The sequence below is a fragment of the Cucumis sativus genome, chromosome 6 (assembly GCF_000004075.3).
Source record: "Cucumis sativus cultivar 9930 chromosome 6, Cucumber_9930_V3, whole genome shotgun sequence".
Taxonomy (NCBI): Eukaryota; Viridiplantae; Streptophyta; class Magnoliopsida; order Cucurbitales; family Cucurbitaceae; genus Cucumis; species Cucumis sativus.
In genome coordinates, this window is record NC_026660.2 from 12,159,878 (window position 1) to 12,276,611 (window position 116,734).

The following is a 116,734-nucleotide window of genomic DNA, read 5'->3' on the forward strand; positions in this document are numbered from 1 at the left end:
ACCTAAAACTCAAATACACTGTAATTAAATAACACATCGTTATTGAAATTGTGCATGTTTAGGTATTCAAAACCGAAAAGAATCAAACTTCACTACCTTCCACTCTAGTAGATTCCACCAAATCTTCAAAGTCTTTGATCATTTGCAGAAAATATTGGAGCTTCAAGCTTCGTCCTTCTCGAAATTTTCAAAGTCTTCATACATCTAGTGCAAATCAAAAAAATTTCTTCTTGCCAACCATCTTCTACATCAAACTGATTATAGATTCTTTTTCGTTTCGCGTAAAGGTGCTTTTTCAACTAATTTTCTATATCTTTGGTCTCTTTCAAAAGATCTAAAAATCAATATTATTTTAACTTCAAGGGGTAATTAAGAAAAAGTACAACAAAACCCCAACAACAACAAAGTCACTAAAATCCGGCGACTGATGGTGGCTAGAAGTTTTGGCATAATCGGTGAATGAATGCAGATGAAGGAGACTGGTGCTGCTAGGCGTGCAACGCCCGAAGGAACAAGCGGCGCAAAGGCGCTCGACTTCGAATGAAGTAAACATGCGACTAGTGGCGTGCAACGGAGGAGATGTTTCCTTGCGGCTTAGTTCTCGATCAACAGAATGGAGGGGATGGCAACAAAAGTAGAGATCTCGACTGGACGAAGAACACTCGAACGGAGATGGATGTGTCAGCGGCAGCTAGGGTTTGGTGAGAGTGAAGAAGAAGATGATGAATAGTAATAATAATAATAATATTATATTATTGTTTTCCCTTGAATATCTTCGTTTTCCTTTTTCTTTTACAATTTAAATAAAACAATTTTTTTCTTCTCAATTAATTCCTTTAAAAAATAAAATATTCATTTTTTATAAATATTTTGGAATATAAATAATTCAAAAATGTTAAATTTATGTTTGGTATTATTTGGGAGATATAAAGATAATTTTGGCACGATTTTAGGGATAATAAAATTTTAAATTCAAATTATTATTAACAATAACTATTTTTATAAATTTTTAAATCAATTTTAATATTTTGACGGTTTCAAATCAAAATTTAAAATATATTTTTAGATAACAATTATGGAAAATAGATAAAAGGATATTAACAAGATAGTTCTAAAATTTTAAAATTATGTTTGACATCATTTTAGAAAATCAACTGGGGAATATCAAAATTTTCTTAGAATAATCATATATACATGTTTTAATTTTAACAACCACAACTAAATAAATTGTTAATTAAATCTAGGGAATGTTGATTCAATCAAATTTATTTCGAAAATAAATATTTATTTAATATTTTTACACAACTAATGATGTGCAAATACACTGTATTCGTGATTTTGGGTTTTAAAAAATTATACAAGAATTAATATGTCATTTGACAAGAAACACGAGGGAGAGACCTTCAATTATACCTTAATATACTGAGAAACATGATTAAGGAACAGATTTGGGTTTTATCACTTCGAAATTGTTTAGAGTATAGTGATAGATTTACTTGCCGTCTTGAGTTGTTATTTTAAAAACATTTAAATATGTGAAAAAGTTGTTAATTGAGGGATAATATCAGCTACTGTTATTGACACTTTAATTGTTTTGCAAGACAAATAAGAACATGTTCAAATCTTGGAGTGTTAATACGATGGTCATAAACATCAATTTTAAAAATATTTTATGATTTATTACCATTATCGACCATTTACTAAAGTATTGATCAAAATTAGTCGACAAAACTAAAAGTCAAGAATTCGTAATTTTTTCCTCCAATATGAATTCATTTTTCTTAAACAAAATCTTAAATTTCTAATCAAATTCTTAAATAAATAAGAAAAAAAAAACCTCCAAAACTATACTTTGATAGGTATGAATAATTTCCGGACAAAATTCTTTATCAATCTCATGAAACATAAAATATACAAATTTCTCTATTTCTCTATATAGAGACTTTGACATGTGTGTGTCCACACAGACTAAAATTTATCGATTCTCCAAGGGACCTATATTACCAAAAATGGATATTATATATATATATATATGCTATTATATTATGTATAGCGAAATCTTAAACTAAATAACACATAACGATGTACTTGTTTTCTATCTTCTCTGAAAGTTGATGAGCTTGACGGAGACTGCAAAAACAGTAAAGAAAAGGAGGATGAAGGCGACGAGAACGACAACTGAGACTCCGATCATATCGTTACCACCATAACCTAAGCTTACTTCCAAATATTGTTTCACACTGCCCTTAAAACCTGGTCCAACGATTATGGTTTCTACATCACCAAGCTGTGATGTTATAATTCCCCTCAATGTCCATGAAATTGGGCAGATGTAGTAAAACCAAATCCACCATCCAGGAATGCTCTGATAAGAGATTTGAAATATATATATATATGGAATTTATTAATAGAGCATGCAACACTTAAACGGATTAGAAAGTGAATCCAAACGTGTCTTTTAAACTTACTGGTTTTGGAACGAGAAAGCCGGAGAGGAGATTCCATAACGAGTAGAAAGCAGAAGAAACAACGGCTGCCATATGTTGTGAAGGAGTGAGGCCAACCGTCATCATACCATAAAATGTAAAATAGGTGAAGGTGAGGAACATGAAGAGGATATAAAGAAAGAATTTGCCTGCAACATTTCCAAAAACACAAAGTTATTTCTCAGCAAACAAATGTAGAATAGAACAACTCATAGGAAAAGCATTAGGGATGTTCAAAAAATCTGATGACCTAAAAGTGAATTAAACCCAATTCGATAACATTAATTATCATAATACAAATTAACTGTGTTACTAATCTTAATTTTAGTAATTGAAAATAATAAACAAAGTTTGTTACACATTAATTAACACTGTACTTTTTAAAAATAACAAAAAATTTAAATAGATGATATCTAAGTAACCTAAATGTTCAGAAGTGCTCCACTCAATCCACGAGCAAACATTGAATCTAATGAACTTACCAACATTTCTTTCGAAGTTAACCATTAAATATGTGATAACACCAAATATGATGGTCTGTGCAGCAATGTATGGAACCTCCACTAAACCCTGTTGGGAATAAACAACAAATTAAAAGTTTGATTAGTATTTAACAGTTAATTTGCAAATACAACAAAGAAAAAACCATTATTATCCGTAGATTAGTTCATGTCAAAGTACAATTAATTAAAATTAAGTACCTGGGCAAATGCATAAGCAATTGGAGAATACATTCCTGCTGCTTTCTCTCGATAAAATACTGTTCTCTCAATCGAAACAATTGGTTGTACAGAAGAAGCATTATTTACTCCAAGGAATAAGCATGCAGAGTATAGAGCTCCCATAACAACCATAAGTTCTTGAGTTGAATTCCTTTCAAACATTCATAACATTAATTTAGCAAAATGCTAAAAATAATAAGCAATACCAAATTTGAGTACAGTTCAGTTCTATTAGGAAATATTTTCCATACACGATTTATATATATTTTTTCATTTATTTATTTGTTATCTATTTTGTCATGCATTTCGGTCCAACCAAAGAAGAAATTGGGGTCCGATCAAGAATGATGAACTCAAAAGAGACATTATTTTGATAAGGTATGTTGGAGATTACACACTGTAATTAACAATCATAACGCTCTTGATCATAAAATAAAATTCATTTCTACTTGCCTCCATCTTTCCCTTTGGTAAGTTCATTCCATCCTTAAGTTTCAAAACACTTTATTTTTATCCTTAAGTTTTGAGTTCCGTTTCAGATTATAAAATTTATCATTTTATCCTTGATTAACTAGATTCAAGAGTAAAAACATGTAGAATCTTCAAGTCCTACGAAACCAAACTAAAAAAATTGAAAGGCAAAAATGTAACATTTTTTAAACCTAGAGGGGAATTAGAAATCAAACTCCAGGTGAAAACTTAGAAACAAAATTCAAGCACAATATAAAAGGCTAAAGCTTAAAACTATGATATGAGTAAAAGATATGTTTACCTTCTCATACCAACATCCCAAAAGACGGAACCAAATATGAGTGCACTTATGAAGGTGAAACATAATCTCATGACATTGTATTGTGGACTCCTCCAATAAACAAGCCTTTGCTTCCAAAGACAAATTATAAATTGGGATAATGTGCCTTGCGAGTATGTGGAATCAAATTTTAATGCTTCTCCACCACTTGGTGGAACACTATATTGCTTGATGGATTCTTCAACATCCCTACACAACAAAAAAAATTCAAAAACATGATCATAATATTTTAAAACTTATAACCAAAATATATGTGTATATATTGGTTTAGTCTCAAAAACTTTTATTTTGAGATCCCTAAAACAAAAGTTCAAATTGTAATTATTTCTTTTCTTTTTCTTTTTTAGTTTTTGAAAATTATACATGATTCCTTTCATTCTCTTACCATGGTTTGTATCAATTTTGAGTAAAAGAGTATATTCTTAGCCAAATTCCAAAAAGAAAAAAAAGTTTTTTAAAAACTACCTTTTTTAGCTTGTAAAAACAAATATGGGTAAAAGATAGATACCAAAACAAGAGATTTAAGGATAGAAAGAGTAGGCTTAGTTTTCAAAACCAGAAAACAAACCAGTTACCAAGATTAGTTGAGAGAGCAAGTGACTATCAAAATTGAGGAACTAAATCTCAGCAAAATATAAAAAGAAATGTGTAGACTACATATATAGCAGCACCTGAATTGACCAGAGTTTCTATAGATGTCAGCAAAATCTCTTCCAATTCTCTGTTCAGCAGCAGGCGTTGTAACCTCAAGCATCCAAGTAGCTGGATTGTAAGCATCTGGTATTGGAGATACTCCATTAATTCCCTATAAGATAATGAAAATTAATCATTATAAATTGCTGTATATTTATCGTACTCTGATTTATTATAGTCTTACTTCAAAATAGTCTATCATTATCTGTGAATGTACTCCTAGCTTGCCTCCATATATAACGCGTCCCCCTCGTTTCATAAGAAGTAACTGCACAAAAAGGTTACATATAAATTCGATTATTATGAGATAGGAGCTACATTATGACTCAGAATAAGGTTTAATTTAATGACGTGAAACCTCATCGAATGCTTCAAATATGTCGATGCTGGGTTGATGAATGGTACAAACAACAGTTCTTCCTGTATCAACTGTATTACGAACGGTTCGCATTACAATGGCGGCGGCTCGAGCATCAAGTCCAGATGTAGGTTCATCCATGAAAATGATAGAAGGATTTGCAACAAGCTCCACTGCAATTGTTAACCGCTTCCTCTGTTCTGTTGATAAACCAGTACTACCTGGCATACCAACCAATGCATGTCTAAGAGTATCAAGTTCCACTAAAGTCATTACTTCTTCAACAAATTCCTGAAAAACATGCATTAAATATGATAGAGTTATTATAGTGTAGTTCGGGGTTTACCTCAGTACATTTTTTATGGATGAAGGTCAAAATAATTACCCGTCGTTTCTCTTCGCTGATTTCTTTTGGAAGACGTAAAGAGGACGAAAATTGAAGACTTTCCTCAACAGTGACTTGAGGGGAATGAATATCATTTTGCTCTACATAGCCAGAAATTCTAGCAAAAGTACGTTGTTCTTTCGGAAAACCTGATATTTTAATTTCACCTTCAATGTATCCGCCTGTTTTTCTTCCAGCAAGAACATCCATTAATGTGGTTTTTCCAGCTCCACTTGAACCAACTAATGCTGTAAGAACCCCCGGTGAAAATACGCCGCTCACGTTTGATAATAATTGTAATCTATTTTCTGGTATTCCTTGCTGCTTCATTTCCTATGAATAAAGTTGATAAAATATGAATAATATAAGTTCATTTATACCCCTTTAACTTTTATGGTTTTATTGAAAACATTCTAAGATTCTAGCAGGTTTGTATCAACGAAAATCTCAAACTAATAAGTAAATCAGTTTAAACAAGCTATTATAATTTTGTTTTAAAATTGTTAAAGTTGAACTTGCGACTTCATCAAATTTGAGCCGTTTTTCTATTGGTTCTGCTACTCTGGGGACTTTTTGAAGAAAAGTAATTTTATTTAGATAATTTTGAGTTGAGTTTAAATGGGATCTAGTAAAAATAGATATAAATCATTTGATGAATGGTTTAAATTGACTAGTTAAGAAATCTACGTAGGGATGTAAATTCATATATATTTGACAAAAAATTTAAATTTGTAGCTAACCTTGGGGGTATCAACAAAATAATTGACATTGTGAAAAGTCATTGTTAATGGTTGGAATGGAAGAATCATTCCCTTTCCCACTCTTCCGTTTGAATTTGGAACTTGTTCTGCAGTGTAATAAATATGAGCAATGTCAAGGTCGTTTTTTTCTACTGTTTACGCGTTTATAAGTATAGAATAACATAAACACTTAAATGGAAAATCCAAACAGACTATAATAGATGAGGCCAACATAAATGGGAAGACAAAATTTGACTGACCTTGATTGTTTGTAGTAGAATCAGTTCCATTGGCATCAGTTGGGATTACAGTTTGAGCTTTTCTTAGAGCTGTTGGGAATGAAAAGACAGAGAATATTATCATTTGATAATATACATAAATGTGTGTGTATTCATCATATCAACGCTCGTTCGTAATTTTCCTTTGAAATTACAATTTGTTATTTACTTACGATGGAGTTTAGATAAAGCCAAAGTCACCAAACTATTGAAAAGAATTGCATAAATCAAGATCACACCAACACCCAACCAGTACCATTTATCACTACTAGGCATGTTATGTGAATGGAGAACATTGTATCCAATAGTTCCATTTCCAATACTAGATTTCTGCAATATCAAAAACCGATTATTATAAATAAAGTTTAACAATTATATGCATAAAAAGGGTTAATATAGTACACATTTTAAGACTAATAATTAAGTGTGTAGCAACATTGTTAAGTGAAGACTCTATCGCTAATTGACTACTCCTATTACATAGTCTATCATTAATAGGGTTCAAAAGTTCGATATCTAAATTTTGTCTTTTCTAAATATATCTCTACTAATACTTTGGATCTGAAAAACAGATTTATATGTGTGCCTGTTAAGTATATTCTTAAACCAGCGCTTAGATAAAGGTTTGATTTAAAACAATTTAATGCCTAAGATGTAACACGTTTATTGTTCTAATAAATGGGAGAATGTCCAAGTCTCAACTAACATGCTAGCCAAACTAAACAGTCCATGCATTTACAAATAAATGATTTAGTTCTCCATGTCACAGAATTTATGAAGTACCAAAGAAAATAGTTGTATTGTACCGTACCTCCATCCACCTAGTGGCAGTGAACTCGTTGACAGAAATAGCACGTTGGCCATAAGATAGTGGGGACACCCAAAAAGCCCATGACCACCATGGCTTAATCATTTCTACAAAATATATATGATATGTAACCAAATTAGGGTTAATTCTATAATTTATTTATGACCTTAATCTAAAAGGCAATATTAAAAATTAAATTAAAATTAAAAAAACAAATGCAAATCCTACCTTTTGGTATGATAAATCCACCCAATAAAAATATAATTAATAAGGCCGCTGAACCAAAAGTATTGGCAATTACCATATCTCTGGCTATGGCTGCCATCAAACGAAAAAGACCAATAGCCATTTGATGAACTGAAAACAGCAGAAACATGAAGCGAAAAAACCTGAAAATCATTTTAAAAGTAGGCTAGTGATCAGTAATAGAAAAATGAAAACGTAGTACCTACTACAGTAATTTTGACACATCGTCAAATTATTTTTTGAATCCCACGTAATGAAATTTTTTTCACACTAATATACAGGGGTGTGCAGTGGTGGGTGCAAATTAGTTTTCGACCAAACTACCACTAAAACTACCACTAAACCGACTATGATCGGTAAATGTTGAAAAATTGAGAAGTACAAAACGACCGTTGGATGGTTTTGGTCAGGTTGGATTCTCTCCAAACCAACACCTACGGATCCCCTCCTCTTCTCCTTAGTTTTGATTAGTAGGCTAAGTTTTTAGTCTATTCTCTCTCCCAGTAATATATTACTAGCTCTCGAAAATAGTTACATCTCAAAACAATGGAGAAAAAGGCAGATAAATATAAGGTACCTTCCAGCACTAGGAGCAAAGCCAACAGTATAATACACAACACAAGACCACACGACGGCTTCGAGTACAGAATAAGGCACACGCAAAATCCAGCTACTAATGGACCAAGACCAAGAAGGATGAAACAAATTATCTCTTTGCTTGTAAAAAACGGGTAATCGAGATATCATAAGAGGTAATTCTGAAAATCCATTAAACATCATATGGATTAATCCAAAAAATAGGCAAGATAGATAGAGATTGCCATTGATTTCGTCTGTGGGATGTATTCTTGTTCGTAAGAACATTGTGCAGGTAACAAATCCGACAAATGCAACCTACATAAGTTATCAATGGAAATAATAAGTTAGAAAGAAAAAAAGGAAGGAATACTATTTTTGGTCGTCACAAATTTATTATCTTAGTTTCAAAATATTACAATTTTACTCTTAGTTTTGATTCAACTTCATCCTTAAATTTCAATATTTACACTTTAAATCTAGATTTTTATTTAATACTTGGTTAATATCTATTAATAAGATGAAAAAATGAATATTTAGTAGAAAATCGAGATCAAAGATAATGTTATTAAAACTTAACTTATGTACTAAATTGAAACAAAACTGGTTAAGGACTAAATTTGTATATCTATTTTAAAATTTAGAGACCAAATTAAACTATAATCCAAACTAAGATTGACTTCCCTAACTAATAATAATTTCAAAATGAAAGGGTCAAGAAACATCTTATTATATTACCTGGCATGTCCTGAAAATATAAAGAAAACTGTGGCGCTTTATGAGTAGTAGTTCTCGGAAAAAGCAAGCTTTAAAGAGTTCATTCTTTGAAGCAGCAAATTTGGTTTTAGCCAAAGCTGAAGGATGACTTGATGATTTATCATATGGGGGATTAAGATCAGACTCCAAAGACCTCCCAACTTGGGACTGTTTAAATGCTTCAGCAATTTCAGGAACAGAAATATATTTATACGCCCGAGTAGAATCAGCCCAATACTGTTCTTGATCCTTTTTAGAGGTGACCTGATTCACAATATATAACAAGTTAAGTTAGTTAGCCAAATTAACTATTAAAGAAAGGAACTGTAAAATTTAATAATTTAAATACATGTATCATGTATACCTCTTGTAGAAAATCAGCAACTCCCTTACGAGGTGGTAATTTAAAACCCAATGACTCAAAGAAGGCTAGAACCTCTGATCGAGGTCCTTGATACACAAGATAACCATCTGATAATAACACGAGATCATCAAATAGTTCAAATGTTTCAGGAGCAGGTTGTAAAAGAGCCATCAACACTGTAGCTTCCATTTGATGAACAAAATTTCTTAAGCATTTCACTATTTGAAATGTTGTTGAGCTATCGAGTCCGGTAGATATCTCATCCATGAAAAGGGTTTTTCTTGGCCCAACAATCATTTCCCCTGTGTCAAAATTTAAAAGAAAAAAAACGTTTGGTTTAGTTACTCAATGAATTAGTAATTGTCTAATGGTGGAAATTCAATGGTATATTTATAAGGGGCCCGTTTGAGAGTGAATTTGGAATTGTGAAGAAATGAAAATCACTTTGAAATTCAGCCTCATCATCGAGTCTACAATCCAAACGCTAATCCAAGTCCAGGTCATTTTGGACTATCAAATAGTCCATGAATTGGGCTATATGGATCTCCATGTTTAAAGAGATTGTGTTGATCCAGGTCGAGCCCACCAAGCTATGCTCAAGGGTCGTAGGGCTTTGGCATGGACTAATCTTGACCATTTTTATATACTTTCGTAGACGTAACATTAAACTTTTCACAAATTTTACTATATTTATAAATTTTAAATCTAATAATTATATTTGTATCTGTCTAAGTACTTTGAAATGTGTCTTTAATTGTTCAAAATTAATTCTATAATTTTAATATCGACGAAATTAGTTTAGAAATAATCGAAAACATATCTTATAATGATTGACGGAAGTGATTCTAAGAATTTAAGAATCATTTTCAAAACATGTGATACCTGAAGTAACTCTTTTTCTTTGGCCACCAGAGACACCTCTAACCATGTCACTCCCAACTAATGTCTCTGAGCATACATCAAGACCAAGCACTTTCAAAATATAGTCAGTTAAAACACTATGCTTTTTACCACCAACAGATGATGCCTGAAAAATGAAAAGGGTGAGTGTAAATCAATAGTGATTGACATACCATTTTTTTCGTTGAGATCATTTGAGACTTAAATCTCAATAATTACTACTACATAAAATTAAATAACAACCTTCATAAATGCATCAATATCTGGACTAGGGCGTATCCTCTTTTCTTTCTCCACATGTGTCAACTCTTTTATATATTCTACAACAAGAGAGAGGAGGGGAAAAATCAAGCCTAGGCATGTAGTTTACCTTATTTGGTTGTACGTGTGAATGTGAGTGAAAATATCAGTCTTATTATATTATATTTATATGTGTGATATTTAATCGTTTGTTTTTTAATTGTTTTTTTAATTTTTCTATGATATAATATAAATATTGATTAATCCCTCGTGTTTAGGTTGAATCTATAGAAAAATATCAACGAGTACATGAAAATTTCATATGAAAGAACTAAACTGTGTAGACAAACCTGAAAAGGCTTCACTTGCACCTTGACATCTAGCAGCAAAGTCCAAAGTTTCACGTACAGTTAATTCTGCTAAATGATTATCTGATTGACTAATGTATGCAGAGGTCCTTTGAACACAAAACTCTTTCAGATGATGTCCATTATAAGTAATGTTGCCAGTTTTCTATAAGAAACAAGTACAAATCAATTGCATTAAGTTAATTATATATATATATATAATAATAGAAAAATTAAGGCAATTGGAAACTAAATTCAATATTTTCTAAATTAAGGCAATTAAATTTAGTTGTTAAAAGTTAATTTCTATTAAAATTTATTAAATAATAATAATATTTTATACATGAATATAGGAGAGCAAAAATGTTATAAATAACAAAAAGAAAAAGAAAAGAGTTTTTTAAAAATTGAACAAAAAAAAAAAGGAAAAGAAAATAATAAGAATAACAAGAATAATGATCATATAACGCCCAACCACAAAAAGGTTTAACCTCGTGAACGATAAATGCAAAGTACTTTATTTACCTTTAAGTTTCTATCAAGTTTGCCAGCAAGAGCTTGAAGCAAGGTGGATCTTCCAGAACCTGGAGGCCCCAACAGCAATGTCATCCTGAAAATCTCACATTAACCTTTTAAATCATCAATTAATAAATTACAGGATTGGGTATGTAAAGTTTGAGATTTAGATGCCCTATTTGTTTTTTTTTATCTAGTAATGAATTGTTTTATTATATATAAAAATATGTCAGCTTCTACTAAATGCCCTATAAATTAAGTTGAAAATTCCATTAAATATTAAATTAAAATTTTCAAAATTTATTAGAAACTTTACAAAATTTAGACACAAATTCAAACTAGAGAAAAGAAAAAAGAAATACAAAATCTTAAGATACATAACGTGATTTTGCCTTTTGACATTACTTTTTCTTGTAAAAATAATGGGTGAATAACAAAGTTCAATTTAAAATCAAATTCCTTACCGTTTCTACGGAAATGTTTTGAATTTAAAATGCAAAATGCAAAATCTATATTCAATAAAGATAAAAAAGACATTTTAAAATACTAATATCGTTTTCTAAATAAACATAATATGTATTAAATAGTTTATTATGTAAAAAGTAATATCTCTTTACTAAATGAAAATAATAGGAAGTAATCAATGCCACAGTTTTTCAAACGTGAAATTAAACTATTATCTTACCTTCCAGGTTTGACGATGCCACTGGTATCGTTCAAAATTGTTAAGGGATATCTTTTGCCTTTCATAATTTTCAAACTCGTAAGTATACTCTGCATTAACATTAAATTTGAGAAAGTATCATTAAAGAAAATTGGTTCAATGTATAAAAGAATCTTGTTAAAAAAAATTAATTCATCCATTTTGAACATCACTCATCTTTGTGCGTTGTTATTTTGTCGTGTAACTTCTTTTTTTTCTTTTTAGAATATTTTAATACTTTTTATGTGAATAGAGAGAAGAGATGCACAAAGATGGGTGATACCCGAAATGTGGTCTAACTATTACAAAAAAGTAAAAAAAATTACCTCAACTATGTCTTGTGAATAGTTTATTAAAGTAGGCAAAGTTCTAGAACCGACTTGAACATTTGCTGAGACAGTCAAATTCTGAAATCTAACTTCAATCTTTGGAATCACCACTTCCGCCCTATGATGGAAAGTGAAAACATGAACAAAATGAAATTACACAGCGAATAACAAAACAAGATATAATGCTAACAGTATGACGTTTTTCTTTTCTTTTTATTGAATGTTTAAATTTTATATCTCATAAAGCAGAAAAAGATATAATATCAATTGAAGAACGTTTGGTCCCCAACTTAATTCCGCCAACTTGAATAGTGTTCAAGTTTTTCCCTCTTGTTTGCAAATTTACTGGAAACTTCTAATTTTACCACTATACTTAGAGTTTAATACAGAAAATATATTTCAACCCTATATCTACTAAGCACTCCATGATGATTTCAAAATAGTAATTGAGTGCTTTAAAATGCAACTTTGTAACGCATTGGTATTAAGAAATATTTTCTGTACATGACTTAATTTAACCAAAAAACAAGATAGACAAATGCATATTCATCTTTATCTAAATAAAATCTTAAGAAGATAACGTTTCTAATATGATTATTATTTAATAATTAATATTGATTTAACATTTCTAATATGATTATTATTTAATAATTAATATTGATTCTTCCAGTTTACACTAAAAGAGAATGGTAAATAATTTAATGTTAAATTTACCATCAACTGGTTCTAGAAACAGAAATCATAAGCAGTATGAATAGAAAATGAACAATTCATCTCCGATTTAAGTAAGGCTGTAAAAACCTACCAAAAAAATGTGTGAATCATGTTCATCAATTTTTTAATTATCATCTGTCCCTAACTTTCGATTACCAAGAATTCAAGAGTATTTTCCTAATCTAAACAAATTACCTAAATGAAATTACTCGTGGGATTGAGATACAAAATAAAATAACGAAAAGATTATAATAAGAAAGAACATACAGTTTGAATAATCGCAATTAACCGATTAACCTTACCTATCGAGACGCTCTTTAATTCCAGAAAGCAACTTGAAATTATCTTGATCATCGGTGGCCAATGCCTTCTTAACGACGAGTTCTCGTTCATTCTTATCGAGCTTCCGAACGTCGATGGTTTCGGTGGTATTGGCTCCATGGTTGTCGGAGGAGGAAGTGATCTCGGAGGGAGAACGCGTCAACAATGCGAAGTTAGACTGTTTTTGAGACGGTAATCTCTCGATCGCGGCCCATAAAAGCTCTCGCTCATCCCTGGCTACTAATTCGGCATTGGAGGGACGAGAAAAGGAGGAATCGATAGTATTAATGTCCAATTCGAAATACTCGCTTCCATTGGAAGCCGCCATTGGTGAAACGAAAGGGGGGAAGTGTGAAAGTGTAAGCGTTATTTATTAAAAATGTTGGTGGCAGAGATGAATTTGCGGAGGACGAAGAGTTCGTTGCAAATGCCGCGAATTAAGAAGCTCGTTTAAATTACTTAATTGGCCCTCCTTGCGTTCTTATCCTTCCATCTCTTGACACGTGTTAAATCCAGCAAATTTCTCCTGTTCCCTATTACCATTTTCAAGATGTTTAGGAATATTTTCGGGAAATAACCAAAAAATATCATAATTTACATTATTTAACAATGTTTCTAAAACTTTATCTATCTTTCCTATTTCAATATTTTATTGTAACACAATCAATTCTAATATTTAGTGTACTTAATAAATGTCATATAGCATTACTTTAATTAATTTTTATTTTATTTTGTTTAGATAGACGTTGATTTTATTGTTTTTCCACATTAATTAGGTTTTAATATTTTTCAAACATAATTATACATGATAAAACATATATATTATATGAACTTCTTAGATGTGTATGTGTATATTTTTATTATTTCCCAAATTGGAGTGTGTTTTACTATTTTTCCATCTTCTCATCCAAAATGCATTTTTTTATTTATTATTTGGGTTTGGATTCCATCTGCCTCACATTTTCTCCTTTAATATTAATTATCAAAACATTTGAGCCTATCTGTTTAAAGTATAATACTCATCAATGTAATGGTGTGTTTTCTTATAATAATATAATATACATTATCAACATTAATTGACTAATAAAGGTTGATGGACATTGATATCATCTGCACTTATATATTCTTTTATGAAATATGAGATTTTATCATATCTGTATATTTTCAGTAAATTTATAATAATTTTCTTTTTATTTATTTATAAAATGTGTAATAATTTTGATAAGCAAAAAAGTATATAAAAACAAAAAAAACAGGGGCAAAATCTTGGTCTATCACTTCAATCATAATTTTCATTTCACTCACAAGCTTCTACCCAACTCTTAATAATAATTAATTTGTGATGCCGTTAAAATGATATTTATGTTATTCTTTTGTTTAACCGCTTCAAATATTTACAAATTATAACAAAATTTTATATCTTATTAATGATTATCATTTCATAAATATTAATAGACTTTTATAAGTATCTTTCAGCATATTGAACAACATTTTTAGAAAATTATTATTGTCTATATTTTTTTAATAATCTAATATTTTGTTATATTTTGTAAATATTTTGATTTTATTAGGCTATATAGTTGAAAATGTTCATATGATATATATAAAAGTTATCTTTCAAATGTTACAAAAAAAAAAACTATTTCTTAGATATCTTTCCTATGCATAAAATTGATGATGTGCATGCTACAACAAGTTGCAATATGAAGTAGTTGTCAACAGTGTTAGATCACACTTGCTTTCTTAAGCCAATTTGGTAAGAGTTGTGTGTTTGTATAACACAAGGATGACACCATTTATCACATTAAGAAAAACAGTCCAATACGAAATTGATCCATATCAAAATAGTACAAAAGTATGAAATAAAAAAAAAAAAAGTGTTATAGATAGAAAAAAAAAAACCATTTAAAAAATATAGAAAAAAAGCTTAAATGCTATATATGGTAAATAGTTTTAATATATTTTTTATTTTTGAAAATAATCCAATAAAACTCCATGATTGGTGGTATATATATGTATATATATATTTCCAAAACCATTATTGGAATGAAAGGTAAAGGTAAAGGTAGCATAGCGAAAAGGGTAAGTTTAAGTGCGTCATAATAGGGTTTTGGGAAGAAAGTAGAGATGTTAGTAACCTTCATTTTAATGTCGTGAGTTTGTAAAACGTATTATGCACGTGCATGCATGCACAGGCAGATGTGCATGCATAACAGACGCATAACAAATTGCCTACACGTTGTTGCCTCCCCCAACTTTTCTATTTCCCAACTAAACTTCTTTTATCTCTCCCATTTCAAATACGTTCTCAACATGGAGCTTTTCTTTATTCATTTTGTGCTTAAATTAACAAAAGAAATTCTCTTTTTCTATATACATATCATCTAAACTATACTTTCGCTTCTTTCTTATATTAATAAGTATCAAATTGTTCCAAGTTTTTTTTTTCTTTTTTTTGTTAATTGTGTTTTTAATATGTTAGTTACCTGAGAATCTCAATAATCTATACACACAAATTTTCTGTCGAAAAAATAAGTTTTAAAACAAAGCTGCCATATTTTTTAAGTATCTTCTAAAATTGAAATGTAATTGGTTCTTTTTCTTGTAACTTCACGTAAGCCATGTAATCAAAACGTGAACAAATTGTGCACCATAATTTGCATACAACGTGTATGTGTACTGTATATTCATAGATGTTTTAAAAACATAAAAGTTTAATTTAATTATACGGTTGTATTCAATTCTCCAAAATAATAATAATTGTATCGATTTAAACTCTATAAACATATCAATTTAAATTTATATCAATTCAATTTAAGTTTATATCAATTTAAATTGTAATCGGATAATCGTAAAAGATTAAAACAAAGATAGAGAAGGTGGGAAGGAAGTGTCAAGGGAGAAGGGAGAAGAGTGAGAAAGTTTTTCTTTATTCTTTCAACATCTCACTAAATTTTATTTCAATTAGACAAACTGTTGTGAAACTAATCCGATCAAACACCCAACTAAAATGAAGTAAAAGTAAAATTCAAGTTATGTAATGATAGAAACAAGTACTGGTCCATAAGCAATGTGTACAATTCACCTTTTCCTTTTCTAGTCCCCCAACGAACTACAAGAAAGAATATATATATATATATGACGCATAAGAAAGCCGTCGGAATAAGAATAGTGGGCAATTAGGGCTTCTGTGGATGTGTTATATGACACCGTCCGGAGATATATTGTTGAAACTCTCGTAGGCACATACTTCCAATGAAACAAAAAACCATGGAAAGAAGTCTGAATTGGCAAGTGAACTTGAAGTGAGGGTCGGCAGTTCCTCTGTTTAAGAAAACCCTAGCATTCTTTACAGCAGCCGCAGGCGAAGAAAAAAAGGAAAACGAAGAGGGTGGAGTTTTGAAACGAAATTCGCTGTTGCAGGAATTGTTGGTCGTCCCACCACCGTCCGTTAGAATGATTGTTGCGGCTTCAAGTAGAATGGTTATTATTATTATTGTTGTTGTTATCTTGTTTTTTATAATCTATGGGTTTATTTAGAATGATAAATGGAAATGGGGAAATTGGCTTAATTATCTTGGTGGCTTCAAGTAGAATCATTGTGTTACTTAGAATGATAATTTGTTTCTTTATTTCGTTTTTTATCATAATATTCTTTAGTTTTACATTATACTTTTTTAGGGTGGGAAAGAAAGAGAAAAAATGGAGCTATTTGAAGTTGGAGTTGAGCTGCTATGATGAAGGTGTTAAAAGAAAGATTCAAGAAATATATTAGGGAATTTTTTAAAGTTAGTAATGGAAATGGAAAAGGTAGATTTTATAAGAGAAAAAAAAGGAAAGAATCACATGAAAGTAAATGTCAAATTCATGAACTCTCTTATCAAATCTATTAAAGGGATCTTTTGTGCATCTAAATAAATAAAAAAAGTGAAATCTGTCCATAATGACAAAATTTTTATTCATTTCACCTGAATAGTTGCACCATTTTTTTCAATTTTTTTTAAAACTACCATTTTTCCAATTCACCCTTAAAATTGGATCTTCAAGTTTAGCTATCGATGTCTGATTGTGATGTAATTTAAAGTTGGGATTAGTTTTTCTAATGAATTCTTTGCCTGTAATGACTAAGAGAAGGGGGATTTATTATTAAGAATGTATAAGTAGTTACAAGTAGTTAATATAACTGTTTTTATGAAACAGTTTTAACAGTTAACAGTTTAATTGTTTAAACTGTTTTACTAACTATTCTATATTACATCACATTGGTTTTTGTTCTTCTTTTGCTGATGTTCGACATGAGTTAAGGATATTGATTGATTTTGTTAACTGTAATGTTATTTGAACTTATGTTGGAGTTGTAGAGGAACATTTGAAGTTTAGAATTAACCGGAGAAATTTGGTATCACAAGCAAGTGACTCAAGCGGACCCTATAAGCGAAACTATATGGTGAAACTAATTTTATACTTTTTAGGAGTGAGTTTTGAATGTTATGTTTTTTTTTTTCTTTTGAAGAGTGCGACTTGGGATGACATTATGAAATAAATTGCTATATATTATGAAATTTCTTTATATACATAGGAAGTGCTTTTTTTAAGTGTCAATAGTTATGATTCCATTGTTATGTACTATAATTACTATGGAATGACAAGCACGAAATGAATCATTCAAGAAAGGTTTACAAATATTAATTGTTTTCTAGGTTTTTGCTTGATAAATATATTAGATACTAAAAAAACCAAAAAAATTAATAAACTCAAAAACATCTTGCACTCCAAAACCGTCACCATATATGTTATATCTATTAATTATATAGGTTTTCAACTAGATGAGTAAAAGACGGCAGTTGGTAGATAGAAGCTTTGTCGATGCCTATTTGACGATGATGACAAATATGAACTGCCGATGACGTATTACCGTCATCACTAAGCATCGGTAGAGAGGTTTATACATCGACATTGTGTATTATGCGTCACCATATTTTCTTCCAACACCTATCTCTCGACAACACTGTCATCACCCAAGCGTTAGCATAAATGTTTGTTCTTGTTGGCATGTTCATTGTTACATATTAAAAAACATTCGGAGCAAAGACTTATAATAATTATTTTTGCTATAATAACTCACTTGCTACAGTATTTACTATTTTACATTTATTATTTTTTATTCTTGATTATAGTGTTTACCATTTACTTCTCAAATTAATATAATTTACACCTCAAACATATACCATTATAACTCAAACTAAGGTTATCTATATAGTTTACACCTCAAACATATACCATTATAACTCAAACTAAGGTTATCTATGCTTCAAACACAAACTATTGTAAACAATCTACGATAACGTTGGATTATAATAACTCACACATTACATCAAACGGTCTTAAAGTGTTGTATTACAAATAAGATGGAAAAAATAAATCTAAACCTTATATGTGTGTGCAGACATATGTATACATATATATAACATGAAAAGTATACACACATACAAAGTTTAGTATTATTTTAGCAATGCCAAGAAGGAGGAGTTAAAGATCCATACAAATGTAAGAGTGCATGTAACAACCTGCAATATGCAGCCAAAAAGTGAGTACATCAGAGAGTTCATTTCCAACAATATACATGATACAACATCTAAAAATTAAAAGAACAAAAAAAACCCACTACGTCTCATAAGGATCTTTCACTAGTGGAGGGTGTTGGTTAATTTTGGGTTAATCATACACAGGGCTATGGAGATTCGAGCTAAACCTAATATATTCTATGAACTAGGTGAATAGGGTTGTAGAGCACAAAATGGAGAGGGAGTTTTGGTTAAATTAACGTTTCATTTTTTGAGAAGTTTTCCTTATTTCAGTTATAGGCTTCCTTGACTTCAAGTTTTTGCCTTTTGCGGTTGGGGTAGGCTTATCCACGTCCGAATCATCCTCACTTTCATCATTTTTCGACTTGTGCTTCCGTTTCTTCTCTGTTCCGGTACAAATAACAATTTTTCTTTCGTCCTTCTGCTCTACAAGTTCGTGGTCATCCTTTGGCCGCCAAATGAACAGCGACCTGGACAAGCAAGCAGAACAAAAATGCGGATAAAGCATCAATAGATAAAATGGTAGAGGCAGAGCAATCTCTCCATAAGTGAAAATTGAATGGTATTAGAAGATTTCTTAGAGAATGTCCTCAATCTATTAAATTGGATGAGTTCCAAAACCAATTATCATGATACCATATTATGAAAAGAACAAATCAAAATGCATTTGTGTCGAACCTTGAACTCCCAGACGCCAAAACATCATCTCGTGGATGCAGCTTGTTCACTGGACTAATTGTGGTTATGTTAGGATCCATTACCTCAGCAACTAATTGCCCTGAGCTGACGTCGATAAAATCGATAGGGTGTAAGGCAATTCCATTATAGTTTTCACTTATGTAACGACCGACAACTGCAAGGGATTCAGATGGGTCCTGCATTGCATATCAAATTGGAATTTCGTAAGGGACAACAACAAAGAAGGATAGCAGAGGAAGAGACAAATATAAACATAAGAATAAATTGCTGCAAGATTATATCACCTTTGGATCCCATTCTGCTCGAAAAGGAGTCAAATGTCGATTAAAATCATGACTGTGCACAATTTCTCGACTTGGTGAATCCAAGTTGCCAAATATAGAATCCCATACACGAATGCGGTTATCCTGAGAAGTCGTAAGAATTTTGCAACCAGATATGGGAGAAAAATAAGCAGAATTTACGACACGTCTGTGTGCGAGATCATACAAGGAAGATCCAACTACTAATCGGCGAATGTCCCATATTCGAGCCTGATATCCATAAGCTTTTTGTGGTTAGGACATCGAAGAGTAAAATGTAAGAAAACAATGGAAATCTTTGATCCTAATTGGTTAATAAAACAAATGTAATGTTCAAATAAGAAAAAGGGGAAAAAATCGATGTATGCCCCAAAATTTCATTTCCACAAGTTAATTCAAACAATTCATTAGTGAGTTAGAACTATGTTAACTTGATTTCATTTAAAATTAAATCAACTCAACTATATGAAAATTTCATTCTATCAAAATCCTAACAAGGTAGCAAAATAATTATCATGTAATTCCTCCTAAATAAGCTAGAAAAGAAATACAAGTGGACAAGAAGAGAAAACCGCTCAAATTAAGAAAAAGCATCTACTATCCATTTGATTTCAGCATTTCCCACTAATACATCTCACTCTTTATACCTGAAGAAGTTCTATACATTAGGCCTTAAGGTATAAATTGCTGGACATCAGATATTGTGTATCATTTATGTCATAAAGAAAACCAATCCATAACACATGCGCAAATACAGAGGGAACAAAAAAAAGTTTGAAAAATGTACATATTATCGATCAAAGTATCTTACAAAATGATCATTTCCGCAACTCAAGAGCAGATCAGGTTGAAGAGGATTGCAGTGCAGTCCAACAACTTTGCTACCCTTCTTATGGATCAAAACAGCCTGCCCAGATCTATTATTGGACCTTGTATCCACCCTAAAGAGCATCATGAGGTAACATTAAACCAAGTGATCGTCTCCTAAGACTCTCATTGAGCTTACAGGCAATTACGTTTCAGAAAAGGAAAATAAGAAAGAAGCACCTTCGATCATTCAAACATTAGAAGAAAAGAAACTACTTACAAATATAGGAAACCAAAATTATCAGCAACAAACACAGTGTGCTTCTCTGGGTTGATATCCATACCATATAGCATCCTCCAACTATTAGGGCCCTATAGAAGACAACACTCAAGTTACGGCTACTATACCATGATTATCACCCACCCCTGCCTTCTTATTCTATATTGTATTCCTAGCCCTGGAGTTCATATAGAAGTTCGGGATTCTAAACGATGTATGGTCAAACTTGGGCGAGTGCATTTAAAATGAGGAGGAAAAGACTGCACTGCTTGTTTTCAGTTAATTCAATCCAATATTTTTCCTAAAAAGACAATTTGGGAGAATTACTAAAGGAACTGTGGTGAGAGAAAACAAAGATGAATTCAGTGCTTTTAATTGGCGATTCATTGCTAATTCCTTTTGTAATTACTAATTACCCCCCATCAAACCACATAATTATTTCTAAATTGTAGTAGTTTTTGTGAGTTTCAGTGGATAGAATTTGTACTTAGTAAACTCTTTCACGAAGTCCTTTCTGAAGAGAGGGGAAAAGATTCCCACATGCTCTGGATGACATGCAATTAAATTTATCCTTCTTTTGGATTAACGGTTGTAGCTTGAACATAAAAAAAATTGGATATACTAAATGCCAAAACTTGTATATATAAAAAACAGAGTTATGAATACCTGCCAACCATCAGGGTTGAGATTCATTAATGGAGAAGAAAATCCAGTCTCCATATCAGTGCAACTAATGGTTCCATCAGAAGATGCAGCATATATCATACCATCATTTGTAGGACTGAATCTGAAATAATTTGGATTTCATGTTTCCATAAAAAAATAAGTGTGGTTTACAAGATACAACTCAACTATGTTAAAGCAGTTATCATGAAGCATGAAAAAGAGATAAAAATCAGAAACTACGTGAGAAGATTATTACCTCATGTTATTAACTATACAAGAGTGTATATTTCCATAGACTACCTTCTCGTGCACTTTATCATAATCCCAAACTCCAACTTGTCCTTTCTGAGGTAAGCAAGAAAAAAGTGATCTTTTGCACTTTAACGAAGTCCAAAAGGCTAACAAATCAACGGAAACTGGGATATTCAGTAAACCAATGTAGCAATCAAATTCACCTTATCTCCAGATAAAAGAAGCCGGTTGTTTGTAGGATGGAACTCAAGGCATGTTACACGCCTACTATGGTACCTTATAACTGCACAGTTCACTTGATCTGGGATCACATATGCTGGTTTGATCTACAGGACACCATAAACTTGTCAAGGTGACAGACAAATTAACCCATGATTTTGGAATACAGCTGTATGACAACTAGTACAAACATAGCATTCAGAAGAAAAGTAACAAAAAGATTTCATGCACAAGCACACCTGTTCATATAAAGAGGACTGGTTTTTTTTTTTTAAACCTAATATTTTCAAGTTTCAAGTCTTCATGCTAACAAAAAGCTGGCACTTTCACTGAACGACTAGTTGGCCTTACAATATTTGGACAACCACCTAAGAAATTTAAAGGTTAAGGTACCAATGTTTGAACTTAAAATCCATGATCTTTGAAGTAAATCCAAGGGTAGAACTTGCACCATTGACCATCGGAGCAACTCTTATAATAAATATCTAAAGGAGATAGATTTCCTAGTAGCACCTTGCACCCTAACTAATGAATAATGTACAAGCAAAACACAGAAAGATGACAACCATGTAATCCTAATCCTAACCTGCAGCTTCACAAATAAAATCAAGCAGAAGCTATTATGTGACTTCCGGTACAAAATTATTGGATCAAAAAATTGAAAGAAGTTTCCGCCTTTAATCATCTGTGGACGTCCCTAAAAGAAAACGACCAGAGTTTCTGTGGCTAATGAGTAAAAAGAGGACGTCATAGTATTTGTATCTTCCACAGGGAGCTTTTTACACAAATTTTTTTTGCCACATCACTGTTCCATTACCATTACTACCAAACCAAAAGGAAAAAATTCTTTGGCATTCCATCCAAGTGCTACAAGTAATTGATACATTGTTCCTTACAAATATATCGTAGCCAAAGATTACTAGCATATAAAAGGGAAGTTATTGAAAATGATAAAACTGATGAAAATATTTACAAAATATAGCAAAAAATCAAGAAATTGGCGCTCGAAAATGTATATTTACAGAATACTGCTGAAAATCAAGAAATTATTACCATGAATAAAAATAAATAAATAAATAGTGCATAAAAGCAGAAAATGGACTTACAGGAGGAATATGTGGCTTAAACTGGCGCTCAAAAACGTATAAAAGTGCATTGCGAGTATTCTTATGGGATGCCGGAATAACACCAAACTCAGTTGCCACCCGATGCGGGCATGTCATTGTTGTATGTCCTTCAATTGGTTGATAAACCATGGGTAACGGAAGACCCCAAGTCAGCATATTTAAATAAAGAAGACATAAAAGCATGAGAAAATGTAAATGACCGTACAACTTCATGTTAAATGCACAACAGATGCAGAGCAAAGAAGGAAGGAGTGAGTAATAGTTCCCATTTGATAACCATTTCGTTTCTTATTATGGTTCTTAAAAAATCAACTCATAAAATTTACTTGCTCGAATTGATACTTTTGTTTTCTTTTCTACTTTTGAGTATTGTTTTTAAATTTAAGCCAAATTTCTTTTTATCATTATTTTTAAAATAGTGCTTAAAGTCTTGTTTTGGTTTTAATATTTGGCAAAAAATTCATTAGTATATTTAGAAAACATAAGAACGTGAGCAAGAAATGATAGAAAACAAGCACATTTTTCAGGGACTCAGTGTTGTTCCTAACTTTTCACTCTCGATTTTCCATACACAGAGTTTGAATGTAAAATTTTGCTCCTCAAAAACAATTCTAATCCCGACCTTGCCCCTCACAATTTTGGCAGCTAAAACAAACTTGATGTTGAAACGAAACGACTTGGAGAAATCAAAAGAAGTACTGGTAGTTCACTTCAAATGTATCATTGACAAATCCAGTCTACTAAAACATTGCTTGCTCCAAAATCATCTCAGAACTACCAATCCAAGGAGGCAGAGTAATATAAGAAACTAAACAAACAAACAAAAAAATCAGAAAGTTTAGCACTCACCAGGCATCTTGCATAGAAAACATGGTTTCATAGGGCAATCAATGTACGTAGCTCCTTTAAATCCCGCTTCATGACCAGTCCTTTTACAAACCTAAAAAAATCAACCATAAAATTGAACAATAATCAAATAAAAAGAACCGCCAATAACAAGAATTACCAAAACCTTAACCAGTCATTAACAAAAACGAAGAAAACCCTCGAATCGAAAACTTACTTTGCACACTTTCTTAAGGCTGAGAGTAATGGGTGCTTTTCCCTTCTTGCTGGACTCCTCTTCGATCCTTTGGCCTTCATTTTCGAAGCTTTTACCATTCTCGTCTTCATCTTCGTCGTCAAGAGGCTCTTCGTCGTCCTCTTCCTCTTCCTCTTCCGACGAACTGTGCTCGGAGTCGGTGTCCTTCTCAACGATCACTCGGGGAAATGAGAGACTTCTGGTGGTCGGAGGCATGTTCAGGGTATTCGAAAATGAGCTTTTTCTGGTGGTTGAGGGTGTAACGCCAATAAGTTGTTCAACGGTGGCGGGAGACTACGTGGTGCTCTACCGGCCGCTTGGTCTCCCCGTTCGTGAATGAAAAGACGACGTCGTTTGTGGTTGGTAATATTTTACACATTCCCATAAACTATGATGTTATATTGATAAAGATAATTTTATGACTTACCATCCCTTTTCGGTAAGGTTAAAAGTTGATTTGAGTCAGAAAATAATTATTACTCCGCACAAAAGTTATTATAGATATAATAATAAAACAAAATTCATCGTTTTAGTTGTAATAGAAAGAATTGACTTACATTTCTAATTGTTATCCATCATCAAATTTGATAACACTAAATTTAATTACGATTTGATAAACATTGTCAAATTTGTTTTCCATTTGGTCAGAGTCGGGTTGAGTTGGTGCAAAAAGTACATCTTTAACATCGTTAAACAAGAACATTCCATCTCTTATGTGTTTGTGACAATTTTTTAATATTAATTATATCATGATTAAACAATTAATAATCTTAAATTTATATTTAAAAACATTTTTCATCGTTAAAGTGTTTTTCACCTTGACGATTTTAAAATCGTTATTGAAATGAACGTCAAGAAAGTCAAAATTCATTACAGTTAATAAATATCAAGAATAATAAACATTGTCATTTTATAGACGTCAAATATACAAATATTCATTACATGTAAAAACTGTCAAGTATGTTGATGTTAGTGACATTTAAAAAAACGTTAATAAGGTATTTGTTTATGACATCTTAAAAACGTCAAGCATGTTTTAGATTTTTTTTAATTTGTAATTCAGTTATATTTTTATACATGTATTGCCTATGTAATCCTTGTAGCATGATCCATCAATCTTATCAATCGTATACATATGCATAAGAACAATTCTAGAAGTTTAACATGTATTAACATTTCACCATTTATACATAAACATTATGAAAACCTTACATATTTGTTCAACATTATTGTTACATACAAAACATTTACTTCTATCAACCCCAACCTGAAATTACAAAGTCAATTCAACTATACTATTCAAAAAATCACAATCCTCCAATTTTAGTTCAAGAACTTAATTAAAGAAGCTTGAAATTCAATGACTTTGGATGAACTTGACTTCAAAAACAAACTTGGATTCCATAACCTAAACAAAAATACAATAATTTCAAGTTAAAATGAGTTCACATAACAACATTTTATCAAATAATTGCATTCCTTATGGTACTCCAGAATTAAAAAAACTAAAAAATCTAATAGTTCTAACAAGGAAAAAACAAGGAAAATGTTAAAAACTAATTTTGGTGTTTATTTGAAAAAATGAGGTGTCTTTTAAAAAATATTGATAAAAAAAGTGGGATTCTTCCTCAAACTCGATATGATTGGATGCACTTAAGGTTGCAAGATTTTAAGTCAGTAAGTGATTATAATTTCGTATTATTTAAAATTTGTTCAAAATTATTATTATCTGGAGAAAAAATTACTAATGACGATATGTTAGGAAAAAGTAATTATACTTTTCGTGGTAATAATCATTCAGCTTTTAAGAAAACCACAAATGATGATCATAGAGGAAAAACTCCACAAAATAAGAAATTAAAAGTGGTCAAAATCAATGCTTTTGTTGTGGTATGAATGGTCATTGGACTTGTACTTGTCGTACATCCAAGCACTTAGTTGACCTCTATCAAGCCTCATTGAAGGAAAAATGGTCATGTGGAAGTAAACTTTGTCTATCAAGATGATGTGTATGACCCTTCTAATATGGCACATTAGGATGTTGTTGACTTCTTTGAGTCTCCTAAAGAGAAAACTAATGTTAACAAAGGAGTAGCAAATACTTTTTTTTAATTATGATAATGTCTAAAATTGATTTTTACATTATGTTTTGGTGTCTTCTCTATTCAACATTTTTCAATTTATTTAAATTATTTATATTTCAACGTTAGTTTTGTTTTTTTCCGTGAGACTTATTATAATTTTTTTTAACGAAGAGTTATGGGCATTTCTCATATTTTGGCTGATTCAAATATGAATAATGAAGACTTATGTTTGGCAGAATTATGCACATGATACTTAAAAGTAAAAAGTATATTATACATTGACAATGCTTGAAGCAAATGTCAATACAATGTCAGGTTCTATAAGCTTGATTGAAGATTTTGGTAAAGCAAATCTTATTTTGCCTAAAGGAATAAAATTCACAATTAATAATGTTTTGTTCTCAAGTAATTTAAAAAGAATCTTATTGAACTTCAAAGGTATACGTCAACATGGTTATCATGTTGAAACTAACAATAAAAATAATATAGGATATTTTTATATTACATTTATTATTTCACATGAAAGGCTTATATTGGAAACACGACCTCCTTTTTTTTGTGGATTATATTATATTCATATACGAGTAATTGAAACATATGCAACCATGAACTTGAAGTTCATAAATTTAAATATGTTTAATGTTTGACATGATCGATTGAGTCATCCGGGGTCAATAATGATGAGAAGAATTATTGAAAATTCTCATGGGCATCCACTAAAGAACTAGAAGATTCTTCAATCCAATGAATTATCATGTGTTGCTTGCTCTCAAGAAAAATTGATTATTAAGCCATCACCAGCCAAAGTGGAAGTTGAGTCACCTACATTTTAAAAACGAATCCATGGTGACATATGTGGACCCATTAATCCACCAAGTGGACCATTTAGATACTTCATGGTTTTAATTGACGCATCAAGTAGATGGTCACATGTTTGTTTATTATCAAGTCGAAACCTTGCATTTGCAAGATTACTTGCTCAAATAATCAAATTAAGAGAACATATTCCTGACTATGCAATAAAAAACATTGGACTTGATAATTCTGGTGAGTTTACATCCCAAACATTTAATAATTATTGTATGTCAATTGGGATAAATATTGAACATCCTACAGCTCATATCCATACACAAAATGGTTTGACATAATCATTTATCAAGAGTTTACAATTGATTGTCAGACCATTACTTATGAGAGCAAAACTTCCATTATATGTATGAGGTCATGTTATTCTGCATGCAACATCACTTATACTCATAAGACCGACATCTTATCATAAGCACTCTTCGGTACAATTAGCTTATGACCAGGAGGCAAACATTTCTCATTTGTGAATTTTTGGTTGTGCAATATATTTCCAATTTTTCCACCACAACGTACTAAAATGAGACTTCAAAGAAGATTAGGAATATATGTTGGATTTGAATCCTCATCAATTATTAGATATCTTGAACCCTTGACGAGTGATGTATTTACTGCACAATTTGCTGATTGTCATTTTAATGAGACAAATTTTCCAACATTAGGGGGAGGAATTAAGAAGTTGGAAAATGAAATTCTCTGGAATGTATCGCTGTTGTCTCATTTAGATCCTCGTACAAAGTAATGTGAACTAGAAGTTCAAGATGATTCATTTACAAAGTGTAGCAAACCAAATGCCAGATGCATTTACAGATACTAAAAAAGTGATCAAGTCATATATGAATTAAACTCACTTTCGAAACGTGAAGTTTTTGGATATGTAGTTCATACACCTAAAGATGTAAAACCTGTGGGATTTAAATGGATATTTGTGCGTAAAAGAAATGAAAATAATGAGGCCACTAGATATAAAACACGACTTGTTGCAAAGGATTTTCTCAAAGATCGGGCATTGATTATGAAGAAACATATTCTCATATAGTGGATGCTATTGCATTACGATATTTAATTAGTCTGACTGTATATGAAAAGTTTGATGTGCATCTTATGGATGTAGTTACAACATATTTGTATAGATCTTTGAAAAATAAAATTTATATGAAAATCCCCGAATGATTTAAGATACCTGAATCATATAATTCAACATCTAGAGAATTATATTCAATCAAATTACAAAGATCATTATATGAATTGAAACAATTAGAACGGATGTGGTACAATCGCTTAAGAAGGTTATCAAAATAATTCAATTTGTCCATGTGTTATTATTAAGAAATTACAATCAGAATTTGCTATTATAGCTGTATATGTTGATGATTTAAATATAATTGAAACTCCTGAAACTTTTTAAAGTCAATAGAATATCTAAAAAGGAATTTGAGATGAAAAATCTTGGCAAAACAAAATTTTGTCTTGGCTTGCAAATCGAGCATTTAGTTGATGAAACTTTTATTCATCAATCGACATATACAGAAAAGATTTTTTAAAGATTCTACATGGACAAAGCAAACCCATTGAACATTCCAATGGTAGTTCGATCATTAGATGTGAAAAATGATATCTTTCGACCTCGAGAAGATAATGAAGAATTACTTGGTCATGAAGTACAATACCTTAGTGCAATAGGTGCTCTAATGTATCTTTCTAATAACACAGGTCATATATAGCATTTTCAGTAAATTTATTGGTAAGATATAGTTCTTCTCCAACAAAAAGACATTGGAATGAAGTTAAGTAGGCACTTCGTTATCTTCGAGGGATGATTGATATGCGTTTGTTTTATTCAAACAAATCAAACTTTGATTTAGTTGGTTATGCAGATGCTGAATATTACAAAGCAAGAGATCTCAAACAGGTCATTTGTTTACATGTGGAGGAACTGCTATATCTTGGTGATCGGTAAAGCAAACCATTACAGCCACTTCATAGAGATCGGTAAACAGGTTATCTGTTTTTGTGCACTTGATTTAATGTTAAAAAAGAAAGAAAAAACTACTGTACAAATGAGAAAAAATACTTTACTTTTGAAAATATATTAGGTGTACGTTACAAGTAAAAAAAAAAAATTTATACAAAATCAACAAAAGAAAATCAATACATTTTTTTTTTTTGTGAACGGTCGGATTACGGTACAACCTAACTAAAAAAATAAATTTGAATACAATTTTTTGTTACTGAAGTTTTATGGTACGAACAATTTACACAAATATAAAAAATATTATCACATATTTCATTTTGTATCGGGTTTGTGAAAAAAAAACAATAATTTCATTTCTAGAAAATAAAATTGTGTATCTTTTCTCATATTGGGGTTAACGTGCAAATAGAAAAAAAATTACATAAATGAAAAAAATACAATTTTTTTCATAATCCTTCCCCAAGTAATTCTTCTCCCAAACAAATATTATAATAATCTCCCATAATCCTTTCACTTAATCATTCCTCCAATCAAAGGGTTATAAATAATATTTCATATTCCTTTCACTTAATCATTTCCCCAAACAGAAATTATAATAATCATTTTCTCTTATTCATTTTTTCCCTTATTCCTTTCCTTCCTCCAAACGGTCCCTTGGAGTTCAAATCGTTCCGACTATTAGTTTAGTATTTAAATGATAAATCAACTCTCAATAGTGTTTTTAATATTATTTTCTTTGATATAAAATTGATTATCTTTACTTTGACATTTATTAAAAATTTTGCATTTGCAGATACGTTTCCATTAATGTATAGTGTCCACATGTACAATGTTGTCTCTAATGCACCAAAAAAGAAAAGTTGTGTTATAGACTGTTTAATTTTGTCCTCCAATGGCGCTTTCTCCGTTTCAGCCAATTTGCGAAGAGAGTTTCTCCGTAGCTTCTGGAATATGAATGAGCTTTTGTAATTTTCTCTTACCATCGCTATCTATCATATCACCTTCTTCTTCTTCATCTCTTCACTTCCAATATCTTTTTTATTCTTTTCTATTTTTGTGTTTAAAAATTCTTTTATTTTTGCTTTATTGGTACATATACCCTTGTAACTTTTTATTACTTATTTAATTCAAACCAAATGGTCGTTTTAGATTTAAAACGTCTTCGGGACGAATAAGACTCCTTTTAATTTAGAAATGCACTTGATACAAGAGAACTCGTATAAACTCACATATCACATCATAAATGTATAATTTTAATTTATTGGTGTTGATCTTTTACCTTGTCTTTAAATTCCTTCCTTCGAACTAAGATGTTACTCTAATAGGTTTACTCTCCATCCAAATCTTAAACCCTAAACCTCAATCAATGGCACAACTATGTTATTTAATTTAGTTATACTAATTGATAAGTCTAATACAAAGTTCTTAGCTAACTCGACAATGGTATGTATGACATATTTGTTCACCTAACACCAAAATTAAAAGTATATAAATAAAAATAATTGTCTCAGTGTGTTTTAAATTGATGTATAACTTCGTTTGAACTCAAAACTCAAAATCGATTCGCATTTAGAAAGAAATTTTTTCTTTCGTACAAAATTCCTTTTGTGAAATTAATGCCATCGAGATTTGTAATATACGAATTACAAATTAATCTTCTTTAATAACAATTTAGTTTTTATTATTGATTTGAATTTCATTTTTTATTTTTCAAACAAATAGTTAAAATTATAGCCAAAATTCAAACTTAATAAAAGAAAAATAAAATCAGATCCAATTATTAAATTATCCAAATAATCTCCAACCACACCAAAGAAAAACTGATGGAGAGTTTGAATAAAAATATATGCTAGAAAAATTAGGGTGGTTGTTGTTAGAAGCAACAAATATTGTGAAAGAGACACATCAATCAATTATGTATTGATTTACAACTTAGAATAAGAGAGGTTTTAATTAAACATGTGGAAAATTAAAATATTTATTATACAAACCCTAAATTCAAATGCCTAATTTTAAGATTAAACTGATATTTAATTTTTTGTAGGTAAAGTTTGGTGTTTAGGGTGAGTTAACTATGTGATGAAGTGATTATATACGATTACGCAATAGTCGTTTGTCAATCAGGTTAAAAGATTCAATTAAAAGGAATAGTTGAATTAATTCAATTCAATACACAATAATTTGCTTAACAATTTTTTATTTAAAAAAACATACAACTTGAACAAAGTCTTTACCAACATTGTTTCGCATGGTTAGATAATGGAGTCGAAAGGCAAAGCTTCGAACCACAAATTTTGACATTATGTGACAGAATTATCGTACAAATAAACAAGTAGGTAGGAAAACGCCTTTCTTGAAACTCATCTTATAACATGATCTAACATTTCTACTTATATATATTTCATGAACTAAAACTATTTTTACCAATCCAAGGACTTGTGTTAGCAAAACTCAACTTCTTTCCATGCTTAATCTATATATCGACATAAACAAAGATAATTCTTCATGTAAAAGCCTTATTGGATAGAAATTGAATTTTTGTCTACACGTGATACGTCGATAAATAGTGTTTGTTTTAGTTTTGTCCATAACACAAAACATTACCTCGAGAGCTATATAACCGGCTTACCCTCCTTAGACGAAGGATGATTGATCTAACCTTGGACAAAAATGTCATGCAATTATTGAAATTATTACCTATGGTTTGAGTTCAAAAACCAGTAGGCTAGCTAGGGCTTATCATAGAATAATAATAGAGATCGAGAAAATCATGGTTTTATAACTTTTCGCATTGAGTGCACGACTCTCCAATGATATCAATCAAAATTGACAAAAATACTAAAACCCAACCCATTATTATTAATATCTGCATCATCATATAGTGTAATAATCTTGAGCACATGTGTCGAAAGCAGCACCAACCATGAAAGTCATGGAAAATTAAAACGAAACAGTTGATAATTTTGAAAATTAAAACAAAACAAAACAAAAAAAAAGTTTACGATCAAAATTTAAAGAGGGAATTGAAAATGACAAATGTGGTTATTATAATCAAATCGATTGACACTCTAGAGAAGATAAGAACCAGAACCCTCCCAACTCAGTTATATCCAAACAAACCAAATATTACCAATAAAAAAAAATTAAAATAAAAAAAATTTAGACTGCAAAATTATAATTGCACCAAAAAGTTTTGTATTCCTTTCTTTTTTTAGAGAAAAATATTGTAAGTATTTATTTGATTTATTGAATTCCATATTTATGTTTATTGAATTCAAAATAAAATAATATATATAAATTGATTTACGTATAAGTTTAGAGTTTTAGAGTTCAAAACTTTTAAATATTTGTTTATATAGTTTATGTCTATTTAGTACCTTGTGCATATAACTTCAAACATAACTTTTTATTTAAAATTACAAATCATTAACTTTATTTTATGGTTTTTTAAATCATGAAAACTAGACACTAAATTGAAAGTTGTTTTAATAAAAAGAAACAAAAATCTAACATTTTATCTATTTCTAAGTTAAATAAAAAATAGACACAAGCTTAAATTAAACCAAAATATTAAATTTGTAATTTAAATAGGAGAGATATAGAATAGTTTTTAATTTTGAAATGTATGCATGCTTGTGTTCCTTTGAGTTAGAAAGTATTTGTATAGTTTTTTTTTAAGAAAAAAGATTAATACAAAAATCATATGTTTTTTAAAGAAAAAAAAAACTAAAGTATATTATTATTAAACTATATATAGATATCTACACATATATTATGAAAGACCTTCATTAAGATGCAATAAGTATAAGTAACTAAAAACGAAAAATTAAGTATAGTTTATAATTTTTTGAAATTTGGAAAACTGCCAAATATAGTTTAAGGATATTGTAAAAAACAAATTTCTAAAAATTATTTCTAAATCATCGGTCCTTACTTAAGTGTTCTTCTCACTTATGGATTCAATATATATAAATCTCTGTCTGTCTTAAATCATAAAGATAATTTTAATATTATATAACTTGAAATAAGAGTCAAATAAAATTTCAAATTATATGTTTTTTAAATTTAGTCGTAAAAAAAAGCATATATCATTGAGTTTTTTTTTTTTTTTTCCCCTTATTTGGCTAATGAATCAGTGTTCTCTATTAGTTGCGGATTCGATGAAGCAACAGTGTTCAATAGTCTGGAGAATAAATAAAGAAATGAAATGAAAAAAAATCAGTGTCAAATTGGAAAAATCCTAACGAAACGACGCCATAATTTCCACTTGTGGTGTCGTTTTAATTGTCTTTATCCAGAGACTTACCTATTTTAAGGCGCTTACAATGGATTCGAAATTGCAAGCTTTTTTTTCTTTTTTTCACCTTTTCAAATCTTTTGTTTTTCTTTTACAATAAATTGGGTAGAAAGAAAAGAAAATTTTGAAATTCAGAATTCCTCTTCTAATTGGGGATAATGTTTTCCTTACAATTCCCAATTCCCATCGACAACCTTCCAATCACTCCACCGCCTAAATTCCTTCTAAGTGGTTGCGCACTTCCAAAGCCCTATGAATTCAAAAGGCGCCGTTTGGGGAACCTCCGTGTAAGGGCGGCGGACGTTGCGGCTCCTGCGGCGGAGGAAGCGGCGTTGCCAGGTGGGCTTCAGAAGGAGTTCCTGCCGAGACACGTGGCGGTGATTATGGACGGAAATGTGCGGTGGGCACGGGCGATGAATATGGCGGACTCGAAAGGGCACGACGCCGGGGTACGGTCGTTGAGGGAAATGGTCGACCTTTGTTTGGAATGGGATATTCCAGTACTCTCTGTTTTTGCCTTCTCTTATGATAATTGGCTTCGCTCTAAGGTCACTTCTCTCTCCCTTTTACTCTCTTTTATATTTTCTTCAAACTATTCAATTACATATTTAATCCAACTATATATATCTATATCTATCTAAACATATTATAATATTTTTGTTTTAAATACTTTTTAGAAGTTCTGTATTTAAATCTTCAATTTTTTATTTTTCATTTCGGTTCTTTAATCTATAAGTTTGTTTAGAGTATGGATGATAAAGTCCTTTTATGATATGGAAACATAATAATTCAATCTTTTTAAAGAAAAATTAAGATTATTTAGTCACATATAAGAAAACGAGATGTCCAAAGCTACTATTGAGTATTTTTATTTTTTAAAAATTAAATAAATACAAATTGAAAGTTTTAATAATTATGGTTTGTCTAGTATTAATTAATTTTCTACCCACTTGTTTTTATTATTATTTAGTATAGAATTATTTTCCAATTATATTATATGGGTGAATTTGGTGATGAGGAATTATTATATTGTTTTTTGGGGAGCAGCGTGAGGTCGAGTTTTTGATGTTTTTATTCGAAAGAGTTTTGAAATCCGAGATGGAGAAATCTTCCAGGTAAATTCTACTCCCCATCTTCTTTACTCAATCAACTCTTTATCCTAATTTCTTTTTATAATAAACCCTAATTAATTTATAATAATGATAAACACGAGGAAACTATTTACGCAATATAATAAACTTTAGTTTCACTTTTTTTTTTATCTATAACAAATTTTCGTAAAAATATGAATATAAAAACCAATATTCAACCTTGTATTGTTTTTTACCTCAGAAACATTAAAAATATTATCATTTTTTAAATTTCTACTCTAAAATTTTTTGTAGAAAACCAACCTAAAAGTTGATACATTCTCGGATATTTAAAAGATAAATATGTGTTATGCAATAATTGAGCGGAACTAAAAAGAAAAAGAAAAGTAGGAAAAGTTTATGAATGTTAATGGGATGATTTGCTTTTTAGTTAATTATGTAAGGAAAACCATTGTTTTTAAAATTAATATAAAATCTCATAAACAATTTCAATAATTTAATAGCAACTTTGTAAACAATATATTATTAATGAAAATCTTATCAACTTACTAAATTGAATTAAAGGACACAGTTACAGCAACTGAAATACAATCGATTAACAAAAAAATCATGAGATTTACAATTGATTATCAATAAGATCTAATATTGTGATTTGGTAGATGTAAATTGTAACCTAATTAATTTGACGAAAAATCTCATTTCAACATTTGAACAGGAAGGGAATTAGACTATCAGTAATTGGGGATTTATCACTTCTTCCAAAATCCCTACAAAACCTAATAAACGAAGCAGTGGAAAGAACAAAATCCAACACAAAGCTTCAACTAATAGTAGCGGCCAGCTACAGTGGAAGATACGACGTCGTTCAAGCCTGCAGAAACCTAGCTCGGAAAGTCAAAAACGACGAGATTCAAGTGGAAGACATTAACGACGATCTCATTGAACAAGAACTCGAAACCAAATGTACGCACATTCCTCACCCCGATCTCTTAATCAGAACCAGTGGCGAGCTCCGAATCAGCAATTTCTTGCTCTGGCAATCCGCTTATACCGAATTCTTCTTCTCCGAAACGCTGTGGCCTGATTTTCGGAAGGACGATTTTGTTGAAGCTTTGCTTTCTTATCAGACCAGGCAGCGGCGCTACGGCGGAAGGCAATCTTGACAACAATTCATTAATTAAAAATAAAAACCCAAATAATAATTAAAGAAAAAAAAAAGAAAAAAAGGTTATACGATACGATTAGTAGAAAAATAATAATGTTAACAACACATAGGAGATGAAATTAGGGTGAAAAGGTATTGGGGAAGGGGAAGGATGAGGGATGTAACTTCGAAATGGTATGTATATAACATATGAATACCAAATTTGGTGCCATTTGGTTAATTTTTGCAATTTCAGTTATGTTTTTTTGTATGGTTTCTAATCTTACTTATGTGTTCAAATTTGGGTATTAATTACTTTTATAAAAATGGAAGATTCTTCTTTGAAACTTTTATGAAAATGGGAAGTGATAAATATCAATTTATGCATATCAATTTATGGTTTGAGCTTAGATTCTTGAAAGAAATACTAACTAAAAACCTAAGATTATTGGTTTTTATATAATTAGAAGTTTTATAGGGAGGTTTGTTCAAACAAAACTAGAAGATTGAAAATTAATATACAATTTAAATTGATACAACTTATAAAGATGAGAGAATATTAAATAAATAAAAACAATGAAAATAATAGCATTTAATAATAACAGTAATACTATACCTATTAATCCATTTTTTATGCATATTATTAATAAAAGAGAAAAATAATGTTGATGATACCATATGTTAGAAACTAAAACTAAACATCTAAAGGAATTGTGAAAAGAAATTGTGTTTTAAGTAACTTTATCAATATTAATCCATTTTAGTTCATTCATATAATAACAATTAAAAATTATTCTGATAGACGAAAGGTTATAGGTTTATTTTGTCCCTTCAAATGAATGAATTTAAATTTTTATGTTACCAACAAAATTAATTATAATCTTGACAAATAAATCCTAAAGAATGTTTGAAAAGCTAAAATCTAATGAAGAATACAGAAAATCCTAAATCATAGGAGTGTCTGTAAACGCACGTAAACAAACATGAACAAAAATAAAATAGCAAAGCATGAAAACAGTGGAAGAGAAAGAGCTTTTGTATTATAAATCGAGTTGAAACGCTCAATCCAAACATTTGTTTTCATCTCGTTACAACTCACCAAACACCTCAAATGAAATATGAATATATACCTGGAAGGAATAAATATTTCCATATATAAACAGGAATTCATATCAAAGTTTCTTTAAGAGGTACATGGCAAAGTACTTGTCTAACAATAGTTCTACGCTGACCGTGTTACATACAGATAGCAGTTTCAATATTTATACAATATATATATATATATCCATCCCTATTCTTGTATTTACAACTTCATAGGCAAATCAAATCAGATCGTTTCGACAAACGGACCGGAGTCCACTGCTGTGGTTCGACTGGTTAGAGACGGCCTCATGGTGACAATGGCAGACTCATTAGCTCCTGCCATGAGAGCAACTCTTCCAGCTTCAAGAAATCTTTTCACTGCATCTTCTGCATACTTATTGGCTTCACCAACAGTCATATATTTCCCAATGTTTGGGTAAGAATTCAACACATGATCACCATTGAGCTGCGATGCAAGTTGGATCAATTCGACTTGGAACTCTGAGAGCTTTGCGTGTTCTTTCGGTCCCCATGGTCGCAGCGGTGCCGTTACCTTTGGAAGAGTTTCTGGCGTAAAGATTTAAGATAAATTGTCAGAGAGCCACTTGCAGCAGATGCATGCATCGAGTTGAGTTGTTAGAGAATCCCGATACTTAAAATATCCATTTTGTAACTATCTAATTTTTAAACCTATAAACATATTTTCAACCTCTAAATTTCTAAATTTCTAAATTTAATGCCTTGGTATCTCTACTTCTTAAAAGCCAAACCAAGTTTTGAAAACAAGTAATTCTTAAAAATTTGTTTATGTATTTTAAATTTGATCAAGAATTCAACTCTTTTACTTAAAAATGATGAAAACTATGAGAAGAAAATGAGAGGATATAAACTTTAACTTTTTTTAGGAAAAAAAAAAACAGTAATTAAATGGTCGTCAAATATTGGAAGATGAAAGTTAAAAGAAACACAGTTACTCAAGTAATTTGATTTCCTCGAACTCTTGCCTCCCTCCATTATGGTTTTATCTTCAGCTCTCTCTAGTTGTAATAAACTCTGTACTAACAAGCTTCTTTGACTAATTTTATTACCATGTCCTTAAACCCATAATAATATTTGTAGCCATACGTGAGCATTCATGGGAAACCATTGAAGATATTAATATAAGTCTCGATCAAGATTGATAAGTACCTGGACAATCATCCCGAGGATGGTCGCGTAGCTTCAAATAATGGTCAAAAGTACCAGCCCATGCATCCCGCTTTGTTAGGAAGTTAGATTTTAGGTTGAAAAGCTTTTTCACAGTGGCAGGAACGGAGGAATGTTCAAATTGTGAAGTAGAAGTTGGTCCAACAGGCTCATGAATCACTGCACCAAACAATAGAATTATTAATCAACAAAACTGGCAGGGCATCAAACTACTCGGATTACGAATTTTTCCTGCCATGGATGTAACCAAACCAACTACTCGAAACCGACTAAAGAAGAAAACCAACCAGCTCAAACAACCAACTGAATCCACTTTGAGGAGTTTAAGTGAGAAGTTAAGAACTTTCGTCTTCTACATTACAGCTATGGTTTGATGATCCTCTCAAAACAAAGTTAAGCAGACAATTCAATATGAGTAGTTACTTACTTCTCACTTAATTCCTCAATGCTGTACTTTCCGAGTTAAAGGTTACCAATTTTGTGCTTCCCGAATTTCAGTTAGTCGGTTATCACGCTTTTAGACGACCAACTAACTATTGGTTTGGTCGGTAACCTTTGTTAACTGTGGCTACCTTATCCTTCAAACCCAAACCCAACAACTCGGTTTCATCACATTTTTATAAGTGCTACCCAAATCAACACAGTCCTAATCCAGAAGCTCTGGGAAATATCTTATGTAGAAAAACAATAAATTAAAAATACACACACACATGAGTTCCTTTATTCACTTGGATTTGGCTACATCATAGTAAATAAGTGGCCTTCAACTAATAGCCGGTTTGGAATGACTTCCTAAATGTTTATAACTATAAAGGTGAATCTACAATAACTGTACATAACATAAGTTAATGTTACTGAACTAACAAATCTACAATAATTTCGTTCAAAGTTGAATAAAATGCACTCCACAGGAATAGTTCTAGAAAAGATTTTAGATCCCCAACCAATCTTCTACGTTCGTGTAGAAGTGAATATAATTAATTTCCAAAAATAAAAAAAGAAGAAACGAATTTATTATGAATGCAAATTAAGATGGGAACAGATATGCGAGACCTAAAAAGACAAGACTTGAAATGTCATCACCACATGAATTTCATTTTTAAAGTCATCACCACATAGTCTATAATGAAATTTTACATTCAGGTTAAAATTGAAATGTTTGTGGTAATTTTACAATTTTTTTATAAAGGAAATGAAGGGGAAAAGCACATGGATGTTAAAATATTAACAAACAAGCTAAAAACAAAAACAACAGTAATGGAAATTGAAATCAAACTGAAAAGGGGGGGAAGATGCGGCGACAAATATGGCTGAAGATATATCAACGGTGTTCTAACCAATACTTTGAAGCAGTAATCAACTTTCCAGATTCAAAGACACAAAACACAAATTCTCACCTGTTCCTTTCTCGACCCACGGCGACACCAGAATCGTCGGAACTCGAACGCCCAGCCGGTCGAACCGGAAGTAGTAAGGATCCGGTCCAATGATTCCGTCCGGATTAGGTACGCCGGTAACCGGCGTCGGAACATGATCGTAAAACCCGCCGTGCTCGTCGTAAGTAATCAGCAGCGCCATTTCCTTCCATTGAGGACTTGCTCTAAGAATTTCATAAACTTCCTTCACAAATTTCTGGCCACGAGCCACGTCGTGCGACGGATGATCGTCGTTGGCCGGATAAAGATCAACGTCGAAGTAACGCTGTTCAATAACAGCGTAATTTGGGAGCCTTCCAAGCTTAGCGTGCAATTTGAATTTCAAAGCATAAGAGTGAAATTTAACTATATGCTTCAGCTTCCTCAGGCTTTTGAAAAATAGGGTTGCGGGGATATTTTGGTAATAAATCCCAAAAGTGAGGCCGTTTTCATCCAATGAGTCAAAAATTGTTTTCTGAGGGAAGCCATGGATGAGATCCTTCCTTACATTGCTCATGGCGCCGTGAGAGGTTGCGGAGTGGACGTAGAACCGATTCGGCTGAGTCGACGCCGGAACTGACGCGAACCACCGGTCGAAGACCGCAAACTGGTTCGCTAACTCTGTGTAAACCGGAACTCGTTCCGGCTTGAACCCACTCATTACAGTTTTCGGCATGTCGATTTCGTCCATTGCCGCCGCCTGCTGTGCAAATCCGTTCATCGGAGCCGGATTCACCGAACTGTCGTTTGATCCGAAAATTTGCTCTCTGATCGCTTGAAAAGAATGGCCGGGATCGGAATCTATGAAGATAGCATCGTTAGAGACGAAAACCTCTTCAGAGTTGGGATCAGAAACCGAAACCCGGTTCGATTCTTTACCGGTCAATCCGTCGATTTCAGGTCGAACGGATTTCAGCCAGCCTAAGACATGGTCAAAGGAGCGATTTTCCATGACCAAAACCACCACACTCTTGATAGGTCCTTGGATTTCATGTCGCCTCTTCTTGAAATCGAACTCGAAAGCATGGGACGAAAATAAGAGATATATTAGAAAAAAGGAGGTCAAAACCGCTTCACGGAGCACCATCTCCGACGGCAAGAATCGACAACCGCCAACGGCGGCGGAGATAATGATCGCCGACTTTGAAGATTGAGAGTCAAAGAAGATGATAAAACTCAGACGACAGAGGAGAAAGAGAAAACGAATAAATACCCAACGGGTTTTTCAAGAAAGTAAAGTAAAGTACCAAAAAATTGATATTTTTTTTATAAAAAAATTATTAATACTAATATACGAAATTAGAGAAATAAATAAGTGTGTTTGCAAATATTAATTACTATCTTCTAAATATCATTTGTTTGAACACTCAAATCTAATAGTAAAAAATAAGTTAATCTAAACATTCACAAATATAAATAAGGATATGAAAAGCATAAATTCAGGAAGAAACGTCTTGAAATGGAAGAGTTGTTAAGAAGGTTAAGATGGGTTTAGGGTGATACTAAGTAGTCAAAGGCGAGCCAATCAGGTAAGGCTGTTTCCAAAATACATCACCATATTCGTCCAAGTGTCATCCATCGCTTTTTAAAAGTTTTTTATTTTTCATTTACTTCAAAATATGTCAGTGGATGGTTAGAATTAATTTTGATATTTAGGAAGGGGGTGTTGAGTTTTTTTTCCTTTTTTTTTTTTTTTTCTTTCTGAATGTTAACAAAATCATTTTTCTCATATTTAAAATATTTCTAAAATATATTTTTAATGATTCAAAATTAATTTAGTATTTAATTTTACCATTTTAGATTAAGTTCATATTATCAAAGATTGATTTTAAGTTGTTAAAAACATATTTTATTTAAGACTCTAGTTACTTTGTCACCGTTTTTATTGAATATCTCAAAAATTTATATCTTAATTTTTTTGGTTTTGAGTATAGAATTTTTTTTTATATTTACAAATATGAGAGAATCAAACTTATACTTAAAATTTTAAATTTAGAAGTCAAAAATTGAATTAACTTCACTTAATTTGTAACCTAATTTACATTTAATGTGTAATTTTAGGGTAGTTGTAACTTTGGAGCAACTAAAAAGAAAGTGATGAGGTTGAGACACTGCATTAAATGAAAGATAGACATCTTATACATGTGGTAGTGTTGTTTAAATTTCATACAACCATTTGGCCCGATGTTATGGTTGAAAGCTGAAAAAGATAAGCTACGAATCCATCCCTTAGATTACATATTATTTTGACTTTTAAGTCCTAAATATGTTCTTTTAACCACCCTAGATTAAGTTATAACCTTTTTGTTCTTTACAAGTTCATGTTTCTATTTACCACAAAACCAATTCAGGATGGTTTTGATCAATTGAATCGAGTTTCTATCTGGTTTCAACATTTCAAATTCCCATACCCTCATGCTAACTCAAAAAATTCACCCGTCGAGCAGGGACGAAAGTCGGCCTTAGTGATCTGACGATGCCGAGTGGAAGGGCCGTCGCTCAACGGATAAAAGTTACTCTAGGGATAACATGCTGATCTTCTATTCACTAATTTTAAGAAACTGAGAGCAATCCGTATAATAAAAATCTTAATATATATAACTCAATCTTACTATATATAACTCAAGAGAGCTAGACAACTATAATTGGACTTATGATGTAAAAAACAGTTCAAATACCATTTTGACAGTCACAATGAATCTATATTGTTTGTCAAACTAAATTTAATTCAACCATACACTTTGCACCAAAAGATCAAACGGATGGATTTTATCGATTTGATTTTTACAAACGTCAAATTCTTAGTTTCAAATGTTTAGTAAGTAATACAAAAGGAAAAAAGATGAAATAATTACCATACATTGTTTCTTTTCTTTTCTTTTACATTTTTTTGTTTTCTCAAGTTGGGTGCAAATCAATTCAAACGTGAAGTACTAAAATCAGCAGCATCAAGAGAACAGCAACCAAATGAAATTAGTGGAAAGGGTTTAAAGCAATATAAATGAAAAGGGAAAACGTAGATAAGAAGTAAGATGAAAATGTACCCATGATGAAGGGTAAAAGGATATATGATGAGAGAGTTATCACGTCAAGTTTCTATCAGAAAAGATGAAGGGTCATCTTGAGCTTGTTTTGTTTCCACTTTGGAAGCTTGTAAAATGTTGTTTTTTCCATCCCAAATTTCTCTTCAAACTCTTCTATGCTTAAATATGCCTGAAGAATCAATCAGATAAGAGTCCAGATTCTAAATTAAATGTGGTAAATTAAACTTAAGACAACGAATGAAAAAGAGAGATTCAGCAAGAAAATGAAGCAACACTTTGTAATTTTCCCTGCTTCACATATGTATGTCAATAGCGAGATTGCTCAAAGGTTTGTTATATCATTGGATGTGGTAGTTGTTTTCTCGTCTCTTAACTAACACTGATGTTCCAAAAAAATAATAATAATAAAATACTGTGTCATCAGCATTTATAAATAGTAGATGTGAATTTTGGTGTTGTAGTTGGAAGGAGTGAGGGAAAAACCCTTGAAATTTGGTGTCAACGGCTATAGATAGTAGATATGAAAGAGAAAGGACCAAAGAAATGTTCTTGGTTAAATTAAAAATTAGTCCCTGAATTTGAGATTTGTGTGTAATTGGTATCTTAGCTTTCAAAGGAGTCTCATTGGCCTATGAACTTCCAATTGTATCAAAAAGAATTAGTTACCTCTCGTTTGGTCACATCTATGCCTCCAATTGGATCTTTAGATACCACGGTCAGACGTTCATATGGGTATATTGGTAGATTTTCAGCAGCCACATCTTCATTATTCAGTAAGATATCACTACTTTGACTAGAAATAGGTGAATGTGATAATGATGTTGTAGTCGGGGAACCTGCAGGTGCATGGAAAAGCAGGTCAGCTAATGAAAATACCTGTAGATATAAGAAAGACTGACAAAAAGTTGAGTGTTGAGAACTCATTTTTCTGTTTCAAGTTCACAAAACATCATTTTCTAAACACCAGAATAAGTACAATCCAATTATGATTAAAGGGTCTACTACAGTGACGTTTAACCATCGTAGCTTTTAATAGCTTATTCATTCTCTTAATTTGATTGAGATTTTAAAGTGTAGAGCCTACTTTAAGTTATGCTTCAATCAAACATTTCCACGATTTGAAATGCATTAGGGAGAAAAACAAGAAAGCTGTTTCTTTTTTGTTAAGATTGGACAAAATTTTCTCCCTTACCAGCATTTTGAGAAGATGTCAAATCGAGCTTTCTAACAGCTTGCGTTGGAGTGGAAAAAATATCTCTGTTTGGAGACTTTAAATGTGGCCCCGAGCCTGGGAATGCAGGAGATAGATTTCTTTCGTGCTGAAAGGGACTTAATGAGGTGCGTCTTGATCCATCTGGAGTAGTTTCCCTTGAGAGTGCTTTCCATGATTTTCTTACAGGTGACTGGATGATTTTTAAACAAAAGAATGAAATGTATGAACATTGTTCTACGATCAAATTTCAATAGATAGTCACAACCTCTTCTTTTTTGTATAAAAACAATAAACAGCCAGAGGTTCTAATGTATTAATTTGAAGCTATTAGAATGACACTTGCATAAAAGGATGAGCAAGCTCATTCGTAGAAGCCACTTACATCGAGATTATGTACTTTTCCTTTCAAAACAGCGAGCTTTCTCTCAAACGAATTACCATGCATCTGCAAGTGCAAACAAATGATCAAATTTTAAATGATAGTTCACGGTGATGCCACAGTAATATATGACAGTGCAATCACTTATTTGTGGCTTATGTTGCTTCAAAGTATTGGCAAGTAGCATGTAAAAATTCAAATGAAAAAGATATTTCGAACATGATTTTACTAATGAAAAAGTGGGACTGGTATGACTTTCATGTCTAACAGATGCATATTTTCTTGGTTTTTAATTAGTAAGAGAGAATTCTTACATTTGCTTTTGAGAAATCCCACTCAAAAAACTGGGTGAAAAGTGGTGGCTCGTGACCTTCAGTGACAACATATATGGGAGTCTCAAGAGAAATTCCTTCGCCCAAAACATCTTTCTCTAAGAATTTCTGCCAGCAGCAATACCTTTCTTGTAAGAACTCGACAGTGGGTTTTGTAACAATAAAAATAGAGGAGTAATACTTGGGTGGGTGCACTCAATATAAATTTCCAAAATGAAAACATAATAAATAAACATGATCATATGTTGAATATATAGGTAATACACCATTATTTGATATGTCCATCCAGGGTTTCACATAGCCGTGAGCCCAAAAAAACTGAGATTTACAGTCATGATACCTCGATTTATGATATTTTGAATATTTTTACGAAAAAGAAAAGTGGTTTGATCTGGTATTTACATGCAGGTGCTTATAGGTGATGATCATTTAGTTGGTTAAGTATCAAAATAACTTGTTAAAAATTTACGCCTCTAAATCAAAAAACATTGGTGTTTCAGGAAAATATGTATTTACATGGGCAAGATCGAGTGCTTGTTCCTTCCCCCCAACATTGGCATGGCATCCCAGCCAAACATAAATCTCATTGTGGCAATTAAGAACCAAAACATCTTCAGTAGTTAGATCATCTTGGGTAAAATTGTAAATCTCCTTCACCTGAGGATAAGCCAAGAGCAACACAAACGTTTTATTGCAAATAATCCAGAAACGCTGTGCTTTAAAATGCATAAAGCACCAAGAGAATATTAGTGAGACGTAGCATTTAATATAAAATCACATTTATCAGCCAAGGCCTCAAAACCAAATTTCAGACACCAAAGCAGACTTCTACAAGGATAGAGAAGATATACATCAAAGAAGACTTTTACAATTGGACTTCGGCATGTCAAACACCAAAACAGCATCAATGGCATGCATTTCTAGAACATCGAGAGGACTATACCTTGAAATCACCTGAAAGGAAGATTTGCACCAAAATACCAAACAAGCACAACCCACCATTAGACATTTTTCAGTACTAATTTGGATTTCAACAATAATCAACCAAACTGTGCATTTCCCCTCAAAAATAGATTAGAAGATTAAGCATTGCTAATACCTTCGCTGATATTCAAGACAAATAAATGTGGATCTTCAATGGGCCCTTTGGCCTCCTTTCCCTTTTGATACTCTGACTTTCCATCAAGTACTTCCCAGAATAAATCAGGCTCACTCCCTTCCCTGATTGATACAGGTTGCCATGTTGGCTGCAAATGATATCAAACAATTAATTCATTGGAGAGTTGCATCAATTTCTAGTCAGTAAAGAGTTGCCGATCATATTACCTACATGATCAGGAAATAATTCACTTACATTTATCATTTCCACCATCCTGTCTAGAATTTCATGGTCTCTGGTTGAAGAGAGACTGCCAATCCAAGTGAAAATGCATGTTCCAGTTTGAAGAATATAACAGTAGGATGAATTTAGGGAACCTGACACCTGCAATACTTTCTTGTCAAAATTCATCGATACAGCACAATATTTATTTTTTCAGTAAATGAAAGTTACAAATAAGTTTCCATTTACAGCATTCTCTCCATGGACATCATATAAGAAAACCGATAGACATTAGTATGCATATTCTTGAAGGCTTAAAAAATTTGGGTGGGGGTTAAGAAACGAAACCTAAGTCTAGTCCAAGATTATACAATATTAGAAATAGAATCTTGTGTTCAAGCAAAGCTCATGAAACATTTACCGAGCTACAATTATGGCAATGTTATATACATTTTTAAGCAACGACCTCCTCTTTTAGATTTGGAAATTTTAGACTTTATGAATATTAGCTTGTATTACCATTTAGCAAGCATACAGAAACCTTACATCAATTAGAACCTATATAACGCTTGGCTGCCTCAGAAAAGTCCTTCACCATCCACTAAAAAATATTGGGGTAGAAAGAAAGAGTGACGCTGAGGAGCTATAAATAAAGGCTACAGAAGATCAGTTCTAAACTCACTAGATCAACTTGGATTGCCTGCATATTATCCAGCCCCGTCCCTTGAATTCTGAAAAGTGCATTCTTGCTTTCATCATACGTATCATCATTACTATTTTCATCTTCTAGATGCTTTTTGTATTGTGTACTCTTGCCTCCCTAAAGAAAAATGCAGGGTTAGCACACACAAGAAAGGCATAGGGGAAAAAGAAAATCATGTTGACACACCTTAAAAATAATTAATATCTGGAAAATATAGAAAAATAGATCTGGCTCCTTATTCTGAATTACTTGAGCCTGTGATTAAGAAAGATTACAAGTCAAGAAATTATTTTTGAGTTCATAAAAAGTAAAATTAATAGACTAAACAGGTAATAAATACGCAAGAAATAGTATGAATGAGCTCATAAATGGATATAGGATTTTTTCTTAAGGAAAAACGGATATACTTATTGGTGGCAGGTCTTTGGCAGCCTTAATTTAACTTCTTTCCATCGACAACCCGACAAAAAGTAGTCAAACTGATTTAAATAGGACTCCATGAGCTTGAACATATAAATAAAAACTTACCACAACTGAGTCCCCTTTGGTCAAATTTACAATGGTGTTCAAATGGGATATGGCTTCTCTTCTGTCCTCCTAGATATCCTTGAAGTGTAACAGCATTTAGTATTTATTGAAAAGATTAAACAAAAACAGAAATGTGAAAATGTTAGTAAAAAATAGTGAAAGTTGAGGGAGGCCAAATTGAGCATAGCTTATAGTGCTTAAACTATCAATCTCAAAGTCAAAGATTGTATATCCCACCCCACACATCGAGAAAAAAAAAGTCTGTTGTGGAGGAAAAAATCAATGCCCAGTACCAATTGATTTTAAGTATCAGAGCTCATAATGATTAAGAAAACGCAACTCCAGACAAGTCTATTCATTCTTAAGGAGAATTAAAAACTTAGTTTTTGTTAAACCTCTTGCCCTCACTTTTAAATGGGCGCAGTACGCAACAAGTCTTTTCTTTCGGAACTCAAGTAATAATCTGGCGATGCAAGTATCCAAGTCAGAACATGCATAGAAAAGATGATCCATGGGTATCTTGGTTGAATCTTAGCTAATGTGTTGAAGCCAATGGTCTAGATAAAAACCTTGATCTTTTATGATATTTGGTCTTCCATAAAAACAATTCACAAAATCTTCCGTATAACTTCACAAGAAGCTTTAAGATCAATGAAGGACTTACAAGAGAACGTTCCACTGCCTTCTAACACCCAACTCCAATGGCTAGAAATCTTCCACTTAAAACCATCAATTTTGCCCCCCCCCCCCCATCGTTCATATTTCTTCTGTGTTTAAATTCCAAGATCTAGGATTTGGAATCCAAGCACTATTGTTGATGCTTGCCTTCTTTCTATCAATAAGATTACATAGTATTATCTTTCATTTATTCTCAATGAAAGCTGGTTGTCGTACAAAAAAAAAAGGTTAGAGTATTAAACAACTCTAATGGGATCCTTGTACCACACATTCCCCCAAAACAACTCTAGTGCATATGCGTCAGCACTTAGTTGCAGTTACAGGACCAACGCTTTTGATAACAATGTACCCGTAAAGCTCTTTGTTCTCTTGGAAAACTTCACTATTTATGAAGGGGAAATCCATATTTATGTAAGACTCCCAATAATTTAGAACTATGAGAGACGGGGCAAAAGGACTTTGGAGATGCAGCAAAACTGTTAGGGAATTAGAGGTCTGAGCTCTGACACTACCAGTTTGGGGACCATGTTGTGTAGGAGGATCATGCTGCTGGAGGGGTTTAAGTAGGGTAATGGGTGTGGAGAATTTGAAGCTTGTTAGGAGAGCGAGTTGCTCTCAAATCATCCCTAATTGTTTCTTTTGTATTGGTTTGTTCTTTGTTTTATCTTGACTCTTAAGTAAACTAAGAACATTGGGATATCATATTAGTATTTGCATATATATAGTAAACCTGAGAGCATCTTCCTTCGTTTTTCTCTTGTTGGGTACATTTTCTGTTTGCAGATTACTGGGTACCTAACAACTTACCCTTAACATTGCCAATGGCCAATTAATTTAACCACACCAAACGAAGATTTTAATCATCTTTTCAATACCATGACATATTTCAGGAGAATTTGAAGAAATGAATGCTTATGTGCACACTGGACAGAGTTTTGATAAGCACTAATTGACCACCTTTGAGTATGGAGAATGGACTCAATTCCATTTCTGTACTTTCAGATTCAGTTTACTGAAGAAAGATTCCCAAAAACTAAGAAGTATATGATTGCTGCTTTAATGGGAGAAGAAAGATGTTCCAAATACCGAGATTCAATATCACCACAATTGAAAGTACTAAACATAGTTCTGCCTGTCTTGACTTAGGAATGGGGATAACACCTTCCACCTTTAGAATGAAAGGTCATGTCAATTACCATCAAAGCTAAACTCACTTTGTCTGTTTCCTTGACTTAACCCAAGATATATGTATAACCCAGAAGAAACACCTTATTTGAATCAAGCTATTTGAAGAAAGTGCAGTGTCATCAACAAATTTAAGAAGAGACATGGGAGACACTAACTTGATCTCATTCAGATTTAGAACCTTCAGTAAACTCTGAATTGACCCCCTTTGGAGCAATCAACTCAAGATACCGGCCACCTAAATAAAAAGGAAAGGAGAGATTGGGTCACGCTGAAACAGACCTCTCGAATTACTAAATGTCCTTTTTGGCTTAGCATTGAAAACAGCTTAATAAGAAAATTGGAGATTCACCCCCTGAATTTATCTCCTTCATCTGCAATAGAAACCCTTTTTATCCAAAATCATAACAATAAAACAGACCAATAAGCCATTTATTGGCTTTCTCAACATCCAGTCTGATGGTATTCGTGGCAATTTACTTCATATTGCTATTGCTTACTCTGGATCAATAAACAACCGGTTAGGATTCATAATTGAGTCAAGAGTCTCTGTCATGAATGAGCCAATTGATGTTCCTTATTAATTTTTCTAATTATAAAATGGACTTGGTTTCAACTTAATCAAGTGAATGTGCATGATAACAGTATAAGTCTTTAAAAATTATGCGGGTATTATGTGGTATGACAATTTTAACTAGATGTGACATCCAAAGTAAACCACAATTTTCTCTCTTTAATAAATGTATGAAATTTCAAAGAAACAAAGTAAGGTGAAGTCCTTACCATGACACTCATGCGACCAAGCCAGGAATAAATTATATTCTCATCCCTGCCACTTCCAGGATATGTATATTGCACAATATAGCAATCCCCAGTGAAGAGTTTTTTCTGTTCTGCCTCTGTAAGAGGGGTGATACTATCACCATCTACCCGCCAAACCTGAATGTCAACATTGCCCCAACATGAAATTGTCACACTGCAAGCAGCCACAAGTCATACAAATCTAAATTTGTTTACACTGAGAACCTACTTTAATCCTGCCTTGCAAGTTTATGCATGGCTTGAAGTCTTGTTCAGGAAGCTCCTTCACATCATAGCCATGTTGCTTGAAAATTGCTGAAATAATTAAAGAAAATTAAACACGGAAGTGTTGCTTGCTAGGTTATTTCCCCATTATGGTGCAATACAAACTAAACCTGCTACTTTTCCTCGGCCTTCCTCGTATAGTTTTGGTTCCACGATGTTGGGCCAATCATCAAAATAGACCTTAAATGCAGCAGTTTCTAAGCCTTCAGTTAGGAAAGTTAAGTGGGTCCCAGTTGACCTGTCCTGCTTTCTAACAAAATCCTGTGAAAGAGTACAAGATGGGAAGAAGTATAAGATATTTCCAGACAGAAAAGACGATGGATGAAAGTTCAAATTGTTACCAAAGGCACAGGCAATGCTCAAGCTATTCCTCCAACACAAGTACAAGAACTAAAAAGAGGACAGGAAATTGCTAGAGTAGGTGCTAGATATATTCCTCTTTAGGGCCCTAATAGAAATTTTCCTCTCAGACATTTTCTATATTTTCTGCATATATTCAACGTCTGCATTGGAGATTGGGAAATAGAAGCATCATAAGTGAAAAAAGTAAAAGAAACCCTCACTTCTACAGCTGATATTGAAGTCTTCCGTTCTGTAACTGAGGTATGTTTCCCCATCCAAACAAATAACTGTGAATCACAATCTAGCATATAGCATTTGTCTGTCTCAAGCATCTCTTTGTTCAAAGCATCATATCCTTTTGGATACAATTTCCCTTGGGTGTTTATCCTGCGTACAAGAATATTCTAAACATTAGGTACAATTAAAAACTATAAACTAAAAAAAAGTGAAGAGGAAAGATGCTTTTTCTTTTCATGTTGAAATGCTAATTGACAGCAACGGCTGATTGAGTTGAATTTAGTAGAATTCACCTTTGTTAAATATCATAGGAGTATGCTTTCAGAGACCAATTGGTTCTATAATTATAATTGTTTCTCTTTTGTAAAAAAAATCTTCACCCCATTTTTCCTTTTTTTTTGTTTTTAGCAAGTAAAATCGAGAATCAACACTGTTGAGATAAATAAATGAAAACTAATCAGAATCATTTAACTTAGAAGGATAAGATTGTTAAAGGGAAGCTAACCAAAATAATTTAATTGAAGAATCAGATGGTGTCTGATCTGAGGGCACATCACGAGGAATGGGAGCATAACCACCAAAAAAGCTCCAGAACTCACCAACATCAGAATCACCCACAAATTTTCCATCATCTACAAAACAGATGAGAAATTGCTGGTTGTTATAGGAAAAATAAAGAGGAAAGAGAATTACACCGACCTATAGGTAATAAGTCACAGCTTTCATATAGGAACGAGAAGAAGAAAGAAAGAAATGTACCAACCTATAGTTACTAAGTCGCAGCTTCCACTATGATTATTCTCTTTAATGTACTGAGCAACATCCAACGCTTTAGCCCTTTCTTGTATGCTAGAGTAGCATCCACTAAAGAGAAAGACTTTTGATGCAGTGTCAAGGATGAATACATCATTGTGGTTTAATGATGATCGAGAAAATGGAACCTAAGGAAAATACATACAGATTAGTCCTATCTCACCAGACCAAATAAGATTTAGTGAAGACAAAAAACATCCTCATAAATCATCATCGATGACAGAAACAAAGACTTCTTTACGACTATATAAATGAATCCAAGAAAACTCAACAGGGTAGATTCCTGTAACAGGTAATGCAAAGGTTATACTTACACAAGATAACAGCATTGTTAAAATAACTAAATGAACTAAAAATAAATATATAAATATATATAGCCCCTTTTTGCTGCTTACTTCCTTAACATGAACCGCACGGTCGCCCTTGCAGGTCAGAAGTCTGATTTGGTATGTTTTATCTTTGGGGTGCTGAAGCTGTGAGCAGTATACACCTTCTAAAGGTATAATACATGGTTTAAAGTATGATAAAAATTTCTCCGTTTCTTGCCCTCCGACTTCCCTGTATTGTACAGTACAAGAACCTAGAGCTGCGTCTAGTTCCAGTGCTTTGTCTGATGCCAAAGCTGAATCAACCTATTAATGCAGAACACCCACGCATCACCATGTAATCCTAAAATTGCAATAAATTTTACATAAAAAAGGCAATCCATATATATAAATTTTAAGCACCAAAACTGATTTACAGCACTATATGGTAAAGAAGAAGCGTTGACTTTCAGATTGACCTTTAGACAGATTGAATATCCATGATTCGAGCATCAATTCATAGGCGCTTATAAGATACCGAATGTATATATCATGTGTATTGATTCTGAGACTAGCCAGGTGAGTACATTTGCCTACTCTCTTCATAAAACTAGTAATTTGGTAGATACCATTTGTACAAATGTTTCCTTCGATAACCAAAAAAAGGGAAGAAAAACAAATAGTTGAGCAGTGAACACCTTGTTTGCATTTTCTCCCACCCAGTAATGCACGTCATGCTGGGGAATTCCACATTTCGGCACAGTTGTCTGCTCAAGCAAAACACACATCACAATCAAATTCCACAAAAAAAAAAAAAAAAAAAAAAAAAAAAAAAAAAAAAAGCTAAGATGGGCAGTAATCTATTCAAAAACCCACACACGATTACAAGATTCTAGAATCCACAGATTAAATCAAAAACTTTAAAGTTGGTATTATGAGTGCGACAACTTTTCAAACGCTCTGAATGAATTAAATAAATAGTGTAAAGCTTGAAAAACTTACATTCAAAACTATATAAGCACTTCCAGAGTAAAACTTTCCATGTGAAGCTTTTGGAACAGAGACTACTTGAAGATTCTCAATACACCAGATTTCCAGCCCACTTATAAAGAAAAAAAGGTTAAGAATAACAAACTATACTTCACAAACGAACACAACACACCATGCTTACATTCAAGAAGAAAAACGAGCAAACACACAGTAGTAATCGAGTTTCTTTCACATAATCAGATCGAATCCATGAAAACCTTCAAAAATTGAAGAGTAAAGAGAAATGTTGAAAACCAAAAAGCGAAAAACAGAAAAAGAAGAAGAAAAAAAATGTCAATGATTAGGATACGGTTTGGTCCCCGCGCCAAGAAACACTGGATCGGCGTCTTTAAAGAAAAGCGACATTATCGATCATAGCTCTGAACGAGCTTATGGGGGGAGGTTTGGAGTGTGAAGAACTGTTCAATGGAAATGATAACAAAGCAAAAAAAAAAGGAAAGAACTGACAAAAGCTCAGAGCAGAGAGAAGAGAGAAGAAGGAAATGGAAATGGAAGAGGAAGATGAATGTTTAAGTCTGTGGATTGAGGTAACAAAAGGAGCCCACAATCCACCATGCGAGAGAGAGTAAGCTTTTTTTCTTTTTTTTTAACTTTTAAGAGAAAGAAGAAGTGGGGAAGGCTTGACCCCGCGCTTTTTATGAGCTGTGTCTTTAAAAATAAAGAAAGAAAAACTAATAGACTTTCTCTACCGCTTTTGTTGGTACCTCCCAGTTTTGACAAATAAAAAAGAAAAAATTTGTTCCTAATTCATTTTCCTTTATATGCTTTTTAAAACAACAAAATAATTAAGACGTAATTTGTTGACCTAATTTTTTTAAAAAAAATATCTCATCTGAAAAACAATAAAATTCTGATTTATTTTGTTTTCATAATTTTATGAACCTAAAATACATTATCGCATCTCCAAATTCATTACTAAATTTCAATTTTTAGAATTGGAATTAAACCTAATTTTAAATACAACGAAAAAACAGTTTTTGTTTTCTACTGAATTTTTCTTGTGTTATAAAACAATTTTGGTAATTGTATTAGAAATCAATTTAGAAAAAAATGTAACTATTTTCATTTTTGAGCTCAATTTTAGTATATCTACTTTTAATAGACATTAAATTTAATATTTTGATGTTACTTTTTATTGAAATTCATTCATTTAATAAATTAAATAATTTTCTTTTAAAAATGGTTCGACGATGATAATAATTTTCATTTATAATAAAAATTTGTGATAATATGTTTTATAAATAAAATGATGAGATAATTTTAATAAAATAACTATGGAGATAATTTCGAGTACAATCAAAAGTTTATGTAGTAAATTAGACATTTAAAATATGGTTTTTGTACTATACATTTTCTATTTTCTATTGAAAAAATTGTAAGTGTGAACAAAATTAATAAATCTCCACGAACAAAAGATCATCTTATGTCCAATTTTATCAACTCCGCTAATAAAAGTAAATATGATTTGTATTTATTACCTCCAAGGATGAATCAATATGTTTCATTATTACATTATATATAATTAAATTTAGATTTAGTAAATGGACAATTTTCAGTAATTGATACAAATAATTTATTATAATGCATAATTTAGATTGGTCCCATTCATTAATTGAAAGCTGAAATTTGATTGAGTAATGTTTACTCACCAACGACTTCTCGGCTATTTATGCTAAGTGCCATTTCACCTTAGATTTGCCTACATCATGAAGCAAATAGTGAAAAACGGTAATATAGGTACGATTTGATCGCTAGTAGACTAAGCTAACTCAGGTTGGATTTTCAATTTAGCGATTAGAAGTACATAGTTCGTCATTCATTTTGTTATGTTTTGTCTTTAATGAGTTGTTTCTCTCTTTTTTGTTGTACTAAAAACGATTTAAGTCAAGACCGTTTAGTAGATACAACATTTGTTATTCTATCACAAGCATTTAAAATTATTCTTTTCTAAATTAAAATACACGTTTTAGTATCTTAGGATTCAAACATATTTATTTATTACGAGCAGTTTATACATATTTCAAATTTCAATTGGCACGAAAGTTTAATACTTGTTGATGGGAGAATTAACCCCCAACAAATCAATTAATAATTTTCAACAATGTTTCAAACTTAGAATGTATCAAAACTTATTAAACCCAAAATAAATAATTTGTATGTAGACTTTCTTTAAAAATCTGCACGATATTAAGAACAAAATTAAACGATAAAATAATTTGTGAAAAACAATAATTTAAATGTAATACTACTAGCGGTGAAAAAACAATGAAACTTGATGGATCATTATTTTTTCAAACATATTTAACACAAACAAAAACTAATAGATGTTAAAAAAAATATTGAAATTGGTCATCATATTCGAGAAAATTTCAAACTTAAAGAACAAAATCGTAAAAGTTATAAATGCTCGAAACTAATTTGAAATTATAGGTGGTGTTTATCTTACCAACTTAGACCCAAAAAATAATACACAATAAACTAACGTTTAAAATTGATTCATGAGTATTTAAGTATATATAGAGATATATATGAATAAATGTTCGAGATACAATTTAAATAGTCAATAACATAAAGATAAAGTTGGGTACATTATCATAGTAACACTATGCATACTACTCTGCACTAGCGTATTTAGTATAAACAAAGGAGTTCGAGCATGCACAATTTTATCGTCTTTATATACTATATATAAATAAATTATTCAATTCTTAATATATATGGAAAAAATTATTTATTTTTTAATATTTGTAATTAGCGTGGTGGTTATACTTTCTCACCTAAATTAAAGTTATTTAATTTATTATATTTTTTATTTTTATAAAACTTAAACATTTGTTTTTGCTTCTTCTTCTACATCTTCTGAGCTGATGAGTAAGTTTTTATTTTTTTATTTATTTGTGTTTTTTTTTGTAAGTTTGTTATTTTATTTATATGTCTTCCATTCAATATTTAAAATTATTCTTATTTTTAATTTTAGTTTTTAAAATTTATTCTCTTCTTCTCAATTTATCTCCTAATTTATGAGGTAAGGTTTGTAATTTATTTTCTTCTATGATCAGGATTGTGGTTTTTTTTGTTTGTTATGCATTTGGTTTTCATATTTCAAACATTTCTCTTTTTTTTTTTTTTGTATTAGTTCACTTATTTTTGTTATACGTCAATAACTTATTGATTTATTGTTTAATTTGAAATCTAAATTAAGAAATATTTTAAAAAAGATTGGTGGGGTCATCATCTCATTTGAAGAAAAGTAATAATAGTTATAAGATGTATTGTATATATTTTCTTTACTAAACTATAAAGCCCCCTATCAATACATTTTATGGATCTGTCACTGCTATCATATTTTGTAGTTGATACAAACATAACAATCCAACGCATTCATGTAAGTGACATGCAAGCAAAGATTTCTTATACAATGAGTTTGCATAAGACTGAATTGTGACATAGTAACTGCTAGATGTAACTTTATTGAATATTTAGTTTTCCATTTTATTAGAACGATCTAGGTGACTTAATCTTAATTCTGAGGGTAGTACAAACGCTTATTTGCAAGGGATTGTACTTTAATTTATACAGGTGAGTGTGACCATATTGCCGATTCAATAAGCCTGTCATTTTGGAGACAACATCGAGTGGAGAGTCACTACAAGAAAAATGCACTTTTCTGATGCACAAAAGAATCGTCGAAAGATAGTGCATCGAGATAAATGATATTTCCCAATGGACTATAGCAAGCATCGGGAGTAAGCCATAACTTTCGACGCCATACAATAGCATTGAGAGTTAGTTAAGAAAAAAGGGGAACTCCCAATGTCGTTAAGAAAGACATCATGAGTTCTGGCCTAACTCCTGACGCCTTTCTTAACCGCAGCTAGAGTTCTCTCATAAAATAGATAAGAAAATTTCAAATCTCATTTCCTTACTACGGTTTTAACCCTAAAATTTCACTCTCGATCTCTCTCACAACGTTGTTCATTTGCATACCAACACCCTACTTTGCCTCTACCTTCGTCACGGTCGCTGCCAATCCAACCCCTTCGTCTCTCTCATGGCCTCTTCCTCTCTGAAATATTGTTGCTTTTTCATTTTTTGTGCTAATCCTTACTTTATATTTCACTGATATGAAAGTGTACATTATAGTTCATGAGACGAGAGTACTAATGTAAACAAAATTGAAACCGAAGTTAGAGATGCTTGTTTGGATGATGTTACCGTCAAAGTTCAGTCCATACCCCATGAACCCTATGAGCTTGGCTGTTAGCTCTTGGCCAATATCTGGATTGAAATGTCTCTTACACATGTGAAATAGGTAGTGAGACAACTGTGTATTCTATACTCGTGTTTCTGTTGTGATGTTCTTAGAATGCTATTCAAAACATGTAAAGTCGACTATTTGGAAGTTGATATTACTATAATGTGATGTTTCCATTAGTTTACTATCGTGTCTGTTTTGTAGACATAACACTCTAAAAGCAATGAAGTATCATTCTCACCTTCTCATTTTTATTCCACCAGATGTGGATGTTGATGATCCTATATGCTATATTACTTACTGGTTTTATTTTGAAATTTGAATACTAATGCAGGGCAGTGTTAGAAATTTTTGTTGAGATTAATTCTGGTGTTTCAGCTGAGCTTTTTGATGCCTTTAAAGGGGCTGTCACAACTTGTGTAATCTGAAATGCCCTTAGATTAATTGTAATAAAAAAAATGTTGTAACATTGTCCTGCATCAAAGACTCAGTAATTTGGGTTATCATAGTGAATTTTCTTGCTGTCTTACTTTGACTTTGCAGCTACTCCAGCCTGAAAAACTATCAAGGACTACATTACAGGGTGGAGATCTAACTTACATGCCAAACTAGTGTTTATCTTCTTTTGATAGATTTTGATCAGACTTGGTAGGAATTGAGCAAATGAGAAATTGCAAAGCTCCGATAACTCATCAATGTTAGTAAAGTTATACTTTCTAGCTTGTAGTTGTGATTATTTGAGTTTATTGTGCGGCGGAGATGATTATGATCATTTTTGTCTTTAAGTAGAGATTTGATGATAGTTAATTGTTCAATGTGAATAAATTTCACGCTAATTTCTAATTACATCAATTACGTCATTATATTGAAAGGATTTAAACATTTTAGATGTTCTTTTCAATAAGATTTAGATGATAGTGTTGTTGTAAATTCGTTTTGGATTAAACTTCAGTGCTTTAGAATTGTCCATAATATTTGTGAACTCTTGTTCGTAGATGCAAACTATTTTTATTGCTTTTTTATTTTTATATGATGTAATGCATAGGTTTGGAAAACTTGAGAAAATTAGATCAAAGTTTCAATTCAACACTACAGGTAAGTAAGCTCAAACTTTGCTTAAAAATGAGTGAGAGCAAAACAACTAGGTGGAAAACTGGGATGGCTTGAGTTGTTTGTGGCGACAGAAGAGTATCCGCCAAAGCTAAGGAAAGATGATAAAAGAAGAGAAAGAGATATATTAGTAAGACATCGCTCAAAATCACGTAGGAGGGAAAATCCAGATGAGAGGTGAGACTATCTGTCCTCTCATGGTGGTAGAGATTCTTCATCACATTCTCATAGAGAAAGAAACGAGGACCGTCGTAGATAAAATGGATGACAATACAAAGTATCATCATGGTTAGTCCTCTCATGCTAAGTTTCCAAAATTATTGTAAAACATAATTTGGTTTTCTGATAGCCTGTTTTGTTTCCTTGTATTGTATTACCAACTTTTTTTTGACCCCTCACTGTTTGTACTATCAAAATAGGTAGTAACTCTTTGACGTGGAGATCTCTTTGAGTAGAAAAGGCAAAGAACATGTTACGGAGAATAAAATGGCTAAGAGGTCAAGAGTTTACTCCATGTGTGGCTATCTATGTAGAAATTAATTTTCTACAAGTTTCCTTGACCAAATGTACTTGTAGGGTCAAGTGGATAGCCTTGTAAGCTGACCCCTTTTACCGATATCAGAAAAAAGAAAGAAAAGTAAAGCTTGTGCTGTGACTTGTGAGTGAGTGATAGTAGATGATCATATATATAGATCATTTCAGTATTAAGAATATTCTCAATGTCTTCTTTTATCTAATTTGGTATAACCATTCAAGTTGCCATTGCAAGGTTGATAGCAATCCTTTTGGTATAATCTTAAGGTCCACCAAAAGATTGAGAACCATGCACCCACAAACAGGAATTTTATTCTTCAATTCCATTTGTTTTTTTTCCGATTCCTGACTTCTTTTTTTCTTTGCATAAAGATAAGAAGTATCTTCCATCTGACTACACAAATTAAATTGTTCCTTAAGAGGATAGAGAAAGTGGTCAGATAATTACTACTATGTAATGAATATTTTATATTCTCAAAACTAACCATTATGAATAGGGATTTGGTTTCACAACAAAAATATTCAAGTGAGTTTAATACAAAGATTGAGTTCTTGAGTGCTGAGGGTTGTCATGTTTAGGCTGTGGATATAAAGACTATTTATTGGATGACTATATTGAATGCAGATGTAGGTAGTGTTGAAACCATTATTATATGTCATTGTTCTTCTTTTTTCTTGTATGGAGCAACATTAACTCTGCTTACGTTGTGATATGATTTGATGTTATATTTCTTGTATTCTTCTTTTTTGATATTAGTGGACAATGGGTGTGTTGGATCAAACTTGCAAACTCGAAAATTTGTGGTAAAAGAGGTCAAGATGATTTCGTTATTGTCTTGTGATCAGAAAGAGATTATTAGGGCTTTTTGATACCTTGCTTTTTAGCTGTCGATTCATTTAGTCCGATTTTCACAATCAAAATTGAAGGCCAAATCTGGTTTCTTGATTGTGTGGATATCTTCTTTCACATTTTATACATATTTGCAATAATTTGTTCCCAGTGGCAATGTGCTTCATCCTCACCACTACTTGCCCGATGGAGTTCGGAAGGCAGTGCGATTCATCCTCATCTGTCAAGATTTGATAAATACGAGTAGTAGCAGAGAATTCATTATGTTAAGCGTAAATTATAGTGTCCTAAGGTACTCCTCGATTATCCTCGAACTCCATGCCAGCGTGCCCTAACTGTAACTGTATGGAATATCGAAGTAATTTACAGCTTTGTTGAGGCTGATACAGGTTGGTTTGGAAGAAACAATTCAGAAAAAGTAAGAAAAAACCAAGTTGAGAAATTAAAAATGAGTAATCTAAAAAAAAGGCTATCAATCAGTATATTAAAACGGAGTTTCATCAATACGGTAGAGCACGAAATTTACTAATCCACATGGAAGATCAAATACAGAAGAAAAACCGGGTAGGATAGATGTTTATATGCGTGACAGAAGAATAGAAGAAGCAAGAGAAAAGGAAGTAGAGGAGATTCAGTTCGATTCACATCACTGCCATAATTTTAACAACAAGAAAGAAGAAGCAGAGATCGATAGTACCAATTCGACGAAACGTAGCCATCTCGCAACCATCCGAGACTAAATCTCGCCTCATTTCTGTACATAGAGAAAGTAAAAAAAGAGGAAGAAGAAAAGATCTTCAACATCGGAATCATCGCCTGTTATCGTAATCAACAACTTCAGATTCGGTAACCGATCGCGAATTCTGAACTATCGAGCGCCCAATCGAATTGATCCACTCCTCCTTTTCACGCTCCGACTCAGCGATGAAGTACATAGTGTCTTGACCGGTGGTAGAGAGTTCGAAGGCGCAAGGCTTATGGAGGATATCCTCAGCTCCTTTGACGGTGAGGCAGGTATTGACAGGGATAACACCGCGTGGAATTGAAGCGCGAGTAACAATAGAGTCCTTAAACCAGAAGAGTTTACCTCGTTTGAGAACGAACCAACGGCGACGCCAGGTTCTCAGGTATTCGCCTTGCTTGTTGAGCCAGCCGGCTCGCTCGGGGCTGGTCCAGAATTCGACGCCTTTGTAATCCTCCGGACTCGGATCTTGGCCGGTTGCAGCTCGCCATAGGCTCTCCATCCTACCGGAGCTCATCGGCCGCGACGGAAGCGGAGGGCGGAGGGGGAGAGATACAGAGAGGTGTTTTTCTTTGATTTTGTTAAGCCTAAGGCCGGAATGTGGTTGCGAATGGGATCTTGTGATCGCACTCTCTTTCTTCTATTTATATTATTATCGTTTTTTCTTTTCTTTTCTTTTTTACGTATTTATTTTAGAAATTAGCTGTCAGTGTTGACTTGTTGACTTATTTAAACGGTGCCGTTTTAAGGCAAAACTCGGCATGCTTTATTTATACACAATAATGTATATGTAATGCATTACCAATTAATACAATTTTTTTTTCTAAAAAAAACTATAATTATGTTTTAATAAGAAAAACAAAATGAGAGGAAGAGGGACGAGGAATTAAAAAATAAGGCGAAGGCTTTTCCAATCTAACGATACATTTGATGTTTGTATATTTTGATGCGTGTTCAGCGTTGTATACTTCAATTCTACCTACGTACGAACACACAGAGGCCACATTCAAATATGTAAACAAAGAACGTAAATCAACTAATGAACGAAAAGCGATCGATCCAATCGAATCCAAAAATTACATGTTATAGTTACTATTACAATTAGGATTATGATTTGATAATAGTTATCATTGTCTTTCTTTTTCTTTTTTTTTTTTTGAATTTTGCCATATTTATTGTTACCGTTATGGTTTGATCCTTAGAGATGAAGGTAATGGTAACGATAATGATAATAGTAAATTTGATAAAATTTATAATTCTAATTAAACTTGATCAAAAGCAATTCAATTACATTTATGATTAATTATGATTGATTTATCAATAAAATTCTAAAAAGTTTGGGAGACCAATAATTTCTAGAAAAGAAAGAAATTAGCTCTTCTTCACCATTATTGGGAAAAGAGAAAAAGGAAAAAGATACGAGAAAAAAAACAAAATAAAATAATGAGTGCTTAATCACGACAATTCAATTAATAAACAATAATTTTTATGTTTTACAAAATTAATAATAATGAGAAAAATATAGCAACATGGACTAAAGTATTTATCGATACTAATCTGATAAAGTTCTATCAATATCTAATATCGTTAGTAAGTGTCTATTCATTAAACTTGAATGCAACAGAAAACTGAAAACCCATTTTAGATTTTTGAGAGTTTGATTTAAAGTCGAAAGAGAGTTTTAAAATAGTGAAACAATAAACATGCAATAAAGCAAAGAACTTTCGAAAGTTTGATTTTAAAAAACAAAAGATGGTGATCGACAATTTATTATTGTTCATCAATCAATATAATTACACGAGCATTAGCAATGGGATAGATTTACATCAATTTTAGTAACTTTCATTAACCTTTAATTTATTTATACAACTGAGATGTGAGAAGCTGAATAATACAGGTTGAAGGGAAGTATGTTTGAATTGAGTTTTCTTAAGTGTAATAACACGTTTTTAAGCACCCAACAAGTTTTCAAACATGGCATTAGTTTTTGAGTTTCTTGGTTAATTCAGCAACATACTTACCTTGGTAAAAGGCCTGTTCAAGCTCCAACTCAGTCGGTTGTCGCGTTCCATCGGCTGCAAAGGTTCCAGCACCATAGGGAGAGCCACCTTTCACCTCATTCATTTCCATCATCTTACTCCCAAATGTGTAACCAAGAGGTACAAATATCATACCGTGATGTGCTAGCTGCGTTATTGCTGTCAATCTATGAATAATAATAACCGTAAACGATTATCAGAACAAGTGCCAGAAACTTTTACATGAAATGGTAGCATTCTATCCTTTTATACATACAGTATGTCATTTACTTAAATGTTTTTTAAGATATTGGATTGCAATAGAGAGCATTTGGAGTTTACAGCCTAAGAAAACAAAGGATTTAAGTAAAGGGGCAAAAAACTAACTAAGCATCCAACTACTCGAGAAAAAAAATCCCAAGGAGAAGAGACGTCCTAGGTTCCCTTGGTAGACGCTCAAAGCCACTTAGAGCAACAGAGAAAAGAAATAAAACAACTTGGAAGAGAAGTTTTAATTATTTAAAATGTAAGACAGAACCAAAGGGAAATTGTCTCTTGGTTTGTGTCATTGGTTATCAAGAGAATAAAGACAACAGACTCAGAAAAATCAAGTTCCATGTGAAGGTATAGGAAGTGGATAAGTCAATCAAATCAGAAATGGGCAAAAAGACAACTAATGATAGATATGAATTGAAGTTTATCCTTCCAAGAAGAAACAATTTATCCCAATCTTTTGTGCAATTTGATAAAATAGGCCATTTGGTTACTAGCTGTTCTAAACAGGTTTCCTATAGGTAAAAAGCTAATACACAATGAAACTAAATTAACCAAAACTTGATTTAGCATAATAAAAAGAAAACTGCAGGAGGTCCTTATGTAAAACTATGATTGGAACTTGTCTTAACAATTAGTTTTGTTCTTTGTTCAAAAACATAGGCTGATGAAAGGACAATACTGAAAGCTAACAAGAACGAGATCTTACGCAGTAAGCTCCTGACCTCCACCATGAAAACCAGTACTCCAGAAAATTCCAGCAGGTTTGCCAGCAAGTGCTTGAGACTGCCATATCTCACTTGTTGCATCAAAGAACGCCTTGAATTGAGCAGCCATGACCCCGAATCGTGATGGAAACCCGAAAAGAAAACCATCTGCTTCCACCAGTTGTTCTGGATGGATCTCTTGCACATCATCTGCTTTTGGAGGAGCTTTGATCTTTTTCAGTATCACATCGGACAATGTCTCAGGCACCTTCTCCAAACCAGTTAGTCTCAAGTCAGGAAAAACTCAGAACCAACCAAAGATTTGGGGAAAACAAATTGCAGTCTTAATTATCCACATTTGATTATATACTCAAAAGGAGATTTTGGAGCATCTATGGAAGAAGCAATTGGTTTCACTTAAGAACAGTGAATTCTAACTTCGTTCCAAATTCAGTATCACTTGTTACAAAAAAAAACAATGTTGCTCTTTCTTACTTTATTAAGGGAATATTTGGCCCAAGGAACATAATTGGAGAAACCCCACCTCTTCTTTAGCCCAAAGAGTACTGTGTCTAAACAACTCTTCTGACTAAACAACTTCACTACTTACTCCGAACACTCCCTAATACTTTAAGAGTCACAGTACCTGCCATAGAGTGGCTTCAACCCCTTGAACTGAATTAGCTCCCTGTTGAATTCTCCTTGCCATGGTCCCAACATGGCCATGTAAAGAATAGTACCTATAATCCTTTGATATGTCAGCGGTATATCAAGTTGAAATTTGAATTATAGAAGAGAGGATTCCATGGAAACAAAAGCTGGAATCCGAACTGCTAAAATGTTATACATAATTAAAAAAATTCGATAACCAATCCACTTAAGCTTTTGTGTTGAAATAATATTGATGTCTACTAATTGGGCTTTATACAAATTTTAATATCCACAAGTGAGAGAAGTGTTGACCTAACTAAAATTTTAATATTTCATCATCTTAAATTTTTTTATTATTGATTGGTGACTTAACACAAACAAACAAGAAAGAAAATTCAGAAAAATCAAGCGAAAGAGTATAGGAAATGGAAAGTGCAAGGAAGAAACTTACACTATGTATATCTTCGTGGTAGACATATCATGTGCCTTGGAATCAAATCAGCTTTTCCTGATTAATTGATAGACAACATAAAAAATTCAAGTTAATTTCAACATGAAAATTTCTAGTTCGTTTGAAGATCAACAAGGAATTTGACAACGGTCTCACTCTCTCTTCATCTTTTTGCATGAATCAACTAAAATGAAAGAAACATGGGTTTGGAAGAATAAAAAAAACAATGGAATTGCAGAATGATGAATGGATTTATCAGATAAAACCCTATAAAAGAAGACTCAAAATGCGAAAACAGACAAACCCAATACCTTAGCAATTCAGAGAAAACTGAGCTTTACTGTAATGGTGATAGAATTGGAAGGCAGAGAAGCTTCATGGAAGCGATAATGGATGAGTGAAAACAAAAGATATGAACTTTTCTTTCCAACTTAGGTGAATGCTGAAGTTTGGTAGTGAGTGGTGGTTAGTGAAATTTTTATTCTCACAACACTTTTTCAACATTGAGTTAACTTAGATTAAAAGTTTAGAAGATTGTTAGGGCTCATATCTTAACATTTATTTTGGTATACTAAAACTACTTACAATTTTGTTAGCAACTTCTTTTTGGACTATGTTAGGTGGCCAACTTTAATGATCAAAACTTTAGTGACAACCATCACTTTAATTTTGGGTGATAACTTTTAGTAACCAACCTCGACAATCTAGTGGTTAATAGTTTTCTTTTACAACAATTTGACACATGCAAATATTTTTAATGTAACAAATAAAATAAACTCGTGTATAAAACACTTTTGAAACTGACTTGTGTAACATTTTGAAACATGTGATTAGATGCGTGTGTATTTACAGTTTAGCTTTTAAAAGACTAGTTCGAATATCTCTACGTTGTTATGATTACTTTGTTTTTTATTTTTCCCCCAAATACTTTGTACCAATCCAGATCGTTATCCTTATTTGTATACTTGTGTTTATTGCCTTATTTAATCAATGAGACTTTAATTGCATTCCTAACCATTTTAATGATTTTAATTACTACTAAATATTAAAAAAACTCACTATTTTTAAGATAGGCTTTAGATTATTAATCTTTTAGTTTCAGTTTCACATCTTTTCATTTGTTTGCAGCATCATCACTTGGATTAAATGCGGATTCAACCATTTGAAATAACTTGAACGTCTAACTTCTTTACCAATTGAACTATATAATACACATATTATTTAGTGAGTAAAAATTGTAATTGAAAAGACATTCGAAAATAAATAGAATTGAATCAAAACCATTAAAAGATTGGATAAGAGAAAAGGAAAAATTAAAAATTTTACAAACTTATGTGCATCATCATTCCAATAAGAATTCATACCAACCAAACACTTTGAAAGTCTAACACAACATTTTGAAACAAAGTCCAAATAGTTTTTTCTATTTTTTTAATTTAGAGTTAAAAAATACCAATGAGAAATTTTAAAATAAAATACCAATAATTTATATAAGAAAATTATGAGAATATTTTTAATTTTTGATGTATTAATGAAAAAAGACCTTCTAAGGTATAAAGTTTATTAGCACTTTTCTGCCTAAAACATTGTATTTATTATATTTTCTTCTTAAGTTTATTTTAACGTTAGCCTGATAATATCTATGGTTAATAAAATCTAAATTTTGTTATATTGGTATCATTTACAATAATTATTCATTAAATTTACAATAATTATTCATTAAATTTTATTACAAAGAATACATTTATTTAAAATAAATGAAAGTAACAATTTCACACAAAAAGAATAATTAACTTTTAGAGCTCCAAAACTTTTGAGTTTTGAAATACAATACACTTTATTGTTCATTACCATATAAAAAAAAGAACTCGTAAATCTGATACAATAAAACAGGATGAACAATTTCTCTCATTCATTGCCATAGAAATGATACAACAAAATTAGCTATAATTGTTGAGCACGTAGTATTGAGGTCCAAGCACCCACTTCTTGTCTTTGTGGCTGCAACACTAACAGATTGTTTTGGGGCTGTATCTTCTTTTTTTTCTTTTTTTTTTTCTTTTTGGTCTGAAAAAAAAACAATACACAAGCATTTTCATTAAATAATCTATTAGAAAGAGTCTTTGCTATAGTAGTAGATTTATGCAATTGAGAAGTAAAACTTCTGATATTCAATAATTAATAACCTTTTTGTATACTCAAATATTTTAAATGACATCTAGTAAAAGATTAAAGTGATTAAAGATAGAATTTCATAGACAACCAAAATCATCTTCTTTTGAAGTGAAAATTTGTCAAGTAATTACCTTGAATGGTGAAAAAAAGACAAGTAGTGTGGTTCGTTCGACAATCTACACACTCGGTGACATGGAGAACGGTTAATTTACTGCAAGGCAATTTCGAAAGAAGCGTATTCCCTGATTCAAATATACGTGTCCCTCTGTTAACCACTTACTGGTAGAACAATAAGTTTGAGAAAATGAAAGCCAAATAAATAATCTAGCATGTACCTGTAATGCGAATGTGACATCGGCTTCGTCGACTTTCAACAACACACGCCTCGTTTTGTTGTCACGAGATTGGCCAAGTTTGAGAAGCCCCTGTAAAGTTCAATGTCAAAAATTTAACAAAGATAAGAATACGTTGAATGACATTAGGCGAGTCATTACCTGGTCGTTTAGCACCGTGAACATATTTGAAAGTTCCAAACTACCCACTGGTGGGATTAGTGTTGATTTACACATGTCTATATATGATTTGTTTAGCTACATTAAATGCAACAGTAACAAACAATGTTAACAAGTTGTTATTTGTCATTAAAAAATGTTATCTTGAAAAGATTTGAGAGAACTCACCTCTCCTATAGTTGTATCCTTCTTTCCTCCGCGAACAAGTTTCACAACAGAGCACAAAATGATCTGGATACAATATTTATAAGAAAAACATTTATAGAACATTGAAACAATCACATATTGACTATGCTTACGCCATAAACTAAGTTGAAGAGAACTATTTTCACTTATGTATGTTTCACCTAATCTTTAGTCTAATCCCAAAAGTCAATTAGTCAGTATCAGAACCAGAGAAATCATTTTAGGTGCACCTCAACTGTATCGTTTGTAAGTCATGTGTGCCTTTGTAGGTTATTTTAATAAATAACAACCATTGCAATCATATCTTTTCCGTTAAGAAAACAAAACAAACAAATGTTAAGTCTAAAAGTTTTAAATATATTATTACTTGGCCAATTATTTGTTTAGAGTTTTTTTTTTCTTTTCTTTTTGACGAAGGAACAACTTTCATCGAGAAAAGAAATGAAAGAATATTTGTTTAGAGATTTTGAATTATACCTGTTGATGCTGAGGAAGCGATTGTATGGTTTCCACTGCTGGTGATTTAAAGGTCTTAGCTAAGGCCACGGCCATATGGTCCAACCTCACCTATAATACAACCAGTTACCATAATTAAAACCAAAACATAATAATAGAAGTACATGAAGTGCAGAGGAGCAATGGGGAAAAGGGTAAAGCTTTTCAGTTAGGGAAAACGGTAAAACTCAAAAGGGAATCATCAATTATAAAGAGTTGTAGAACATTTGGGAAGTACTGTCACACACAAACTGTCGATTAACAGTTTATCAAATTTATTGTATGATGAGGACAAATGAAAAATATATATTGAGATCAGAACCACTTCATTTCAAGTAGATCAGACCATTACAAGTGATTTCTTCAAACGTTATACCACCACCTTTTCTTTTGCAAGAAAAGCCTTTCAAGATTTAAAAAATATGGAATTTTAAAATGGACAAATGAGACATGAAAGATTTATCGTAGCAATGACAAACACTTACAATCTGAGACTCTGATCTTTTGACAGGCTCAGGTGGTGCTGAAGTATCACATGCGTCATCATGGTTCAGCTCCTTTGAGGATGCTTTGATCTCCACCTCTAACAATTCAATGGCATTCCTGCTCGAAATATATTTAATTACATATTGGTGCTACATAAGGTGTTTTAAAGCTCAAACAGATGGGATACAATAACAAAAGATGTCCTAAAAGAAAATTAGTTTGATCCCCACCCCTATAATTGTCTAATTAAAATAATGGTTTGGAAAAAAAAAAATTATATATTCTCATGTACCATGATATTATATCACCTATGATGCGACCACTGCAAATTCTTATCTAGAAGTTCGTAGGCTACTATAGAACAAAGTTTTATCACAAAGTTATGGTAGTAAACTTATACATACTAACCGGCAAACACATAGAGCTTTCCTCATGTCTCCAGACACAGCTGCAACTTTCTGCAATGTATTTCCATCGGTTAAAAGATCAAACTTGCATACAGATTCCAAATAGATCAATAAGCAAGATACAAATTATGAACTAGTAAGAAAATGGAAAGTTTATCTTCATAAGATGAGTCATGATCAACAATAAATGAAATCTTAAACATTCAGGCCCACTGCATTTTTGTTTTAAATTTTAGTAGGTATTTAAAACGTAGACTAAAAATCAAATAGAAATTAGTAGACAAGCATGATCATTTAGAAACAACATGATTATGTAAGGCGCCCAATCATTCATACGTATGTGAGAAAGGGTGAAAAAGGAAATGCACTTATTGTTAAGAAAGCCTATCTTAAAATTTCTCCTTGTGGGCCACTTTATTTCCAGTAAGGGTGTAAAAGCCAATGAAGAGAAAATCCAAGATATGGTGAATTGTCCACAACCAAAAGATGTCACTGGGTTGAGGAGGATTCTTGGGTTTAACCGGATATTATAGAAGATTTGTAAAAGGGTATGGGGAAATACCTTCTTATGGAATGAAAAGGCCACAATTGCTTTCAACAAGTTTAAGATAGCAATGACAAGGATACCAGTGTTAGCCCAACCTGATTGGAACCTGCCTTTATAGTGGAAACAGACGTATCGGGAATAGGATTAGGGGCTGTGTTATCTCAGAACGATCACCCTATTGCCTTCTTTAGTCAAAAACTATCTCCTAGGGCACAAACTAAGTCAGTATACTAGAGGGAACTTATGGGTGTAGTGCTCTCTGTACAGAAATGGAGACATTATCTTTTGTGGAAGGAGTTTACCATCATATCCGACCAGAAAGCACTAAAATTCCTTCTAGAACAGAGAGAGGTTCAACCTCAGTTTCAAAAGTGGCTGATCAAACTCTTAGGATATGATTTCGAGATTCTGTATCAGCCGGGACATCAGAACAAGGCTGCCAATGCCCTGTCTCGGATAGAACAACCCCTAGAACTCAAAACCATGACCACCACTGGAATTGTGAATATGGAGTTAGTTGATGAGGAGGTACAGCAAGATGACGAACTTAAGAAGATCATAGAGGAGCTGAAGCAAAAGAAGGATGAGACAAGCAAATATCGTTGGGAGAATGGCAAATTATGGTATAAAAACCGAATAGTATTGTCAAAACATTCTGTGAGACCCCCAATCATACATACGTATGTTAGGAAGGGTAAGAAGGGAAACTCACCAACATGTAAGGAGAGAGAATGAGTGGGAAATAAAAGAATGTGCAGGTGGGTCCCACTGGGTAGGAAATTGAGGGTGAGTATAAATAGAATGATTGAGAAATAGGGATAGGTATCTTTTTGGTTATCTTTTAGGAAAGGGAGGCAGCAGCAGCTGATAGGAGAGGGGTATCCTTCTTGTGAAGGGTGCAGGTTTATTCTTGTTGTTCATTGTTCTTGTTTTCATTCCTTATTGTAGCTGTAACTTTGGGCTATATATTCTGTCTCTGTTTAGCCCTAGTTGGGTATTTTATTAAAAAGGGTGTAGAATCCTAACACATTCATCTTTGATACTGAACCTACTGCATACGTTTCATAATTCAGTTCTAGGAGGCCACTCCAGATTTCTAAGAACATATAAGAGGATGAGTGGAGAACTACATTGGAAAGGGATGAAAACAGACATCAAAACTTATGTTGAGCATTGTGAGATTTGCCAGCGAAAGAAGTATGAGGCAACTAAACCAGCAGGGGGTTCTACAACCAATTCCAATACCGGAGAAAGTCCTTGAAGAATGGTCCATGGATTTCATTGAGGGGCTGCCTAAAGCAGGAGGAATGAATTGATTATGGTGGTAGTTGATAGACTCAGCAAGTATTCGTACTCCATCACCCTGAAACATCCATTCACAGCCAAAAGAGTAGTGGAAGTCTTCACTGACAGAATAATCAGCAAGCATGACATACCGAAGTCGATTATCTCAGACAAAGATAAGATCTTCATCAGCAACTTTTGGAAGGAATTATTCGCTATTCTGGGTACAGTCTTGAAGAAAAAGTACAGCCTTTCATCTCCAAACCAACGGGCAGACCGAGAGAGTGAATCGGTGTTTGGAAACATATTTGAGATGTTTCTGCAATGAACAACCTCATAAGTGGGATAAATTCATTCCTTGGACTGAGCTGTGGTATAATACCACCTTCCATGCCTTTACAAGAAGCACTCCATTCCAGATAGTGTATGGAAGACAGCCCCCTCCACTATTATCCTATGGGAGTAAGAAGACACCGAACGATGAGGTGGAATCTATGCTGAAGGAAAGGGACTTAGCATTGAATGCTTTGAAAGAGAATTTGAGTATAGCCCAAAACAGAATGAAAAAATGGCGGGTACGAAGAGAAGAGAGCTTAAATTTAAGGTTGGAGACGAAGTTTATCTTAAACTTAGACCCTACCGACAACGTTCCTTAGCACGCAAGAGGAGTGATAAATTGGCTCTAAGTTCTATGGCCCCTACAAGATAACTGGGGAAATAGGTGAAGTAGCCTATAGACTTCAACTTCCCCCAGAAGCAGTGATACACAACGTCTTTCATATTTCTCAATTGAAACTCAAGTTAGGAAGTTAACATGTGGTTCAACATCAACAACCCATACTAACTGAAGATTTTGAGCTTCAACTATGGCCGAAAACTGTGCTAGGAGTTCGTTGGAACAGAGATTTGAGAGGCAATGAATGGTTGGTAAAGTGGAAAGATCTCCCAGAGACTGAAGCCACGTGAGAAGCCGTTTACCAGATGAACCAGCAGTTTCCTACCTTTCACCTAGAGGACAAGGTGAATCTAGAACCGAGGGGTATTGTAAGGGCCCCAATCATTCATACGTACGTGAGAAAGGGTAAAAAAGGAAATGCACTTATTGTTAATGAGGAGGGATGATGGGAGTAAAAATTCATACAGAGTAAGGCCCACGGGGAGGAATCTTAAGAAAGGCTTAGTGAATGATACGGAGAGGGAAGCTTGGTTTTCTTTTATCATCTTTATGGGAGTAGGCTACTATTGCCAACAGAGGTCTCCATTGATGTAAAAGGAGGCTGGTATGTTTCTTTATGTTTTCTTTTACTCCTTGTTATCTCGATATTGTAGTTTGTGAACATTTTGGCATTTATATATAAATAGACAACTCCAGAGTACCGCCTCTGTTGCCAGTTTTGTGTGTTTTATTTGATATTTGAGGTTGGTAGTCTTACATTATTATGGAAGCAATTTTTTTGTGCAAGATATATCTATAAAAACTTAATCATTCTTATGAAGAAAAAAAACTATAAATGTTCCTAGATGTGCCAATGTAAGGTTTAAAAAACGTACAAATTAGTAAGCAAAAATAATAATAAATAAACAAGTAAATTAAAGATCCTGTTGCCTGAGTTGCTAATTTAGAAAAGACGATTCAATAAAAAAATATTATCAAACGTACTCTAGCACAAAGCTCCAGTGCTTGCGAGTGGAAGACAACGAAAGGAAGCCTCTACACAGAATATTATTTAGCATATGTTAAAAAAGTGTAAAGAAATGTTGATTGAACTTGTAGAAACGATAATAAAATTTCGGAGTATTAAAATAAAAGGATAGAACTTACAGTTAACCTTTGTTGAAGAATTTTGAGGATCTGTTCCTTGGAATACGCCCTATAAGTTACAATCTGAGGTTTGCCTAGGAAGATATAATTGGCAAAAGCAACAATTAGTAATAGTATAAATGTGAAATCCAATTAATTACTATACCATTGTTAAAGCAGGATCAATCTAATAGAACCAAGCTAATTCTACTTGTAACTCACAATTCAATGCCTGAAGTCTTGGAAGAAAGCGATCAGCTAAGTCAATAGCATTTGCAATTCCTACAAAATACATTGAAGATCAATCTACTTTGTTAATTTGTAGTTCATGAAAGAAGACATTGTGAGATCATGAGTGTCGTTGTGACATACGCATACCTATCAAGATACATCTTGAAAATGGGAAAGTTGTGAGCATGAACAGATCATGTAACACTGCTTTATCTTTTGTAATTAAATAATCCAGTTCATCAGCTATTATCAACCTGATTTAAGAAAAATGGTGTTAGTATATGATGACAAGAAATTTAAATTACAGCATGTAAGTTCTTACTTCATTTTCACGCAAGATGACTCTGCCTTCTGGGAGTACAAGCGTTGAAGATGTTGCAAGGGTGTTAAAGAGCCATTCCTTTTCTTTTTTGGTTGGGTTTCACCCATGATCTACCAAAAACAATCAGTAGATAAGCACACGAAACACTAAAGGGCCAAATATTTGAAGTCTTTTACATTCATACCTTAGTGAAAATATAAGATGTATTAGCTAAGGAAGTGCAGTTTATGGACAAAATGTCTGGCAGCTGAAGACCTGACTGGTATCATGAAGAATAATTGAAGAATGAGTAATGAACTGAATCTTCAACAAGTAAACTTTTTAGCTAAGACTTGAACAGTATATTTACTTAACAGATAAGAGAGCCTACCTCTTCGGCCCAAGCGGCCAGCTGATCTTTCACTTTCTCCATGGACAAAGATTTGCCAGTTCCTGGACACCCGCAAACATACAAACTACCAGCTTTTTCTTGCTCCACACTAGCCTTGCAGAAATTGAAGATTTTACTTTGTTCATCTTCACGGCACATGATTGTTGTTGGAGCTGTCGATATGTGCAATGCTTCTTTCGCAGTTTTTACATGTTCGATATCTAACAATTTGAAAAACAGTAAATGAGAACATGTTGGAAATGCAGGAGAAACATATAATTAGAAACATACAAACTAAGTCTCACCTTTAGGATTCCAATCTGGTTTGACAATAAGTTCCTTCAACAAGCATCTTATCGGTGAAGTAAGTGAGTTAGAAAAGACACCATTAACCGCTTTCCCATCGCTCTGCATATAATTAGAAGAAATGATATCTCAGACGCACTCACAATTAGAAGAAATGATATCTCAGATGCAAATCATTTGCAGAAAATCTTAATTTAGTTTGTAAAACCTAACTATCTAAACTAAGAAACTCCAAACTCTTCCGGTTAATTTTACTCGTCATCATATCCACTCAGAGAATAGCAGTAAGCTAAAGACAATCAGAAACTGCAAACTGTTCTGAAACGATCTTAACAAACTTACCTCTGGAGGGGTTTTTGGACTCGAATTAAGACACCGACGAGGTGATTTCCAATTGATCGGGGTAGAGGCAGGGCTTCGTTGCCTCTGCACACTACTGGATCTCGGTTTCCGCTTCGGGGAATTGGTCTCCACTACACTCTCGATCTTGCGCTGACTTGCTCGAGTAATGGCGGTCATTGATCAAATCCGGAGTAAATGCGGCACAGCCGGGCGAGATCCGTGGACGGCTAGACCCAACAACCGCACCCTAGTGATCGGAATGGGTGCTGGACGCAGAGTGGAAGTTGACGTAAGTTGCTGGTGAAGTTTCCTGCAGAAGGACGAGAGAGAGGGCGAGGAGGTGCAGTGTTTGAAGGCGGAAGGGGACGGCGGTGGAGGGAGAGAGAGACGGCGGAGAGTAAGGAGTGAGGGATTTGAAGGGAAAAAGAGGTTAAAGAAGAATAAGGAGAGGGAAGAGGCAGGGAATTATAGTGGGGGTAGGATTTCCTAGTCGAAACTCTACTTTGACATCATTTTTATATATACTTTCCCTCCTTACATTTCTAATTTTCCCGCCAAAATAAGACCCACATAGGATCATTTTTCAAATATATCTCAACTCCTTCTAAACTAAATAAATATATCCAAAACTATAATCTCTTTTGGCTAATTCTAATCTATAAATCTCTTTTCATACTTTTATTATAAATTATAATTGCTATTTTAGACCATATTATAAATGGAATTATCGTGCAACTTGAGCTCCTCTCAATTTTATGTTAAAAATCAACCTGAACTACCCAACCTAAATTGTAAATAATAGGTTGAGTTAGCTTTTATTTTAAGTTGGATTTATTCTTCTATGTTTTTTTAGGTTGGGTTTGATTTGGGTTACATTTTTTAAAGATAAATTTAGACCTAAGTTATACTTTACACAACTATCTCAAAATCTCATTCATTTTCTAACTAAGATTTTGATATTTTTAGTGACATATATATATTTTTCAAAATCATATAACAATATATATCATAATTAACTTATATCACATCTATTATAAATCTTAAAACTTAAATATTTAATAAATTAAATATATAATTATTTTATTTTATTTTGATATGCAAATTAGTTGTGATATATATTTTAGTCAAATTAGGTAATAATATATTGAATATTTTCAACAAAAGTAACAAATTTGTCTTAATTGCATATTGAACAAAGGTTTTCTCTATTTCATCTTTCCTCATTTATCTGTCCACTTTTCGTTATATTTTACTCGATTTTTATCTGATTGATATCTCACCAATCAATATTTTTCGGTCATCTTCTATTCAGTATCTTTCATCCTTTTTCCGTCCACATATCCGATGAATGCATATTTCAGTTTATTTATCTGTTCAAGTTAATTCTGATAAAAAAAAAATCTACTGTGAACTTTTCAAGTCATCTTCTTCGACTATTAGTTTCATGCTAATAATTTCTCTTTATTGAGTTGTGAAATATAGTCTACAATATATAATTAACTTTTCCCCTTTTTTATTTGAATACTAATGTGTAGTTAGTAAACTTCTTTTTTAAAAAAAAAATATAGTATACAATATATAATAAACTTCTTGTCCATTTCTTAGTATATGTGATTGCATTATTAAAATTATTTTATGTTGTACTCATTATGTACACTTTCATTTTTATAAGAATATATAAGCAGTGACATACATTTATTATATACCAATGCATATTTCAAATATTGTTATTATATGATCATTATATACTCATGCATATCTGCAATAACACGTAAGCAGTGAATTGGGCTTAATTTTCCTTCAAATAGCGTGAACATAAAGTACTTGATTCGTTCATAAGATACCCTTCTGCAATAGACCTCATGACGCGTTTTGTTATGAACATATTGTTTTAGTGTGCGGAGAATTTTTTCAATAGGATACATCCAACTGTAAGAAATTCGGACCAGTAACTTTCGTCTCATATGACAAGTGAACTGCAAGGCGTACCATGACTTAGAAAAAAACATGTGGAAATATTATTTCCAATTTGCACAATATAATTATAATATCTGGCTGCAATATGTCTAAATCATTTATTCTGATCGTCGCGGTGCACAAATCACGATAAAACTGCACAGTTTAGTAATTGTAGTGTACACATTTTTTTTTTTTTTGGTAAAAATGCCCTAACATCGATTAAAAGAAGTGGGTGTAGCAGTACATGACAGTTGTGCATTTTGAGACTTTATATTTTTTCCTCGTTTGCATTCACGCATGGTGAAATATTAGAAATGAATCTATCGGAAAACTTAACTGCTTTTAAGAACTTACATAACTCAATCTGCTCGTTGCTAGTCAAGGTATAGCTTGCGTGTGGTTTCACCAATCGGTTACCCACTTCTACCAAATGTAAATCTTTTCTTATTTTCAAATCTTGTAAATCTAATCATGCATTTGTGGTATCTTTTGTTTTTCCTTCAATTTTCAACAATGTACCGATCAAGTTGTCATAAAACATTATTTTCAATGTGCATTACATCAAGTTTGTGATAAATAAGTAGTCTTGACCAATAAGGAAGATCGAAAAAAATATTTTTCTTAGTCCAATTAATAACACTTTTTTCTTTTTCTATCTTTTAATGAAAGATATTTACTGAACACTCCAAATAATCTAGTTGTTCTTGTTGGAATTGATGCCCTAAATCTTGTGGTTTTGTAGTTTGTAATTGTATATATTATACAAACATTTTTATTTATCTAATAAAATAAATTGTGTTATTTTATTTGATATTTAGTTGCACTAACCCACAAAACCAATAAGCTAACATCCGAGGTTATCTTATGTAACCTAAACATGTATGTGGAGACATACAAATAGATCATGTTTAAATGATGACCTAAATGGTATGTAGTAGATGGATAAAGTTGGATACCTTATTATGGTGACACTACGAATACGACATGCTTTGTAGTTGTTACAATTGTTGTAAAATGCTACAAATGATTTGATCTTAATCATTCATGTCGAGACATTGGAGCAGGGGTATTCTATACAAATAGTTTGTATAAGATAGGGTCACGAAATGAATAGTCTCTCTTATTAACATTGTTACTAGTTAAGACTACATTTCACCAAGATGACCATAGGTGACTTAACCTGAATCTTGAGTGAGTTGTGAACTCTTGCCTATGAAGGCAGTCCTTTGATTTGCATAGGTGAGAGTGACTTATATCGCCGACTCAATAAGCCTACCATTTCGAGGATTCGTTTGATTAGGGAGCTGGGAACACAACTACACAAGAAAGAATTAACTCCTTCTCTATAAATAAAGTAAGTAGTGAAATTGCTCTCTTAAAGGCTGATTCCATGGCTTGAACAATGTGGCTCCACACCATCTCTTAGCTCGAGAGGAGTTTAGTTATAGTGGGACTATAACTATTGTTTATTAGAGGGATTGGTGGTACTTAAGGAGTTAGATGTAACTAGAGGAGCAAAACGGTAATTTTTGGCCTAACTATACTTATGAGCAATTTGTGAAGGGTCATTGCACTGTTGATTGGTTATATCTAATGGACACAAAATATATCTACAGTAAGAAGAGTGCAACTATTGGTCTTCAGTGGAATGACGGATAGTTAATGAATAATGATTAATTTAATTAAATAGTTTAATTAATTAATCTCACATCATTTGATCTTTAATCTGTAGGTCCATAAGATCCCCTTGAGCTTTAAATTAGTTAATAAATCATACACCTTTGTTAAACAAACTATTATATTTATTTGACGCCTATAAAATACAAAAGATAAATAATGGATTTTTTGTATTTATCTTTCGTTGTATAATTAAATAAACAAGTTAATTTCAAATATAATAAATTATTATTTATATAAATATAGCAAAATTTCATTATCTATAAAGTGTTTATCGGTATTGTGAAATTTTTGTTATATTTGATTTTTTTTTTAAACAATTACCATAAACAAATAAGTGGGAGTTTTTTTTTAAAAAATAAACGAGAATTAAGCAAGATTAAAACGTTGATGTCAATGAAAAAATAGAAGTCTTAATATAAACTTAGATGGATGTTTCATTTAAAAGAAAAGATAACTTAAATTAGAAAATAAACATTTTATGATTTTAAAATTGAACATTTTTAAATATAGCCTAACGAACTATAATATTTATATAAGTAAACCTTCCGACCCTATCAATAATTTTTGTTATATTTTACAAATATTTTTAACCGTTTTGTCAATTACAATAATTTTTTCTTTTTAAACATATTAACTGTATTTATATAAATGACATTTTTTTCTATATATAAACATCCCTTCACCCTTTACGTCGTTTGTATAAATTTCATAAAAATATCGACACGTCAATAAAAATTTATTAAGATGAGATAATATGATACAAGAGGAAGAGGTTGTCCCTTGGGATGAGGATGCCCCACTCTCCATGATGGCAACTCTTTCCATTTGTCAAAAACGACTCAAACAAGCCTTAGATATTTTTCTATCCCTATTTCATTACATCAAATCAACTTTTAATTATTCGTCCATTTCATTTTAACTCAACTCCCAAATTTCAACTTCTCATGGAATTCTACACCCTAGCTTTTCTATAAAAAAAATTGCTAAATAAAATATAGTAAATCATAGAGTGAACTAAAAGCTTAATTTAATATTGTATCAAAATATTAATGATAGATAAAATTTGAGTCTTTTTACTTTGATTCCATCTTAAAAAATATCATGCTAATAGAGATAATTATGCATACATAAATACCTATACCTATGATCAACTTCTTATCTAACCAATGCAAGACTTTGGTTACATTATTAAAAAATCTTTTTATTCCGGTTTGATCTCTATATTTTAGACTTAATTTTAATTTAATCCACGTGCTTCAAGATGTAAAGATATTTAGTCCTTAAGTCTTGAGTTGTATTTCGATTTGATTAACAAGTTTTAAAATTTACACTTCAAATTATAATTTAGAGGAAGAAAATAACACTTAAACTAAAAGAATGGGAAAAAAAAAGGTGATATATTAGGAGAAATTTGGGAGGAAAGAAACAAAAGAGAGCGATGGAGATGGAAAAGGTAGAGAAAAGAAATAGAATTGGATGAGGAGATAAGGAGATTGGCGTGGCATAGGCGTCTAACAGTCCCCGTCGGATTAGAGGCTCCACGTGGCAATTCCTTTTTTTCTATTTTTATAATTATTATCTTTTAAAATTTGTTCTCATTTGTTTTTATTTCTTGTGATTGCTTAATCTCAACAATTGAGTATCAACCATTTCTCTTTATCATTTCCCTTTTCTTCCTTTCTTCCTTTCTTCTTTCTCCTTGTCTCCTCTCCAACCTAGATGGATTCTATTACCACCCGGTTTTCGATTAAATTATAACTTTAGTTTCTAAACTTGTTTAATATAATTTTTCAAGATATAACAAGAATATATAGGATTAATTCAAGATATAACAAGAATATATAGGATTAATTCAAAATATAACAAGAATATATAGGATTAATTCAAAATATAACCAGAATATATAGGATTAATAGAAAAAAAAAACTTTAGATGTGGATGATTTGCATGAGAAATAGAAATTGGAAGATGAAGTTTGTGAATTTCACAATTTGAATAACATCAATATGATGATTTAGATTTTTTTTGTAAAGGAATTTAAAACTTTATCATTTTAGTTGAAGCGAAAGACACTTGTCTTGTATAGGTTAATAGCAGTGTCTACTAATTTGATTAGTAAATTAATTGAGAAGATGGTTGATTGAAGTTGAATAGTGGCCTTGTCAATCAACGTTATAAAATTAAATGCTAATATTAGCAATGTATGAGTATGGTCAATGAAGTGGTATTTATTATTTAATTATTTATTCCATTTAAAAATAAGAATAATTGTAAAGTAAAGTGGTTTTTGGCGTTTAATTGAATGGAATCTCACTTTAAATGAATGAAAGAAAGGCCTACAATTTGGATCTTCCTCTTTGCACTTTTCTAACTTATTTTATTTTGTGTTTTCAGGGAGAAAAAAATAAAATCCCATATGCTCCTTTTAATTGCTTGCTAACGTTGTGTGCCCTTCACAATGGATATATAAGATGAGCCAATGCTAGCCATGTGGTCATGTCATCGAAAAGTAACATATATGAAAAGACGAAAAGATAACCAAAGTCGGTGGGTTGAGAAATAGACGTGAATAGCAGTATCATTCTAAAAAAAACTTAAGCTAGTGGATAAAAGTAAATTTATTATATATCACATAATATTCACTCTCACTTGTTGGCTTGGAAATACGTGAAAGACCTAATGAGTAAAAATGAATATCGATTGGGAAGGAAACAACAATATGTAGTGGTTTGAACATGTAACTTTACTAAACTACCTATTGTGATACCGTCTTAAATCACTGAGTGACACAAAAAGTTTAATAAAGGTAAAATGATAAATTTAATTATATATCATCTAACAATCATGTAAACGCTAATGAGTTAGACTTATTTTGAAAGATATTCATATTCATTTTATAAAAATTGTCAAAATGGATATAACTCAATTAATATTACCTTTAATTACATTTTAAATTGGGTAAACCAATAACATATTCTTTTATGACAACATGAAAAGAAAAAAAATCAATTAAAAATTTGATCATAGAAAGTTCTAATGCTAAAAATATAGTTGCAATTTGAGGGTAGCAATATATATTTATGATATTGCCACTTTACTAATTAATAAAACGGTGTAATATTTTTTTAGAAAATATAAATTTAAACCATCAAGTTTGAGGTCATATCTCTCATTTTAGCAAGATTTATTGAAAATAGAGACATGTTATTTGATGAGAAATACTGAATACGAAAATTTTAAAGAAATGTGGTGACATACCATTGGTGGGTAAGAGAATATGATGGAAGAGATTCAACCAAAAAAACCTTGATAAATGTAAAATACAAAGTGAAAATAGGGGGAAAAGGGGGAAAATAGATGATAATGAATTTAGTGGAGAAAAAGTAGGAATCAATTTTTTTTTTATTTATCTTAACATTTTATTTATCCATGTTAGTACAAAAAAATGTTGTGAGTTAATTGTTGTTTGTTACTAAAAAGAAAAATAAGAAAGAAAGAAAAAATATTGTCATCCATATGTTATTGAGACAAAAAAATGAAGGTAGAATTATCGATTACAAAAATAAAAACAAAAACAAAAATAGTTATAAAAGCATATTATTTAAAATTCACAAATCACTCCAAACACACTGACTTGTGAACTCTCCAACTATGATCTACGTACGTCTAAATATCCACTACATTACCAACCCTGTAAACACAACCCAAATGGTGGACGAAGAAAAGATGCCAAGTAATTAATAAAATAAATTAGTTAGGGAAACAAGTGGGTCTTCACTGTAATTGCTTTCAGACTATTTTCACAAATTGTGCTTTTTTTTTTCTTTCTCGATATTAAAAATGGGGTGAAAGTTGAAACTATTTGTCAAAAAAGTTGAAACACATTGACAATTACTTTCGGCTGTAATTATTTATAAATAATATTGTACATTATTCACCACTCATCTTAAATTCTTCAAATTATGTTGCAAATAATTTTTGTTTAAAATATTATTCATAAAAGGGATTGGAAACACAACGTTTCCTTCTTTAATTATTAAAATACAGTTAAAAAGAAGAAAGCAAACAGCATGAAAGTATTAAGATATAAACATCATAGAAAAAAAAAATGTTTTCGAGGTATGAATATTAATTTTATTGATAATAATCAACTATATAAATTTATTATAATAGATTTTTACAAATTAATTTGTAAACAGATTTCACCAAAATTGAAAGCTCAAAAATAAATAAATGTTTCTTTAAATATAGAATTTTTATAAATTTTGTATGACACGTAAATTTTATAGTGTTTTTTTATGTGAATATATATTTTTAGTAAATGGTCACAGAATTAATTTTTATGATTAGTCAACCATCTTTTACGTGAAAAGCAGGTTTTTTGTGAATATAAAGTTTTTCCTTTTTTTCTTTTTTTAAATAAAATAAAAATAAAAAAGTTAACTTGGAGTCAATTGGGCTTATCCTTAATTTTGGGCGCACATGGTCATCAGCCACGTGCGACGTTCAAATCGTTCTACCACTGTTTTCACGGTTATAATTATTTTCTTCAATTAACATTTTCCTCACTTTTATATTTACTCCCCGCCATTCATTTATTATTCTTTTTCCTTCTTATAAAAAAATAATCACTGCCTACGATTAATTTCACTCCTAATTTTTCAATATATTCACATATGATCTTTTGTATAAATAAATATAAAAAAAAACAGGTAAAATAAAGTAGAAATTTTGTTTTGAATAATAAAGATATTTATAAAATATATCAAAAAATATTTTAAATAGACTATAAAAGACTATATTTTGCTATTTTAAAAAAGTTTTCTAAAATTATACAATTCTAAAAGCATATATAAAAAAGTGACATTTTAACTTAAATAATTTAATGTCCTAAAATTTAGGTTCTAGTTGATGTTAAGATTTCAAAATGAAAAATAGAAAAAACATGAAAATATTTGAAATAAAGCATGAAGTTTAATAGTTTAAGGCCTTTAATTTTAATTTTATTATTATGTAATGAGTAATTTCAAATTAAGTTAAATAAATTCATAAATATGTAAAATCCGATTACTTTAGTTTATTTAAAAAAAAGAAAGAAAAAACATAAAAACACAAATTGACATAAACGAAATCTCAATCACGAACTTCCCAAGGGAGCGATAATGTTTTAATTGGTTAAATCATTTTTTAAAAACAAAACCCTTTGAGAATGAAAAAAAAAGAAAAAAAATAATAGACCGACACGTGTGAGAAAAGCAAGCAAGAAAGTCGGTGGTGTCACGGTTATAGAAGGCCGCGATATTAATGGAGGGAAAAACGTGGCACGTTGGGAACGGCCACATCAGATCCAAATCACCCGTGAACCTAGCCGCTTTGGGCTCAACTAAATTGTGATGGGGGAAGGGAAGCCTATTTGTTGGCTACTCACCCGTACCCACGTCTTACAACCCAACTTCCCATTTCCCCTTTTTCCCCTAACAAAACTGACCGCTTACCGATACTACCCTTCCCCACCCTCTCCAGTCTTCACTGTTAAAAAGTCCTCTATTCACACCGCGTGATCCTGATGTTAACTTCTTTACTCGGCTTCTAGCGTGAGATTTTTTATTTATTTATCTATTTATCTATTTGTTTTCAATTTTTTAATTTGAAAAAGTGCGTTTTGAAATTCATTCGTATATAAAGATATCTCAGCAGACGCCTCTTCCTAACTGATAAAGCTTGAAAGAAAGCTACGGCCCTCCTTCCTTTCCAGATTATCCGTCCCAATTCTTCGTCTTCCTCTTCTGTTTTGGTTTGTTCTATGATTTCTGCTATTTTCTTCGGTATTCGATTCGGTTTTCTAGTTGTGGCCTTGTTTTTTTTTTTTTTTTTTAATTTTCTTGGAAAATTTTCGGAGTATGGGAGAGGAAGTATCTTTTTAATCCGTTGAATTTGTTTTGATCTTTTGAATTTTTGTTGTTTCAGGTGAAGTGGAAGAAGATTCAGCTGGTTGGATAAAGTTTCAATAGGCGTTTTCGCTTGGTTTGAAAGATTTTACGGAAGAGTTTCTCTCTGTTTTTGTTGATTTTGTTATGCTGATGACAATTTGAATTCGTTTTACGAACTTTTGGTTGTTTTCTTCGTATTTTGGAAATTGAAATGGGAGTGAAGGTTGCTACGACGTGTTTACAATGGTCACAGCCTATTGTTCATCATTCTTCTTGTTATTCGCAAACCCTAGCCTCCATAGTTCCATATCCTTCATCAACGACGCGGCGAAACCGTCGCAATGGAGGCGGGCGTTGTGTTTACTCGCTTAGTCGACCAGGTTTATTCGGAATCCAGCTCACGAAGTTTCAACGGTCTCGTTCTTGCTGCGATTATAAGCCAAGGATTCGGACGATCAGAACAGCGTGTAGTGCCCATATGGAAGACGGTTTCTCAGATGAAGAATTCTCCAAACAGATTCAGGAATTGGCGCTTAGGTTTCAAGTTTCCTCTGATGTGAACAGCAGCCATTTCAACGCTGTGAGTTCGGATTCCGTTTCCGATTCCAGTGTTGATCATGAATTTAATACTGCTGAGTGTTCTTTACAAAATCAGATCCAAATCACACCCCCTCAACTCGTTTCAACAGAATCTCCATGGCCAGAAATCTACCATGAACCTTCGGAATGGACTCAAGAAAGTGAGATAATTCCAGACGATATCGAACGGAAAGCAAACAGTGTTGACCTTCCGTTATCTCTTCGAATCTTGAAGAGGAAAATGCAATGGCATGACGGTATCAGAGAAGCAAGAGAGTCCGCTTATTGTTCAGTGAAGAAGGCATTCTCCTCCATGGTTTTCATGATTAGAGAACTCCACAGCTATTCCCTAAAATTGAGAGAGATCCTCTTTTACGAAGATTTACAAGGCATTCTGAATCGAGTTGAAAAAGAAATGCACGCTTCATTTGTGTGGTTATTCCAGCAAGTTTTCTCACACACTCCAACTTTAATGGTGTATGTGATGATTCTCTTAGCCAATTTCACAGTATATTCCATGGGAAACAACCTTGCAATTGCTTCTTCTTCCTCTCCTTCCCCTTCTATAACACAGACAGCTGAGGAATCCTTTCAAATCCAAAACCAAAAGCCACAGAAATTCCATTCCTCGACAATCAAGACGTTTTCAGTGTCGGGGAAAACAAATTCCATCGGCGGCGGTAATGGAGGAGGCGGCGGAAAGGTCAGGCCGATTGCCAGTGGAACAGACGGCGATGGATTCAATCGGTCAGTCAACTATCCCACCGTCATGCCGGACGGGACTTCCCAATTGTCGTCGATTGGGGCTTCGGCTGAAGAAGAAACCTCGATAACAGGGGGAATTATCAGAGAAGAGGAGGTTTCTCTATGGAATTCGATTCTGAAAGAAGCTTCGGAAATGAGATCTGCTATGAGAAATGAAGCAATCGATGAAGAAACGGTTAGGAGATTGGTATCGCCGGTCATAGCAAACATTGAATCGGATAATTACGCGGAGTATTTTAGAACAGAGCTTTTGTACCAAACGGGATTATCCCAAGATCCTAATAATCCACTCCTTCTCACCAATTACGCCCAATTTCTTTGCCTCGTTGCCCATGATTACGATAGGTACAAATTCTAATTTCCCTTTTATTTCGCTTCTATCTATCTGGAAAAATACCCTTTCGGTTTCAAACTAAACAAAATATATATAGGTAGGTTAGGTTGGATTTACAAAGTAAGAAATTTAGATATAACTAACTAATATTCTTTCTAGTTTAGAACTGCATTTGTATAAACAATTAGTTTGAATCGAAGATGGGCCTGAATTTAAACAAAATCCAAACTGTTCATACTATGGGTGACGGTGGTAGTAATAGTATTTCATTTATGTGTCTAATAATAATATAAATGAAATGAACAGAGCGGAGGAATACTTCAAGAAGGCAGTGGCAGTGAAACCGCCGGATGCAGATGCGTTCCACAAATACGCAACTTTCTTATGGAGAGTCAGAAAGGATTTGTGGGCAGCCGAAGAGTTATTTCTGGAATCCGTTTCAGCCGAGTCCGGTAACCCATTTTATGCTGCAAAATACGCCAGTTTTCTCTGGACCAATGGTGCTGAAGAAACGTGTTTAGAAAATTTGTAATTTCCCTAAACCCCTTAAAGAAAAAAAAAACAAAATACAAATAAACGAAAAGATCATAAAATCCCAAGTTTCGCAATTGGAATGGCAATGGCGGCTTGATCAGTGACAGGATTTTTGTTTGGGGAATATTCATCCATCCTAATTCCAATGCCCTCTCTCTCTTGGAACTGTAACTGTAAGCTTCCTCTTCCTCTTCCTCTTCCTCTTCCTCTTCCTCCTCTCCTTATTTACTTTTTTTTTCTTTTTCCCTCTCCATTTCTCTGATATGGGAAATTGTAATTATCTTTTTCTTTTTACAAAATTGTTGATTTCTAGATAGAAGGAAAAACAAAAAAGAAAAATAATATGAGATTATTCAATATATAAATTTACGTCGTTCTTTTATTTTCCTCATTTGGTGAGTTTGAATGAAAAATACATATATATCAGTTTCAGTTGAAAATAGATAGCTAAGCTATGTATGTGAGTGAAATAATTGAAAGTTTTGTCGTATTTATGTACGACTATCCTTTGCTTATTGAGGAAATATCTATGATTAACCTTTATTAATAATAGTAGAGTAGTTAGTTATTGTTTATTATTTGATATCATGTGTTTGACTAATTTAAATCCTTAATTTTGCCATATCAAGTAATAATCCTAATCAGTCTGAGAAATTATAGGGAACGTCATCTTTTTGTAACCATCTTGAAATTGGACAATTTATGATTTGATGAAATTAAATGTTAAAGTGTAAAATTTGAACTTCCATAAGCTCAATGGTCTTTCAAAGCGGCGCTAAGCCCAAAATAACATGACTTTGTTGGGCCTGAATAGCCCGGCCTATATTAGAATTAAAAGATGGGCTTTCCAAATGGAACTTTCCCAACCCCTAATTTAGTGGCGTAAACTTTGGAACAAAAAGAAATTCCCTGCATTTTGCTCTACATCTTTCATGGTTTCTTCTTCTTGACTAACACATATCAGGTGAAGAATGATTTAAATTCTATATTTGTTGAAATTTGTCTGTAAAGTTGCAATTTTGGATGATATTGTTGTCACGTGATAGAGCCATAATTGAACCCACTTCATTGAATTTTATAAGTTTTGTATTGAGATTCCATATTTCCAGCGAGAACCTCTCAATTATTAGCTCACTACTACAACTCAACTATAGAGAAGGCCGACAACTTGTACGATCAACGGAACTCTTCGTGGGGGACCTTATCTCAATATTAAATATATGGAAATTATGTGATTACACAAGTTTTAAACCGAGTAGGGGCTTGACCCTCAACAATTTGATGGTTGTTATTTTATGTGAATTTTTGTTTTGGTCTTGTAGGGTTATTAAGTCCTTGCTAGTATTTTTTAGTTATTGTGATATTAATTTTTCATTGAGATCAAGTACTCCGGAGTTATTCTTCTAATCATGGTGAGAAGTGGAGCTAATAATTGCTTTAAAAACAACGTTAATTATTGGCTACCACAAGATCTTGTGTTTTTTTTTTTTCTTGTTTGTTATTTCCACTTATGAGTCTTAGTTAATAATTTTCTCCAACCAAGCTTCTGTCAACGAAAATTTATGACTGAGTTTAGTTGACAAAGCACTTTGCTGAGTAAGACTTGTTTTTTTCAATGCTTTTTCCATGGGGAAATAAGAATGTTATTTCTCGATAGCATTGATTATGGGAGATCCAACCAACCTCTAGTACCATCACAAATCACAAGACAGCCAATTAAAATGATAGTAAACATCTTTGTTAAAACTAAGCATTTAATATCTTATTATTGATCATACTTCCATTATTTGAAGTAATTACTTTACCTGGTTACTCTCATACCATTGACTACCAACTCAGTATTTGAGTTTGACCCACAGTCAAACAGTAGGGAAACTAGAGTAATAACAATAAATTAATAATTACATACACTTCCATTAAACCCAAAAAAACAAAAAGTACCTATTTTAACATTCACCACTACAGATCACATCAAAACCAAGAAAAAAAGAAAAAAGAAAAAAACTAATAGATCAACCAATCAAACGTCAACCGTAGGATGAAGTGTTCAGATTTCGTATACAATGGCGAAGCAGGGGAGCACAGCCCTTGGATTAAAAACCAAAAGCTCTTCTTCATCCAACGTGGTCTGGGCCCCGCTCCCAGTCCTTCCGACTACGGAATCAAACCCTCCGCCCTCTTTTTCCGGCTCATCGGCGTCGGACCCAACCCGACCCGCTACGACCCGACAAACCAAAATCGCCCGCTTCACGTTGAGAAACTTGAATTCCTCTTCGATGTCCTCTGGGATCGCCACGTGTGCCCTCCAGCTATTCGCCACCGTCGAAATTCCGTCCAACTTGTGTGAAAATCCTGATTTAATTATCCCACAAATACTACAAAATTGCTGCCCGCAAATACTCGAATTACCGTTTTGCCCCAAATCGCATAAAAACGTCGAACAGTGAAACCTTAAAAGCTCGTTTCCGTCGGCAATGCACCGCTCATCCCGCCGCTTAACGCCGCCGTTTCTGGCCGCTTTCGCCTTCACCGATTCTCTGTACTCTTCAAATCTGGAGAGAATCTTCTGACTGTTATGGATTTTCAAGATTCGAAGGATTTTAGGACTTTTTTCTCTACTCGTCCATCCGGTTTCGAAAATAATCCGAACGATATTCTTGCCGGAATCGGAATCGGCAAGCTCGGATACAGCGTGTTTGATGGATTGATGCTGTTCGAGGAGCTGGGATTTGGGGAAAATCTCGCCGCAAGCAGTACAGGGGAAGATATCGTTACGAAGGGGGAAGAATTGATCAGTCTCTGCCGCAGTGATATCTGAATCCTGAGGATGAGTCTGGATAGTGGGGGAAGGAGGAGGAATCTCGGGTTGGACGAGGGTGAGGATGGAGTGCTGCGATGATCTAGCGGGAGTGGAAGGAGGGCGAGCGGTGTCGATTGCGATGGTAGAGGTTTTGGAAGAGAAGATTCGTTTGAGAAAAGAGAAAGAGGAGGATAAGGACTTGCGGGGCTTGAAGCAGGAGGGGGTAGGACGGGGGCGGGGGCGGGGGCGGGGGCGGGGAGAGGCGGTGGTGAGAAGGAAGCAGCCGAGGTGGAGAAGGAGGAGGAAAAGAGGGAGGAACTTGTTGGGGAGAGATGGGGGAATGATTGGCGCCATGGGGATGAATGAGAAGAATGGAATTAGGGAGTTTGGAAAGGTGGTGGCATTGTAAGAGAGAGGTTAGGGAAAGAAAACGAAAAGAGAGAATGGGGTAATGTGATGTCGGAGAGTGGGGGCGATGGAGGAATAAAGCTAATAAAGAGTAGTTGTAACGCAACTTCATCATCCCTTACTTCTACTTCTACTTCTACTTCTTTTCTTATTCTTCTTCATATTATAATTATTATTACAATAAATAAATAAATACATAATACTTAAATCAATAATAATAAACAATATATGAAGAACCGAAACGGTGCGGTTCGATGAAATGGACGTGGGAGTAGACGCACGTGCAAGTGGCACATGTTGCGGAAAAAAATGGATTTGGGAAACATTGAATACAAACAATTCATTATATACATGAGATAGATAGAAATATATATTTTAATTTTTCCGGAATTTGATGAAAATTAGTTCATTAAATAACTGACACACAGTGCTATCACTTTTGTTTGGCCCTCTCCCAATGAGAATCCAAAGCCCCCCCTTAATGCTTCCTCAATTTCTCCCTCCTTCCCTTTTTTTATTCCCCCACTTTCTCTATATATATTACCACTCTTTATTACCCCCCCATAACAACAATTTTCTTTTTTAATTTTATTTGTTAGGAATTAAAAGTCCAATTTGCATACGTGGACCAATCTAAATGTTGAGAAATCAACCTAAAGCTTCAAACTTATGGTGACTTACGGTGAGGGTGATGGATATAAAAATTTAGGTGAATGTAAATTGGTAATGGAAGATTAAAATAACAAAATTATGGTTTAATATGGGGGCGAAATGGAAAGTGTACGGGAAGCGTTAATAAAGGAGATGTGGGCTCCGGCCCATAAAACAAATGAAAGTGGGCCACATGCTTTAAAAAGTGGGCCTTCAAAATCATCGTCTATTCTATACGGCCTACTAATATATTCAAAAAATGATTATTTTAGTGATTAAAATTTGTATTTGGAAAAGAGTGTACCACCTAACCTAACGTTGGTTTTAATATTTGTCTTTTGATTTTTAACCACAAGATTTATGGCTACTTCTGCTGCATTGCATTATTGGTCCGAAAACATCAGCACAGTGGGAAAAGGCTCTGTCTGCTCAATAATAACTTTTCTACTAAACAAGAATATTTCCATTTTCTAAATCTTAATTTTCATAGCCTTTTAAATGCAATCCTTTTACCTTTTTTTTTTTTTTTTTTAATATATATATATTTAAACAAATAATTTAAAAAGATAAGCCCTTTAGGATGATAAAATTATTTGTTGATTAGACTTGATTACTCTTTGGTTGAAAGTCACCTTTGTTGCTAAATTGATGTGAGCAATAAATAACAATTTAGACCTCACTTACTAACCCTTTAGTATTTTTAAAACAGACTTACTTCTTTCTTTCTTTCTTTTTTCCCCAGTTTTAATTAATTATTACCCAACTTCTAAAGGCAATAACTATGTAACCCCAGTTCTCAAAACTTACTCATATAGCTAACACTACGAGAATTTTTTTCCAATGAAAAAAGTCATAAAAGTGTCGAGAAAACATCAAACAATGATTTCCAACATTTTCTTCATATTGTTGGGGCAAGTAGCAGTGGAGTCTCGTAGAGAAAACTTTTTCGGAACGTTCGTTGAGAAATGCATGCTTATGGTACTTAAGGTTAAAAACTTTGAGGTTACAAAATATTCACACATAATTGAAAGAAAACTACAAATAAAAAACCATATGGTTATTAGATTTCAAAAAACCGTTTTTGACGCTTTAACCCATATCACTCCATTCTTGATTATCTCACTCTTATATAAAAATTTTGAAATATTATTTTCAATGATAATGAATTTCCAGTGTTGAATAGTGAAGTGTGATAAAAAATGTTGAAATGGTGATGTTTAAGTAATGACAACGTACACACAATTACTCACACTTTTCTTTTAGTATGAAAAAAAGATTAACCATATAAAATAAATAAAACTATATTTTCTAAAATTTCTTCCCAATTGTATTCTAACACTAACAAATAACCAATATTAAAGCATTACTTTAGTGCAAATTAAAATATATTATCGGTGTTTTAAAGCTTAGTGGTGGAATGTCACTAAAGTTCTTAAAATTTGTGCATAGTTTTCTAGTTTTAATATTATTTGAGACGAAAATGACATTTTTTTATTAAAAAAAAATGGAAACCAGGGTTGATTGTTGCTAATTAATATTTTATTTTGTATTCTACATGTCAAAATTGCAGTGAAATAAGAAATAATGTATATGTGTTTGTGTTTTAAAAACAAAATAATAAACAAAAGAAAAATGTCAACAAAATTATACATATAATAAAAAGAAAGGATAATATATAAAGGAAGGCAGTGTGTATTTGGAATAACTTTGGAAAAAATGCTTTTTAAAATGAAAGTCATTCTTTTTGAAGGCACTTTTGATTAAAGTCAATAGTTTAAAGTGTGTTTAGTCTATTGAATGATTTTGCATCATCAAAGAGTGCAATTCTTTTCTTCTTTTTTTAATCTTAATGAATAAGTAATTTTTTTTTTTTGTTTTTCAAGAAACACTTTAGACCTTAAAAGAAATGTAGAAAAAACAACATATACATACTCCCAAATTTACAAGGTTAAGAAAAAAGAAGAAGATAAAAGTAGTGATTGTGATTGGATGATGTAAGGTCCAATTTTTGCTTACTTACAACATTAATTAATAGCAATAAATAGATATAAGAAAAGAGCTACCGACATTATTTGAGGTTGACCCACCCACCCCCCTACTCAATACTCAAACCTCTTTCAATATATATTATGAACCATCTTAACCCTTCAACCCTTAACCTCCAAATTATACCTATCTCCACCTCCACTTTCTCTTCTCTCATATACCTCAACCCTCACCCTCCATTAACTCAACTTTTATACATCCTTCCTTTTTACCATTTAATTTCATCTAAAATTTTTGGCCTATCCAATAATGTTAGAGGTGAAGGTGGAAATGGAAATAGAAGGTAGATTGAAGATAGTATGAAGTAATAAATATGATTTGATACATGTAGTTGGAGTACTGTTGTTCAAACTTGAAAATGATGAGAGGGTTTCAAATAATTGAAAAGAAAGAGAGAGAAATTGGTAATAATGGTATTATTTAGAGTTGAAGGATATATAATAGGTAGAAGCTATATGTAGCAACTAAGCCGTGTAGCTCTTCACACAATTAATTCAGATAATATGTGCCCTACCCGCACTGTAGTCTACGTATCAGAATTCAATTAAATGTACATCTCATTCAAACTCCTAAATTTGCTTTTTCAATCAATCTCCACTCTATTTGATTATCCACATTTTTCTCGTTGTTTCAGTTTTTCGTCAACAATTAGAATTACCATTTTTCAAATATCCTCAAATCTTATTACTATTTGTCTTTTTCAATAACATTATTGAAACCTTCTACAATCTTAACTAATATTTGGTCCTTTTTGTCCATTTTCCAACTATTTCTTGTAAATTTCTATTTTTCCTTTTCTCCATTATTTTCTTCTTCAACACAATACCTTGATGATTTTTTTATTCTAATTTCTACCCAACCATGGATTGGGTTTGAGGAGATGAGATTGGACATGGAAGTTTGGCTACCGTCAGTTTCTCCACGCCTTGTTCCGGTGATCGATTTCCTCCGCTAGTGGCCATTAAATGCTCTGCCTCACTCAAGAACGAGAAGCAGGTTTTGGATCTTCTTGGTGATGATTGCGACCACAAATTATTCAGTGTTTTGGGAAGAGTTGTTGTGTCAGCGTTACAATTGTTTCTCGAGGAGCCGCGGTGGTCCATTGCTGGAATTTGAGGTCCGATGGTGCACGAGGTCATGGGTTTTAGGTTGAAGAAGAGAAGAACGAGAAAAAACAATAAGATCATTTACAAAAAAAAAAAATGGAGGGTGAAATTGACATAGTTAAAATTTGGCGTAAGATTTGAGAAAGTTTGAATAATTTTGTTGAAAGGATAAAAAATTAAATAAGATTTGAAAATATTTGAAAAAGGGTAGAAACTCAATCTATTTGTAATTGTCTGTCGACATACAGAACAATCAATATATTAGAAAATTTTAATATTTTAAGAAAATGTCAGTGTCGATCTCGTTCGAGATTGATCGAAAAGAACAATTTTATGGGATTTAAAAAATATGTTACTTTTAAAACGAAAACAAAAAATGTGCTACTTCTATCAATTTTTTTTTATAATGATCTTTTAACTCGACTAGTTTTTAAGTTACAATTACACACGGAATGAGTTTGATGATTTTTTGAAAAAGAATATAAATCCAGCAACATACCAAATTTGAGAGTTCAAAATCTTAATCACTAGATACTATATATAAAATTTAAGGACTTAATTAATTATATAGTTTCAAATATTTATGTTATGTTGTTAATACTATTTAGGTTTCGTTTTTTGTTATTAAAAATTAAGCTTATAAATTTTTGTTTGATAAGCAAGGATATATTTAGATTACAATTTCAAGTGTTTAATTTAGAAAATAAGTTATTTTGAAAGAAAAAAAGAACTAAGTGTTTGAAAACCACACAAAATAGATTTTTAAGTATATTTTAAACAAATTTTTAAAAAATAGTTTAAACAAAAACGAATTTATTAAAAATAATTTTTCTTAAATCAATCCAAATAAACTCATCTATTATTTTTGGATTCTACTTTTCACCTATAAAAGTTTTACAAGTTATTGAAATATATATTTTGAAGTTTGAGAGATTAGAATGCAACTCTTCTACCTAAAACTAGTACAAATTAAGAAAGAAAATAAACATAGTATCTAAAAACTAGAAAACTAGAAAGGAAAAAGTTTAAGAATTGGAATCTTAACAAATCAAGATAGAGATATGAATGATGGTTTTTCATTGCAAGTTTATTTTGTGATGAAAGTGTATGTTTGTGTATTATGATACTAACGTTCATAAACAATAATAGTAAATAAATAAAAGAAATATAAACAAAGATGAATTTTTTTATTTAAAAAGTTCATTTTGTGAATTAAGTTGAGGATCATACATTAGAAAAATGGAAAGACTCTACACACTCTTTTATAAGACACAAGACTTGGTTTTTTAGTTGCTAATTTATTTTGAGACCAAATATAATATTTGTCGTTGTTACGGAAGGATTTGGACATGGATGAAATAGAACAAAAGACATGGAAAAATAAAGAAAAATAATTACATAACAAAAAGCACCATTTCTTCTCCCTATAAATACACAATTCTTAGCTTTAACTTTTGTGAGGACCGTTTCTAATTCGAGTATAGAAAGTAAAATTTCGGCTAAAACTACTATAGAATTTGGCATTTGAATATATGCAGGGAAAAAAAATTAACTATAAGACCTTTTATCGTTAGAATAAGTTTTGCGACTAAGAAGTTAATTCGTGAGTCAATTTTGAGAAAAAAAAGAGTTTGCAGTAGAATTTGTAAGTCTCAACGCTCTTTAAAAAAGTTTGTAAGTTTTAAAACGACTAGGCGTTTGGGTAGTCTTCACGATAAAAACCAAGAGTTCTACGATGAAGAAGCCTTGAAGTTTAAATTCGTGATAAGTGTTCTAAGCGAGTAAAAGTTGGTTAGTTCGCAGGTTTCTTGTAAAAAATATATATAACTACACGATAAAGTTATTTGCGAAAAGTGTTGTGGTTAAAGTTATTTGCGGTGTGAGGTTAGATGAGAAGTAAGATCTGGCTAAGAAGATATTAAATCTGATTTGACAGGTGTTTACGTGTAAGATTAAGAAAATGTATCTTTACTTTCCATGAGAAGAGAAGGAAGAGGAGAATTTTTGTTAAAGTGTGGTGAGTGGTTTTATTCTTAAATGTTTTGTGATTCCGTTTTACTATTTTGAAATATGATTTCAAATAAGAAAGTGTTTCAAAAATAAGTTGTGAAAGTGTTAATACTTGATTTGATGATTACGATTTTCATGTTATGCAATAGTTTTCAAAACGTTAGTTGATTCCTTGATATGATTCTAACTTTTATGTGCACATAAAGAGTCAATGTCACCATGGGGTGTACAGACCACATGGTGATAAGAAGTTGACTTATATATTGAAAGGAGCGTATAAAACTTAGCGGCCTCAGTAACAAGAAAGAATCTATCAACAATCATAAGGGAGTGAGAGAGTCTATTTAGTTTTTGTTTAGATGTATGTTTGTTATGAATGTGTGAAATTTTTGGTTGAATGGCTGCTAACAATAAGAGAAGGAAGCAGTGTTAAATCATAATCATTACCCTTTAATCAACTCTCCGTCATCTCCGTTCTCCTACTTCTCTTCAATTTACAAAATCATCTTCATATTAAAATTCCATAAACTACAATTCCTATATAATTAATTTTACAATTATTTGTTGTATGTCCTATTACAAATAAACCAAAAGTACTTTGATTTTGATATTAGAGCACAAAAACCAAATGATGTTTTCCTTGAAAATGTTTACATAAAAAACACACAAAATTAAAGAAAAGAAAGTTAAAAAGGAATAATAATAAAATTAAAAGTTGGAGTTCAGTGATCCACGTGGAAATACAATAAAAAAAAAAGACCGTTAATTATTGTGGGATGCAGAGTTTGTCGACACCTTGAAAATCTTTCTTTCCTCATGTATTCATTTGGACCCCAATAACTCCATGGGCCCATAACAAATAACTATGGATCCAAAAATGGGCTTTAACGTGTTTCTGTTCATTATACACAGGCCAACAATTTCTGGCCCTTTTTGTTTTTTGAATCACTAACTCGTAATATTATAAGAGATATTCGTCAATATGGCATAATTTAGTATAATAATAGAAAAAAAAATACTGAATATGAAAAATATCACGTACTCACAAAGAATTTGCAAACTATATTCAGTTTTAGAAAATCCTATTTATGATACTTTTGGATTGAGAACATTTCTCAACTATTTTCAAAATATATGTCTATAATTTATAAAATATTTTCGAATTTTTAGTATTTAATTCATAAATATTATATTTAATAACAGTTCCCTAAAAAAATGCCTATTAAGATTTTATAATATTTTAAATTTAAATATTATATTATAACCGGTGAAATAATGAAAAAGTATTATTTATATTTTAAATTATTTTAGAAAAGTGTATCGGATTATTATTAATAAAAAAAAAGCGTAAGAATTTCAACCGTGTTAATAAAGTTTTATCATCCCTAATTATGATTATACACTTATTTTGGTTGGTTTATTTATTTATTTATTAAAAAAGTTAATTTATTGTGCCTATATCGAATAATTGTTTTTTTCACGTTATGATTTTTAATTATGGAGATATTCATATTTATTTTGTTGGCTTTCCTTACATTATCCTTTAACATTATCTATGATGACTTTACAATGGGTAAAGATTGTGGTGGATGGTAGATGGATTGAATTGTCTTCATATATTGATTATCGTGTGGTTGATGTATACGTAAATTTATCAACATTGTTTCAAGGTTTAAAGACATGAAAGAATCTGATTATGAAGGAAAGTGCGAAATAACCTGATTAAGAAATAAATGGATGTGAATTAATGGAAAAGTTGTGCGAAAGTAAATGGCAGGCGAAGAAGATGAAGAGACGAGGAACATACGCGAAATCAGTGATTTGACGGTGAAAAAATATCCGAAGAAGATGAAGAGATGAGTTTCAAATAGAACATAAATTACTTAGGGTTCCAAATGGAACGAACAAAGCTAAATCGATCGAAGTCCAATAATAACTTGAACGTTTGCAGAGGTTAGGTGGAGGTTCTCATTAGTGACAATATGTATATTTTATATTTTTGGAAAAAAAATTATATTTTCATAGAATTTAACCGTACGTGAAATATGTTATTTAGTTATAGAGTATTTGAGTTTTAGGAAACAATTGTATTTAAAACTCAAGTTTTTCAATTGGGTAAGGGTATTTGAGGCATTGTTCTATTATTATTTTTTTCAGTCTATCATTAATAAATTTTTCTATATTTGTAATTTTTTTTAAAATGTTACTATATACGTAATAATTTTGAATTTAATTATTATATTTGTAACCGTTTCTACAAACTTAGTTCAAGCAAATCTCCATAGATTTGTGAATTAACAAGTTTGAAACGAAACGAACTGAATTGTAAAATTTAAAGTAAATACCAAAATATACCCAAGAGAAATCTTTGAGTTTAAGGTACTAAATTGTAGTTAAACGGAATGATGATCATGGAATCTACATATTATACACTAATAACCAATTCTTAGGGAATTAGCAATTTAGAATTGAAATTTGTATTAAGTGGAGAATGCTGCATTTAAATTTGTTTGGTTTAATTAAAGAAAAAGTATATAATTTAAATTTTATAAGGTTTTGTTTGTTATTTATTACTTTATAGGGATTGGAGTAAGTTGCCAAAAATAACACCATAGGTTATAGGTATCCTTGTAGTTGTCACAATGAATCCAGGAGTTGGGCCGTGCCGTGGATCCTAATGGGGCAGCCCAATAACCATAGCGGCCTATGGGCCCATTCTAGAAAGCTAAAGGAAAATCGACGTGTCGAATTAGCAGCCAAGTCTAGTGGAGATTAATCGTAAAACATACAAAATAATAATAATAACAAGAGAAAGAGAGAAAAGAAAAGAAAAGAAAAAGAAGAAAAAAAATGAGGACTTTGAATCAAAGGGATAAGGCGCCTGTGGTGAGCTCGCGCTTCACATCACTCCATCGCCTCTTATTTTACCCAAATATCCTCTTCCCAATTTCATTCCATTTTGTTTCCAATTAAAACAACATTATGGCCTCTCTTCCAATCGCATTCTCTCCGGCCGCCGGACGCGTATTCGCAGCCACCGCGGCCAAAGGCGCCGGCGAAAGCAAGAAAGAAAAGGGCCTTCTTGATTGGATCATCGGCAGCTTGAATAAGGATCAGCTTCTTGAAACCGACCCTGTTCTTCAAAAAGTCGAAGGCAAGGACGCCGCCTCCGGTAACGGCACCGGCTCCGTCCGCGGTGGCCGAAAGAATTCCGTCCAAGTCCCCCCGAAGAAGAACGGCGGCGGGTTTGGTGGTCTCTTTGCCAAGAAAGACTGACACTTGCGGGGGCGGTGCCATTTCACTCATATATAATTTCTTTGTATTGTTGCCTTTTTTTTTTCTTCTTCTTATGTTGCTCTGATTGATTATTTTTCAATACTATGGTTACATTATTAATTATTGTTGGTAATTACTTTATTTTATTTACCATTATTATTATTATTATTGTTATTATTTGTTCAATTAATTGATACGACAAAGATCTAGCTGCTAATATGATGTCGGTTTTTTATAAGGAGAAAGTGTGGGAATTATGATGGAATATGAATTAATCCAACAAGAAAATAACCAAAAATTTGTGGCTATAATAAGATGGATTGATTTTACAAATGTTTTTACTGGTTTTTTGTTTGATGGATTATTATGACTTTTTTTTGAATTATTGAGCTTCTTATGGTTGTGTTTACTTAATAATGATGCTAATAATAGTAGTTTTTGCTTTGTTGTTTGTCTTCCCATCCTTGTTTTTCTATTATTTTACATGTTTTAAATCTTGCTTAATAATAAGAAAATTGTTTGAAACTTCCGTTTATATTTCTTTTTTTCGTTCCATTTTTTGATGTATAAAGAATGCAAACTTTTTCTAAAAAATCATTACCAGTTTATTCCTCCAACTATGAATAATCTACGTTAAAAAAATTTGGTGAAAAAAGGAAAAAAAAGTTGAAATACCGAGCATGCAATTTCGTTAGAATAATGAAACTCAAAAAATGGACTAATATTCTGTTTGATAACTATTTTTTTTTATTTATTATTATTTTAAAATTAAGTTTGTTTTCTCACCAACCAAAATAGTATAAATAAAAGTTTAAATGGAAGCAAGGTTTTATAAATTAAAAATCAAAGAAGAAAAACTAATAGGTTGACCAATGAGACTTAACAAATTTTACTCGATTCAGTATGACTTTCAAAAGGAAGAATAAATCAATACGAAAAATTTTGTTCACTTTATTTAAATATTGGTCAATTTTTAAATTTATTTCGAACTAAAAGTCTCAATTACAATTAATTTTTTTTCAATAATAAGAATTTGGTTTTGTTAACAGAGAGTTTAAACGGACCCATTAACAAAAATGTGTAAAATCTTCTTCTAAGTTGAGAGTGATGGATGAATGGAATGAAAATGAATAAAATGACAGGAAGAAAAGTAATGGAAAGATTGAGAGTGATGGATGAATGGACGTTTTTTTCATCTAAACAAGAACATATTGCATCATAATTCATGATCCGCAACAATATGATATCAGACATTAAAACCCACAAAAACCCCACATATATACGCATTTGTCAGGAGAAAATCTTACAAGAATTTGGTGTGAGCTAAGTGGAAGCGTTGATGTACTTGATGCAGTCCTCCACAGCCTCTGTTCTATGTGAATCGATGGTGGCAGGGACCTGGACTGCCTTGGAACTCGCAACGGGCACGGCCGCTGGAACATGTTGTTTTTGAAGGGGTCGATTTCTCTTCATAGCCATGAAATGCAGAGCTCGAGTCACTTTATCAGCTAGGTGCTTTAGAAAGCACAGTGGAGAGAATTGCAGTCTTTTAAGCGATTTGGGGGATGGAAATCTACACTTTTGAAAAGTGCTTCTCCCAGTTCTGTTGTTGCTGGATGAGTTCGGTTTCTTAACCTTCTGCTCCAATGTTGTCGTCATGGAATTAGAAGAAAGGTCTGAGCCAAGAGTGAGAGAAAGAAAGAGAGAGAGAGAGAGATTAAAATGAAATGGAAGAAAAAGTAAAGCAGGGAAAAGAGAGATTGAAAAATGCAGCCTGCCCACCAAGCTTTCTTAAGCAAACTCAACAAGGCTCTGTTTGTTTTTGTGTATTAAATCTCAATCAAGCAACGAACAAGAGTAGTGAGGGTCATTCAATTCAATATAATGGCTAACACTTTATTAATCAAACAATCTCAACCGTTGAATATTTGATCCAACAGCTAAAGACATAATGAACTTTATGCGGATGTCAAGATAAACAGGGAATATTGAAAGCTTTGCACGCATGAAGTAGGTACAGATATGGTAGAAATCAACAAATTGACATCAAATAATAAACAAAACCATAAATATAGCAATAATCATTTCGTCCTCTCTATTGCATTTTAGTGGACTAAATTGCTGGAAAATGTTGAACTATTGAATATATATAGTAAGGCAGATTGACCACAAAAAATCACTTTAAATGTGAAAGTTTAAGAGAGAGAATATGCTTAAAGAATTCAGACTTCTTATTTTATTTTTGTCTATCTTTCCCATATTCTTTTTTTTCTTCTTATATTCTCTTTCAGTGAAAACAATTCTCTATAGCATTCACTAGTTTGGAACAGAAGTAATAGTGGAAAGCGACTTATAAATCACAAAGGAAGCAAAGTCAATATTAAATAAGAGAAAGACAGGGAAAAAGAAAATGATGAAAGGCTCAAAAGATTCTCGTTTCAGAAAAGAAAAAAAAAAAAGGAAAAAGGGGGAATTTCTAAAGCTAAAATGTTCATTTAAGAAGAAAAGGAATTTGAGCAGAGAATTATTGGGAAAATATATCTAGTTAGTCCGTAAAGTTGTCCTTTTTTTAACAACCCTTTCAGGAAGCATTCTTTGGTGGTGATGCATCATACTTGTTATTAAAATATATAATATAGGCTTTCAGCAGACAAAAAGACTGCGGCTGTGTTCTTAGCAATGATGTTTGGTGTATGGGTGATGATGAGATGAGATAACATAAACTTTTGAGAACTCACAGTAAGAGTTGAAGCAAAGTTAGCTAACCTCTGATGCTCGTAGAGCCCTTATGCCTTAACCAGTAGAGGTTGTTGGTGAGGCAGTCGTTAGCTTGTATAATATCTGAATTTTTTTCAAAATAACAAACCATATTTCTCTGTAACACCAGGCGCCATTTCGTCTAATAGTGGATTGCCCAGCAGCTTAGCAAATTCAAAATCCCCTCACGGTACCCATCTTCAAAACACTCAGGTTTGATTCTAGACACGAACTGTTTCTTGTTACTTTTCACTTCAAATCATTTCCCTTCTTTATAAACAATATGAAAGAATCAGAAATATTAACTCGAGTCAAGTAGATTTTGGTATGCAAATTGGGCTGCAAATAAACAGCCAAAGCAATCCAGCTATATTTCTTATTTTACATTTGATTCCAGCACAAACATGAGTATTCAAGGGATAAGATTTAGTTCCTGTCATTCATAACAAGCAAAATTTCCCCGTTGTCATTGATCACATGATCCAAGAATTGTCTTAATTCGTCAGTGTCCTTAAATGGATGAGGATCCGGCAGATCACTGTCCAAATTATACCATAATCCATCGATCTTTCTCAAAGCAACCCAGTGCCTACTTTTCCAAATGCCACCAAACCTTCTAACTGAGACATTAAGTACAATTCCCATTAGTTTACAAGTATGATCAGGTCCATCCAAATCGATTGAGAAAGCTCCATTCCGATGGTCATGCCACACTACACTCTTCCCTTTCTCTTCCAGAGCTGAAATTAGGACATTTATGTCATAATTTCCGGTTACTGTGTTGTGATGAGGCTTAAAGACAATTGATAATGGCGTCCAAGTTTCTTGGTTCGGCACATCGCGCACCAGCTTTTCAGCAATTGCATTTAAGTTTGCTCGAGTAAATGCATCCTTTTCCTGTTATTAAAGACATTTATGGTGTAAATGGAAGATATACTGATAAGAAGACTTTTAAAATACACAAAGAAGGCAATAAATCGTGAAACAGTGAGAGGATAAGTTCGCTCGAGTAAATGCATATTTTTCTGTTATGAAAGACATTTATGGTGCAAATAGAAGATATAATGATAAGAAGACATCAAAATACATAAAGAATGCAATAAATCGTGAAGCAGTGAGAGGTAACTTCTAATTCTGGAATCCTATGCGCCATAGTTCTTTCTTAATGATGAGAAACAGTATAATTCCGTTAATCAGCATCTTAATTACACACCAAATAATCAATTTCAAGATACAACGATATTTCAATATGAAGCAACAAGAAAACAGTTCGGAAGCTTTCACAGTCAAATGGTTGAGGACGAAAAGATACCTGAAATAGGTTATTGAGAGCGTGCAAGAGACACAACTGTAGCTTTTGCCTCTCGTGATAAACTCCGCAATCCTCTCTCGCCATCGTCTAAGTCTTAGATCTTAAATCCTCAGTACGAAATCTCGAAAATTCCTATCTAAGAAGCAAGAACAAGTCTGAAATTCTGAATCAAGATTCAGAATTAGAACTGCGGCGTTAAACAACAAAAAAGACAAACCTGACCTCGTTTCAAATGCAAGCCTTCGAGAGTAGTCGGAAATGGAAGCGATCTAGCAATTGTATATCGCCACGGAGAGGGAACACGAGGCCGTGAGCTTCGGCCAGGAGGGCGGCGAGGGATTTCGACTTCGAAGGAATGGGCTCGGCCTCTGCGTTTGGGAACTCGCTGTTCGATTCGGCGGGATCTTTGTGATCTTTGGTAACTTGTACGGACGGTCCTTTTTAGGGGCAGAATAAAAAATGACGGTAATTCTTTTAATCAATCAGATGTAACTTTATGCTTCCGTTTGAATTTCATAAATTTACTCCTAAATAATTTCACTCCTTCCACAATACTCCATATTCAACATTTAATCTTCTATATTATATACTACATATTTGATTCTTAATACTATAAATAATACTCCAACTTCACTATTTAATACTTCATGCTCCATGCTTTATTATACTATCTGTCGTTCATTTTTAAATAAATCGAATGAAAAAAAAAGTAAAATTCAAATTATTTGACACGTTCACATATGATTTTTCTCATAAATTTCAAATTTAACCTTGATTTTAACCGTATCACATTTATCTCACAATATTTTAACACATCATGTCAATCTCACATGACGCATTGAAGAATTGTTGCTCTCATTATACTCTTGGCATTGTAACATTCAGATGTAAATCATTCAATGTTATTTTGCTTTTTATATATAGCAAAATAAAAGAAAATAAACGCATGTATTTAGATTTATGTGTTAAAAAATGATGAAATTATATCTATTACTTAAATGTAGAAGTTTGTATTTTTGTTTTTTTGGTTAATAAAATAAAGAGGTATTTCATTCATTGCTCTTGCACTACATAATCACAATAAATGAAAGATCCATGATTATTTAATGTAACTTAGCTTGAAGAATACATGTGGTAAACATATGGTTAAGCTTGAACCATGTTTTCCCTCTAATTCGGTTAAGCTTCATAGGCTTCGATTGCCGTCCTCCTCCAGTTTCCTTCTCTCACAACTTATTTGAACCCCTTGTTTCCAGGATTGTTGTTAGTGTCGAGGTAACCAATACAAGAACCATCACTGTACTGTTTTCTGTTCAATTAGTTGCTACTTACATTGCAAATGGTGACATTGTTGGTATTCTTTTCTTTGCACCGAAAGTTACAAACAAGGTGTATTTTGATGTTAGCATTGGTAATAATCCAGTAGTGAAGCTTGCTTGGAGGATTGTGATTGGATTATTTGGGGATGATGTCTCCAAAACAGCAGAGAATTCTCTACTCTTTGCACGGGTATTATATCTATAACTATGAGACTTTTAGTTGTTTACTTCTTACACATGGAAATTCAAGTCAGTTTTGGATGTTTTAACTTTACTAACTTTACTAGGAGAGAAGGGGCTTTGGATTCAAAGGTTCTGCCTTTCATAGCGTAATCAAGGATTTCATGATAAAGGGGGGTGACTTTGACAAAAGGAAATGTGAGTTCTTTCTCATATCCTTATTTGGTTTGATAGTCTAAGGCTTTTGAGCCTTTCTTAGACTTGGTATGACTTTAATTCTATGCTTTTCATGAAGATCGATAGAAAAAAGTTTTCACTAAAAATGGTCTCATCTATATTTGGAGGGCTACATTGAAGATTGGCTCATGTCTATTAATTAACTTTGTAAGAATATAGTAAATGACTCCATTCTATATAGTTGATTTTTTTTGTTGGCATATTTTTTAGGTGGATAGAATGAAGTTTTGCATATGGATGTGAGATGACGACTCCCTTTGCCTTTGAGTTTTTTACTCATTACTTTAATCTTCAAAATGCTTCGTGAATTTCTATTTTGTTTACACACTCCATGGAGAAATTACTTTGAGACTTTTTTTTCATTGTATCAAACACAACCAAATGTGTTATGTAATGAATAACAAAAATTTCAATTATGAGATAAAACTTTTTATATTTTATTTGTCACGTAACACGTTTGATTTGAATGTATGAATACAATTTGTTTGATCATTATTGATTTAGGTTCAAAATTTTAGGTTACAAATATTACAAAATTAAAATAAAAGTAACTGAAGATTTTTTTTTAATATAAAAAAATTCAAACTCCCGTTGGTCTTTTGTATCATCGAGAGATCATATAACTCTTGATGAATATTCTACAATTCTCAATGTCGTATGTAGGCGACTGAAGTTATCACTAACTCCCGAGAGTTGATATTTGAGCATTGGGAGATGGTCTCCCAACTGGGATATCCTGACCAAACTCTCAACAAAAGTTTCATCATTGAAAATTCAACTCTTGACAGTTTTTGAACATTTTTTGACGATTTTATGCTTAAGAAAATGAATGTGTTTTCTTGTTGTAATTCTAGATTAAGAGATTGTTTAAGAGATCATGCTTCTATGATCAAATGACATATTTTATTATAGGTTTAGATGAATAGTTAAAGTACACGAAACCAAGGAATGATGAAAGTACCTTCGAAAGATTTTTCTTGCTAACAAAGGGAATAAAAAAGTCGAAGAAAAACAATGAGCGTAGAGAGTGAAGAGAGAAGGCCAATGAGAAAGAGTCGATTGTGATTCAACCTTTTTTTTATATTTCAAGAGTAAAAATGATGTACCATATGTTATTTAGTTTGTCAGTGTAAAATAAACGAAGATTATACTTACTTAATGAATTATTTATAAACAATCACACAATTTCTTTTTAGTGATTGCACACTTATGTTTAAGTGATCGCGTAATGATGACTATGTGATCGTGCACTAAAACGTAATCGATCACATAGTAAATGTTAAAGAGTCACTTATTCAAGCCTAAACAATTGTGTAATCCTAAAAGTGGCTGTAAAAATTCATTCCTTTATTTAGAGAAGAGTAATAAAGTAAATTCACATGTCTAAAAAGTTAGTTGTAATAAAGTATTTACAAATGGTTCATCCATAGAAAAGTTTCGAAAAGGCATCCCAAGCCTCAAATCTACCAAGATTTAGAGGCGATTTTTTCTTTGGTGGCGTCTTGTTGATTCGTGTAGAGAAGATCTTACATGTTCGAGGTTAGTGGAGGGAATTTAAGTGAGAAGAAAAGTTTGGAAGGATAAGTTTTCTATGTCAAATGTTATATCACTTGTGCATGAAGAAATTCAATTCCTTCGTTATTAGTGGTCTAGAAGCTTTTATCACTAATAAATATTTATAATATTTTGTTGTATCGGTAAATATTTTGATATATTTAAAAATTAAAGTTTTCTTGAAATTGTTTTATTATATTTTTTAAAATACGTGGATAAAAATTACTCAAACTTTTATTTTTTACTTATTTGAAAAAGGGGCAAAAATGGTATTTTGCTATTTTGCCACTGATCTCCAGCGGAAGTGGATAACGAGCGACATCCATAGAGAACACAACACATCGCCTCGAAGCTCTTCATTTGCTCCAACAATGGCGACCTCCATTTCGCCATCGTCCCTCTCATTCTTCACTTCATCCGTTTTCCTTTCTTCTCCAAGCCACCAAAATCTCAACCTCTTCTTCAATTCGAAACCCAATTCTCTTAAACCCCAAACCAAAACCCTATCCATCTCCTCCGAACTTGCTACTCTTCCTGTGCTCTCCTTCACCGGCCAAAAAGTCGGTGAAACCTACCTCGACCTCAAATCCGCTCCGCCGGAAACCGCCCGCGCCGTCGTTCACCGTGCCATTATCACCGATCAACAAAACAAGCGCCGTGGGACTGCTTCGACTCTCACTCGAGCTGAGGTTAGTGGAGGGGGTAAAAAACCCTACAAGCAGAAGAAAACCGGAAGGGCTCGTCGCGGTTCGATGCGTACTCCTCTCCGGCCAGGTGGAGGGGTGGTCTTCGGGCCGAAACCTAGAGATTGGTCGATTAAGATCAACAGAAAGGAGAAGAAACTGGCGATATCGACGGCGGTGGCTAGTGCGGCGGTTAATACGATAGTGGTGGAGGAATTTGGGGATAAGTTTGAGAAGCCGAAAACTAAAGAATTCATTGCTGCGCTGAAACGTTGGGGAATTGATCCGAAGGAGAAATCGTTGTTCTTAATGACGGAAGTTTCTGATAATGTGCGATTATCTAGCCGTAATATTGGAACGTTGAAGTTGTTGACGCCGAGGACGCTGAATTTGTTTGATATTTTGGATTCCGATAAGTTGGTTTTGACGCCGACGGCGGTAGATTATCTGAATGAGAGATACGGAATTAATTACGAAGAAGGAATCGAAGAAGGAGAAGAGGAGGAGGAAGAAGAAGAAGGTTGATTTTCTTGTCTTTGTCCAATTCAATTATTCAATTATTCAATTAAGAAATGATGAACTGCTTTAAGAACTTGCATCATCGTTCCATACTTGGAACTTTCTTTAATTCAACATTCAAATCATATTACAGTGTCATAATCTTCTTGAATTCTTGATTTCTTCAATACCCTTTTATGTTGATGGGTTCCCTTGGAATTATACTATGGATTCTGGTTTTGGTTCTGTTTCTCTTAACATTTGCATTGTCATTTTGTAAATCGATTTTTGTTCAGATTTCTTACATTCTTTGTTTTGTTTCATTTCTGTTTGAATTCTTAGAGGAGTATTGAAATGGAAAAGCTAATTCAGGATGGATATTTGGTTTTCTTCACCTTAAAACCTTTGCTATTTTAACATTGCTCTTCCTTGCTGCTACTTCCCTTTTTTCACATAAAACTCAGCACATAAATTGTATCCCGGTTTGTTAATCATTTGGTTTTTACTTTTTTAAAATCGAGTATATGAAGGTTACCTTCATCGGTTTATATGTTTTATTGTCTAGACTGTAGGTGTGTTTTCAAAATCAAACCCAAATTAAACAAATTTGTTTTCATTTACTTGCTGTTGTTTTTGGAAATTGGCTAAATGTTCAAATGTTTATATAGGAAATGTAAAAACCATGAGTTAGAAATTGTAAAAAAACAACCTAAATTTTCAAAAACCAAATGGGTACCAAACAAGATAAGTCTTCTCGTTTCTCTTTCCACTGTTTCACATCAAAATGGAAGGTATCTAGATGTACTTTCACATTTGTGATAAACAAGAGAGTCTTATGGCAAGCTTGTTTTTCTGCTGTCTTATTGGGAATGTGGCTCGAGAGGAACAGTAGAAGTGTGGGAGGTGGTGAGGTTTAACACATCAGTACGACGTACTTTAGTCGAACTCTTAATAATTATTGTCTTTGCCTAATTCTTTTGGATTGGAATCCATTCTTGAAGCTCTGTTTCTTACCTGAAAAACAAAACACACACACTGAAGTTAGTTAACAGAGAGAGAGATTGTAGTTCTCCCATTAACGCCTTCTTCATTTCGTGGCAGGGGTAGAGGCAGGTGAGGATTCGGATGCAGCATAATGAATCTGCCATGTTCAAATCATGGTAAAAGCTTTTGGAGTATGTTAACTTTCAGGCTTTGAACGAATTTTTTCTCTTTTGTTCTTGTACACACAAAAAGGTATTTTCTTGTCCTCTTTTCCTCGATATCCTAAAGTGTTGTTAGCGGATGATCTCTTGAAGAATAATCTTTTATTCTTTTGGAACTTGCATTCTGTTATGGTTTCCGTGTACTTTCTTCCCAAGTTAGGAGCTTCCATTATTATTTAACATCTCCAATGGCAGTTTATAACATGTGGAAATGTTCAGAGAGAAAGTGAACTAGTTTTTAGAAGATCATTTTTTGAATCGTTTGAGTTCTCCTCTTCTAAGTGTTTAAAGTTTAATGTAGCAGAATTTGCATTTCATCTCGGTCCCTGCTCAAAACTTCACTTCTGGAGTAAATTTAGGGTTTTTTTAGTTGTAAAGATGTTGAATTAAAGCATAGGTTGGGAGTTCAATAGCTATTTAACCGATCAGCATGCAGACCTACCTAGTGATAAAAGAAGAGGCATAGTCTCAAGTTTCATTTGATACTCAAATGTCGTAGAGTCAAACATGTCGTTCCGTGAGATTCGTCGAGGTACACCTAAGCTAGGCTAGACCGCTCACAGATATCAAAATGGAAAAAGGAAATAGCTATTGGGGGTGCTCATTTAGATGGGTAAAATCTTCTGAATCCTCCCTTTGTTTTTGTTTTTGCTTTGTGTTTTGAGTTCAACATGTTGGACTGAAGGTGGATTCAAATTTTGATTTCCAAGGTCGTGACTGAGAATATATGCATAAACAATTTGTGCTCGGGTTGGCGAAGGTCAAAGACTCGGAAGTGGCTGTAAGCCATATGTATCACAAAATTGGCAGACCCGAAAATTAGAGAAAATATAGGTTTCTTTTTTTAAAAAATATATAAATAATTGGAGATTTTTCAAAAATACATTTTACACTTCAACAAAATTTTTGAAAGACAAAATATATTTCTCTTAATTTTTGTATGAAGGGTACAATTTTTCTAAATAATTTTAGTTTACTACGAGGTAAAAAAAATATCTTAGTACTGTTTGTTATTATTTTTACTAAAAGATAATTTACATTGTGAAAGTTGATATTATATCATGAACAAGGTTAAATTATCATATCAATTCGGTCTCTATGATGAGTTTCTAATCATAGGGATCATTTTAACTTTGCAGTAACTAAACTTCCATTTTTCTCTAATTTTCTCCAAATCATTAAGCAAAGTTCCCTTTGTGCAATCGATCTTTCTAGGAAATTAGGGCTTTGGAGAAGGGGTTATTTTTCCTGACTATTAAAATTGATGTTAAAGTCAAAGTGATTTAATGTTAAATGTCTTTTTGATTAAGAAGATTTTCATTCAAATCCTTCTATACTTATTGTATTAGAAAGAATGAGGTTAAATAAAATAGGAAAAGTATGGAAACTTTCTTCTCTAGAACCTCAAATTTCCTATAAAAGTACGTTGCCAATGTTTCATTATCTCAATATTCCATTATTAATGGTTAAATTGAACATGGTTTAATAGTAATTGATGCAATTTTTCATTTTTCATTATCATATTAAAAAATTCTTAATTATTGTATACTTCCAAGACCAAAGTGAAGAGCTCGGGAAAAAAATGGTAAATTTTTGTTTTTCAGCTAAATATTTCAAACCCTCTTAAAGATCTCTCTTTCATATGTTTCTTTCTTTCTTTTTAAACAATAATCTAACTTTTTGAGTTCTTATTTGTTAGAAAATAGTAACACATAGGAGCAACCAAAATCACCCCTCCTACCTCTATCAATGTTTTCATATGTCTTTATAGGAAAGCCTATTCTATTTTCAAAATATTTTTCCCTCAAACACCTTGGAAGCACAAACATTTTGTTTTGGGTAGGCCACACATCACAATCCTGAGATATGATTTCAACATTTTGATACTTGTTTGGCAATTACGTGAACCTTTTAGATGTGTCGTTAAATACTTACTCATATAAAACTAAATTAGGTCTATAATATATACACGACAAGCATAACAAGTTTTAAAACAAACATATCAATCCGTAGCCTCACTAACTCTAAACTCTTCTTCATATCTTAGAGGTTGACTAAATGGCGAGTTAGAATGCTTGTATTTCTTTTGTATTTATATTTATCTCACTAAGATTATTGAAATAATGTGTTTCTTTACATACGTGCATAATACAAGAGCAAATTTTGTAGGAAATGACAAATAATTTATACATAACAAAGAAATTTGAATAACAAATCTCTTCATCACTAACACATTTGTATTTCATTCAAGTTATATTTTGTTTTAACAAGAATAAAAGATTACAAACACGCTAGTGATTTCTACCTAACAAAATTAATTGAAATAAAAAGCTTTGTTAATAACCTATTTGTAGAAAAATTCGTTTAGCTATATATATAATTATAGATATGAAACTATAGCATAAAACTTTAAAATTCCCTTGTGGTGGATCACCAATCAATTATTTGTAAATCAATCAAAATAGACAAATAATTATTCCATTATGAAGTGATTTAGAATAGTTAAAATATGGGAAAAGAATAATATAATACATCAATGTTATATCATCCTTCTTCATCATCAATAGTTAAGTTTGAATTAGTCACCCACTCTTTTTCAAATTGTTTTATTCTCTTTAACCACCTTTGTTCTTTCTAGTTTTACTAGAATTTAGGTTCAAAATCTATATCAGTACCCTATAATATGATGTCTAACCTATATATCTTAGTTGTTTTAAGCTAATGTCTCGTAAAAGTAATAATCAAGTTCTTCCCGTTTTAAATTTCTAATAACTTACTCTTTAAATTTGTAATAAGTTCTTAGTCTGATACAATAAATAATTTCTTACACGTAGATCAATAAATTTAATTATTTATAATATTTTAAAAAGTTGTTGAAAAAAAATCTAAATTATTTCAAATTAGAAAATATATAGGCTAAAGTGCATAATTTAAATTTATTAGAACTCTTGATATAAGTTTAGAGAGGAGAAGGGTTAATTGTATTTAGTTTCAAACCTTTGAAAATCTATTCCTAACATTTTACAATTTTTTTCATTTAAACTATGGTTCAAATTAATAAAAGTCCATTCTCCAATGGTTTGACGAATAGATATTTGAAGCCTTAAGTAATAAGTGGTATGTCAAAGAAGTAATTTAAGATAAAAATGACTTAACATTAGCCAATCAGTGATTCCAAAATGGAATTAGAGGATCTTGTGATCCAACCCTTAATTAGATTGCATTTTTTTTTGAAAAAAAACGATGTGGAAGAATGGAATAATCAAAGCAACACAAAATAATAGAGTGGAAGGAAAGAAAAGAAAGGGAAGAGAGATGATAATACACGAAAGAGAGAGAGAGAGAGAAGAGGAAGTAGAACAATTAATTGATATGGAAAAATGAGGAAAGGCAATAATAGGAGTCTTCACCGGTCTCTTTCCATTTGTTTCTACTTGCAATTCTCCCACATTCCAACACTGTTTAAAACCCCCCCATTTCAACCTTTTTCTTCTTCTCCATCCCCTACCAAATATTCTAAATGCCTATCTATATGTGTAAGATATAAGAAAATTTAAATTTTTTATTTTTATTCATGTTTATCATTCATAAAATCTGAATTTTTTTTGTAAATATTTTTAGTTGTTTTGTCATTTACAATAATTTAATTATATATAAATATAAATATAAATATATATATATACATACATGTTGTTTGTATTAAAAGAAATAAGAAGAGGAATAAGAATATGGCAATGACCGAAAGGTTGAAGTTGTGATTATGTGTTTGTGGTAGCTAGTTAGCTAAGGTTATGACCTCTCTCTCTCTCCCCCCTCAAAAAAAAAAAAAAGAAAGAAAAAAAAGAGAATAAAGTTTGAAGAGGCAAGGTTCTTTTAGAGGAAGCAAGTTGCATAAAGGAAAAAAAGAAAAGAAAAGAAAGAGTAGCACTTTGAGAAAAGATGGTGGTTAGTTTTTGTCACTTACTCATGAAAAGCTCCATGCCTTGTAATTCTTTGCTTAAGTGGTGGGGGATGAATATACCATTTCTCTCATTTTTAAATAAATAATTAAATCAAACAGTATATATATATATGTGTGTGTGTATGTCTATTAGGAATTTTTTCCTTGGGTTTTGGAGGTTTGAGATGTTCGTCTAATTGATGTTTTTGTTCAATGTATTTAGAGGTTTGACTGCAATTAATATGAAAATTTTTGTTTGGTATCACTGTTGTCATTTCTATACTTAACGTGACTATTTGAGATATTATTTGATTTTTTTATAAGAAAAATTAAGTTTATAAATATTATTTTTAAATTATTTTTTAAATATGGTAAAACTAAGTGTTTTGTAAGGAAAGATTAAAGAAAATATAGTAAAATGAGTTGTAAAGACAAGAAGTATAATTTTAAAATATTAATGACAAGAAATAATGCAGTTTTGGTTAACAATTTAGCGTTTTGTTTCTATGTTTATAAATACATTTTTCATTTCAAAATTCCCTTGTTTTCTTCTCTACTTTCTCCTAATATGTTTTAAAACATAACTTGTTTATTTAAGAAATATATATAAAAAAAATGATTTATCTGTAAAATGTTATAAAACAGAATTGATAAGGTGTCGAATTGGTTATCATAATATGTGGATTATATTAGTATGTATTTGGGTGTAAACTATTTTAACATGGATAGAAAATAATAAGTATTGAATTGTAACAAATTGAGATTAGATGATGTGTAGAAAATACTACACATTTGTAACAAAGAGAGACTCAAAATACTAGTAGCACACTTAACCGAAGAATAAACATTTGAAAATACTAACTATTATAATTGGAGCTCAAAGAATATGGGAGCCAAACATCCCTTTTAAGAACCGATATGGTCGAATAAATAGGACTCAAGGAGGAGGCCCTAAGTGAGGAAACAAAGTCAACACGAAAATGAAAATTCATATGAACGGCTTGAAATGCAACTCGAAATTGAGATAGGTTAGAAACTAATCATGTATGATTAATGTTAAAAATTCAAAAGAGCACTTGATTAAGAGTGAAGTTTGTTTTGAATATAAGATAAATATACCTCAAAGAAAATTATTGTTTGGGTCAATGAAATTTTGCCCACTAAAACAGAATCTCAAAGCTTCATATTCTCAAGATATGATTATATTCCCTTCTGATTAAGAAACAAAAAAAAGAAGAAAAAAAATTGGCTAAAATCCCTTTTCATGACTAATGGAAAGAGTTTGATTGTTTTTGTCTCCATGAATGGATTCATAACCCTAAACCTAAACTTTGTTCCCATACTTCTTTTTAACCCTTTAAACCCAATTATCATTACCTTTGGGTTCATCGTCCCATCTCTACCCCTATTTCAATTCATTGTTCTCACTGAAATTTCTCGTTTATGTCCTAATCATCAAGCATGGTAATAACTAAATTAATTATATAGTTGCTATTATTGAAGGCATGTATGTTATATTTGATGAGATAAAATTATTCTCTAGTAAGATATAATCTACATAAAATAATAACGATTCTGTTGAGGAGGAAGTTTGATAACAAGTGTGTTGGGCCACTTGAGTTGTGTATGAGAAAGGGAAAGACTTTGGGGGATTTGTATCAAAATCTAAACCAATAAAGGAAATGATTAAAATAATCTAAAGGTTAATAAGAGAGCTGAATCTTGAGTTTGAAGGAGATTACGAGTTATCTAATCATACTTAGAACGGATCTTCTAGTTTATAAGAGGATCTATATTTCAAAAACATCTAATGATCAAATAAAAAGAAGAAAAGAAAAGAATAAGGTTTGAAGCATATGATGCTTTGTGTAGTGCATTCATAGTCAGCTTTACCCCTAAGCTCCTAGAGAGAGGGGAAAAACATGAAGAAAGAGAGAGAGATTTGATTCAATGGGATACCAAATTGAGTGTTGTTATGACTTTTTTTAATAATTGCATTTGTTTTTAGGACAAATTGCAAAAACAACCACAAAGTATGATGTTATTGCATGTATACCTTCACACTTTCGTTAAAAAAATTAAATAAGAAGAAGATATTTTAAACTTACAATGATAGGTCAAATTTTGATAGTCTAATTTGAATGAGTATAATTACAATTAGTATGATGGAGGAAAATAATACAAGTGTTGAAGGGAAAAAGAAAGAAATGAAATGTTTTGTTACAGTATTTTCAGCTGTTATTTTGTCTCTGTCTTTTTGTGTTGGAAAAGAAAGTTCAATCCATAAGTTGTAACAAAAAAGAAACATAATTTAATTATATTATTAAACCCAAAGGGCAAAAAAAATTGTTTAAAAAACTTAAGCAATTAACAAAGAAACTGACAGATGAATAACAATAATGTTTCAAAAATGCATAGCCAAATAACATGCTTAATAGTAAAATAGACAATGACTCAAGTAAGCATATGATGAGAATTGTCTAAAAAAAAGAAGAAGAAAAACCCAAAGCTCCCTTTCCTTTCTTTCGAATGGAATGCCAAGTGTTCCCGATCTTGATCTCCAGTTTCGGTTTTCTGTTCGGCTTGATGTTCAAGAAGACGAGTTTCCATTTGTCTCATCGATTGGAATTTTCGACAAGAATCTTGTCAAGAGGAACCAATCTTTGAACTTAGCTTCTTTGTTGCACAACATTTTTCATTGACTAAGCAAAGCACATTGCCCATCTCTAAATGCATTGTCTTCCCAACATAGAATCTGCAATTTGCAGGGAAGCCCCTTTTAATGGACCCCAAAGAAAGAAAAAAAACATTGTGAAAATGAATTCAATTTCAATCATGTCCTCTTCAAGATATGGAGTTGTATTAAAGTATGTGACAATAATTAAGATTACAACTATACTATATGAAAGCTCAAAGAGGACATATTGGCATTGGCATTGGCATTGGCATTGGCATTTCAAAAGGGAAAAAAAAAAAGGGAAGGTTCAATTCAAATTTTCAAACTATCCATGGGGAAAGCAATGGCCGGCCTGCATCTGAAAGACCATATTTTGGGGTCCAATGAAGGGTTCATTGACAGCACCTTTTTGTAGGTGGTGCTCAGGTAGCCGAATCCCGGCAGCATACGAGTTGACACCGAATGCGCCTGGGGACATGAAAACGTTCCCATTGGAATGGTTGAAAACCAAGGCTGCTCCATTATTGTTGTGTTGTTGTTGTTGGTTCCAATTGAAGGCAGCTCTAGGCACGGTTGATGACGGATTCGAGTGGCGTGGGAGCACGGTTGCGTGCTCCGGTGATACGGATTTCTTGTTCTCCGGCGATGGACTTCTCGTGTCGTTGAGATTGACGGTTGTTATATCGTGTATGCTCGCTCTCCGCTTATCTTTTCCGCCTGAGAGCTGCCTGATGAAGTATTTTTGGGCGTGACTAGCTACCTGAGTCGGAGTTCGAGTTACAACAAAATTTCTTGAGATGTTCCTCCAATCCCCTTTCCCATATTTCTTCAACCCCATCAAAAACAACCTGCAAATTTGTTTACCAATTACAAATCAATCGAACTCAACAGAATTCCACTACAAAAATGGTGTTTGTTCCTGAATTGAACACGATTTTCAACAATCAAACCAAACACTTACTTGTGTTCTTCCTCAGTCCATGGAACTCCCTTCTTCCTCTCCTGATCCGCCGACCGTCCCGACGATCGTTTACCGATGAGGCCATACGATTGCTTGAATCCATCATAGCTATGACTATTGACCCAATCCAATGTAAATTGTGAAGTATCATAGCCAGGAATTGGGATCAAACCAGCTTCAATACTACTAACATCAGCTTCCAATTCCTTATACTGCCGGATCACATCCCCAACCGTCTTACCGGGGATCATCGACGCAACCTTCTGCCACCGATCAGGTGTATCGGTATCAAAAATCGCAAGAGCGTTCTCGAACATTTTGTTCTCGGCAACGGTCCACCTCGAAGCCTTACCGTCGCCGGAACTCCAACTCATGGTGGAAACAAGAGAAGAAGGAGAGGAGAGAATTTCCATTTCCCACTTCATGGAGCTGTGTGGGAACAAAATTCAAAGAGATTCAAAGAAGGTGTTTGTTCATGATTTTTTTTTCTTTAAAAAAGGAAAAACAGAGAGAAGAGGGAAAATGATTTGTGGGAAGGGATTTTTTGTAAATGAAATGTTAAATAGAGAAGAAACAGGAAGAACCCAGAGAGAAAATGCACCAAATGGTGGATATTTCACAATAGGAATTTGACAATAAGGGCGTTAAATCAACAAGCATTTCAATGGAATCAGAATACTCTCTCTCTTTCCCTTTTTTTGTTTTTTTTTTCCCTTCTTCACTCTGAGGAATCTACTCTTCAAAAAAGATGAAAAAAGTCACTGCACCTTTATAAATTCAAACCAACAAAAACAACAAAGGAGAATAATAATAATAATAAAAAAGAAAACAAAACAAAACCCAGAATTGGTATAAACCCTAAGTAATTGAAAACTTAATCCAGAGAGAGAAACAGGGGATGAAATATTCCGGGAAAACAAGGGAGAAAGAGGGTGAAATTTTTATCCGGGAAAAAGGAAATCAAAATCGGGAAAAGGGAAAGAAAATCTAGAAGGTGAAAAGGGATGGAACTGGGAGATTGAAAGGAAAGCTGAAAAAGGGGGAGAATCCGAGTGGGAGAGGACTGAACTGTAAGCTGTGAGATTTTTTTTTTTTTTTTTTTTTTTTTTTGAGTTAGAAACGGAGGAGAAGAAGAAGAGAAAGGGGAAAAAAGGTTGGAGCTCGAAAAGCGAAGCAATGGAGCGAGCTTCAAGGAATGAATCTAAGAAACACTGGAAAATAAATAATAAATATTGATTATTATATGTTATTTATAAAAAAGAAAAAAAAGAAAGAAAGAAAGAAAGAAAAGAAAGAAAAGAAAGAAAAGAAAGAAAAGAAGAAGAAGTGAAGTGGGAAGAGAGGTCGAATGTGTTGGATTATGATTGGTAGGTGTGATTAGTGTGTGGATCCTCCAACTTATGAAAAACTTCCCTCTTTATTTCATTATTCCATCTCTTCTTTTATCGTTCATACCAAAATCACCCCTTTATAAAATATACTCAAAACAAATTATATTTCAAACTAAAATTATCTTTAAATTTTAGATTTTAATTTCTATCCACCTCTATATTACATCTTTTTTTTTTTTTTTACTAACAATAACAATGTTT

At 32.3% G+C, this 116,734-nt stretch overlaps 15 protein-coding genes across 21 annotated transcripts; 5 read left to right on the plus strand and 10 right to left on the minus strand.

Annotated features, from left to right (window-relative positions):
* Nucleotides 1-1,824: 1,824 nt before the first annotated feature.
* LOC101212564 (ABC transporter G family member 31) lies at nucleotides 1,825-13,703 on the minus strand. Its single transcript, XM_011658825.2, has 24 exons — nucleotides 13,275-13,703; nucleotides 12,256-12,376; nucleotides 11,912-12,000; nucleotides 11,236-11,320; nucleotides 10,714-10,876; nucleotides 10,367-10,443; nucleotides 10,106-10,250; nucleotides 9,224-9,525; nucleotides 8,842-9,123; nucleotides 8,105-8,421; nucleotides 7,510-7,670; nucleotides 7,285-7,388; nucleotides 6,647-6,803; nucleotides 6,456-6,524; nucleotides 6,196-6,302; nucleotides 5,456-5,788; nucleotides 5,071-5,361; nucleotides 4,897-4,980; nucleotides 4,691-4,824; nucleotides 3,981-4,208; nucleotides 3,188-3,359; nucleotides 2,969-3,056; nucleotides 2,469-2,635; nucleotides 1,825-2,365 (listed from the first exon to the last, which is right to left on the minus strand). Exons 1-24 carry the CDS (start codon nucleotides 13,619-13,621, stop codon nucleotides 2,096-2,098), a joined length of 4,293 nt encoding a protein of 1,430 aa, XP_011657127.1. The 5' UTR covers nucleotides 13,622-13,703; the 3' UTR covers nucleotides 1,825-2,095.
* A 5,069-nt stretch (nucleotides 13,704-18,772) lies between these two features.
* LOC101212319 (protein DAMAGED DNA-BINDING 2) lies at nucleotides 18,773-24,675 on the minus strand. Its single transcript, XM_004143107.3, has 11 exons — nucleotides 24,294-24,675; nucleotides 24,080-24,170; nucleotides 23,210-23,337; nucleotides 22,088-22,210; nucleotides 21,889-21,977; nucleotides 21,633-21,753; nucleotides 20,967-21,058; nucleotides 20,691-20,820; nucleotides 19,862-20,110; nucleotides 19,557-19,753; nucleotides 18,773-19,348 (listed from the first exon to the last, which is right to left on the minus strand). Exons 1-11 carry the CDS (start codon nucleotides 24,525-24,527, stop codon nucleotides 19,114-19,116), a joined length of 1,689 nt encoding a protein of 562 aa, XP_004143155.1. The 5' UTR covers nucleotides 24,528-24,675; the 3' UTR covers nucleotides 18,773-19,113.
* An 8,886-nt stretch (nucleotides 24,676-33,561) lies between these two features.
* On the plus strand, nucleotides 33,562-36,037 carry LOC101206217 (dehydrodolichyl diphosphate synthase 2). The gene is made up of 3 exons (XM_004143168.3): nucleotides 33,562-34,079; nucleotides 34,579-34,646; nucleotides 35,338-36,037. Exons 1-3 carry the CDS (start codon nucleotides 33,690-33,692, stop codon nucleotides 35,783-35,785), a joined length of 906 nt encoding a protein of 301 aa, XP_004143216.1. The 5' UTR covers nucleotides 33,562-33,689; the 3' UTR covers nucleotides 35,786-36,037.
* Nucleotides 36,038-36,878: 841 nt separating this feature from the next.
* Nucleotides 36,879-40,670, minus strand: LOC101211426 (non-specific phospholipase C1). The gene is made up of 3 exons (XM_004143103.3): nucleotides 39,453-40,670; nucleotides 38,038-38,214; nucleotides 36,879-37,416 (listed from the first exon to the last, which is right to left on the minus strand). The coding sequence occupies exons 1-3, from the start codon at nucleotides 40,555-40,557 to the stop codon at nucleotides 37,094-37,096; spliced, it is 1,605 nt and encodes a 534-aa protein (XP_004143151.2). The 5' UTR covers nucleotides 40,558-40,670; the 3' UTR covers nucleotides 36,879-37,093.
* A 1,540-nt stretch (nucleotides 40,671-42,210) lies between these two features.
* LOC101205972 (villin-1) lies at nucleotides 42,211-53,296 on the minus strand. The gene is made up of 22 exons (XM_004143167.3): nucleotides 52,976-53,296; nucleotides 52,639-52,738; nucleotides 52,335-52,403; nucleotides 51,727-51,963; nucleotides 51,282-51,459; nucleotides 51,024-51,150; nucleotides 50,503-50,668; nucleotides 50,050-50,200; nucleotides 49,884-49,969; nucleotides 49,637-49,792; nucleotides 46,991-47,059; nucleotides 46,649-46,717; nucleotides 46,442-46,579; nucleotides 45,793-45,921; nucleotides 45,538-45,685; nucleotides 45,382-45,392; nucleotides 44,955-45,095; nucleotides 44,421-44,546; nucleotides 44,110-44,172; nucleotides 43,707-43,917; nucleotides 43,181-43,350; nucleotides 42,211-42,683 (listed from the first exon to the last, which is right to left on the minus strand). The coding sequence occupies exons 1-22, from the start codon at nucleotides 53,029-53,031 to the stop codon at nucleotides 42,570-42,572; spliced, it is 2,715 nt and encodes a 904-aa protein (XP_004143215.1). The 5' UTR covers nucleotides 53,032-53,296; the 3' UTR covers nucleotides 42,211-42,569.
* Nucleotides 53,297-59,893: 6,597 nt separating this feature from the next.
* On the minus strand, nucleotides 59,894-60,817 carry LOC101211907 (pleckstrin homology domain-containing protein 1). Its single transcript, XM_004143105.3, has one exon. It carries the CDS (start codon nucleotides 60,692-60,694, stop codon nucleotides 60,245-60,247), a length of 450 nt encoding a protein of 149 aa, XP_004143153.1. The 5' UTR covers nucleotides 60,695-60,817; the 3' UTR covers nucleotides 59,894-60,244.
* A 1,180-nt stretch (nucleotides 60,818-61,997) lies between these two features.
* Nucleotides 61,998-64,750, minus strand: LOC101211672 (probable NAD(P)H dehydrogenase (quinone) FQR1-like 3). Its single transcript, XM_004143104.3, has 5 exons — nucleotides 64,589-64,750; nucleotides 64,278-64,334; nucleotides 63,822-63,915; nucleotides 63,178-63,443; nucleotides 61,998-62,383 (listed from the first exon to the last, which is right to left on the minus strand). The coding sequence occupies exons 2-5, from the start codon at nucleotides 64,301-64,303 to the stop codon at nucleotides 62,158-62,160; spliced, it is 612 nt and encodes a 203-aa protein (XP_004143152.1). The 5' UTR covers nucleotides 64,304-64,334; nucleotides 64,589-64,750; the 3' UTR covers nucleotides 61,998-62,157.
* A 1,575-nt stretch (nucleotides 64,751-66,325) lies between these two features.
* LOC101205741 (cell division control protein 6 homolog B) lies at nucleotides 66,326-74,237 on the minus strand. The gene is made up of 17 exons (XM_011658827.2): nucleotides 73,742-74,237; nucleotides 73,399-73,501; nucleotides 73,094-73,314; nucleotides 72,908-72,982; nucleotides 72,724-72,833; nucleotides 72,549-72,655; nucleotides 72,393-72,452; nucleotides 72,192-72,265; nucleotides 72,030-72,080; nucleotides 68,540-68,589; nucleotides 68,131-68,248; nucleotides 67,628-67,717; nucleotides 67,133-67,195; nucleotides 66,947-67,042; nucleotides 66,788-66,877; nucleotides 66,584-66,694; nucleotides 66,326-66,344 (listed from the first exon to the last, which is right to left on the minus strand). The coding sequence occupies exons 1-16, from the start codon at nucleotides 73,916-73,918 to the stop codon at nucleotides 66,656-66,658; spliced, it is 1,524 nt and encodes a 507-aa protein (XP_011657129.1). The 5' UTR covers nucleotides 73,919-74,237; the 3' UTR covers nucleotides 66,326-66,344; nucleotides 66,584-66,655.
* An 8,781-nt stretch (nucleotides 74,238-83,018) lies between these two features.
* On the plus strand, nucleotides 83,019-85,913 carry LOC101211174 (hypothetical protein). Its single transcript, XM_004143102.3, has 3 exons — nucleotides 83,019-83,174; nucleotides 83,348-84,999; nucleotides 85,295-85,913. Exons 2-3 carry the CDS (start codon nucleotides 83,522-83,524, stop codon nucleotides 85,518-85,520), a joined length of 1,704 nt encoding a protein of 567 aa, XP_004143150.1. The 5' UTR covers nucleotides 83,019-83,174; nucleotides 83,348-83,521; the 3' UTR covers nucleotides 85,521-85,913.
* Nucleotides 85,914-87,262: 1,349 nt separating this feature from the next.
* LOC101205506 lies at nucleotides 87,263-88,839 on the minus strand. The gene has a single exon (XM_004143165.3). It carries the CDS (start codon nucleotides 88,674-88,676, stop codon nucleotides 87,570-87,572), a length of 1,107 nt encoding a protein of 368 aa, XP_004143213.3. The 5' UTR covers nucleotides 88,677-88,839; the 3' UTR covers nucleotides 87,263-87,569.
* Nucleotides 88,840-97,395: 8,556 nt separating this feature from the next.
* LOC101205268 (hypothetical protein) lies at nucleotides 97,396-97,969 on the plus strand. Its single transcript, XM_004143164.3, has one exon. The coding sequence runs from the start codon at nucleotides 97,526-97,528 to the stop codon at nucleotides 97,817-97,819; it is 294 nt and encodes a 97-aa protein (XP_004143212.1). The 5' UTR covers nucleotides 97,396-97,525; the 3' UTR covers nucleotides 97,820-97,969.
* A 1,019-nt stretch (nucleotides 97,970-98,988) lies between these two features.
* On the minus strand, nucleotides 98,989-102,301 carry LOC101210683 (josephin-like protein). Of its 5 annotated transcripts, none has more exons than XM_004143100.3 (4): nucleotides 102,111-102,301; nucleotides 101,889-102,024; nucleotides 100,586-101,473; nucleotides 98,989-99,495 (listed from the first exon to the last, which is right to left on the minus strand). In XM_004143100.3, exons 2-3 carry the CDS (start codon nucleotides 101,970-101,972, stop codon nucleotides 101,003-101,005), a joined length of 555 nt encoding a protein of 184 aa, XP_004143148.2. In that variant the 5' UTR covers nucleotides 101,973-102,024; nucleotides 102,111-102,301; the 3' UTR covers nucleotides 98,989-99,495; nucleotides 100,586-101,002. The 5 variants fall into 5 exon arrangements, with proteins under 5 accessions (XP_004143148.2, XP_011657131.1, XP_011657130.1 ...); XM_011658829.2 differs by having other exon boundaries at nucleotides 101,889-102,020; nucleotides 102,111-102,295; XM_011658828.2 differs by having other exon boundaries at nucleotides 101,889-102,020; nucleotides 102,106-102,295.
* LOC116404435 (photosynthetic NDH subunit of lumenal location 5, chloroplastic-like) lies at nucleotides 102,255-104,064 on the plus strand. The gene is made up of 5 exons (XM_031886819.1): nucleotides 102,255-102,353; nucleotides 103,081-103,163; nucleotides 103,295-103,397; nucleotides 103,495-103,585; nucleotides 103,835-104,064. Exons 1-5 carry the CDS (start codon nucleotides 102,348-102,350, stop codon nucleotides 103,840-103,842), a joined length of 291 nt encoding a protein of 96 aa, XP_031742679.1. The 5' UTR covers nucleotides 102,255-102,347; the 3' UTR covers nucleotides 103,843-104,064.
* Nucleotides 104,065-105,480: 1,416 nt separating this feature from the next.
* Nucleotides 105,481-107,822, plus strand: LOC101210440 (50S ribosomal protein L4, chloroplastic). The gene is made up of 2 exons (XM_004143099.3): nucleotides 105,481-106,381; nucleotides 107,461-107,822. Exons 1-2 carry the CDS (start codon nucleotides 105,550-105,552, stop codon nucleotides 107,493-107,495), a joined length of 867 nt encoding a protein of 288 aa, XP_004143147.1. The 5' UTR covers nucleotides 105,481-105,549; the 3' UTR covers nucleotides 107,496-107,822.
* A 5,983-nt stretch (nucleotides 107,823-113,805) lies between these two features.
* Nucleotides 113,806-116,447, minus strand: LOC101210189 (transcription factor DIVARICATA). Of its 3 annotated transcripts, none has more exons than XM_031887620.1 (3): nucleotides 115,143-116,447; nucleotides 114,587-115,029; nucleotides 113,806-114,280 (listed from the first exon to the last, which is right to left on the minus strand). In XM_031887620.1, exons 1-3 carry the CDS (start codon nucleotides 115,565-115,567, stop codon nucleotides 114,231-114,233), a joined length of 918 nt encoding a protein of 305 aa, XP_031743480.1. In that variant the 5' UTR covers nucleotides 115,568-116,447; the 3' UTR covers nucleotides 113,806-114,230. The 3 variants fall into 3 exon arrangements, with proteins under 3 accessions (XP_031743480.1, XP_004143146.1, XP_011657133.1); XM_004143098.3 differs by having other exon boundaries at nucleotides 113,807-114,259; nucleotides 115,143-116,445; XM_011658831.2 differs by lacking the exon at nucleotides 113,806-114,280 and having other exon boundaries at nucleotides 114,303-115,029; nucleotides 115,143-116,443.
* Between the last annotated feature and the right edge of the window lie 287 nt (nucleotides 116,448-116,734).

Bases quoted from the DNA above. Each gene is read 5' to 3' on its own strand.
- LOC101205741 (XM_011658827.2), bottom strand. From the start codon at position 73,918: ATGACCGCCATTACTCGAGCAAGTCAGCGCAAGATCGAGAGTGTAGTG. The intron at 72,453-72,548 runs GTATGCGTATGT...TGTATTTTGTAG, and splicing joins TTCAAGATGTATCTTGATAG to GAATTGCAAATGCTATTGAC. The intron at 72,081-72,191 runs GTAAGTTCTATC...TATTCTGTGTAG, and splicing joins TTCTTCAACAAAGGTTAACT to AGGCTTCCTTTCGTTGTCTT.
- LOC101211907 (XM_004143105.3), bottom strand. From the start codon at position 60,694: ATGAGCTCCGGTAGGATGGAGAGCCTATGGCGAGCTGCAACCGGCCAA.
- LOC101205972 (XM_004143167.3), bottom strand. From the start codon at position 53,031: ATGTCGCTTTTCTTTAAAGACGCCGATCCAGTGTTTCTTGGCGCGGGG. The intron at 47,060-49,636 runs GTAAGGACTTCA...AAGGATATCTAG, and splicing joins TTGGTCGCATGAGTGTCATG to GAGGACAGAAGAGAAGCCAT. The intron at 46,718-46,990 runs GTAAGTTTTTAT...TCTTAATCACAG, and splicing joins CCAAAGGGGACTCAGTTGTG to GCTCAAGTAATTCAGAATAA.
- LOC101212564 (XM_011658825.2), bottom strand. From the start codon at position 13,621: ATGGCGGCTTCCAATGGAAGCGAGTATTTCGAATTGGACATTAATACT. The intron at 10,444-10,713 runs GTTTGTCTACAC...CTCTTGTTGTAG, and splicing joins TGCAAGTGAAGCCTTTTCAG to AATATATAAAAGAGTTGACA. The intron at 3,360-3,980 runs GTAAACATATCT...AATGTTTGAAAG, and splicing joins TGGGATGTTGGTATGAGAAG to GAATTCAACTCAAGAACTTA.
- LOC101205506 (XM_004143165.3), bottom strand. From the start codon at position 88,676: ATGGCGCCAATCATTCCCCCATCTCTCCCCAACAAGTTCCTCCCTCTT.
- LOC101211426 (XM_004143103.3), bottom strand. From the start codon at position 40,557: ATGGTGCTCCGTGAAGCGGTTTTGACCTCCTTTTTTCTAATATATCTC. The intron at 38,215-39,452 runs GTGAGAATTTGT...TGTTTGGTGCAG, and splicing joins GTGGGTCGAGAAAGGAACAG to TGATTCATGAGCCTGTTGGA. The intron at 37,417-38,037 runs GTACTTATCAAT...TCTTTACGCCAG, and splicing joins TCCTCGGGATGATTGTCCAG to AAACTCTTCCAAAGGTAACG.
- LOC101211672 (XM_004143104.3), bottom strand. From the start codon at position 64,303: ATGTCTACCACGAAGATATACATAGT. The intron at 63,444-63,821 runs GTACTGTGACTC...GGTTTGGAGAAG, and splicing joins TTGAAGCCACTCTATGGCAG to GTGCCTGAGACATTGTCCGA. The intron at 62,384-63,177 runs GTAAGATCTCGT...TATTATTCATAG, and splicing joins GGAGGTCAGGAGCTTACTGC to ATTGACAGCAATAACGCAGC.
- LOC101211174 (XM_004143102.3), top strand. From the start codon at position 83,522: ATGGGAGTGAAGGTTGCTACGACGTGTTTACAATGGTCACAGCCTATT. The intron at 85,000-85,294 runs GTACAAATTCTA...TGAAATGAACAG, and splicing joins GTTGCCCATGATTACGATAG to AGCGGAGGAATACTTCAAGA.
- LOC101210440 (XM_004143099.3), top strand. From the start codon at position 105,550: ATGGCGACCTCCATTTCGCCATCGTCCCTCTCATTCTTCACTTCATCC. The intron at 106,382-107,460 runs GTTGATTTTCTT...ATTTCGTGGCAG, and splicing joins GGAGGAGGAAGAAGAAGAAG to GGGTAGAGGCAGGTGAGGAT.
- LOC101205268 (XM_004143164.3), top strand. From the start codon at position 97,526: ATGGCCTCTCTTCCAATCGCATTCTCTCCGGCCGCCGGACGCGTATTC.
- LOC101206217 (XM_004143168.3), top strand. From the start codon at position 33,690: ATGTTTTCCTTACAATTCCCAATTCCCATCGACAACCTTCCAATCACT. The intron at 34,080-34,578 runs GTCACTTCTCTC...TTTGGGGAGCAG, and splicing joins ATAATTGGCTTCGCTCTAAG to CGTGAGGTCGAGTTTTTGAT. The intron at 34,647-35,337 runs GTAAATTCTACT...ACATTTGAACAG, and splicing joins GAGATGGAGAAATCTTCCAG to GAAGGGAATTAGACTATCAG.
- LOC101210189 (XM_011658831.2), bottom strand. From the start codon at position 115,567: ATGAAGTGGGAAATGGAAATTCTCTCCTCTCCTTCTTCTCTTGTTTCC. The intron at 115,030-115,142 runs GTAAGTGTTTGG...ACAAATTTGCAG, and splicing joins TGGACTGAGGAAGAACACAA to GTTGTTTTTGATGGGGTTGA.
- LOC116404435 (XM_031886819.1), top strand. The intron at 103,164-103,294 runs GTAACCAATACA...TTTTGATGTTAG, and splicing joins GGATTGTTGTTAGTGTCGAG to CATTGGTAATAATCCAGTAG. The intron at 103,398-103,494 runs GTATTATATCTA...TAACTTTACTAG, and splicing joins ATTCTCTACTCTTTGCACGG to GAGAGAAGGGGCTTTGGATT.
- LOC101212319 (XM_004143107.3), bottom strand. From the start codon at position 24,527: ATGCCTCCGACCACCAGAAGTCTCTCATTTCCCCGAGTGATCGTTGAG. The intron at 20,111-20,690 runs GTAAGATACTTT...TATGGATATCAG, and splicing joins GTTGCGGAAATGATCATTTT to GCTCGAATATGGGACATTCG. The intron at 19,349-19,556 runs GTTCGACACAAA...TTGCTTGTCCAG, and splicing joins TTGGCGTCTGGGAGTTCAAG to GTCGCTGTTCATTTGGCGGC.
- LOC101210683 (XM_004143100.3), bottom strand. From the start codon at position 101,972: ATGGCGAGAGAGGATTGCGGAGTTTATCACGAGAGGCAAAAGCTACAG. The intron at 101,474-101,888 runs GTATCTTTTCGT...CTTTAATAACAG, and splicing joins CTCTCAATAACCTATTTCAG to GAAAAGGATGCATTTACTCG.